We start from the raw sequence: 144,179 nt of genomic DNA on the forward strand, positions 1-144,179 counted from the left end.
ACCACTGTGGGTGTCAAGGGTGTGCTTAGGCTGAGCTAGCCCTGTGAGTCTTGAACAAAATTGGAGAAGCCAAACAGCATGTGTGGAAAGGTCAAGAGGAAGGCACAACCTATTAGGTCAGGCATGATAAACAGATATCACAACCAGCTGTACAAGTATGTATCTTCCCCAATCTATTTTTAAAATATTATAAAAATTTTGTTTAAATATCTTTTTTAAAAATTCAGTTTGGCTGAGAGGAAGAGAACAAAGAAGCTATCTTAATGAACAAGGAGAGAATAGGTAGAGTGCTGGAGAGAACTGTATGGAAAACAGAAGAAATGTGATTTCTGAGTGTTTTCTTAACTAGAATCACATATCTAAAAGAGATTAATGCTTCATAAATTCTCAAAAGTGCTTATCAAAACAAGAAGATATTTTAAGGCCCTCCTTCTGGAAAAACAAACAAACACAAAACTATTAAAACTGTGAGATAAGCCAGTAGACAGTAAAATACTCTGTTAATTTTGGAAGCCTACCATATGTCATCAAAACACAATGGAATCTGTTTTAATGGCTCTCTTAACATGCCCTGTGGTGTCTGAGTATTAGATGACATAATATTTTTCTGGTTTAATTGTGCATTTCCTTGCTTCCTTTGTTTTTTGTCTGTTAAAATAGAAATTTATATGCATCTAATGTTGATGCATATAACTATTAAAAAAACTAATAGTTAATAATGGAACAATTTAAAATGCTTGAAATATTTAAAAAATTCAAATCAAAGCATACATAAAATATTATAGGAACTTCTAAAAACAGTCTTCTGATTAATTATTTACCTTCCAAATAATGTTCAGAGAAAGAGGTTTCAAGGTGGTTATTTGTACCATGTACAATACATAATTATGAAAATGGATGTAAAAAATAGAGGTAACTAGCCCTGAAGAAATTACTTAAATTATGTGAAACAATAGTAAATGGTATTAAATTGTTATCTTATAAAACTGAGTACCATAAATGGTTGACGTACATTTATAATCTGACTACAATTACTTGTATTTACTATAAGTATTTTTCCTTGTATAAAATATCTAAATACCTGCACTATAATCATTTAAAATACATATATATGAAGTTAAAATGTTGTGTTTATGGAATCAAAATCTATTAAGAAAACATCTAGATGTTTGATTATATGTATTAGAAAAAATAAAACAAAAAAAAGATAAAATTGCTTAGTATACATTAAAGCAGTATTAATACTGATGCACTCAAGAATGTGGACAGAGTTCTTACTTGTAATGCTGTACAGGCAAATATTACCTTTTCTTTTCTCCACAGGTCCTCTTATTTCCACGTTGAACTTAAAAGGAACTTCTCCTTTTAAAGAATTTAAAGATAATAAAATATAATTAATATTCTAAGTAACAAAAAAATGCCACACAGATGAAACTTTTAGTTCTGGATCATACATTTCAAAGAAATTGAATATAATAAAATGACTTTAATGTTAAGACTGAGTCAAATGTGATCGTACTGCTTTGTGCTTCAGAAGGGCACTCACGTCTTGAAGAGATGAATGGTCATACGCAGGAACATGCATTATCATTGTCTGACTACAAAGAAATCTGGGTATTTGGCTCTGGCTGGATAGGTGCTTATGTTATTTGCTTCAATTCTACTATGACTTCATATAAACAGTACCTTAAGTGAAATGGTTTCCAGAACTTTTCTTTAAGGTCTTTCATAATACAGTAGACTCTTCTTGTGCTAGATATTTTCTTCAAAACTAAAAATCACAAAAGACTTGCAGTAACTTATATCCTATTTGTTCATTTACTCTGATTTAATATACTACATTATTAACTAATATTCTAATATTACATATAACAATACATACTACATATATTATTTCAAAAGTAAAAGTCTGTCTATCTATCTATCTATCTATCTATCTATCTATCTATCTATCTTGGTATCAGGTAAATCAATGTAAGATTACATTTATAATGTCTGTGACTGAATAGTGCCTCCAATTTAAGAACCAAGTTTAATTGGGATATTAGTGAGGGGAGCATATTCTTTTGAGCTTTTCAATTTTTGAAACTATGTACATGTATTATTGTTAAAAAAAAGAAAAAGAAAACATAGTAGTTGACGTTCTTTTAGGTTAGAATGGGGGCAATAACATGCTATTAGTTTTACCATAGGTAAAATGGCTAATTTTAAAAAGTATCTTGCAGAGTCAGAATTAAAATTTTATTCAATTCTTTCTCATTCCTTTTTTTCTGGTAATACTATCTGAATTTCAGTTACTATAGTGTGAATATGTCTTAAAAATAATTAAAGTAATAAAAATCATTCCTCTTATAAGGACAGTATGACATAGATGAGAGATCCTGAGGTCTTTAATGTATTGCAAAAACATGTATTATTTAAGAAAAAGAGCTATTATGTTGTATTAGGACAATGCATGTAGAGGCCAGTTTCACAGTGGTTATTTTATTTTATTTCTTTTATCCTCACCAGAGGACATTTTTCCATTTTTTGTTCAGACAGAGCGGGAGGGAGGGAGAGGAAGAGAGAGAGAGAGAAACATCAACGTGAAAGGGACACATCGAGTAGCTGCCACCCGCATGACCCAACCAGGGCCGGGGACAAACCGCAACCGAGGTACGTGCCCTTAGCGGGAACGCAACCTGGGTCTCTCTGGACCACAGGCCGACGTTCTAACCGTTCTAACCGCTGAGCCAAACTGGCCAGAGCTCACAGTGGGTATTTTAAGGGAATTGACGTTTCCCATATTGGAATATGTAGAAAACAGGTGCCTGGCTGCAGGGGAGTTTATTTATCCAGCTGACCTAATAAAACCACATATACACATGAATGTTTTATTCATAGGAAGAAACAGGACATGTATGTTATTGTTGATTTTTTTAAAAAAATACGTTTTTATTGATTTCAGAGGGGGGAGGGAGAGCAACATTGATATCTATCAGTTGCCTTCTGCATGCATTTCAACTGGGGATCGGACCCACAACCTGGGCATGAACCCTGAGCATGAATAAAACTGAACAATATTCAACCAACTGAGCCACACGGGCCAGGGCATTATTGTTGATTTTTAACTTAGGATAGTATAGGACAAAAGGTAAGATCTAATAATCTGGTGTTTCAGTGGAATTATGAAGGCAAAATAATATTAAATACTTGATTTTTGGGCAATAAATTGAGATTTGGAAACTGACATCTCATCAACTTTTGAATTGGCTACCATGCAACCTAAGTAATGGCAATCACATAATTCTTATTTAGTTATGTCTCCAAATTTTCTGGTGGTTTTTAATAACAATATTTTATTGACTTCACTAATGAGATGCCTTTGAAAGATAACTTTTCTTATCCTGCTAGAGAGCCTTGCTTACTTCCAAATGTTCAGCTGAGTATGTATCATAGCAATAGTTCATTTTTATTACTTACCATTTAGTCCTCACAAAAATCTTTATAATGTAGGCATTATTGTTATTTGTAATTTACTGATAATGAAACTGAGACTCAGTTAAGAAGTTAAGAAACTTGTCCAAGAACCTGTTCATAAATGTCAGAAGTGGGATTAATTTAAATCTGTCTGATTCTAAAACCTGAGCTCTTTCTACTATGCCATCATCAGTCTCCAGATCTCAAGTTTGCAACCAATTAGACAATATTTTGTTAAAAACACATATATTTGCTACAGATTAAACATCTCTAAATGCTTTGACAAATTGTCCTTAATTCACTGCATTAACTAATGGGCCACCTATTTCTTCTGAGTTTTGTTTCTGTACATTTAATAATGTACAGTTTTATTATCTATCATTCTTTTTATATTTTTATGGATTGTATCTAATCTGCACAGTGATGTTCCAAATCTTTAAAAGTAACTGACATAAAAAGTTGTTTCACATTTCCAGTTTCTTGCTGATTTACAAGGAAGTCATTGTCTTTACATTATCATAGAAAATCCTCAAGGTTATTCTTATACCTTTCTGTGTCAAAGAACTGAATGCCAGGGAATTTTTCTGTCTATAAGATACCACTCATTTAAAAAAAATTAAAATCTGAGTTTGTTTTCAGAAGAAAATGATCAGCACTGCAGTGAAAACTGCTTCTGATGAAAGAAGTAAATAAAGATAGTAAACCACCAACAAAGGGTTACAGCCATCATAATTGTCTCCATTTTACGTGTCCTGAGCATGTCCCCTTATAACTTATATTGCATTATTTTGTACTTGTCTGTTGCTTTGTCATTGTTGTACAGTTTAATGCATTCCTTTTTTGTCATCTCAACTACTTTATAATTTCACCATAACAGGATTCCCCACCTTCTAGTTTTTGGGGATTTTTTTTTTAGACATGATCCGGTGGAGGGCTCATATTATGAATAAATTGGCACTCAATAAATACCTAATGAAAAATACTGAAATAATCAATTCTGTGTGAAAGGAAGAATTCACACCATAAACTAAGAAATACGCCACATTTATTAAATACCTTTTCCTAATTCTAAAATCATCGTGTATGTTAAAATGTGTGCCTCCTCAAGAGCAAGCATCAAAGGATTAATTTCTCAACAAACTCAGTTTTTCATGGAAAAGTCATGAGGACAAAAAGTATTTATTACGTTTTATGCAGATGAAGGCTTAGGCCATGGGTGGTGAGTATCTCACCCATCTCAGTTGTACGTTTTTAAAAATAGAAGTGGAAGGAGCATAGAAACCTTCTTGTTTTGGCACAAGAGCATCACACTCTTCCTGAGAAACTGCTAGAGCTTTTGGTTTGTGGGCATGTTACTCGGGCTCCTAGTCCTTCATTCAGCAATCCAAGAACATTGGTTTTACTATGTAGTTTGTCTTTCTGTATTAGACTCATTTGGGATTATTTGCCAAGTGTTACAGACTCATATTATTTGGATCTAGACTATCTAGACTAAACCCTTTTCACGAGAGGAATCTAAGGCATAGAAGGAGTAAATGACTTGCCCAGAGCCTTTTTTTACTTAAATCTGATCCTTTCCCTTCTTGAGCCTGTTTTTGGGGTACAAAATAAACACCAGGTGCAGCTAGCAATAAAATTTACCTCTGAAGACCCCAGAAATAATGCATGAGTTCTATTGGCATGTTTGATTTATAAGTTAGACATAATTTTTTGTTTTGTTTTGGACAGTGGTTGAAGTAAGGTCTTTTGAAAAGGGCCCAGAATATTTCTGATTCTTATAGCTGCCCCCCTCCTACCCCATGAACATGCTTGCTAAATTTTCTGATGCTGGGACAGCAATTAGACCTATAAAAATGAAGTTCATTAATGAGAACTAATTGAAAATTAATTCACCACGACTCTAGGGAAGAGCTTGCATTTAAAATGTTGTGTTGTTAGTGAGCAAGTCTCTAATCATCAGAGCATGGCAAAATACTTCAAAATGACACATAGGTTAATGAGGTGGTAAAGCATCAGAAGAACAAAGTCTTGTAATATTAAAATAGCCACAGAGCTTAAAACAGCTTCCTTGTCTCTCCCTTCTGACTTCCCTGTCTGCCTCATTCCACCTTCTTGTTACATTGTCACTAGACAGAGAAGACACCTACCATGTTCTCTCTTCCCCCAACAACTCTTTCCTAGAGAAGAAATTCCACAATATTTTCCAAGTTTTGATTATTAAATATGAACTTGGCAAATGTCAATTTATCTACTCTTCCAAATCTTAAGAAATTCACTTTTTCATTATTTTTAATGTTTACCATGGAAATTTTCAAACATATGCAAAAGAGAGAATGCTATAATGAAATCCCCTCACCTGACTTCTACAGTTAACTAAATTTGAAAGAATGAATATTTAGACTTACAGTATATTTTTTCTCATAAAATAGATATTGTATCATAAAAGGCTTGCATTTTTTCTTTTACATCTAAAAAAATGTTAAAGGTATTGTATGTACAAGATGGAACTAAGAGGGATGGGACATTTATTCTTTTAAAATGCTACCTACATCTCTTCCGAGAAATCATCTAGGATCTGCTTGAATCATATTTACATGCAGATAGTTTCTAATTTTATGTTTATGTTTATGGAGTTTTCTTTTTCTCTGTTAGGTCTCAGCTGCCATTAACATTTCCCTGTGACTTTTGGTCACTCCAAGAGGGCTTGTTCTCCATTTTTATTCTGTTCTAAACACAATTCATAGTTAAGCTGGTATTTAAAATATAGGTAACCTGGTATGTTAATCTAATGAAGCACTTCTTTTTTTCTCTATAGTATTATTTCTGAAAATGAGAAATTAGGAAAGAATTTTGAAGATAAATTCTTCTTTTCCATTTGGTTATTACTAGAGTCAACTTATATTTCCTTTATCATCAATCCTTTTAGCAAATCTCATCTATCAACTTGTCCAAAATGTATTTTTCAAGTATTATAGTTTCAATGTCAATCCAAAGAAGAGAATAAATACATTCTCTCTATTATATCTTTTAGAAAGTTTCTAGAAAGCTATTCAAAACTATTGAACTATTCTGGAAATCTTTAGTGCATTCTTTCAAGGTATACCTTCACAGTAGAGCAAGGCCCTCTTGAAAGCCCTCTTTCTTCACATATTTCTGTGTATATATGAGTTTAATTCTCTACTTCTCACGAATCATTTCAGAACAATTCTGCTTTAGTATGTGCATTTTAAATTTTATTAAAAAATGTATTTTCTTCCCTACCACATTATTCTGATTTAGTCAATAAAATTGTTTAGGCAAGTATTGCTTTACTATGTTTTGAAATAAGAAAATTTAAAACAGAAAACCTGACAGAGTAAAAAGTTAAACGGCCTATGAAAACACCTAGCACTACCCCAGATGGAGTCAAAGACTGGTGTTGGGCTCTAACTGTGATTTTGTTTTTTATTTATTTAATTGCTAAGGAAAGTTCTTATGTAAGTCAATTTTTAAAAGATTTGATGTAATACTAGCCACGACTTTATTAGTACCAGAGTCAACTTCAAAGGAGAACTGGAGACAGATAATTCATGAGAAGACACATGAATTATCTTAATTTTAAATGTCTATTAAAATTATCTGATATGTTTGGTCAGATATTATCCTCCTTTGACTAAATTTCTTCTGCATTTACAGTTACTGATTTAAGGAATATTATGCATTTATTTTGGATTCATTCCTTGCCTTGCTTTGGGATGTGCAAGTGTACTATGCTTAGTAAGAAATACAACGTGATGAGTTAATAGGAATCAGGGAACAGAAAAGGAAATAGATTGTTTAACTGAAGAGCTCCATTATGAGAGAGGAATCCAAGACTGGATGCAAGAAGAACACATAAAGTTGTCTTCTCCTTCACAGAAATGCAAGCTTCAATACAGCATGTTTACCAAATGAAATTCACGTACATGGCATTTTTTGAATTTCTGCACGCCTCTTCCTTTTCTAAAAGTCATACTCACTTTCTGTGCATCACGTTCCTTGGCAGTTGTCAATGAGGGGAATTTTAAGACATGAGCAAAGTATTTGAATGACAGTATCAAAGAAAATATGTCTGTTTTCCTTTATTATTAACAACCAGTCAATTAAATTTCTCTAATTTTCCTTCGATAACTTACAATGGAACTTATAGTTGAGACTTGATCTTGTAAAAATTTTTTTAACTGTAAAAATCAACAACAACAACAACAACAACGAAAAAAGAATCCTTGGCTTAATTTGACTTTGAGCATTTCAAAGCTGGTATTTGCAAACTCAGAAAAAAGAGCTTTTCATTAATCCATGATTTTGGAAACAGTTACTCTAACCCACAACCACATACAAATACAAAAATCCTAATGGGACTATTTTCTTACTAAGCCTGTAACAGTTTACATTCACTTAATGGCCTGGGGTTATGAGCAAACTACTCAATTAGAGAATTTAGGCTGGTTGCCCACATATTTTAGAGCAAATTATCCCTTCACAAATGCAGAACCCCCTATATAAAACGCCTAACCAGTATTTCCTGTAAAAAAATACTATTCCCTAAATTCCCACCTTAAACCTACTAAGAATTTCTCTTTTTGCTAGGGCAAAGATTTTATGGAAATATTTGTTTTTATATCACATACCTTACTGTTGGTCTTCCTGTGGGCTTGTGTTTTGACCTTAAAGCAGCTAAGAAATTATAATCAAAACACTTCTAAATAAGATATTTCTTTTCTAAGTACTTTTGCTAAGTACTTAAGCTAAGAACCTTAAGTTGGAAGGAATAGAGTCCTGCCAATTCTTTGATAACAGATCTTCTGCTTGGGGGGTTAAATGAATTTCATGGTTATCCTTAACACTTACTATTTCTTCTTAGACCTCTTTCATTTAAAAGGGGGTCGGTGCTTCCAATCTATAAACACCCATTAAAAGTTCTCCACCCTTTTATACTTGGCTGCTGGTCTTAATTGTCTGCAGATGGGTGGATCACTGCGTTTTTATTTCAAAGGTAGAGATTTGCAAAATGTAAACGAGCCTATTAAAAGTTCTAAATCAAGACTCTCAACATCCATTAAAGGGATCCATGTGTAAATGGGCATAGAACTCAATCTGAAAGTGTCTTTTTGTAAAAAACGTTTTCACCTACATCTAAGTAAATTGTATATCACCTCTAATGTATTATACACAGTCACCACAAACAGTGCTTTGCTAGAGGGGTATTTAAAATTTTCATGCAAAACTTGGAACTAAAAAAAATTAGTGTTTGCAAAGCATTATATTTTTCTTTTATAATAGTTGATAGATAAAATATGCCCCGTAACTTATCTTACAGTATAAATTTCCGTAGGTTGACAGGGAAGGTAGGGGAGGGGAGTATCAGTGGGGGAAAAAAAAGAGAATCTGTAACAAAAATAAATAAGTTAATTAAAAAAATAAATTTCTGTAGGTTGAAAAGAAACAAAAGCATTTTTAAAACAACAAAATAAAAATCTAATACAATATAGACCAATCGTATTAACAAACATATTTTATTGCATTTAATATAAAATCTTAAAAAGTGACTATTTTTCAGTTCACCTACTAAATTATAATTTTCTATCCTGGCAAATTCTTTTTTAAAAAATGAACCTCAATTCACAGTATTGCTTGTGACTGAGACCTGAAACCCGAGCTAGTTGTTCTTGGCACTGTGGTGTTCTGGCTTATCTTGCCTAAGGGACTGACAGTTTATCTCAGATTCTACAGTTTCTTCCATCCTTCTTTCACTAGCATTTCCCCTTAGTCTTGCTTTTCATTAGCCCACCCTGATGGCTAACCACTTCTAATCCATAAATTAAACAGAAGGAAAACACAAAAGTGTGCTTCTTTTATCTCTGGAAATAAAATACATCACAAACTCAGTTTAGTTTGATTTCTCTGGGTGTAAAATAAAATATTTGAAGTACTACAAAATATTACTAGAATACCTGTGCTTAAAAACTATCCTTAGATATATTCACCTTGCAATGGAGGGTGCAATGGAGTTGTTTTGGACTATGTTATTCACTTTGGCTTTGAGCCTTGTAATCTGTACCCAGTAGTCAAATCAAGGTTTGAACATCTGACAACTACATTTCCGTCATCCTTTTTCTAAATGCAATGCACAATTTATTTAACTTTAGGGGAATAGTATTTTTCCTGAACTCCAGTTTCAATATACAGATTATAGTGACAGTATTTAAAAGATGGTCCTGTCTTTGAAATTGCATTTTATTTTTTCCTACATGACAAAAAGGGAAGCAAACATTGAGTATCTAAATAGAAACAAAAACAATTTAAGTTATTCTCCTTCAGCTTGCAAAAATACATTTACAAGCTCTCAACAAAATTTTGCTTTTAAAAGCCATTTTAATATTTGTTATCTTTTTCTGAGTAAAATAAGCTGATGCTTTTACATGTGGATCTTATTATGTGAAAAGCTGTCTAAGCCTGCTATTGAACATAATCATATGAATTACGAACTGTGACTTTATTTCTTTTATAATCTTTGTAGTTCTTGCCATTACTTTTACATGTCTATGTCTGGCATTATGTAGCTTTGAAACTATGCCAAAAATATTTATTGTCGTATATCTGGCATTCTCATACTACGTGGCTGAGTTTGGTTTCCAAGCTGGGCAAAACTTATTAGCAGATACAGTTCGTGGCATTTGTTTGAAAAAAAATCATATGTAATTTTATTACCCCCCTGAAATACAACCTTTTGCACTCTTTGAAACATGTATGAAGTAGAAATTCCAATGCTTGAGCTATCTCTTTTTTCAATTTTGAGTCATTCTTTAGTTATAATGAATATAAAATAGAATGAAATGATAATAACCAAAGAAAACAGAAAAGGAAAGAATAAATTTAACTGCAAACAGAAACATTTTGAAATATTCACATGGATGGTCTGTATAAAAATATTTCCCTAGTATGCAAATCCCAGGAAGCTGGAGCAGGGCCCCAGTGATACAGTGCAGTGCTATTCCTTTGTGGTTACATGAGTTAATAATAATGATAGAAAGCAAAACATGTATGAATAATTCTTTTATAAATCTCTGTTGCTTGACTAGTAAAATTCTTTAAAAAAGTGTTGTGAAGATATTCAGTTTCTGCACTTGTGTATTATGTTCAGGTATAGCAAAGCGATCCTCATGTATTTCATTCTCAACATATTTTTGTGTACATAGATAAACTATTAACATTATTTAAGATGTTTTTAAGGCATTATTAAAGTTAAATGATATTTTCTAGAAGAAGGTAAATCATGACTCATGAATATAAACTGAACACACATCAAATATTTTATTTAATGCATTAATTAATTAGGGAATTAGTAGAGTGTTATTATAAGCAAATCAAAAGAGAATCCAAAGAACCTCATACATACATGTAGACAATATGAAAAGCTAAAATACTTTTGCAAATAGATGCAAAACTGATCTATGCATAGAGCAGTGATTTTTAACCTTTTCCACCTCACGGCACACATAAACTAATTACTAAAATTCTGCAGCACACCAAAAAAATATTTTTGCCAATCTGACAAAAAATAGGCATGATTTTAATTCATTCACACTGGACGGCTATTTTTTGTGTTGGCTGTTGTCATTTAAAAATTTTACAATCTAGGGGAAAAGAGATCAGTGCTCCTGACAAATAGGTATTGCATGTTTTACAAATTCTTGTGGCACACTAGTGTGCCATGGCACACCAGTAGAAAATCACCGGCATCGAGTAATCATTGCATTCTACTAGATATAACTTATTTGTATTTTTATGAACAAGAATAATTTGTATTATTAATTTATTATAATTTAAGGATTAATAAATAATAATATTTGTATCATGTACTTTTTAGACAGTAAAGAGTCTATTATTTAAAATGTAATGTAAATTATTCTGTATTTATATATTCATTAATGTTTTTGGTCAATGAAGTACCTATATACAGTGTAAGGCACTGTATTTGATGCTGGAGATACAATGGTGATCAAAAATAGTCCTCATAGATTTACTGTTCAGTGTAGGAGACAGACATTAATCAAATAAGTACAAAAATAAATGTACAATTGTAACTGTGATCAGAGCCACAAAGGTCTCTGAGAAAAGTCTTCAGGATCTGAGAGGTAAAATTTAAAGAATGGTACTCTCAATGTAAGTTAATTTTACTTTAAGTAGCATCTGTATTTCCTGATGTTTGTATTTCTCAAAGGTGATACTTTAAATTAAACACCTAATTATTAAAAAATTCTATCTTTCTGAACCAATTATACAAAACCTAGTAATTCTGCAACACACAAATAAGTCTAATACTTACATTCTAAAAAATACTGCATGACATACACTTCTGTGTTAATTTATTAATTGGGATCACAGAGAAGAATTACAATTAGTAAAGTCAAAATTAAATCAGCTAATCTTTTGCCAAATGCTCCTTCTGGAATCCTCCCTCCCACTCTCCCACTCCATACTCTTCTCCTTCATAGTTCAGTGGCCAGTGCTCTTACGCAAAACTACATGCAACATATTTGGCCAACAGAAAGATGTAACTCTTCAATCCATGCCTGTGTTCTGAAATGCTCTAAGTCCCTGTTGGGTTACTCAGTGCTCAGTATCGCTGAGAACTTTTGTTGCCCATTCTCTTCATTCACTTAACTGGATTCTCGTTATCTTTTAAAATCTAATTAGATTACTTTTATGAAGCTTAATTTGATAAAATAGAATAAGATACAGATACATTCACTTTTGCAACAGGTTGTAAATATCTATATCACAAAAGCTAAATTTATATATATGAGTGTGACCCTAGCAAAATAATAAAAATATGCATTTTAGTTTTTTTCCCATAGTAGTGGTGATAGTTGTTAGCTAAGTCATTCATACCTGTCCAAAGGTATGAATGAGTATGATCTTATGTGTGAAGCCACTAAAAAATGGTCTAGCAATTTTAATCCTTTACCTTGTGTCTTAGATTAGGTTTCCTAGAAGCAGGCCATCAAATGAAGATTCATGTGCAAGTGATTTATAAGAAAACACTTCTGGAGAAAACCAGTAAGGGGATATGGAAAGTAGGACAGAAAAGAAAATACAGCCAAACAAGGATGAATCTCAGACCAACTCCTATAGAGGGTAGCTTCACCCTTTGCCTGCACGGGACTCTGGATTGTAAATTATGCCTCAGGATTGTCTTGAGAGGGTAAGAGAGTTAGCTGGCACTTTCCAGTGCTGGCAAACTGAGATCCATTGTCCCCAGAGCATTTTTTTGAAAAATAGCCCAGTGTTTGCTATTGAAAGTAGAAACACACAAAGAGATAAAAAGGGATCTGAGGATATTAGGGAAGAAACATTGATAGTGTTTGCAACATACTATTTGGTCCCCCCAAATCCATTCTCTTCTTCTTCCTGGGCACATGGTTAGACTATGACTGCAGCCTCACTTCCCAAGTGTAACTGTCTTCTCTTCAGTGGCACGGAGTGTAAGTGATGTGTGCCATTTCTGGGCCTAGGACAGCTCCATCTATACTGTCTCTTTCCTCCTTGCTGGCTGTAACTCAGGGTGAACCATTTATACTATAAAAGTAATGGCAATAATCTAAGATAGCATAATGAAACGTGATGGAAGGACTGGGGTTCCTGAATGACTTCAAGGAGCAGAACTTCACGATTCAGAGCAGTCACAGTGAACTGTTAGGTAAATAACAAACCTCTTCTTCAAACCACTGAAATATTGTTGCATCTTTAGCACAACAGTCTAGCCTTTTTCTAATTAATACAAGATGCCTTATTTTTATCATAACATTGGATTATACCATAAATCCATTTTTGTTTATTCCTGATTTCTACTAGAATATATTTTATATGAGAACAGGAGATTTGCCTACCTTTTTCTTGTTGGCACAAAATACCCAATGAGTACTTATTTAGTGAATAAATAAAAGTGTAATTACCTTGTCCTGTAACAATTAAAATAAAACACCCTACATTACAATGAAAGAACTTACAATAATACTATTAGGAGCAATATAGAACAAATGGAAAGAGTTTAATTTAAAGAAATACAAGTAATTAATGAGACAAAATATTGATACATTAAAAATGGACAGAAGATAAATGATATAACCTTGATAAGAAAAGAAAAAAAAAAAAGATTGAAGGGCACCTTGGTAACTGTCTTTGTGTCTTAGAAAGGTGATTATAAAGAGGTTTCTGATCAACTATTTTCCATGTCTGCAGAGAAAAAACTGGCAGGAACAAGCCTAAACTGACCTGACAGTAATAGTGATTAAATATTAGAAAAGGCTCCAGAGTAATATTGTAGAATCTCTATCCCTAGTGAATTTTAAGGACAAACCATCTGTCTTAGACATTTCAGGCAGAGCCTTGCAGGAAGGTGAGGTCTGGATTAAATGATTCCTTGAGCTGGCTCCTCTTCAATTTCAGGAGACTGTGCTACTTATACAGGGTAACAGGGAATCTGGCAGTGACACCTTTACTCTAGTGACCAGCCGAACTGATTAATTGACATCTCTAATCTGTAACTTGAGTTATTTCTCTGGGTGAGGCTGATGGTGTAGGGTGGGATGTAGAGATAGAAAGGATAATTTCTCAAATTACTGATATTAAGAAGTATATTTTGTACCTAGAACTCTAAGATACTAAGTTATTTCCATATGATCAATACAAACTAACTGGAAAAGTCTTGAGATTTTTGATACATTTCAAGTGCTAGGTTTTATTTAGTAAGATTTAACTTTCTATGATAATGATGGAAATATAATGATTTAATGTCAACAGTGAAATGACAGAACATATAGAAACATTACCTTTGATATTCATTTATGATATTTACTTAAATTGGTGTTGCAAATCTAGCAACGATGTAAAAATGCTATTTATGGATACAGCATTAAAATTTATACTATCTATTTTTCATTAATGGTTATGTAGAAGTCTCTAAAGACAAACTTTTACTATTTAGAAGTGAAATTTAGAAGAGAGGTTTTCTAAGTCTTAGAAGTTTGTTTCTTCATTACTAAATAATATCACAGCTATAGTTTTGAAGAAAACTATTTTTTTATTGGTGTACATATTTTGCATTTTGACATGGAATTGTGAAACACAGTTACAATGGAGGATTTATATATTGTGGAGATTTCTAACTTTACTAATAGATAATTTTAGTGAAACTTTCCATGTTTGTTACATGTCCAAAGATGAACTTTGGTAGAAAAACCCTGTTTTTATATTCTAAGATGTTGTAGTACTCTACCTGTCTGTCTATCTATCATCTATCTATCTATCTATCTATCTATCTATCTATCTATCTATCTATCTATCATCTATCTATCTATCTGCCTTAATGGCAAATGTTATAAAGTTACAATGCAGTAGGAGTTTTTTCTTTCATTGAGGGGAAATAATCTAGTCAAATTTAGAAGAAAAGTATTGACCACTCTTTATGCAATTAATCTTGAAAGCAAATGTTGCTCTTGAATACAGGAAGTATTGCTCGAGTTCCCCCATAATTTGAAAAACACAAAAGTATAGTGAGATATTATTTTTAAAAGCTTATTACATTGTCAAAAATACTTTTAAATCCAATTATACTCTGCGTTGTTCAGGATGAGAGAAGAGACACATTACTGGTGGAACTGTGATTAAGTACGGCCTCTGTAGAGGAAAATTTGGCAATATCTATTGAAATTACAGTTACATATATTCTTTAACCCAGCATTTCCACTTCTAGAAATTCTTTCTTATGGATATATATTGACACACAAAGAAATGGCACATGCACAAGGTTATAGATTGCTGTATTGTTTGTAATTGCAAAAGATCAGAAACAACCTGAGTGCTCATCAATAGAAGACTAGATGAAGTGCTACAGCCTTTCAAATGAATGTAATGCAGCCACGAACAAGACTGAGAGTTAATTCTTAAGATATATGCAGAATAACAACAACAAAAAGATCTATGTAGAACAGTGTATAGAATGAACTGCTTTTTGTGCAAAATAAAAATTAACAAAAATTTAAAGAGAGAGATAGATTTACATATTTACAAAATCTACCCAAGAACTGGTAACAGTGGTTACCTGTAGGCAGGGGAACTATGAGTCCTGAGGACAAGGTGGGAGAGAGATTTAATTTTCACTGTACGTCCTTTTGCAACTTTTGAATTTTGTATCATATGCATGTTATTACCCATTAAAAAAATAAACAAAACAAAGAAAGAAATATAAAGAATAGTAAAACAATTCACTTATTCTTAGTTTGAGGAATATTATATTATTATATTATTTACATTTAATATAAAATTATCTTCTATTTCAAAGTGTAGAATTAAGGCAATTCCAAAATTTTTAAGACTCTGTCACACTTTCTGAGTGGGTTATTAATATTTAAAATATGAATACACACCTCAAAGCTATTTAAAAATATCACCCTATGTAAAAATCACATTATCTTTCTTTTTTCCTCACCCTTAAAAGTATGAGGTCCTTGAAGTCAGGGACCCTGTACTCTTTCACCTAGAAGAATAGAATGGAAAAAAAGTACTTCTTTTAAACATTATTATTTTTAATTATAAAAGTAATGTCATACATATTTCAAATTTGGTAGTTTTGTCAAATTGACCTTAAACAAGTACCAGTGTATACTTCCACCAACAGTGTGTGAGACTACACATTATAGACCACATCTCAAGTAGAATATTTGAAGAGTGTTACTCTATTATCTCAGAGAAATAGTCATAAATATGTTTGACTAAATAATTTAGATGGAAAATAAAAACAAATTACTGATATATAGGTAGAGTTCCTGCAGGAAGCATAAGGGCTCTTAAGTACTCTGACATGAGCAATTTTGCAAAAGGTTGAGAGTGAAATTTAAATAGCGTCAGTACAGGAAAACATGGAGTAGGTCATTCTAGAGTAAATTTATCTTTAATAGAAATGATTAAAAGATTTCCAAAACAGCAAGCATGTTCAAATAGCACAAATACTGTTGCTAAGATAAAAGAAAGATCATTTACTCATATTCATCTATTGTGGAGGTATCGAAAGATGATATTTGTAAAAACAGCTGAATATAAAGAGAATAATTTAAATTTGCTATGAATAATTATGAGAGAAAAAATATTCAAAATTCTGTGATCAAGTTTTGATCACCAATACTGTGAGCCATATTAGAGTCTAAAGCAAAATAAAAAAAAATCAGTAATACTGATTCTGTCTTTATATATAAAATTTTGATATTTTGTTCATCATAGATTGTTAATAACATTTAATTCAAATACTCTTTATATTGATAATTGAGTTTTTTGACAACCCTTGCCTATATTTTAGACTTGAGGCAAATGCCTCACTCACTTCATCTTAGTGCTAGTTCTGTTGAAGGCCCAAATGATAAAATGTTAAAAGAGAAATAAATAAAGCCTCTCATAAGCACCATTTTCTCCATGTTCTTCCTAGGCTATGGAGAGATATTAAAATAAGAAAAAATAGAATTTATGAAATGCTAAATTAAAAAAAATTATTACAAGTCAGCAAGGTATATATATATATATTTTTTTCTTTTTTAATCCATAATTTATGGATGAAAAAAATGAGACTCAAAGAAGTTAGTAATTTGCTTGTGACACACAAACTGCGTGTGACCCAGCCAAGACTAAAAACTAGATTTGTCTTTTATTAAAGCCCCAATTCTTTCCAACACACTAGGTTCTTTTTCAGAGAATTACTGACATTTGACTCAAGCCCTGAAAGAAGAGTAGGGATTTCCAGGAGCAGAAAAAGGGATAAGACATTCCAGGCAGTGGCGGGAATTGTGGCTAAAGCCTGGAAGTCATGTCCGGAGTCAGATGTACCATGAAGCTAAGGAGGTCTACGTGTCACAAATCTTGGGAAGAAACTGTAACAAAGCTTCTTGACAGGAGCTCTAATGATGTGCTCACAGGATCATGTATTTTTGCAAAATTTGCCTGAGTAAGATATTTTCATTCCAATCAGAGAAGATTGCTATTTTTCCTTTTTGGCTTTGTCTCCATCACACTTCCCCTTATGCTAGGTGGCTTTGTAATTGCTCAGGCATTTTTAGGATCCAGCTTAGGGGCAGCTGATTTGGAGATAGGCTATTTTAGGTTTAGTGTGATATATTTACATGGTTTACAGCCACTCCTGTGGTGATTGTTAGCCCTCTCAGGGTAAGAATAACTTCTAGGCATATTCCAATTGCCCATTCTGCTGATTTGCTTGGCATGATGGTATAAAGGTGCAAGGCCAGAGACTATCACAAAACGAGTGGTACATGGGGTGTGGGAATAGTTTATTAGTGGAGCAGAAACAAGATTTGCAATGTATAGAGCTGGAAGCTAGTCTGTGGAAAATTCTTTCAATTCTCAGATGAATAAAGTTTAAGTGGAGGATTTTGTTCCCATTAACATCTAGTGAGATTAAAAGTTTTTCTTAGCAGGAATGTACTTGATAATGCAACATATGCAATTATATGTGACTCACATGTTTTTTTCTTTTTTGGTGAGAATTGTGCAAAATAGTTTATCAGAATTCATGTGTTTGTAGGGCATATACCTGTAGCAACAGTAAAACAATGTGCATCAGTTAGGCTAAGATACTTTATTTTTCTGTATCCAATTGTATTATAAAGTATCTTAGCCTAACCGATTCATCTTATCCTGACAAAGTCTGGTGGTTCTAGGGACTCCGCATGCAAAGTTGCCACTAACGCAGTAGAGACAAGTATTCCAGTGACAGAACTGCATATATTCATCAATAAATCAATGTATGCAATATGAGTAATTTGATTACACAGTTTTCCAGCTTATCACAATATAGCAGTAAAGTAAAAAATGCATTTGAATTGCTCCTTTGCATGTTTTAATTTCAGGATTAAAAAAAATCAGGTCTATTGATCACTCTAACATTCAAACATAGCGGGAAGAAAGTATCCCTTTGGAAGCCAAAAATGTAAACTGAAGATTCACAAAAGCTTCAAAAACTATCTTATTATATTAAAGTGTGCACTGAAAGTGCCAAAATCATGAAGAAAAAAAAGCATTCATGAGAGCCAAGCAAATATAGATGATTAAAATGACAACAAAAAAGATAAAGGCTATAAGAATCAGGACATTCCCAAAGAGGAAATGAAAAAGCAGAAGAAATAGAAAATAGGAAAGCAAAATACAATTTGTGTAGTCAACAAAGGTTAGCAGCAGCTTCATGTTGATGAGTTTATTGACTTTAAAAAGGGCTGCGGTGTTTCATTATGACCTTTTACAAAAAGTAATAATGTCATTTTTTAAAGATATTTTTTCTTCAAGCTTGTGATTTCAATATTTATGTAGAATCAACAGAATATGAAATAGACAAGAGAGATATTTCTCAAAAGAATTAAGAATATTTAAAATAGTCATACTCTCAGATTCTAGCTAGTTTATTCCAAGGCAAAAAAAAAAAAAGAAAAAAGGGGGGGTTCATAAATATTGTTTTGTTTGTAAATTATTTCCAAATGAGACAGACATTACTTATACTGGATAGTTTTTCAGACTTAATGAATGTATTGAAAAAGCTGTGATTATTCTATGAGCACAAGACAACTATCTTTTCTTAGATTACACATAAATAAAAAGACAGCTAAGAAAGAACATATATTAGTATTGCTATTTTTTTAAACATCCCATATTATTTGAAAGTGCTAAATAGAGTAGTTGAGGTTTTTGCATCTTTAAGAGAATCTTCAGAGGTCATGATGAAAATAATGACCATGGTTCTACAAACAAATTTAATGGGAATCCTATAAATAATTGTTGACTTTAACTCATTTGCGTGAAAATTTGGAAAAATACTCAAAGCGGATAAAAGTAACAGTTTATAAAGAATGAACAGAAATAACCAGGAAACACACATAACAAAAGGATAAATAAATAAATAAACCAGACACCAAATATTGCTTCATTATTGTAGATTCTACGCCGGATGTATCCAACACTGATTAGATGGCCATTATTGTGCTCTACTGCTGTGACTAAAAACTGTATAGTTTTAAACTTTTTCACCAACTGAAAATCAGCCTGTGGCTTTATTCAACAACGTGGAATAACTTTTGGACAATAGTAACTTGTGGTCGAACACATTCATGGAGTGTTGTCCAACAACATGGCTGCTATGAAAGGTGAGGAAAAGGGCTCCTAGCACTCTTTAAAGATATTAATAAGTGTGCAGGATGTACACCATGTGCAGCTCATTTCTTTAATCTGGTAAGAGAAAAAGCTGTCTCCACAGTTGTTAACCACGTTGGCATTTTACGACAGTTATTTTCCTTTCAGGTTCCTCTCATAAATGGAGTATTTTACATACACATATTAACTTGGATTAAAAAAAAGTCTAAGTGTAATATAATGCGTTGTCCATTATAAAGCTGTTCAAGTCTTGCAATATGGGTCAAGGACTCTAAAATATATTTTTATGAAGTCTAAAATACATTTTTCAAAGATTTTGAAGAAAAACGACAACACAAAAAAGCAAAAAGCTTATTCAAAGAGATGATAAAAGTCAAATACAATACTTTAACTGCAATTCAGAAAGACACTTTGAAACATTTCTATAAGATATTTAAGAAATTGCAATAACATTGTTTGAATTATGTGAAGGGAATAATCTTATGTCTTCTTTAAATCTATTTTTAAAGAACTGAGAAAAATCCAGATAAAAATTAATGGACTATGACACAAAAGTGAAAAAGATAAGCAATTAAATCAATAAAAAGTATTTTCACATCAAGAAGTATTTGTAACAAAAAAAATTTCAAATCATCACCAAAAGCAGGAATTCACTAGAAGGATACATTTCAAACAGAAGTAATGAAAAGGTCTTGGATTGTTCACTAATCCAATTAACAAGAGGAGGAAGTCATATAAACACATTGGAAAAGGATTCAAAGTACTTGGTTGACTTGACATAAAATGATTACTTTGAAAAAGTAATATGAAACTCATAATACGCCATTACAACAAGGACATCGCAGATGGGTAATAACTGTCATTAATTCAAAGAGCATTTCAGATTAATTATTACACAAGGAAATTTGAAAAGCCCTGACATCTAAGAGTACATATGTGGAAAAGACTAATAACCTGACAGTACTTTCCCCACATTTGACAACCATTCTAAAAATTTACATAATATGAATACAAAGCTGAAATATTGTCCTAAATTATAAATAATGCAAAATGTTTTAATCAACCAAGACTGAATTATCTTTCAATTCTTTATTTAAAAACATTACAAAATCATCATCATATGAAGAGGCAATTAAAAAATAAGCAGGTTGAATTTCTGATGTGGCCAAGCTGGAGTAAGCCCACTGAAGTCTATCTCTCTGTTAATTACAACTAAAAACTCTAGACAAAATACAAAAAGCAACTATCTGAGGACTTTGAAAAGTTAAGAAAAGCAAGCAGATGGGGGAAAAGAATCGAAACCTAGAAAGTTGTATGGGGGTGAGTTTCTTATCCCCCTTGGTCTTAAGCCAAGGGGATGAGCCCCTGGCAGAGCTGGGATATCCATGCCGAAGATGGCTAAAACTCAGAGAAATCCTACCTTTCTGTTCAAAAGGCTGAAAAGGGATACTGTGGGCCAGAGAGTATGGGGATAATGTTTTTTCTTTTGTACCTGCCTTTTTTCCTCTCACTTATGGCTTACAGAGGCATGGCCTATAGTAGAGAGTTGAAGCAGTGGGTTTCCTGACTTTCTGTTCAGAGGAGTTGAGAAAAGGGATCTGAGGGCCAGAGAAGACAGGAAGAATTTTTGTTGTTGTTTTCATTTAATCTTGCCTTCAATTTTATTTTAATTAACAAATGTATTCTAAATATTGATGCAATAATTTCTATTTTACACAATATTTTATATAATTATTCTTAATGTTTTTTCTCCTATTGGATATAAAAATAGATTTTTCACACTTTTAAAAAAACTGTCTGCCATATCAGGCATGCTTTTTATTTATTTATTTAATCAATTAATTAATTTTATTGTTGAAAGTATTATAGATGTTCCCATTTTTCCCCATCAACCCCCTTCCTTCCTGCTCCCACTCCCCCTCCTGCCTTCCTCAGCTTAGTGTCCATGTTGATTGGTCATGCATATATGCATATACGCTCTTTGGTTTACTCTTCTTTCCCCTCCCATCCCCATTTGTCTGAGGTTTGTCTGTCTGTTCCCTACTTCCATGATTCTAACTCTCTTTTGGTCAACAGCTGACTTTGTTCATTATGTTCCACAAATAAGTGAGATCATGTAGTACTTGTCTTTTTCTGACTGACTTATTTAGCTTAGCATAATACTTTTCAGGTCCCTCCACGTCATCTCAAAGGGTAAGAGATCTTGCTTTCTTACAGCTGCATAGTATTCCATTGTGTAAATGTACCACAGTTTTTTTTATCCACTCATCTACACATGGGTACTTGGGCTGTTTCCAGATTTTAGCTATTGTAAATAGCACTGCTGTGAACACAGGGGTGCATATATTTTTCCTGATTGGTGTTTCAGGCTTCTTAAGATATAGTCCAAGAAGTGGGATCACTGGGTCAAATGGCAGTTCCATTTTTAATTTTTTGAGGAAATACCATATTGTTTTCCATAGTGGCTGTACCCACCAGCAGTGTGCTCGAGTAGCCTTTTCTCCACATCCTCACCAGCATTTGTTGAGGATTTGTTGATGGCCACCATTATGGAAGGTGTGAGGTGATACCTCATAGTTGTTTTAATTTGCATCTCTCTGATGATTAGAGATGATGAGCATTTTTTCATATGTCTCCTGGCCATTTGTATGTCATGTTTGGAGAAGTGTCTGTTCAGGTTCTCTGCCCATTTTTAAATTTGATTGATTGTCTTCTTTTTGTTGAGTTGTATGAGTACTCTATATTTTTGGATGTTAACCCCTCAACTGATGTATCGTTGGCAAATATGTTCTCCCAGATAGTGGGTTCCCTTTTCATTTTGCTGCTGGTTTCTTTTATTTTTATTAATTAATTTTTGTTACAGATGTTTCTCCTTTTTCCCCCACTGATTCCCCCCTCCCCCTCACTCCCTGCCCTGTTCCCAGCTTTGTTGTCCATGTCCATTGTTCATGCATACATGCATATAAGTTCTGTGGTTTATCTCTCCCCCACCACCCCCTCCTCTTCTGGGGATTGTCAGTCTGTACCCCACTTCCACGTCTCTGAGACTACCCCATTCCTCAGACTGTTATGCTCATTATATTCCACAAATAAGTGAGATCATATGATACTTGTCTTTCTCTGGCTTGTTTCACTTAGGATAATACTTTCCAGGTCCCTCCATGTAGTTTCTTTCTTACAGCTGCATAGTACTCCATTGTGTACATGTACCACTGCTTTTTTATTCATTCATCTACTGATGGACACTTGGGCTGTTTTCAGATCTTAGTTATTATAAATAGTGCTGCTACATATATTCTTTCTGATTGGTGTTTCAGGCTTCTTAGGGTATATTCCTAGAAGTGGGATCACTGGGTCAAAGAAGTTCAATTTTTAATTTTTTGAGGTAATACCATATTGTTTTCCATAGTGGCTGCACCAGTCTGCATTCCCACCAGCAGTGTACTAGAGTCCCCTTTTCTCCACACCCTCGCCAACACTGGTTGTTTGATGATTTGTTGATGGTGGCCATTCTGACAAGTGTGAGGTTGTTTCAATTTGCATCTCTCTGATGCTTAGTGATGTTGAGCATTTCTTCATATGTCTCTTATGCTGCTGGTTTCTTTTGCCATGCAGAAAGTTTTTAAGTTTGATGTAGTCCCATTTATTAATTTTTTCCTTTGTTTCTCTTGCCCTAGGTGATGTATCAGTGAAAATTCCACTACATATGATGTCTAAGATTTTTCTGCCTTCATTTTCTTCTAAGATTTTTATGGTTACATGGATTACGTTTAAGACTTTTATCCATTTTGAGTTTATTTGTATATGGTGTAAGTTGGTGGTCTAGTTTCATTTTTTTATCATATAGCTGTCCAATTTTCCTAGCACCATTTGTTAAACAGACTGTCTTTTCTCCATTGTATGCTTTTGCCTACTTTATTGAATATTAATTGTGCATACTTTCTTGGGTCAATATCTGAGTTCTCTGTTTTTGTTTTTTTTCTTTTTTTTTATCCTTACCCGAGGACATTTTTTCATTTTTTGTTCAGATAGAGTGGGAGGGAGGGAGGGAGGGAGGGAACGAGAGAGAGAGAGAGAGAGAGACATCGACATGAAAGGGACACATCGAGTGGTTGCCGCCTGCATGACCCAACCAGGGCCGGGGACAAACTGCAACTGAGGTACGTGCCCTTAGCCGGAACTGAACCCAGGTCTCTCTGGACCACAGGCCAACGCTCTAACCATTGAGCAAAACTGGCCATGGCTCTTTTTCTTTTTTGAATCTTTCTTTTTTCCCCTCTCTGTCTTTCCCTATGAGTGGCCCCAATTGTAAGAACTGTGTATCAGCATGGATATCTAGGAATTTGAGAGGACTCCCATGGGCTGGAGAGTGTGAGAGAAATCCTGGAAGGGAGAGACTTGGAGAAGATGGTCCTCATATTCTGTGATAAGTCAGCATGCCAGCCTTACCACTAAGTCGCACATGTGTGATTGAGCTGTTTTACTCACATTTCTGACACCAAATATGTGGGCTTTTTTCACACACCAACCAATTTTCTAACTGTGGACATCAACTGGGTATTCTACAATTCAATTCAATTCTAACACTGGCTGTGAAGTTAGCATCAGACTCCACAGATTTAAGGGTTCAGTCTCACCAGACTGCCCTCACTTCAGATGCCAGTCACAAGTATTGACTTTTCAGGTTATTCACACTTCTGTCTGACTTAGCTACAAATCATGGGTTTCCACAACCTTCCTCCCTCAGGTGCAATAATTTGTTCCAACAGCTTACAGAACTAAGGAAAACAGTTTACTTACTATTTCTAAGTTTATTATAAAGGGTACAACTTAAGAACGGCCAAATGGGAGAGATGCATAGGTCAAGGGGGGAGAGAGGGAGAGAGAGAGAGAGAGAGAGAGAGAGAGCAAGCGCGCGCGCGCGCGCGCGCGAGCGCACGCACTCTACGCTCTTTCCAGGCCTACTAACTCCCCATTAACCTGGTGTGTTCTCCAAGCCACAAGTGCCCTGAACCCTGTAGTTTAGGGGTTTTTATGGAAGTTTAATTATGTAGGCATTATTAATTAAATCACTGGCCATTGGTAGCCACCCTCCCCTCTCCCCTTCCTGGAGGTTGGGGGATGGAGTGAAAGTTCTAAGTGTCCAAACAAGGTCTGGTCTTTCTAGTGACCAGCTCCTATCGTGAAACTATCTAGGAGCCTCTCAGGCAACAGTCATGTCTTAGCATGCCAAAGGAACGTTTCTATAGGAGTTTGCAAAGGTTTTAGGAGTCCTGTGCCAGGACCCAGGGACAAAGACCAAATATATATTTTTTATTTTACCACAGTGGGAGACACAAAGTTACATAGCCGAGTCTTTGAGACTGGAACTACAAATCTCAAAACTCAGACTAACTTTTAAATGGAACATGAGAAAAATATAAAATTTTTTGTATTAGCAAATTAATTAATCAATTAATAAAAACAACAACTCTGAATTAACATTGGGACCATCACCTATAGAAAGATAGATGCAATTTGTGTTTTGAGCCCAAATAGATTGATTGCATGCTACCTAGTTAGCTAAACTGTGAACTTTGAGGGTAAAGTTCTCCAGACTGCCAAAGTTTCTGACACAAATTGCAAATTCAGAGGGGTTCTCAAAACCACGTTCAGGTTTAATCATTCACTAGAAGGATGAACAGAATTCAGTGAAAGCTACTATACTTACAGTTTTGTATAAGATTTGAAAATTAATATCATTCATCATATCTACTTAGTAAAGAAGAAAAACCATGTGAACATTTCAACAGATGCAGAAGAGGCATTTGAAAATTTGTTTAAACAGATAATTCTCTGAGAATGACCTATTTGGGGAATAAAGAGAAGTTTGTATAGCTTCTGTGTCCACAAAGGTAGTGCCTGGAGATTGTTTAGGCCCTGAATACACTGCACAGGAAGTTGGTCTCTAACTTGTAGGAAAATATTGGGTCTGATTTCAGTACTGCTTTAGCATTGGGACTTTTCTAGAACATATGTATATATAAAGAAAAACGAATGCTTTTGAATATATCTTCTAAAGTGAAGTTCCTATTACACAACAGTTCAAAAATATCCTCAACCTTTTAAAGTTGTTCACAATTCAGCTGCACACAGATCTGTATGGAATTTTATTTATATATACATATGTTACGGATAGACTGAATGGCTTGAATAAGAGGTTTGGTTGAATGCCCACTGGGAAAAATAGATCTTAAGTTTTATAAGAAATGAGTTGTATAGTTAGGACTTCCAGTTGTTTAATTTGAGAGGTTTGTCAAGCAAATCAATTTTATACCTTCTTTCTCACATATTGGTTTGTATCTCACAGCACCAAGAATTTTCATCTACCTTTCTATTCCTCTGTATTCATTTCTTAGAACTTTGTCTTTCATTTCTCTCATCTCTTTTTCATTCTTTGAGCTTTCACAGTTGCCTTTTATCCAAATCCCTGGTATTTTCCAATTATTTATTTTTATAGGATATCTTTTTTAATATCGAGTCTTTCATTGGTGATCACTTTATAAATCACCATGATTTAATATTTTTCCTGTTAGCTATTGCCTACACATGTTTTACTAAGCTTCTCAGGGCAGAAAATTTGTCTTCCATATTTTATGCTTTGTAAAACATCACATACTCTTATGACTTCTATTAACAATAAATCTTAGTTAGACTTAGGTAAAGCTACATCTTTCTTATTTTATTTGTAAGCTGTACATGCATACAAGAGAAGATTCAAGTTTCACCAGCTACCTGTTGTGTGTACCATTACATTTTAGGTAGCATTAGAATGCCACCTTTTGGAATTATTGGGTACCAAGCCAAGTATTTATGTTAACCTGCTTAAATTATATATATTCCAAGAACAAGCAAAGTTGTTGTTTTTTCACTGTAAGAAAGAAATGTTCCTCTCTTTTTCAATAACTAGATTGAGTTCAGATGGATTTGTGTACATGTCAGAATATCTTATGTTCTAAATTTAAATCATGCCTTTCAGATACAAATGGTCTCTGGCATTATGCATTATTTATGACAATAGGAATCTTTAATATTAGACTTGATAAATGTCAATATCAAAATACATTGATATTTTTAATTATTTCACAGAAGTCTAGACTTAATTTCCTACTTTTTAAAAATTGGAACATGGCAACCAAATTTAGCATACATTTGCATCAGGAAAGTGTGATGGTTGAGTTTATACTGAAGTGACCAAGCAGAGGTTGAGGAGCCACACTACTCATTCTGTTGCACTCTGAGCTCTTGACTTTGGTGCTGTTCTTTCCGACTTATCCCTCTTCTCTCAAGTATCTCTATCTTGTCTACCCAAACCACCTTCAGGAAGTATCTGAGAGTAGTTTTAAGTGCCACCTCCCTTAAATAAATGTCCATTTTATTTAATCCTCATCTGAGGATATGTTTTTATTGATTTTTAGAGAGGGGGGAAACATTGATGTGAGAGAGAAACATCAATTGGTTGCCTCCCATATGTGCCCCAGTGGAGATGAACTCACAATCTAGGTATGTGCCCAGGCAGGGAATCAAACCTGCAACCTTTTGGTGTATGGGGCAAAACTTCAATCAACAAGCCACCCGGCCAGGGCAATATACAGTATGTGCATTTTTAGTCTGGATTCTAAAAGGTGAAACAATCATAGCCACAGGATTTGAGTAGAGCAAACTTTCTGGTGTCATTTTACTTAAAGACTTACCTGATGAGCCACCAAACATTTTTTTGCTTAATGAGAAAGGTGTGTATTAACTTTCTTTTCCTGCCATAACACACTAGCACAACTTTAGCATTGTAAAACAGCACTCATTTATTATCTCACAGTTCTGTGGATCAGAAATCCAGGCAACTGTGGCTCAGCTGGTTCTCTGTTATGGATTTCACAAGGCTGAAATCAAGGGATCAGCAGGCTATGTATCTATGAGAATCTGTTCCTAGCTTAATTTGGGCTGTTGACAGAATTCAGTTCCATACAGTTATATGACTGAGTTTTCCATTTCCTTGCTAGCTATCAGCCAGGAGGCATTCTCAGCTTCAAGAGCCTGCTTACATTCCTTGGCTTATGGTCCTTTCCTTTCATTTTCAAAGTCAGCTACAATGGGCCAAGTCTTCCTTATACTTTGAATGTCTCTGTGATCTCCTCTTCTGCTTCATTTCTCTTCAGCTTCCCTCTTCTGCCATATCTGACTCCAGCTACAGAATTTCTCTTTGCAAGGGACTCGAGTGGTTAGATTGGGCTCACCTAGATTATTTAAGATAATCTATAACTTTAATTATATCTATAACTGTCTTTCACAGTAGTACCTAGACCAGTGTTTTATTTACTAACTAGGGGATAGGAATCTTGGAGGAACATCTTTAGGATTCTGCTTACTATAAAGTATGAGACCTACATGATAAAAATAATACAATTTTTTGGCCCTGGCCGGTTTGGCTCAGTGGTTGGAGCATCAGCCTGCGGACCAGAGAGTCCTGGGTTTAGTTCCCACTGGGTCCTAGCAGCTAGGGACATGTACTTAAAAATAATAATAATAATAAAATAATAATACAATTTCTTGAAGAACATATGAGGATAAATGTAGAGGCATACCATATTACAGAAAGGGAAGGCTCATATAGAAGAATATTATTTACCCTGAAATTAATATACACAATTAAAGAAATACTAATGAAAATACAAAAATTTTTTTGGGGGGGAGAGTTCTTGACAATTTCATTTCAAAGACAAGAGGAATAAATGGGTAAAAATAATGACATTAGAGAGAAAAAAAGAAAGTATATTCTCCAACTAATTTTATGAGGCTAGCTAGTATAACTGATGCCAACCCAAAGACGGACATTACATGAAATAAAATTACAGGTCAATCTCATTCATGAGAGTTCCCCACCTTCCAGGTCTTAAAAATATCAGCATATTGAATCTAGCAACATATAAAACATAAAATAGACAAATGAAACAGCATAGCAAGATCAGAGACAAATCCACATATATACAACTACGTGATTTATTACCAAGATAGCACTGTACGGTAGAGGGGAGAGGACTACCTGTCAACAAATGGTGCTGGTTTAAATTTCCACATTGGATGGAGGTGGAGGGAGTGTGAGGACTACAGATGTCTCACTTTCTTCATACATAAAAAAGTTAATTTCAGGTCTTCTTAGAACTAAATTTGAAAAGCAAAACAACAAAATTTTAGAAGACAATATGCCCTCAGGGTAGGAAAAGATCTCTTAAATAGGATACAGACATCACTAATCATTAAAGAAAAGAGTGATAAATGTGACTCCATTAAACATTTCTTTTCATCAAAAGACACTGTTAAGAGAGTGAAAAGGCAAGCCACAGAGTGGGGAAAATATCTGTAGCACACTATATAATCAGTTACTACAAATAGATAAGAAAAAGACAAACAACTCAATATAAAAATGGCAAAACACCTGAACAATGAGTCAATGCACATATAAAAAGATTCTATTCTTCATTAATAATCAGAGAAATCCAAAATAGTTTCAGAATAAGTTGGCAGTATATATCCATTAGATAGACAAAAATTAAAATGTTGGATAATTCAAGTATTGGTGAGGATTTGGAGCAACAGGAACTTTTATATGTTAATGTTGGTTATATAAATTGGTACAATCATTCTGAATAATTCTTGCATGGTCTTGTAGAGATGAAAATAAACATGCCCTATGACCCAAGAATTTCATTCCAAGCTAAAAATTCTATAGAAATCTGTGTTTATGTGCTCCAGGACACACACACACAGACACACCAGCATTGTTTATAATAGCCCACAGCTTGATATAGTCTATTTATTTTTTTATTTTTTTATCCTCACCCGAGGACATTTTTCCATTTTTTGTTCAGATAGAGTGGGAGGGAGAGAGAGGAAGAGAGAGAGAAACATCGATGTGAAGGGACACATCGAGCGGCTGCCACCCACACAACCAACCAGGGCCGGGGACAAACTGCAACCGAGGTACGTGCCCTTAGCGGGAACCGAACCCGGGTCTCTCGGGACCGCAGGCCGACGCTCTAACCGCTGAGCCAAACCGGCCAGGGCAGCTTGATATAGTCTATATGTCCAACAGTAGTAGAGTAAATTATGGTGTATCTGTACAATATAGTAATCTAAGTAATGAAGATGAATAAACTACAGCCACATCCCATGGCTGAATCTTAAAGACATAACACTGATAAAAAAAATTTAAGGTGTAGCCCTGGCCGATTTGGCTCAGTGGTTAGAGCGTCGGCCTGCATACCAGAGACCTGGGTTCAGTTCCCGCTAAGGGCATGTACCTCGGTTGTGGTTTGTCCCCGGCCCTGGTTGGGTCGTGCGAGTGGCAACCACTCGATGTGTCCCTTTCACGTCGATGTTTTTTTCTCTCTCTCTGTCTGTCTGTCTGTCTTCCTCTCTCTCCCTCTCAATCTGAACAAAAAATAAAAAAAATGTCCTCAGGTGAGGATTAAAAAAAACAAGATGTGTAAAAAACTTACTCTATAATTCCATTTATGTAGAGTTCAAAAACAAGCATAAACCATATTGTTTAAAAATGATCAATTATGCAATAAAACTACAAAGAAAGTGAATAATTTGATAATCATGATAGTGGTTATCTCTGGGTACTTGGGGGTTATAAGGGAAGGGATACACTGGGGCCTTTTGGAGTATTGGTAATGTTCTACTTTTTGACCCAGTGGAGTTACCTGAGTGTTTAAGTTATAGTCTTTAAGTAGTACACTCCTGTTTTATGAATATTTGTGTGTTTGCTACATTTACAATCACAAAAAATAATTCTAATCTTTCCCCCCATTATTCCTGATTTGTTTTCAAATTAGAAACATCTATAGTGCCTCATAGAGACTTAGAGTTGTTATAGTAAGACACAAAGAGAACAAACAGTTCAGCCTTTAAAAACAAAAACACTCCCAAGCTAGGTTCTCAAGAATAAAAAAATTTAAAGAAAGCTTTGCTGAGAGTGAAACATAGCATCTGACATATTTCCCTCCCAGCCCAGGACAAATTAGCTAAAAAAATACTTTACTAGAAGGAGTATATATGGAGCATAACACTGAAGAAAATTGGGAGGCAAGAGAGAGAAGGATGAGGTATGATGGGAGTAGTGGAAAAACAGCATCAGAGTGGGTTGTGCGCCATTTCAGTGGACTGGAAAGGAGGCTTGGGCTAGAAACCAGGAAAGCTATTATCAGAGAAGCTTTTGAGGGCTGCATACTGCCTATATACACATTATCCAGCAAAGGACACCAGCTTTCCTCTGAACTTGCGGGTAGTGTGCCTATGACACCTCGGTCAAAGATGGAAGGTGAAGTCATGGACTGCCTGGTACTGTACAATCTTCTTCTCCCCACTCCTCCCATCCATTATACCCCTAGAAATTTTAGTCTGCAGTGCCTAAGAATCTATATTTTAGTAAGCATTATGAGTAACTCTCATGCAGGTGGTTTCTGGTACTAGAGTACCATGGCCCAGGGAAACTCCCATCAGCGGCACTTGTTAAAAGTCCGAATTTATGGGCCCCATACCAGACATGTAGAATCAGAATTTCCAAAGAAGGGGTCTGAGAACTTTTTTTAAAAACAAAGACCTCAGGTGATTCACAGGGAAGTCTGCCTCAGAGACTTCTATTTTTTATTTTCCGTTTTTCCACAATGTACTTGAAACATCTGTTTATAATTGCATTTTGAAAAAATAAGTACTGTGGAAAGGAACAAACTACAAACTGTAAAATATTTTTTTTCTCCAGTCCAGATTTCTCCTCAGTGCTGAAGATCCATAATCCGTTTACATGACATCTCTCCTTAGTCATAAAAACATCTTAAACTCAACATGTTCAAATTGAAATTACCACCTTCCCCCAAACCCAATTCTATTTTAGTGTCCCCACATCTCAGTGATAGCATTACTATCCATTCACTGTGCTTGACAGAAATCCTGTCATTTTTGACTCTTCCCTCTCCTTCAACCCCCATTCAGCCACACCAAATCTAAATCCATCACCAAGAACTAACATTTTACTTCCTAAAATGTTTAATTTTCCCCACTTGTCTTTGTCTCCTTGTTTCCACCCCAATCCACTTGAACCATTACCAACACTAATCACCACTATAAATCCTAATTGGTCCAATGCTGACCCTGTTCAGTCTCACACTGCAGCTAGAATGATCTTTTCAAAACACAGATCTGATCAGATCAAATCCCCTCCCCGCTTTGTTTTATTTAGAATTTTTTTTTATTTTAGAGAGAGAGGAAGGGAGAGGGAGAAAGATAGAAACATCAGCCATCTCTTGCATGCCCTCTACTGGGGATTGGGCCCACAACCTGGGCATGTGCCCTGACCAGGAATTAAATTGGTGACCTCTTGGTGCATGCATGGGTCAATGCTCAACCACTGAGCCACACCAGCCAGGCATGTTTTCAAGTTCTCAGTATGGCTAGTGAGGTCCTGCTTAGTCTGGTTTTGGTGCTTCACACTGTAGCACCCTCTCTCTGCAATCTATGCCCCAAACACAATGGCCTACTTTCAATTCATCAGGCTTGTAATATTCCTTCCTGACAAAACACCTTTACATAAGATGTTTTCTGTTTTCTTTTCTCTGTTCTTCAGCTTTTCATCCTTCAGATCTCCATTTCAGAGTGATTTCCTCAGAGGCCTTTCCTAAACTTTCTGACCAGATCAATGAATGACCCCACTGTAAGTCCTCATGGCACCTATCTCTTGCTACTTTCATTTATTTTTCTATGTGACTCACTTATTAGGCTTTTAGACTTCCTTTGGCTAGAGTAGTTTGTTTCCCTTATCTTTCCTGATGCTCTTATAATTTCACTTTCTGAGGATACATCCCAATTATAGGATTAGTAGGGAATAACTCTTTAATATTTGGACTCAGCAAAAGCACCAATTTCACTGGCTGTCTCACATTACTTCTGTCTTATCATTTTCCAATCTCTTGAACATTTGTCTCTATCACAGTACTCATCCACTCTATATTGTATTTTTTATTTTCTTAAAGTTTTCTCTTATTAGTGTCAGTTGCTTTAGGGCAGCTGTTTTATTTATCTCTGCATCCTCAGCACTTAACACGAGTTCTTATCCTCAATAAACACAGGGTAGCATCAACAATGTATACAAGGTGTCTAGATTCTATTACATTTTGAAAATGAAATATATTTTAATAAATACTGGCTTTATAATTACACTTTTTTGTACACATTTTTTTTTGGGTGACAACCTATATTTAGAAGGACCCCTGTGGCTTGCAGTCCAGCCATGTAGTGCATATGTTGATTTCTCAGCTTGTAATATCTTCCCTCACTATGCCTAACAAACTCTTACCACTTGATATAAAGGAGGCAGTGGGTACAGTGTTACCTTCAACAATATACATTATCCTTCTACTTTTCAGTTTCCTCATTTGAAAAATGATACTTAAAAGTTTGTTGGCAGGATTAAAAGAATTAATGATTCAGTACTTTTCTCCCTCCCCTTGCCAGGCCAAATCTCTGCTCTTCTAGAGCAATTATCTAGAGAATTTTGTTGCTGGATTTGGTTTTTGGAATCTCTCACATCCAGCTAGCTCTTCTGCCTCCCATTTCCTGTTTTGTTTCCCTTTTAAACAGACCTTGATGGCTCAATTAAAACTAAAGAACAAATCTTTAGCAAGTGGAAAACATTTCTTTCCTAGTCTTATAGGAAAAGAGATCTTCTGAAGGTGAGATGTAGTATTTGCATGACTGCACAGGCCTTAAAAAAAAAAAAAAGTTGAAATAGCAAAGGTTGAAAAAGAAAATGCTTAAATTCCTGTATCAAAATAGGTGAAATGTTTTCTTCTAGATTTGTAAAGTGCCTGACCCAGGGTACACAACAAGTAAACTTTAGTTCCCTTTCTTTCATTTTGTAACTAAAGACTCTAGCTGCTAGGACAAGCGACTTCACGGTGAATTATCTGGTAGCTTCCCGGATAAATTATTCTTACCATGTAGATACCACGTTCCGTTTCTTTTCTTACTTCGTTTGCATATTAAAACAATTACACTCTTTAAAAATCATAGAAACTTTTTTATTTTAGAATGTGTATGTAACAAATGGAAAAATCCCATGAAACTGCACACAGGGTTAAAAACATGTCACAGGGGTAACACTGGACAAAAGCTTTTGCTGACGTTTCTCGACCCTTCTCCACATTACCTTTGTGGTTCAAGTATCTTGTTATTCAGGATTGTCATTCCCAGTGGACCAGGGAATTTAATACTCTTTGGGCAATGTTTTAAATCGGAGGCAAATGCAGGGTAGGTGGTTTATTTGTGGGCCCACGTATCAGGACGTTGGAAGTGAGTGTTTCTGAGGTAGGGGCTTTAGGAAAGAAAACTCGGCTGATGTTGCTATGCACAGTTTGAAATCAACCTCCTTTGGCATTTGAAGCTTACCACACACAGGTGATCAAATGACTCTCTTTGAGTGTTGAGGGCCTCAAGCACTCCTGGAGGCTAGGCTGAATTTTCTCCGCTGGCTTCTTTGGGAACCGGTCTCTTCTGTGAGCGCAGAAATAACGTGCTCTGCTGCCCGCTGGTGACAGCCGATGGGGGGGGGGGGGGGCTCCCCAGGGAGGATTACCTTGCATACGCACCCACCTCCACCTTCAACTCCACTTCTCTCGAGGTGGTCTAGGGCCAATTTCGGGAATTTTCTTTCTCCCATGAGATCTGCGGAACAGGTTTTAAAAGAAAAGGAGGAGGCAGAGGAAGAATGAACTATTAATAAGAGTCAAAATAAATAGCATCACACCTCCAAGAAGCGACGATGAGCCCCGGGTCTGGCCGTGAAGTCACAGGGGCAAGCGTCCTCGGGCCAACCGCTCGGCTCGCCCACCCCAACTGCCCGCTCGGTCACAGTCACGTGACGGAGCGGCGCGCGCGGGCCGCGGCGTCGATTGGCCGGCGGCGGGAGCGCGGGGTTTGATGGGAAGGAGCTGGCAGGCCGGTCTCTCTGTCAGTGGCGGCTGCTGCTTGCTCCGGAGGGAGGCTGCGCGGTGGCTCCCGAAGCTGGCAGAGGTGGACGTCGGCACCGGGCTTTGCCCGCTTCTTGAAGGTAGAGCGTTTAAAATGAGGGCAGTTGGAAGGGGTCTGCTGGGGGAAGGCGCGCTGAGCTTTTTCCTGGGAAATACGCTCCCGGTTCTCCCGCTCGCCTCTCCCAGCAGCCCCCGCCCCTTGCCGGGTGGCCTAAGAGATCTGCGGTGGCGCCTGGTCAGACTCACTGCCTGCTGCGCGCTGACCGGGTCTCGCCGCCCGGTCCCTTTGATTTCCCTGTACAATGGGAAGGAAGGCTCTGGAGCGCGGGGGACCCCTGGCTTCCCCCCAAGGGGAGGTGGTTCCCAGCCCTGTCCCCGGCGGGGTGGTGTGGTGTGGTGGTGGTGGTGGTGGTGACTGGGGTGAGCTGAGCATCGGCTCTTTGGCCCACCTACGTGGAGGCGAAGGGTCAGAAGATCCTACGCCACGCCACGGTTTTCATGTTCTGCCCAGGGTTTTCTGAGTTGTGCGGAGGCGCCGCGAGTTGGAAAGATCGGGAGGGACCGAAAACTGTCAGTGTCATGCGGCTCGGCCCAGGCGTGTGGGCGTGGATTGTGTACAATTTAGAGAAGCCCGTGTACGATTATTGTCCTTCTGTGAAGGATGGTGGGCGGTGGAGGGGAGGGCAGGGTTGCCTAGATGTCGTCATAAGCATGGCAGGAGAAGAGCAAATCTAAACCGTATCAATAGTTTTAATTCTTTAATATTGTGTATAGGGATGGAGAGAGAATTGGGATTAGGGAACTCCATTTTGCTGATAGTTTCCTCACAATACCAAGTAAAACCTGTGACTCACTGAGTTTTCCATGTTCAGCTTTTCCTAGTTGGCTTCTGGTTTGTGGAGCCTGGTACAACTGTTTTCTCCTTTCTCTGTGACCTGGGTGTCACCATTGACAAAACTGATCCTCTTCTACAGAGGTTTGTGTGGATGTGAGTAGGCTTGGTTTCAGGCATATGTTCATACTGGCAGGGAATGCTAATCTGTTGTCCTCAGCTGTCCCCATAGTTCCATTTTAGGAGGACCAAGTGATTTTGAATACATTTTAAAAAACATGAGTAATGCATTTAAAATTAGAATGTTAAGTTTCTCTGTCATCTACTGAGATCAGCCCAGTGCTGTTAATAAACTTATATAGTGTTTATATATTGTTATATGAAAAACAATATAAGAAAAAGAAGTTATTGCCTATCATAACTTCATACAGAAATTTTTCTATCAAATAATCATTTTTGGTAGAATTTAGTTCAGCATGAACTTTGACTTACCATGAAGACCAGAACTTAATCATCATATAGTAAAAGTGCTTTTGGAGGTGTACTTCATTTCATTAATTTTATTTTTTAAGCAATAAATGTGGCAGTTTGGGATATTTCAGAAGTACCTTTTCAATTATGATACTTGAAAGTTAGAGTTTTATAACAAGTCACTTTTAATTTTAAATTGAATAGTACAATGTGTTGCAGAGGTACTGCTGATGGTGATCGAACACTTTCTAGTTAAGTTTTAAACTTAATAAACATAAAACTAAACTTCCTTTGCTGTTAAAGGCCTACATGTTATTTTAATGAAAGAGTCTGCAGAGTATTTTGCTTTATTTTTTATATTAGAGAGAATGAGAGCAATACAATTTCAGTTAAAATACAAACTGCAATTTTATTTTTCAATTTTAAAATTATGAAACAGGTTATTTCTTTATAGGAAGTTAGAAAGAAATGTGTTCCATATTAGAAGTATTGTCTGTACTACATATGTTTTCTGGTAATAGTAATAACAATGGCTACAATTTATTATGCACTTAAAATTTGTTGGACACTGTGCCAAATGGTATATAATTTCATTTAATTCATACAATAATTCTGTGAAGTACAGATATTTTGAGGTTTTACAAATGCAGAAACTGAGGCTTAGAGAGTTTAATTTATCCAAGATCACATAGCTAGTATGTGGTTGAGTTATATTTTGAACCTAGTCCTTTCCTTTTCTACTCCATTATTTTAATATGACTTGAAATGAGCTGAAAATCTAAAAATAACATGTTCTAAGATTTTAAATTCTGACATCCAAACCTGAGTGTGAGTTGCAGTTAATAGAAAAATCATCCAAATAAAATTGGGGCATTATTACTCATTGAAAATATGTTAGATACACCTAGCTGTTAAGGTCATGTCAGGTCCCATTATGATATCAGAGTGGAAAGAGACTGTCTGTACATGTTCATGAAAGAGTTCTTGGGGATAAGCCACTTGAGATTGAGCCATCTGTCCACTCAAGGGCAAGCACATTGATTTATGCTTCAGAAAGAAATGCTAGTTATTGGGTTCCAATGTAATTTCCATGTGTTGCAAAGAAGAAGAGGTGGGCTAGAACACATCAGTGATCACAGCAGTTAAAACAACAATTTGTATTGAGAAATTAATTCAGGCCAGGCACTGTTGTAAATAGTTTAGGATACATTATGTCATTTAAACCTTTCAACATTCAAGAGGGTACTTAACTATCCCTCCTTTAAGTAACTGAGAGGGTAAATAACTTATTTGCCCAAGGTTTCATGTAAGTAGTGGGCCACAGGAATTGGAGTTAAGATGTTTGAGTGTCAAAGAGGGAAAAAGTGTTTGAAAATAGAAGAGGTATGAAATTAAAGTTATAGAAAAATAGTTGATTTAATTTTGTTATACTTTTATATCTTTTGAAAGGAACTAAAATTACATGTGCATTATAGTAAATCAGCTTCTTCAACAGATACCAGAATCTGATAGGAAAATTGCTGGAACAATGAGGGTTGATGGGTTCTTTGATAATGCCTTAAAGCATGTATATGGCATTTAATGACTGTTACCCTAATGTTGTTTTAGAGGACAAATTGAAAAGCACTATCCTCTGCTTCAGCGATCTTGAAGGCTAAGTCGTTTGTTTCATTAACACCAAAACAATTCTCCAAGCAAATAATTGATGTAAAAGTCATTATTAATTGCAATTTTATGCATATACTTCATATTACACTTATTTTAAAGTGATATACAATAAACAAGTAAAGGAAGTGCTTATAGAATTCTAGTGTCAGTTCTGCCCCTAGTTGGAGTTGCATGATTTTGGCAAATCATTTAGCTTCTCTTCCATGCAGATTTATGCATTCAAATTTAATCAAATGAAAGAATTGGGCTACATGATATACTGTACCAGCACTGTCTCTTGTGTTTATAACTCACTTTCCACTTCAGTATCTCTATTTACCAGCTATTTGAGAATGTCAGAGGTGCTTTCATATATTTTATATATAAGCATTTCAATCTAATATATAAAACAGACTTTATTTCTGATTTTGTGTTATTGGGAATAACTGGTTGCTTTTAAAAATCAAAATTAAAATGCTTTGTCTGGCTCTACTACTTAATATCTTTGCAGTCTTAACAAATTACTTCACTTCCTTAGCCTCAGGTTCCTCATTTATAAAATAGAGCAATAGTAGTATCTAAATGATAAAATTCATGTAGTAAAGCATTTGTTTTAGGGCCTGCTAGAGGGTAAGTTCTTACCAAGTGTTTAACTGATAATTATCATTGTTGTTATTACTTTCAAATATTAAAAATCCTAATTTGTGATTACAAATTTAACTTGGAGGCAGTGTAAGTCTATTATAATCCAAAATATGTAGGTCAGTTGTGTACAAACCTAGACACCATACATTCGTTTCAAAATAGTGAGATGATGTATACTTTGAAAATACCAAGTTAAAGTGGTTCATCTGAATCTCCCCTCCCCAGTTACCTTTCTTGGTTCTTATTTTGAGCATCTTAAAAAGGTTTTAAGATCTATTTAATGTCTTAACTTAGAAATTTATACTTTCATTCATTGAAGTTCCTGGATTTCCTATAACTGCATTTTAGAAATTTGAATACAAGTATTGAAAGATTAATAATATTTAGACTGCAATTTAAATATGGCTTATAACATTCATTATATCTATAAACGTCAAAATATTTTGGGACAGATTATAATTATTTCTGTTGGTAAAACTTACTTTGTAAGTGAAAGTATTTTATAATTAGGCTCTTTGGTACTTCTCTAACCAAAAAAAGTCCAAGACAGGTATGGCTTAATGCTAATGCTAACCTATATAGTGTTGCAGAGAGTACTTACTTGGTACAGGCATTATTATTATTATTATTATTATTATTTTTATCCTCACCCGAGGACATTTTTCCATTTTTTGTTCAGGTAGAGTGGGAGGGAGAGAGAGGGAGAGTGAGAGAGAGAGAAACATCTACGTGAAAGGGACACATTGAGTGGCTGCCACCCGCACGACCCAACCAGGGCCGGGGACAAACTGCAACCGAGGTATGTGCCCTTAGCGGGAACCGAACCCAGATCTCTCTGGACTGCAGGCTGATGCTCTAACCACTGAGCAAAACTGGTCAGGCATTATTTTTTAAAATTACATTTATGGTTTTAAAAAATGTAAGAATCATGGCCTAATTTTTTTTTTATGGAAATGAAGTAGTTTTATATATTGGCAGTATGTAACTATAACCTGGTAAAAAGATATAAGTTTGAAAGTATACTTTCATTTGTTCAGCTTGAAAGAATAAAAATTTATATAATTATTGACTGGTAAGTTGATTTAAGATATAATATTGTTGATACATTTTAAAACATATGGTCATATTATAACACATTTCAGAGTCATAGAAAATCAACTAAACGAAGGGGATGTACAGAAAGCTGATATGAAGGTCAACTAACTTGAGGGGGACTTAGACATAGTTTCAGAAAGATATGTTTATTTGGATGTTGAACAGCAGTGAACAGACCAGAAGTCTGAAGATAGAGTGACTTTTGGCCATGTTTCTTCTGAGCTATTGGACAAATCACTAAACTTTTTCTACTTAATTTTCTTATCTGTAAAATGGTAATAATGAAGGCTATCTTGGAAAAGTGGTAGTATTAACTGTAATTTACAGTGAAGAAAATTAAGGCTCAGAAACATTAAGTGATTTGCTCAAGAACAGGTAGCCTTGAAACCCTTATTTCTTATTCAAAATCCATTTGGTTTTTAAAAAATTTTTATTTGTAAGGTGATATTATTCTAAACATTGTAAAATAAGAGACAGCTGAATGATAGAAAAACTGTGTTTAATCATACAGAATGAAAATAATATAGTGAAATTTTTCTTACAACAACACAGGGGACCTACTTTTAAGAACAGAAAATTGCAAAGTGGTATGAATATATACTTCTAAAATGCTTTGCCATTAAAAAGCCTTTCCAGCTTTATCTTCACTTTTAAATATGTCTTGGCTTGGAAGAAAGGATTTTTTGAAAGACGGACTCTATCCCAAGACTGTTTAAATTAAAATTTCACATAAGTGGAGTCCAAAAATTAATCTTCTATAGTATTGTTAAGCAGTATTACAACATCTAAATTTTATAGTGGGTAGGCTGTGTATTGTAACTTAAATTTTTAAAATACTTGCTTTATTTCTAGCTGTGAATTTCTTTGGACAATTGATGATATTTATCGTTGTGCCCAGTTTCTACAAATAAAAGATGGGTGGATTACTTGCTCGATGGAGGGTAAGTTACTTTTCTTTACAGCCAGTTTTTATCTAATATGAAAGTATCACATAAAGCTATTTGTGAAAATCTCCTTTGTGATGTAGACTTGAGTAGTAGTTTGATATTATTCCAGTCTCAAATTTGTTTTCTTCTCTTATAAATTAGTTTTCTATTTGGACTTTAATGGTTCTACTTGCTATGTAGGTGTCTAATGTCTCTGTTTAACAGAATTATTTCACTCTGACTTATGAATTGTTGTTTATATCTCTATGTATTCATGTACAGTTATCTTTTCTTGTTTTCCTCTCATAGTACCTAAGTTTCAATCTTATTTGAAAGATAGTTGAAATGACTATTTTATATTTATTTTTGTTGAAAGTAATGGTTAGCACTCTGGACTCTGAAATTACTATTTTATACAATATTTATTTTTTTAAATGTGTTTTTACTGATTTTTTGACAGAGAGGAAGGGAGAAGGAGAGAGAGATAGAAACATTCATTGGCTGCCTTTTGCATGCCCCGTACTGGGGATCAAGCCCAAAACCTGGGTATGTGCCCTGACTACAAATTGAACCTGCGAACTCTTACTGCATGGGACTTCGATCAACCAACTGAGCCACACTGGCTGGGCAATACTTACGTTTTTACATACTATATCTTTTTGCTTAAAACTTGTCACAAATACTTATTTAAGTCACACTAAATAAACTTTTAGGAAATGTAGGTTAAACAGAATTAAGAATTCTGTCTGATTTTATCAGTTAAGCCTTCAGAGGAAGTAGTTCAACTTAAGGCTAGAAAATATAGAATACATTGATAAATGCTTTTCTCTAATGTAAGAGGAGATAATGTAGATTAGGACAAATTGTTGGCTTATTTTTGGACTCCTTTTAACCGTAATAGTGGAGTCTAGCAATACTTGGTACACAATTTAGTTTTGAACTATTGCTGCAACTGCTCTGTTTTGGATTGGCATTATATTGACCCTTGCCCCCCCTTTAAAAACCTTTTTACAGTTCTGCCTGAAGATCAAATCTATCTGTTCTTCCTTTGTCTTTCTTGTTAGGTTAGAACATATGAAATTGCCAATTTTCAACAGCTTTGACTTACATAAATAGCAATTTCATATGGTTCAACCTAATGTTAACAACTCTTGTGGGAACTACAATGGGTTGATATTCATTACCCACTTAGATTATTGAGTATATAATTGGTAAACACTTTCTCAAGTGGTGTGTGAGTCATTTTGGCTGGTTTTTATTCTAGGTGGTATTAAAAACACCTTTAACAAATAAGCTCTGCTATAATGAAGTATTCTTAGATGCCCTTTTAAAATCTGATCTTCAGAAAAGTACGTTAGGAATTCAGAATGAAGGTAGACTATTGATTTTTATTTGTTTGTTTTTGTTTTTTAATCCTCACCCAAACACTTTTCCATTGATTTTCAGATAGAGTGGGAAGGAGGGAGACAGAGAAGAGGAGGAGAGTGAGAGAAACATTGGTGTGAGAGAGACACTGATGGGTTGCCTCCCACACGACCCCAATCAGGGCTGGGGATCAAACTGCAACCAAGGTACATCCCCTTGACCAGAATCAAACCTGTGACCCTTTGGTCCTTGGGCTGATGCTCTAACCGCTGAGCCAAACCGACCAGGGCTAGACTGTTGATTTTGACCTCCAGAGTCCTAACTGAACTTTTAGTAATAGCAAATCAGACCAATTTTAGTCTTGAATTTTTAATATATGAGGTTTTTGGAATAATAATACCTTAGAAAACTTTTCTTGGAGGAAAATTTGTTTCTCTTGATAAAAGTATGTTCTGTTGGGATTAAGAATGGTAAAAAGTGAGGTATCAGTTAAAGTACTTCTAAGACTAGAAAGAAGTTAAATAGGAAAATGCTTACTTAGTCTTATATAGTCCTGTTTATAATTATAATTTTTATTTAAATCTAAATCTTATTTATAAATAAACAGGAATGCATATTGATTGACAGCATTTGAAAAATTTTGGATTAAAGTGTTCTTTTATGGATATATAAAATGAGGCATTTATAAATTTGCAGTAACAAGTTTTAATGCTGTCTCTTATTTCTACTTCTATAACAGACAAAACCTTCAACTGTAGAAGTTCTGGAAAATATAGATAAAGTAAGTTCTTTGCCTCTGGGGTGTTTTAATCCATTTTAGGTGTTACATAAATATTATTTTAGTATATATTATTGTGGAGACTAGATCTGGTATGGGAATTTAGAGATGATAGAGAGTAAGCATGAGAACTTTAATGTTATATGATCTTTAAAAAACTCCAAAGTCTCTCACTGACTTAAGACTGTGTCAAGTAATAGAGCCTATTCTAATGAAATTAGATGTACAGCATTATGTAAATAGATGTTATAGATAGGATAAAGTAGATTATAAGAGTCTGTAACAATTTTTATTAGTCTGCAAATTTCACAGCTTTTTATGCTTTCTATGATTATTAAAAATGGCTATTCCTTGGGAATACTGAGAGTGATGAATAGATCGAAAGAATATAGTATAGATCACTGTTTCAATATTTATTAGTTCTTTTTATAGCTAGATATTTTATAGCTCTTATACAGGAGAATTATTACTTGTTTGATTTAACAGATACCATTTATTGATGTTAATTTCATACTTATGATCTTTGCTGCTTTAATAGGTTAAAAATAGTATTTTAACATTGCATTTAGAAAAGTGATTTGTCAGAATAGGCATTTAAAATTTTTTTTCTTTAATTTTAGTTTTTCATATTATGTTCTGTTTTAAAATATTAAAAAGTATTTCATTGAAATTTGAGTTCTTTCTATATACTCTATCATGTGAAAAATGTTTGTTAACATTTATGTCTTTATCAAATTTGAGATTTAATAATATAACATAATTTTCTCCTAACAGGAAATTCAAGCATTGGAAGAATTTAGGGAAAAAAATCAGAGACTACAAAAATTATGGGTTGGAAGATTAATTCTTTACTCCTCAATTCTTTATCTATTTACATGTTTAATTGTATATTTGTGGTATCTTCCCGATGAATTTACAGCAAGACTTACTATGACACTCCCATTTTTTACTTTTCCATTGATGTAAGTAAAATGTTCTTTTTGTTGACCTTTTCTGTTTTTGACCAGATAGTTTTAATATATTTAGTTTTCTTCTATTAGAAAAAAACAATGTCTGATTGGATAGATTTGCTTTTGTTTTTACAGTTTGAAAAATATTTCTTTAAAAAGTAGAATGATATTTTAGGTCTTTATTTTATTTTTAATTAATTAATTAATTAATTTACAGATGTTTCTCCTTTTTCCCCCATTGACACCCTCTTCTCCCTCCCTCTCCGCCCTGTCCCCAGCTTTGTTGTCCATGTCCATTGGTTATGCATACATGCATATAAGTTTTGTAGGTCTTTATTTATAATCCAGTATACCTGAGGAATATGACCCAGTAACATTAGTAATAATGGCTCTATATTGCAATCTTTTGTGATTCTCTAGTGCAGGTCAAGTTCCCCAGGTGTATTAGGCATGGAGAAGCCACTTCAGACTGTGGGTAGTGGCAAGTGAAGGAGGGTTTGTAAAACAAAGACAACTGCCCCAGTGATTCTGAGTATAATCAACTCATCCTACCTGTTTTCCTCTTTTTAGTCACTGCTATAAAGCAATTGGTCCTTATGACAGAAATATTTTATAATATAGTACATTACAGAGGTGTGTTGTGATTGAGAATTTTGAGAGACAATTGAATAAAAAATTTGTCCATTCAATCAAACCTTTGGGTACCAGTTGCATAGACATTGGATTATAATGGTGTATGATACACAAAAATACAAAATTTCTGAGTGTAGATCTTAGACAGCATACATTAAAGTAAGTATTAAGTATGATGACTATTATGCAAGAGAAGTACCAAATGCTACGGGAACATTTAGCAGGGAACCTCACACAATCTGGGGTGGAGCTGGGGGTCAGGGAAGGGTCTTTGTATTCATTTTCTATTGCTGCCACAAATTTAGTGGCTTAAAGCAACACCCATTTATTGTATTAACAGTTGTGAAGGTCAGAACAGGTGGCTTGACTGATTACCTGTGTAGGGTTTTACAGGTCCAAATCAAGGTTATCAGTTGATCTGGAATCTTATCTGGCATCTCTGGGGGGGAGAATCTTTTTACAGATTCATCAGGTTATCGGTCAACTTCTGCTGCATCTCTCTGACTCCCTATTCTGCCCTGGGGCCTAGAAAGCTCAGCTTTTAAGAGTTTAACAGATTATATTAGATGTACCAGGATAATCTCTCTATTTTAAAATCAACTGAGTAATACTTAATTATATCTGCAAAATTTCTTCACAGCAGTACCTAGACTACTATTTGATTGTATAACCAGAGGATGAAAATCGTGGGGAAGGAGAGGAATCTCTTTGTTATTCTGCCTACTATAGGCTCCCTGAGGAAGTGAGGCTTGCATTTGAGACCCAAAGGATGAGTACAGTAAACCCTTGATTTTGAGGATCTTGATTTAATGGACTTCGGATTTAATGGACAAAATTTCCAGTCCGTATGTCATATGTAAAAATAAACATCCTGTTAATTTTAAAATGCTTTTAACCAAGATTTTCTTACAATTAAATTAACAGGTTATTTTTTGTTATTTATTCACTATTATTTTTAACAAATTTTAGCGAATGGGCCATATGTTGGAAAAAACACTGTTGTCATTACACATTCAGAAAACCTATTTTATTATACAATAGACTTTTGACAGACACCCCCCATACCCCGAATTAGTTTGTTATATCAACGTTTTACTGTATATGTATCAAGGGTGGTGTGACGTGGTGGATAGTGTTTCAGGCAGAAGGAACAACATATTTGAAAGCCCAGAGGGAGGATAGAGCATGGCAGGTTTATAGAAATGAAAGAAGGCCAAAGACTGGATTATAGAGAAAAGTCTAGATAGTTAGGCAAGGGGTATTTCTGGGCCTTTTAATTCATGATAAGGATTTTAGGCTTTAAGAGTAGTGGAAAGCCATTGCAGATTTTAAAAGACGACTATGACATGGTCATATTGTTATTGTAAAAATACCACTGAGGCTGTGGTATGGAAAATAAATTAGAGGGGAATAAGAATGGATCTAGAGCAACAAGTTAGAAAGTTACTATAGTTGTGTGGGGAAGAAATGATTGAAGGTGATTTGCACTTGAGTGCTGGTAGCAGGAAAGAGAAACACAATGGGTAGATTGAAAAGATTTAAGAGGTAGAATTGAGGTAATATGGAGAGGCTTAGTTGGATGTGGGGTGAAGGGGAAGAATTGCATCAAGGATAAACTTCAAATTAATGGCTTGGGAAATTTGGTTGATAGTAGTGCCATCTAAATAGGGAACAACCTCAAGAGGAACAGGTTCGGTGACCCACTGAGACTAAAATATCTGTGTTCTATTCAGATAGAGCTGCCAAGTGGGATGGTTAAGTATGAGTATGAAGATAAGGTGAAAATTTAAAAAGGAGATATAAATTTAGGATTTGGCAGACTATAAAGGTTAAAGGCATCAACTATTCATTCAGTAAATATTGGGCACTTGCAATATGTTAGATACTGGGCTAGACCTTGGTGATTGAGAAAGTAGTGACAAGATTTGTGTGCTCATGGAGCTTACATTCTATTGTAGTTGGACAGACAAAAAAAATGAAGAGAAACAAACATGGGTAATTTAGAAAGAGATAAGTGCAGTGAAGAAAATAAACAGGGTGACATGAGAAAGAGGAATAAGCTACTTTTGGTTGATCTTGGAAGGTCTCTTTTGAGGAGGTGGTGTTTGAGTTGAGAACTAAAGTATGAGAAAGAACCAGCATGGAATGAGTTGGAATTTATGGAATATTATTTACAGACACAGTATATAATAGCTCATATATCCATAGAGAGATGTAGGAAAGGATTATCCTCTAATTATTAGTGGTAATTCTCTCTAGGTGGTGGAAAGTCGCATTTTTCCATATGCTTTTGGTATTGTTTGAACTTTCGACATCAGAGTGTTCTTTAAGTTCTAAACACAAAGCCAAAATTCAAGAGTTGAGAGATCTTCTCAAGAAGAGGAAACAAAAAATGCAAAGTCTGTAAAGTAGGAGAGAGCATGACTTATTTGAGGGTCAAAAAGTTAGGTGTATCTGGAATTTGTAATGTAGAGGAAGAGTGATATGAAGCAAGCAAGTTTGTGGAATCAGATAGGATCTAGATCATGGGGAATCATGGAGAGAAGTTTGAATTTTATTTTCAGTGAAATGGGAAGCTTATACAGGTTTTAGTGGAAGAACAGCATGAGATTTAAGTTGAGGATCATATGTGCTGCCTTGTAGAGATTGAAAGGAAGGCAATAGTAGAAATTGGGAGGAGGCTGTTATAGAAGTAATCTAAAGGTGGACAATGGATTGGATTGCCCAGTGAGAGTGAAGATGAGTAGATGAGTTGTAAATGTTTTGGAAGTAAAACTGAGACAATTTGTTGGGAGAAAATAAGAGGTAAGGGAAAAGGAGGAGTCAAGGTGATACGTTTTTTGGTTTGACATGGGGTGGGATAGGACCCTTTTTTTCGGGACTACTATAATAAAATTTTTTGTTTCTCTATTTCTTTAGTCTTTAATGCAGAGCATATTTTCAAATTTGAACTCCTGGAACTCATAAAATTTTAAATTTGTATGTAGATAAAAGAGCCAGAAATTGAGTGCATACATATTACAAAATAAATGTCTCTTCCCATTTTATTTTCCTTTTCTTTTGAAATCTTTTGGAATGCATATTTTAGGTATAGTAGCAGATTTTATAATGCTGAGCTTCTTACTCTTGTTTCCCTTGTATTTTTCATAAAAAGAGGGGAGAAAAGAAATTTAGAAAGGGAATTAGCATTACTACGCTAATTTTAATGGCAACCCACAAATTGTGATCTACTGGATCAGCTATTATGATTCAGAGACTTTTTTTTTTTTTGCAAATAGATCATATACTAATTGTTTTTAAAAGTAGAGAAACTTCAATTCTTTAAAAATGTTTGTTTTTCTTCAGTTTGATCTTTCTACTATTTTGAGTATTTTTATGCTTATGGTTGTCCTCTGATTGTTCTGCATCACCTGCATTTAGCATTTCTTGGCTGGTTAAGCTTCAGAGCCATTTCTCACTTTGTCTGATTCACACCTGTGACCTGGTTTTCAACTGCTGCAGCTTCTGTTTCATTGAGCTTTTCACTCTTGGAAACATAGACCAGTTACCCAACAAAGAATAGAATTGTCCTTCTGATTGATGACAAGCAAGAAAGCATGAAATAAAATACAACGTGAAAGTAGATGTTGTGGTCAATAGAAGGAAGACTTACCAAGGGACAGTTTTCTTTTGTGTGTAATGTGAATATTGCCCAAGCTTATCCCTGGACTTTTTTCCTTTGGAAATAAAAGTTTTGAGGTCTGGACCAGGGTTTACTTAAAGAAATGGAGGCAGAAGGAGCAATAAAATATATTGCTTTACTCATCACTGTCCACATTGATTACAAAGCTTAAAAATCTACCCAATAACTGCAAAATGTGACTGCTGTTTCTACAGTGAAAGTTTTCCAAATGCTTACTGGACAGAGGTCATGGATTCAGGGCTAAGCATATGTTGCATAATCGTAACTAAGTTATCTTTCATGGTAGATTATCAACACATTACATAAGATGCTTTGCAATTTTATTATACCTTATGTTCAGGATGTAATATGGAGGAACTTGTGATTTCAACCTATTGTTTTTCTGCCTTTCATATTAATAATATATATGTCTCTGATCTTTTCAACTCTTATTGAAATTGAAATTATATAAATGCTGAACTCATTTCATAGGGGTCATTAAGGCTATGCTTAGTGAGGGAAGATATGGGTTACAGTTAAATTTTTGTATTTCTGCATTATACTGGCAGATATGCATTATCTTGAGAGTTGGTTCATTTTCTAAGAGGGAACAGGCATTGAGCTTTGTCTCTACCTTAACTGACTCTATTAAGTAATCTTACAGACTTTTACTCCTGGATATTGTATTCTTACAGATTATAACTTTCTAGAAGTTTCATTCATTGTAAGATACTTTCAGAGATCAATTAGCATAAAGTGTTGACCTTACTAGAGGATTGTTTTTCCTTTGTGTATGTGTGTGTGTGTTTTCACCTTTTTGCCTCTTAAATGGTGTTATAGGGAGACATTTTAAGCAAAAGAACTGAGGAAGGTAGTCCTGTCCCTGTTTCTTATGTTTTCTTGTTTTTCTACTACAGCAATTTTCAACCTTTTTCATCTCATGGCACACATAAACTAAGTACTAAAATTCTGTGGCACACAAAGAAATAAATCTTTTGCTGATTTGACAAAAAAGAAAAAAAGCTTTAATTTTGATTCATTCACACCTGATAGCTATTGTTTTGTTGGCTGTTGTGATTTTTTATTTGATAATCTAAGGGAAGAGAGGTCAGTGGCCCTGACTCAATAGGTATTGCATATTTTAAAAACTCTTACACCATTCTAGTGTGTAGTGGCACACTCATTGAAAATCACTGTTCTACTAAATTGAAAGCCATTTGAGGATAGGGCTTGATCCTGTATAATTTTTATGACTCCTTCACACTCCTCCTCCCAAGTAGCTGATAACGGATATTTTCTCAGTCCAGCCAGAAGATTGACAAACATAATTTGTAGCCTTTTATGATGATAAGAACAGATACTTTGCTTGATCTTAGCCAAAAGGCTGAGAAGTGATAATTTGTAGCCTTTTGAAGAAAGTTAAACATTTGTTTCATGGCACTCTAATAAGAATACAAAGTATCTTTGACCAACTATAGTTGACTCTTAAAGAGAAGGTATCTGTGAACATTTCCTGAAATTTACTCAAGGAGAATACAGTTGACCCTTGAATCACATGGGGGTTAGGGGAAAAAACCTCCCATCCCTCTTGCACAGTCATAATTCCATATATGGCTTTTGACCCTCCAAAGTCTTTACTACTAATAGCCTACTACTGCCCAGAACCCTTAACAATAACATAAATCGTTGACAAATACACATCGTGTGTGTTATATGTATTATATACTGTATTCTTAAAATAAAGGGATCTAGAAAAAAGAAAATCTTACTAAGAAAATCATAAGGAATAAAAAATACATTTATTAAAAAAAAAATCCACATTATTAGTGGGCCCACCCAGGTCAAACTTATGGTGTCAGGGGTCAATTGCATTTACTTGGTAGGTAAGAAAATACTTTTGCAAGCATTTCTTTTGCAGTATTGATAAATAGATATTCACTTGATAGAGTATTGTACTTAAATAATTATGTCCTGAGACATAATTAAGAGACACATTCTATTCTTGGATGAGAAGACTTAATATTGCAATGAGATCGGTTCTCCCTAAATTAATCTAAAATTGTGTGATCAGAATAAAAATACCAACAATACTTTAGAAATCTTGGCACAGTTTTATAATTTTTATGGGAAAGTAAGCACATAAGAATAGTCTTGGAAATTCTAAAAAAGGAGAAGAATGAAAAACAGGTATGCCAAGCATCGAATGCGTTATAAAACTTTATTAATTAAAAGTTTGGAATAATGTATAAATAGAGGACAGACCAAAGAAAAAGACACAAAATCCAGAAATAAATTCCCAAAGTAATTTTTATGTATGATTTTTATGTATGATAGAGATGGCATTTCAGATCATTGGGGGGAAATGGTGTTGAGTTATACTGAAAAATAAATAGATATAAATAAAATGTAAAGCTTGATTCCTGCCTTATTCCTTATACCAAAATAAATAACTTGTTTTTGTGTTTTTTGTTTGTTTGTTTTTTGTTTTTGTCTGAATGTGAAGGTTATTTTTGCTAAAAAATAAACAGACAAAATAGTCAACATAGTTATAAATATTGAGACCTATATATCTTCTCATTTTTAGTTTTATATAGTATTTAAATCTTACCTAAAACATTTCAATAAATTGGATAGAGCTCGTGTGGTTGTTGGAAAGACAGCACTTAAGTGTGGCAGAAAGAATGAATGATTTCTCTTTAAGCTCTGCCTTCTCTGTGCATCCTTGGAACCAAACTGAGGAGATTCTGCCTGTAACACGTGTATCTTCTTTTCATTGAGATAAACAACAGTTTTAGGCTTTACACTTTGAGATTTTTATCTTGCTACCTCTTTGTGAGATAAGCAGTGTTTCTCTGCTGCCACTCATTTGAGTTCCTACATGATCTCCATTTCTTTTGAGAGCCCTTCCACATATTTTGAGGGTTGGCTTTTAGCTATATCTTATTTTTACCAGAAAAGGAATTTGTATTTTTGCTTTTGTTCTCATTGTTGTTTGGATTATTTCTAGAATAGGAGAGGGAATGTTGATTATGTCACTATTCTCAAAGTAGGAGTCAGTAATGGTATCTTTAACATCTTCACAAAATATGTTGCCACATTTTCATAAATTATATTTAATTATTTGGAGAGGAAAACCTTTGTTCGGATAACTAAAACATAGATTCCTGAAGTACTTTAATTCTTTTTCTAAATTTTATTTTTTTAAATGCCAGCGAATTTCATTTAATTTAGCCTTAAAGAATAATTTCTATGTTCTACATTTTCCAGTCTTGAAACTTGACACATGGAAATTTGATAGCTCATTTTCTCCTGCAGTAGTTCTGATAAAAACCAAAAGGAGAATTTATGGATAAGTTTATTTACGTGGGACTAATGGGTTTATTTTCAAGTAAGGGAGAGTCTATTTCAATACTTGTTTTTACACTGTGAAAATTACATATATTTATTTTTAAAAATATGTTTTTTATTGATTTTAGGGAGAGGGAGAAGGAGAGAAGAGAAACATCAATGTGAAAGCGAAACATCCATCGATTGCCTCCTGTGTGCAACTGGACCTGGGGATCGTCCCACAACCTGGGCATGTGCCCTAACCTGGAATGGAACTTGCAACTTTGCAGTGCTTGGGATGATCCTCAACCAACTGAGCCACACCAGCCAGGGCGAAAATTACATATGTTTTTTTAAAAAAGTATCTACTCATTTAAGAAAATTTACTGATTTCCTGCAGAATTTCAGTCATTATCTCTGCAGTTTTTTCTCTTGTGTTCTCTGTTTTCTTTCCCTGTACTTCTTTTCCTTAATCATCTCTCTTGGTTTGCCACAGTGTTTAAGTGGAGAAATATTATGGGACTTTTCTATTGTTGTAGGATCCTTGAGGGTTCTGAACATTATTTTTATCCACTTCTCTCATCTTCCTTTCCTTGATAAGGATAATGTACAGGGTTGTTATTTTAGGGCTTAGGTAGTTGTTCAAGTACCATGTGGAAATCTGGTACTGGTTATTTGGTGTTTTTAGATCATAAAAATAAATTATAACAATGTAAAAAGCATGTATTAGTTCTTTATTGCTGTATAACAAATTGACCCAGAATTTAGTAGCTTAAACCAACAAATGTTTATCTCTCTCAGTTCTTGAGGGACAGGAATGTGGGAGCAGCTTAGTTGGGTGGTTCTGGCTCAGGGTCTTTTATTCATATACAGGATATATAAATTTTATCTTAGCTGTTGGCTGGGGCTGTCATCATCTCAAGGCTTACCTAAGGCTGGAGAATTTATCTTTAAGCTCATACATGTAGTTGTTGGCAGGCCCTAGCTCCTCACTGGCCATTTGCCAGAGACCTCTGTTCCTGCCTCATGGGCATTTCTGTAGAGTTCCCTGAATGTCCTCATGTCATAGCAGCTGGCTTTTCTCAGAATGAGTAATCCAAGAGAGAGAAAGATAGTGAGTGGAAGAGGCCCAAGATGCACGCTGTAGACTTTTATAACCTGCTTTTGATATGACATACTATTCCTCCTGCTATATGCTATTGGTCACACAGATCAACACTGGTGAGAGCGGACTAAACATGTGAATACCAGGAGATAGGGTGCACTTGTGACTACCTTGCAAGCTGACTCCCAAGAATAGCAATGGTATTTTAGAGTAATGAACTAAGTTTCATACTTATCTAAATTTATATTCAGATACAATGTAGTTCTTTTATAAAATTATAAATAATGTTTGTATACTTCTTCTGCTATGTTTTATGGAAAAAGGTATTTTGCTATATTTGCATCAAATTTAAAAGATGACTAAGTTTGTGATTTGGATCATCCTTTGATTTTCTTTAAAATTTTTTAAATATCATTTACTGGCTTACTAATGCAAGGTTTAAACAAGTATCCTCATAAAAATCTTTGGAAGGAAATGTTTAGCTAAATTTACTTATTAATGTTTATTTGAAGATAAGATCCCCCCTACCCCCCATAACTTACTTTACTAGTAGACAAGATCCCTCCGATGTTAAGTAATAGGAAAGGAGTAGCAACTTACATTTGTGTAATGCTCTGGATTTTTATTTTTTTATTTTTAATCCTCACCCGAGGAAATTTTTCCATTTTTTGTTCAGATAGAGTAGGGAGGGAGAGAGAGAGAGAGAGAAACATCAACGTGAAAGGGACACATCGAGTGGTTGCCACCTGCACGACTCAACCAGGGCCAGGGACAAACGGCAACCGAGGTAAATGCCTTAGCGGGAACCGAACCCTGGTCTCTCTAGACTGTAGGCCGATGCTCTATCACTGAGCCAAACCAGCCAGGGCAATGCTCTGGATTTTTATACATGTTTTTCCCTTAATGCATGGGAATGCATTTTTGGAGTGGATGCTTACTTAGTAAGAAGGGATTCTAATATTTGTTCCTAATTTTATATGGAGTTCATAGATTCCTTTGAGAGTGACAGAAGCAGTGGTCTCTCCATAGAAATGCATTTATGTACACAAAGGCAGTTTTGCAATTCAGAAGATCCATGAATTTTAGGTTGAGAACTCCTGTGAAAGCACAGGTAGTCTTCTGATTATCTCTGACAGAAAGGAGTACCTTTTGCCCAACTGGTGTGGTTCAGTGGTTGAGCGTCGACCCATGTACCAAGAGGTTGTTGGTTCGATTCCCGGTCAGGCCACATGCCCAGGTTGTGGGCCCAATCCCCAATGAGGGGCAGCAGGAGGTGGCCAATCGATGTTCTCTATCATCAATGTTTCTATCTCTCCCTTTCTCTTTCTGTCAAATCAATAAAGAAAAAACAAAAAACGTGAGTACCCTTTGAATTTCGACATATAAAAGGAAACAATGGACCTAATTGGAATGTGTATTTGTTTTCATTTTATACGGCTTCTAATTTACTTATTCTAATGATGGTTTTTGTTTCTGAATTTTACCTTTTCTGTAGCATCTGGAGCATAAGAACAGTGCTTATTTTCTTCTTTTCCAAGAGAACAGAAAGAAATAGTAAGTTTAATTTCTAAATTTATATAAATGGATTAGAAAACTCATAGTGCATTGGTTTGTAATTTATTGGTAGGTTATGAAATAGTATATTGAAATGACAACCTAGTAAATATTGAAGAGTTGTTTACTGTGAAGCATAAGAAAGGTTATGAATGATCAAGATGGTTCTATTTTTCATTTGTGTTATTTCTGTCTTGTTCATTTAGAAATTTTATTTACACAAAACAAAGTAGTTCATTACTTTAACCGAAGAGAAAATATATTTTTTAAATTAATCTTTATAGGAAACGTATGCTATTATGGAGTGAAATATGGTTGAACATTTTTTTATTTATTTTATTAATTGCACCGTTGTCTTTAACCTCATAGCCCCTAGGCTTTTGTTTTATTGAAATACATAAATTATGATAAAATAGTCTATTTGTTTTGTATGTGTACAGATTTTAAGGATTTTCAGGTCTTAAAACTATGAACTATAATTAACCAAAGATATGCAGATTTAATTTTAAATAAAAATTATATGACTTACTGTTCTTTTTTTGTTTTAACTTTTCTTTATAGAAAATTTTAAATATATACTCAAGTAGAGTGAATGATATGATGAACCCTTATATACCCATCATACTCCCTAAACAATCTTCAACTCACAGTCAATCTTGTTTCATTTTTTACTGCTACCTACTCATCTACCTTCTGTATTATTATTCTGACATATATCCTGAATATATCTATCCATAACTGACTTTAAAAATTAACACATACATTATAACAGCTAAAAAAGAATTTTAAAAAATCCTGAGGTTAACGTAGGTTAATAACATTATTAAGTTTCAGGTGTACAACATAATTTTTTTCCTATTTAATTAATTAATTTATTTTTGTTTGAGATGTTTCTCCTTTTCCCCCCACTGATTCCCCCCTCCTCCTCCCTCCCTGCCCTGTCCCCAGCTTTGTTGTCCATGTCCATTGTTCATGTATACATGTATATAAGTTCTGTGGTTTATCGCCCCCATCCCCTCTTCTGGGGATTGTCAGTCTGTACCCCACTTCCACGTCTCTGGGACTATCTCATTCCTCAGACTGCTATGTTCATTATATTCCACAAATAAATGAGATCATGTGATATTTGTCTTTCTCTGCTTGACTTGTTTTGCTTAGGATAATACTCTCCAGGTCCCTCCATGTAGTCTCAAAGGATAAGAGATCTTTCTTTCTTAGAGCTGCATAGTACTCCATTGTGTATATGTACCACAGCTTTTTTATCCATTCGTCTATTGATGGACATTTGGGCTGTTTCCAGATCTTAGCTATTGTAAATAGTGCTGCTGTGAACATGGGGGTACATATATTCTTTCTGATTGGTGTTTCAGGCTTCTTAGGGTATATTCCTAGAAGTGGGATCACTGGGTGAAATGGAAGTTCAATTTTTAATTTTTTGAGGTAACACTATAGTGTTTTCCATAGTGGCTGCACCAGTCTGCATTCCCATCAGCACATTCCCTTTTCTCCACACCCTCACCAACACTTGTGGTTTGATGATTTGTTGATGGCGGCCATTCTGACTGGTGTGAGGTGATAGCTCATTGTTGTTTTAATTTGCATCTCTGATGATTAGTGATGTTGAGCATTTCTTCATATGTCTCTTAGCCATTTGTATGTCCTGTTTGGAGAGGTGTCTATTGAGTTCCTCTGCCCATTTTTTAATTGGGTTCTTTGTCTTCCTTTTGTTGAGTTGTATGAGCACTCTATATATATTGGAAATTAACCCCTTATCTGATTTGTCATTGGCAGCTATGCTCTCCCATACAGTGGGTTGCTTTTCTATTTTGATGATTGTATCTTTTGCTGTGCAGAAGCTTTTAAGTTTGATGTAGTCCCATGTGTTCATTTTCTTCTTTGTTTCTGTTGCCTTGGGTGATGTATCAGTGAAAATTCTGCTGTGTATGATGTCTGACATTTTGTTGCCTACAGTTTCTTCTAGGATTTTTATGGACTCATGAGTCACATACATTTAAGTCTTTTATCCATTTTGAGTTTACTCTTGTGTATGGTGTAAGTTGATGGTCTAGTTTCATTTTTTTGCATGTAGCTGTCTAATTTTCCCAACACTATTTATTAAAGAGGCTGTCTTTATTCCACTGTATGCTCTTGCCTCCTTTGTCAAATATTAATTGAACATAATGCCTTGGGTCCATTTCTGGGTTCTCTGTTCTGTTCCACTGGTCTATCTGCCTGTTCTTGTGTCAGTACCAGGCTGTTTTGATTATAGTGGCTTTGTAGTATAACCTGAAATGTGGCAGTGTCATCCCCCCTAAACTGTTCTTCTTTTTCAAGTTTGCTGTGGCTATTCGAGGTCTTTTTTGTTTCCATATGAACTTTTGAAGTATTTGTTCTAGTTCTATGAAGTATGTTGTCGGTATTTTCATGGGGATTGCATTGAATCTATAGATTGCTTTGGGTAATATGGACATTTTAATGATGTTAATTCTTCCAATTTATGAACAAGGTATGTTCTTCCACAGTTTTATATCTTCCTCTATTTTTTTTTTCAATGACCTGTAGTTTTCTGCAAATAGGTCCATATTTCTTTGGTTAGGTTTATTCCTAAGTATCTTAATTTTTTTGCTGCAATGGTAAATGGGATTGTTTTCTTAGTTTCTCTTTCTGTGAGTTCATCATTGGTGTACAAGAATGCCATCGATTTCTTGACGTTAATTTTGTATCATGCTACTTTGCCAAATTCATTTATTAAGTCTAGTAGATTTCTGATGGAGTCTTTAGGGTTTTCTATGTATACTATTATGTCATCTGCAAATAATGACAGTTTCACTTCCTCCTTTCCAATTTGGATCCCTTTTATTTTTTCCTCCTCTCTGATTGCTGTGGCTAACACTTCCAGTACTATGTTAAATAACAGTAGTGAAAGTGAACATCCCTGTCTTGTTCCTGATCTTAAGGAAATGCTTTTAGTTTTTACCCATTGAGTATGATGTTGGCTATAGGTCTTTCCTATATGGCCTTTATTATGTCAAGATACGATCCCTCTATTCCCACATTGCTGAGCATTTTTATCAGAAATGGATGCTGGATTTTGTCAAAGGCTTTTTCAGCATCTATTGATATGATCATGTGGTTTTTATTCATCATTTTGTTTATGTAGTGTATCACATTTATTGATTTGCGAATATTGTACCAGCCTTGCATCCCTGGGATGAATCCCACTTGGTCATTTGAATAATTTTTTTAATATATTGCTGGATTCAATTTGGTAGTATTTTGTTCAGGATTTTGGCATCTATGTTCATCAGGTATATTGGCCTGTAGTTTTCTTTCTTTGTAATGTCTTTTTCTGGTTTTGGAATTAGAATTATGTTGGCCTCATAAAATGAGTTTGGAAGTGTTCCTTCTTCTTGAATTTTTTGAAATAGTTTAAGGAGAATGGGTGTTAGTTCTTTTTTGAATATTCGGTAAAACTCCCCCGTGAAGCCATCCAGGTCTGGGCTTTTGTTTGCTGGGAGAGTCTTTATTACCTCTTCAATTTCTTCTGTTGTTATTGGTCTATTCAAGTTTTCTATCTCTTCCCAGTCCAGTTTTGGGAGACTGTGTGTTTCTAGAAATTTGTTCATTACGCTTAGATTTTCGAATGTGTTGCCATATAATTGTTAATAGCTGTTAACGATCTTTTGTATTTCTGTGGTGTCAGTTGTTTCTTCTCTTCTTTCATTTCTGATTTTGCGTATTTGGGTTCTTTCTCTTTGTTCCTTGGTGAGTCTAGCTAAAGGTCCATCCATCTTGTTAATCTTTTCGAAAAACCAGCTCTTTGTTTCATTGCTCCTTTGAATTGTTTGTTTGGACTCTATGTCATTTATTTCTGCTCTGATCTTTACTATTTCCTTCCTTCTACTTTTTGTTTGCTTTCCAGTTCTTTAAGTTGTGAGGTTAGATAGTCTATTAGAGATTTTTCTTGTTTCTTGAGGTAGACCTATAGTGCTATGAACTTCCCTCTCAGAACTGCTTTTGCTGCATCCCATAAATTTTGTGTTGTTGTGTGTTCATTTTCATTGGTTTCCAGGAAGTTTTTAATTTCTTCCTTGATCTCCTCGGTAACCCATTTGTTGTTTAATAACATGCTATTTAGCCTCCATGTGTTCAAATGTCTTTGTATGTTCTTGTTGCAATTGATTTCTAGTTTCATGCCATTGTGATCTGAGAAGATGCTTGATATGATTTCAATCTTTTTGAACTTGTAGAGACTTAGTTTGTGCCCTAACATGTGGTCTATTTTTGAGAATGTCCCATGTGCACTTGAGAAGAATGTGAATTCTGTAGTTTTGGGGTGTAATTCTCTGTAGATATCGATTAAATCCATTTGGTCTAGTGCTTCATTTAGAGTCTCTGTTTCCTTGCTGATTTTTTTTGTCTAGAGGATCTATCCAGTGATGTCAGTGGGGTGTTGAAGTCCCCTGCTATGATTGTATTGCTATCAGTTTCTCCTTTGAAGTCCTCCAGAAGATTTTTAATATATTTTGGTGCTCCTGTGTTGGGTGCATATATGTTTATCAAGGTTATATCTTCCTGTTGGATAGATCCTTTCAGTATTCTGAAGTGGCCTTCTTTGTCTCTAGTTATGGCCTTCATTTTGAAATCTGTTTTATCAGATATGAATATTGCTACTTCAGCTTTTTTTCCCTTTCTGTTTGCTTGGAAGACTTTTTTCCATCCCTTCACTTTCAACCTATCTGAGTCTTTTGTTGTGAGGTGGGTCTCTTATAAACTATATATATGTATATGAGTCATGCTTTCTTATCCAATCAGCTACCCTGTGTCTTTTTATCGGAGCTTTCAGTCCATTTACATTTAAGGTGATTATTGATATGTACTTATTTATTGCCATTTTTGTTTAGTGTGGTTCTATTTTTTTTTCTGTTTCTCCTGCTAATTATAGCAGTCCTTTTAACATTTCTTGCAATGCTGGTTTGGTGCTAATGTATTCCTTTAGCCTTTTTTTGTCTGGGAAGCTCTTTATTTGACCTTCTATTTTGAATGATAGCCTTGCTGGATAGAGTACTCTTGGATTCAGATCCTTGTTTTTCATGACCTTGATTACCTCATGCCATTCCCTTCTGGTCTGTAGTGTTTCTGTTGAGAAGTCAGTTGAGAGCCTTATGGGGGTTCCTTTGTAGGTAACCTGTTGCTTATCTCTTGCTGCTTTTAGGATTCTCTCTTTGTCTTTAATTTTTGGCATTTTGATTACTGTGTGTCTTGGTGTGGGCCTGTTTGGATTCTTCTTACTTGGGGCTCTCGGTGCTTCTTGAACTTGAATGCCTTCTTCCTTCACCAAATTAGGGAAGTTTTCTGTCACTATTTCTTCAAATATATTCTCTAACCCTTGCTCATTTTCTCTTCTTCGGGGACTCCTATGATGGCGAATATTATTATGTTTCCAGTTGCCTCACAGTTTGCTTAAGCTGTCTTCCTGTATTTTTTCATTGTTTTTTCCTTTTGGTTTTCTGATTGGTTTATTTTTTCCTACCCTGTCTTGTAATTTACTGGTCCGGTCCTTCGCTTCCTCTACTCTGCTGTTTAGACCTTCCAACGTGTTCTTTATTTCTGATATGTCATTCTTTATTTCTTCCTGGTTGTTTTTAATTTCCAACTAGTTGATTTTCAACATTTCTATGTCTTTACTCATGGTGTTGATGTCCTTACACGTGCTGTTGGGCTTCCTCAAGATCATGGCTCTGAATTCTAGTTCTGTTAACTTGCTTAAGTGCACCTCATTTATCTCATCTTCAGTAGAGGTCTCTTGTTCTTTCATTTGGCTTTTGTTTCTGTGTTTCACCATTTTGGCTGTCACAGTGGGCTTTGGAGCCTGCCAGATTTTCCCTGTTGGTGTTGGTGTTCTGCTTTTTGTGGCTCCCTCACCTGGGTTTGGATGAGCCAGGGAGGACCCATGTTAAACACCTCTGTCAAGTCTTACTTTGCTGGTTAGAGTTGCTAGCCCAGGAATCTTACAGTTATTCTCTAGCTTTTTGCCTGGAGGCTATCATTAGTGGTTACTTTAAGAGCATTGGCATTTTAGTTGAGTGAAAAACTCCCTCAGGTGTTCAGCATAAAGGGATTTCCCCAGGGTGGGGCAGATGCTGGTTGTTAATAGGCCTCAATTTGCATTTTAATGGCCACTGGGTGGGGTTGAATCTCTGAGGGTGCGGGTGCTGTCTCTCCCCAGAGCCCTGGGAAGGAGTAAGATGACCACCATCCTGGGTGGCCGCAACTCAGCAAAAGCTCTGAGCGCCCTCCAAATCCTGAGTGTCCCCACACAGTTCCAGTCCAGTCCACCATCCCTGTGTCGGAGGCCAAGGTGAGTGGCTGTGGCTGTTTTAGACTTTGTCCCGGCTCTGAGCTGTGGAGTCACTTGGGGGTTTAACCCGAGGGCGCTGCTCACAGCTAAGGCTGCTGCTGTCTGTGGGCTCCAAGCCCCTCTTGCGCCTCTAGAAGCCTTCCAGGATCGATTGGTGTCCCTGGTTATATGGTCCTCCAAGCTGCTTTTCTGTTGCTCTTTCCTGATGATTTGTCTTTATTTTTGTTGTAATTCCGGTTTGGTCCTAGGAGATGGTCTGTGTAGCTTCCATTCACTCCGCCGCCATTTTGAAATCTCTCAGAACATTATAATTTGACATCTGTATACACTATAGTGTGCTCACTACCAATAATCTAGTTTTCATCTATCACCATATATTTTATTCTCTCCTACCCCCTTTCTGGAAGTCACTAATTTATTGTCTGTATCTATGAGTTTTTGTTTGTTCATTTATTCTTTAAAAAGAATTCTTAATATCATAAAATATTAAATATAAAAGTATTAAATTTCCAGTTATCTCATAAATATCATTTGCTTTAAAAATATTTTGTTTGTTTGACTCAGGATCCAAATAAGGGCCATACAAATATATGACTTTTAAACTGCTATACTTGCTCATGATTTGAACCCAGTTGAGGTTCTGTGGTCTAGCCCAGTGATCATGCAGACTTTTGATTCCTTTGCCCTTTCCCAGTCTAGTTGTCTGGCAAAATCATACCCTGTTTAAATATAATTATATGCTTAATCAGTGACTGGCACAACCCTCTCCTGGTTAAAAAACATTTATATGCTTGCCCTGGCCGGTTTGGTTCAGTGGTTAGAGTGTCGGCCCGCGGATCAGAGAGACCCGGGTTTGGTTCCCGCTAAGGACATGTACCTCGGTTGCAGTTTGCCCCTGGCCCTGGTTGGGGTTGTGTGGGTGGCAGCCAGTTGATGTGTCTCTCTCAGACACATCGATGTTTCTCTCTTCTTCCCGCTCTGAAGATAAATGCAAAAATGTCTTCGGGTGAGGATAAAAAAAAAATCAAAAAACAAAAAAAATTTATATGCTTAATCTATGCCAGCATCTGAAAAGCTAAATTTGTTAGAGGAAAATCATATAACATGTTGACCAGGCTTATTTTAAAATATGTATGATTGCAAAAACCAAATGTACGCTCAACATTGTTACACAGTTCTATTTTATGGTTCCCTAGTGAATTCACTTTTTTCCTCACAGCACTGCTTGAGATTGTATTTCTCCTCAAATTACTAATATCTACCTCCCTACCAAAACCCTAAAACCAAGCCAAAATAAAACCAACCAATTTAACAAAGTAACCAACTAAATAAAAATTCGAAATTTATAAACAAAACCCCACAGAAATCTACCTGGCCATTCTTACCTGATAGTCTCACTTTGTGGAGAAAATAGATGTAAATAGATGGGAGCTACCTTGGCCACCAAATATATTCAAGTTATCTCCATCTGTTACTCAGTATGTTGTCATCCTTTGTGGCATTCTGGAAGAATGACTTTGATCCTATCTATAGCTAAGCCCTCCAGTTGTGCCCCGGATTCTAGATACTCTGGCCATCTCAAGAACTTTTCTCTTGTAGTTATCTCTTCCTGGAATTATCCTCTCTTTTGCATCATCTATTTCTATTGGATTGTTCCTATTGGCATATAATCCTGCCTCAATACAATCATCCAGGGGGGAAAACCTATCCTGACTCCATATTTCCTTTAGTCTAACATGCATTTCTTTCTCCCCTTCAAAGTCCTATCATCTTTACCTCCAAAATTATCTTGAGTCTTATCACTTCTAACTTTTACTACTATTACAGTTAGAATACAGGCCATCATCATTTCTTGCTTGTAGTACTACAGTGGCTTTATAACAAGGCCGGTTTTTTTTTAATCCTCATTTGAAGATATGTTTTTAAATTGATTTTAGAGAGAGAGGAAGGGAGAGAGAGAAAAGCATTGATGTGAAAGAGAAACATCGATTGATTGCCTCCCACATGCACCCCGACTGGGGATTGAACTCACAACCTAGGTATGTGCTCTGAGAATCAAACCTGCAGTCTTTTGGTGTATGAGACAACACTCTAACCAACTGAGCCACCCAGTCAGGGCTATATAACCAGTCTATTTTTTTTTGTTGTTAATGCTTACCCTAGGATATTTTTTTCCATTGATTTTTAGAGAGAATGGAATGGGTGGAGGAGAGAGAGAGAGAGAGAGAGAGAGACAACAACTGGTGTCCCCCCACCCCTCCCTACCCTTGCATGTACTCTGCCCTGGGCTGGGGATGGAACCAGCAACTCAGGTAGGTGCCCTTGACCAGTAATCGAATCCGAGACCCTTCAGTGGGTGGGCCGATGCTCCAACGCTGAGTCACACTGGCCAGGGCACCAGTCTGTTTTTAAGGTATAAATCAGATCTTATGTCTCTTATACTTAAAATTTCTAATGGCTTCTTATGGCAACCAGAGTAAAATCTAAATTCTTACCTCAACTCTCTGGCTTATGCCATTTCCCTATCTCCTTCTACTCTCCTTTTTTCACTTCCCTCCAGCCATCCTGGCAATCTTTTTGTCCTACAAATAAGTTTAAAATCTCTGAATCTCAGTTTCCTAATTTATAAAATGGAAACAAATATTTGTTTTGGCAGGACTATTGCCAAGTATTGAGCAAAACTACATGTAAAAACATATAAACAAACACCTGCTAAGTGTTATATACATGTGGTCTGATGGTACTAATTTTTATTTTTCAATCCTTATTCTTTTAAAAATTTTCTTGCCTTAGTTAATGGGTTAGGACCCAGTATAATATTGAAGTGGGCATAGCAGTATCCTTGTGTAGTTCCTGATTAAGCATTAATTTTTAATATTTTACTTTCTAAAAATCAGATTAAGGAAATTAAGTTTATGGTATTGTTTCCAGTGATATTTAGGAATATAATAACTTCTGGGAGATAGTAAGAAGTTTAAAACAAATGTGCTCTCTGACCTCATGGAACTAACAAATAGTGAGAAATATAAGAAACCTTATTTTAAAATGAGTCCTTGGAAACACTTTTCAAAGGAAATCAAATGTGTGAATTTAAAAAAAAATTAAATATATTTTTATTTCACCGAATGTTGAGTTTGCTATATATGTTTTTCTTCCCCTCTCATTCTAATGTATAAGTATTTTTAACTTACAAATAGGTACATCAGGTCATGATTATTTTATAAAAGGATTTTTGCTTTAAAATTTTATTTTAGGGATCCTTTCATTTAAAAAATTTTATTCATTTGAATAGGTATGGCATGTGCATTTAAAATAGATTTTTAAGAGATCGTCTTGTAGTCTTACACATTTTTTTTTTTTTTTTTACTATAAAGTCAGGTACCATATATATTTTTAAGCCTGAAAGCTATTTGTCATGTTCTTGCTTTTTTCTTTCTTTATTAGTTTTATTTCCTTTGTTTTACAAGTTGGACCTAGTATAGATTGAATTAAGGGTTGGCAAACACAGTCTCTGAGCCAAATCATTGTGTAGCTCATAATCTAGGAATGGTTTTAACAGTTTAAATCATTGAAAAAAATTCAAAAGAATAATATTTTGTAGCACGTTGAATTTGTAAGAAATTCAAATTTCTGTTTTTATTGGAACATAGCCATGCCCATTCATTTGTCTTGTGTATAGCTGCTTTCATTCTATAATGGCAGAATTGAGTAGTTGTGACAGACTGTATGTGGTGCTCTCTATACTGCAGACTGTTGCAGCATGTATGACAAATCATAGTGACATAGTTATAACTTGCTAGCATTTCAAGTGCCACCTGTATTTCTGTATTGTGACAATTTTATTTTTTATTACCAGTGCATACTCATCATGTAAAAGCAAGAAAAGAAAATTGGACTTTGAATGTTGCACTCTTAGGGCACGATGGAGTGTAGATTTTATTATCAAAACACAAAGCCTTGTGTTATTATGCAATGACATTATAGCTATACTAAAAGAATACAAATATACAGTGACATAACTATACTAAGCACTCATCATGATATTCTCAACTCACAGACAAGCAGTGATCAGAAAATTAGAACATTTAAAATGGAATATCTCATTGTAGCAAAATTTCTTCATAAAAATAAAAAGTAAAAATGGGACTTCAACCAAAGTAAATTTTTGAGTGGCTTATTTGTGAAGCAAAGAAAGCCACTTACCAATGGCGAATTAATTAAATTATGTTTGATTGCTGCAGCTGAAGAAACATGTTCTTAGAAAATATATTTGGCTAGTAAACTTTGGCAAGAGCAATGCTTGAAGAATTGAGAACTTTGGAAGCAACATAGTCAATTTAAAAACAAGACAAATTATTTCAAGTGATCTTTCTTGGCTCTTGATGAGTTGACAGATGTTACAGATACTACTCAATTGTAGTTTTTTTGAAGAGTCAATACTGTGCTTAAGGTGACTAAAGAATTAGTCTTTATGAAAAGTCTGTAGAACAACTGGAGAGAATATTTTTGAAGTTGAAAAAACAAACACTTTCAATACAACCTGAAGTGGAATCTGCTAAGATGTAACTATTGGTAGTAAAAATATTTGTGAAGCAGGAAAAGGCTTAGCTGGATTCATTTACAAAGCTTGTGAAACTATAAAGTGTTTGAATGATGTGGTTATTCACTGTGTTATTCAAGTTTTTATTATGATATTTTGTGCTCAGAGCCCAGATTGAAATTTTTCTGAGAAGAACCACCTTCAAGCACTGTCTGTTATTGAACACTGGCTTTGGAAGTTAGCTTTTGCTGCAGACTTGATAATGGTTCTTAATGAATTTAACCTAAGATTGCAAGACAAAACAATCCTGTCTGTGAAACCTATGATACCATAAAGCATTTAGAAAACAAATAACATTGTAATGACAAAAAGTAAGTTTTTAAAAAGTGCTATGAAAACTTAAAACAATGAGCAAGATCTTCATTCCACACAAATTTGTTACAGATACATTATTTGAGCTCAAACTACAGTTTCAGCCGTTTTTTTCCAGAGGTTACACAAGTATAAAGGAAATTTCTATATTTCATAATCTATTTAACTGTACAGTTGAGGGGCTTCCACTAATCTTCAATCAGAAGTGATTAATTTATCATGTAATTACATGATAAAAGGCAAATATCAAGAGAAAAACCTGAAGTATTCTATAAATGCCTTCCAAACAATAAATATGCTCAATTAAAATCTCTTGCTTGTAGATTGATTTCAGTATTTAGAAGTACCTATCTTTATGGAAAAACATTTTCAAAAACGAAAATATGTAAAATCTCATTAAAAACATCATTAACAGATTAAAATTGACAATCAGTATGATGATAGGGAACACTAACTTTGAACCTCAGCTAAGTGAAATATTATTCCACCACCCAAAAAGAAAATGATTCCATTCTTTTCATTGGTAAACCCATGTTACAAAAAATTTAGCTCAATTATTATATTTGAATTTTGTCAATAAAAGTTTTGTAGAAATTTCTATTTTGCTTTAAAAATACATACTTGATTTTGCCTTTTGGTTCATACAGGCTAAATTATTTGCTGTCTGGCCCTTTGCAGAAAAAACTTGTTGACCTCTGGATTAAAGGATAGATATTTGGCTTTGTCTTATCTAACTATTCTCTTTAAAAATGAAAATAACAATGTCAGATTTTTCCACCCTTTAGTAATAAGTCTGCTAGCTTATTAAAGACTACTTAATATATTTTGAAAAAATATTTTTATATTAAAGTTATCTTTTCTATAAGTTTGTAGTTCTTTGGATTTTTATGTAAATAATATACTTTGAATTGGATATTCAGATGTTTGCTACCCCAGAACTTCAATGAAGAGATAATTTTATTTATAAATTCAATTAAACATTAAGAACAATTTAAGTTCTCTTTGATAATATGTTTAAATCAAGGTATGACTCTTCTTTCCAGCTGGAATAGTATTCTTATTTCTACTAGTTATATATTTTTAGCTAAAAACTAGAGACGTTAAATAAATTTGTAAAGTATTTGACAGTATTTCTAGAGAAAAACTAGAAACCCAAAATACATTTGTAAAACAGACATTGACATTCATAAGTTAAATTTTTTATTGATTCTTTACCATGCCAACCTAAATAAGCAGGCAAATCTTGGAAATGTTTAATTTTTTTCTTCCAATTTTATTTATTTTTGTTACAGATGTTTCTTATTTTTGCCCCCTAAACCCCCTCCATCTCTCCCTCCCAAAAAAGTTTAATTTTGAAAAGCAATTAGTATTCCTTTTCAAGTTCCTCCTCAGGTATAATACTACAGATTTTCAAAAGATTTTTTTTATTAGTGCTCATTATCTTGAAGGTTGAATAACTTAATAAAATATTTTATACACTTATTTTCTTATAAACAAAGAGAACATTTTTATTACCAATGTATAAAAAGATTTGGTATTAATTTTAGAAGTTTGGATGGGATGTTGAAAGGAAGGAAAAATAATAGTAATGTTTCTAAAAACATTAGAAAATATATATATATTAAATATGTTCTTATTTATTTTTTTAGAGAGAGAGGAAAAGAGAGAAAGAGAGATAGAAACATTGATGTGAGAGAGAAACATCGATTAACTGCCTCCTTTATGCCCCTTGCCAGGGATTGAGCCCTGAACCTGGGCATATACCCTGACCTCGAATTGTACTGGGACTTCTCAGTCCGTGGGATGATGCTTAATCCACTGAGACATACCAGCTGGGCAATAGATATATTTTTAAATTTGGAAAGTTGTTGTAGTCTATGTTAAGGCAATTTTTTCTCTGCTTAGCTTATAACATATAATATAGGCAAAAATATGAAATATATATGAATAAAGATTGAGATCATTCTTATCTGTGCACATCAGTGAGAAGTACTAAATGAGAAAGTTTTCTAACAGTTGCTTAATATGTATCATTTGGGATGATTTATTCTTAAATCTAGGTATCTTAATATCTGATTTAGCTTTGATTTAAATCTTCTTTTCTAGATGAAGCATTGGATGATTTAAAATCCCAGAAGAAAAAAATAGTAAGTTAACTTTTATTTAAATTTAATTTATGTAAAATTAATAAATTAAGAACTAGATAATTAATGTTTATATGTTATAAGTAATGACTCTCAGAAAAACAAATATCCTTTTAGATAGTATTATAATGATGAAGCTGAATTATGAATATTTTTGCTAGTTAATAATGATTGACAGGAAAAAGTAGTTAAATGGACTTTGGAGATCCTGGAAGCTGAGAAGTAAGTAAATGAATCATATTGGAGGACTAAATAAGGCAGAGGGATAAAAAGGTGGGTGTCCGGATTGATTATTTATTAGGGCCATAAAAGGACCAAACATTTACATGTCAGTTCTTAGGTTTTCTTAATACGATAAGGCTAGGAGAGATCAAGAAGATTGGTTGTAAAAGACAAATTTAATGTGAAAAGACTGAAGAAAAGGGGAGAGAGAGATACTTTTTCTCTTTGATTTCTTTCATTTTCTATCTGCTACTCTGATTACTTGGGAAACTATTGTGGGGCAAGTTAAATGCATCCTTTGGATATCTTAGAAGAGGAGGGCCAAGGGTAAGAGAAAGGGCCCTAGATAGATAGTTAGAGGTTGATATATAATAGTCTCTAATAAATGAATTCAACTTGGCTTTGGCTTGAATTTACATGTACTTTATTCGTGTAATTATATATGAAGTATGAAAATGATAGTTGATAGCCCTATCGTATTATATGAAAACTGATTTAATAAAATTTAATTAGATGCAAATGATAAATATATTTTACTCTATGTAACAATTATGTACTATGTAACAATTATGTATGAAACTAATAAAAATTATTATGGTTAAGTTTAATGTTAAAAATTGTTCTCTGAATTGGCAATAAAAGACATTGATCTTAAGGGTTTCAAGTACCAGAAAAATAAAGAAACATAAATTTTGAAAGGCTTTCTTATCTGTTTTGTTTAATATTTCTTCATTGTTATATGAGGAATTTATCAAAATTGCACTTAAATTTTGGTAGTCCTAAACTGAAACATAGAAATATTTCCTTTTTTTTTTTTTTTAATCCTCACCCGAGGACATTTTTTTCTATTTTCTGTTCAGATAGAGTGGGAGGGAGAGAGGAAGAGAGAGAGAGAGAAACATCGATGTGAAAGGGACACATCGAGTGGCTGCCACCCCCATGACCTAACCAGGGCCGGGGACAAACTGCAACCAAGGTACGTGCCTTAGTGGGAACCGAACCCAGATCTCTCTGGACCGCAGGGAGACGCTCTAACCGCTGAGCCAAACCGGCCAGGGTCCATTGTTTTAATTTGCATTTCTTTGATGATTCATGACAATGAGCATTTGTTCATATGTCTCTTGGTCATTTGTATGTCCTCTTTAGAGAAGTGTCTATTCATAAACTCTGCCATTTTTTAATTGGATTGTTTGTCATCCTTCTGTTGAATTGTATGAGTACTTTATATATTTTGAAAATTAACCCCCTGTTCTATGTATCATTGGCAAATATGTTCTCCCATACAGTGAATTCCCTTTTCATTTTGATGCTGGTTTCTCTTGCTGTGCAGAAACTTTTTAGTTTGATTTAGTCCATTTATTAATTTTTTCCTTTGTTTATCATGCACTTGGTGATGTATTGGTGAAAACTCTGCTATGTATGATGCCTGAGATTTTGCTGCCTACATTTTCTTCTAGGACTTGGATGTACTCATGAGTTACAGTTAGTTATTTTATCCATTTTGAATTTATCTTTGTGTATGTGTAAGTGGTGGTCTAGTTTAATTGTTTTGCATATACCTGTCCCAGTTGTCCCAACACCATTTATTGAAGACACTGTCTTTACTCTATTGTATGTTCTTATTTCCTTGGTCGAATATTAATTGAGCATGATGTCTTGGGTCGATTTCTGGGTTCTGGGTTCCATTCCGTTGATCTGTATACCTATTTTTGTGCCAGTACCAGGCTGTTTTGATTATGATGGCTTTGTGTATAACCTGATATCCAGTGTTGTGATCCCTCCAACTTTGTTCTTCTTTTTCAACATTGCTGTGGCTGTTTGGGCTCTTTTTTCATTTCATATAAACTTTTGGAGTATTTGTTCTAGATCTGTGAAATATGCCATTGGTATTTTAATAGGGTTTACATTGAATCTATAGATTGTTTTGGGTTGTGTGGACATTTTAATGATGTTGATTCTTTCAATCCATGAACAGGGTATGTTTCCACTTTTCTACGTTTTCCTTTTTTTCTTTTTTCAATGTCTTGTACTTTTATGAGTATAGATCTTTTATCTCCTTGGTTAAGTTTATTCCTAGGTATCTTAATTTTTTGTTGCAATGGAAAATGGGATTTTTTTAAGTTTCTTTTTCTGAGTGAGGTATTACTTCACACCTTCCAGAATGGCTGCATCAACAAATCATCAAACAGCAAGGGCTGGAGAGGAGGTAGGGTACTCTAGTGCACTGCTGGTGGGAATGCAGACTGGTACAGTCACTATGGAAAACAATGTGGCATTTCCTCAAAAAATTAAAGATGGAACTGCCATTTGACCCAGTGATCCCATTCCTAGGTATATATCCTAAGAAGCCTGAAACACCAATCAGAAAAAATATATGCATCCCTGTGTTCATATTTACAATAGCTAAGATCTGGAAGCAGCCCAAGTGTCCATCAGTGGATGAGTGGATAAAAAAGCTGTGGTACATTTACACAATGGAATACTGTACAGCTGTAAGAAAGAAAGATCTCTTGCCCTTTGAGACAATATGGAGGGACCTGGAGAGTATTATGCTAAGTGAAATAAGCCAGTCAGAGAACAGGAAGTATCACATGATGTCACTTATTTGTGGAGTATAATGAATAAAATAAACTGAGACATGGAAGTAGGGAACAGACTGACAAACCTCAAAGGGAAGGGCATTCAGGGGTGGGAAGAGAGAAACCAGAGAACTTACATGCATTTATGCATAACCAATGGACACAGACAACAGTGTGGTGAAGACAGAGGGGGCAAGAGTGGGGATGAAAGTGTTATGGGGGGGGGGGGGAATGAGGGACATCTGTAAGACTTTTAACAATAAAGATAAAAAACAAAAACAAAAAAACGGTGACCTAGAAATCAAAGGAAATGGGGGGTGGGGGGTGGTGGGAGATGACTAAACCGTAACAGAGATCTCAGCAAAGATGAACAAAAAGAAGAGTTGTCTGCCTGGCCGGGCTCATTGGTTGAGCATTGACCCATGTACCAAGAGGTCACTGGTTTGATTTCCCATCAGAGCACATGCCCACGTTGTTTGTGGGCCTGATCCCTAGTGTGGGGCATGTGGGAGGCGGCTGGTCAATGTTCTCTCTCATTGATGTTTCTGTTTCTCTCTCCCTCTCCCTTCTTTCTCTAAAATCAATAAAGAAAAAAATATTAAAAAAAAAAAAAAGTTGTCACCCTGGCCGGTTTGGCTCAGCAGTTAGAATGTTGGCCTTCAAATCAAAAAGTTGAGGGTTTGATTCCAGTCAGGGGCACATACCTCAGTTGCAGTTCCATCCCTGGCCCTGGTTGGGATCATGTGGGAGGCAGCCAATCAATGTGTCTCTCTCACATTGATCTCTCTCTCTCTCTTTCTCTCTCTCTCCCTCCCTCCCTCCCACTTCATCTGAAAATCAATGGAAAAATATCCTTGGGTGAGGATTAAAAAAAAAAGTACAGTTTTCAGGAAAAGAAAATATATTTTCGTTGTATTATGTTTCTGACATTTTGTGCATTATGGAGCAGCCAGAATTCAAAGTGAGGAAATGATTCACTGATATGTGGAATCTAAAGAACCATATAAAGGAATAAATAAAACAGAAACAGACTCATAGATAAGGAGAACAGATTGATATTGCCAGAGGGGAGGAGGGCCGGGTAAAGGGATTAAGACATACAGATTAGCAGTTATATGAGGATGAAGAGTGAAGCATAGGAAATATAGTCAGTATTGTAACAACTATTTACATATGAAACCAGGTTGGTACTGGAAATATCAGGGGTGGCACTTTGTAAAGTATATGATTGTCTAACGGTTCTCAATCTTCCTAATGCTGTGACCCTTTAATATAGTTCCTCATATTGTGGTGACCCCCAACCATAAAATTATTTTTGTTGCTACTTCATAACTGTAATTTTGCTACTGTTATGAATTGCCATCGGAAATGTGTTTTCCGATGGTCTTAGGCGACCCCTGTGAAAGCGTTGTTCAACCCCCAAAGGGGTTGCGACCCACAGGTTGAGAACCACTGGCACTCTAACCACTATGCTGTACACCTGAAACTAATACAAAATAATATTAAATGTAAACTTTAATTGAGAAAAAATAACAAAGTGAGGAGAAACTGGTGGTTCTTAGCAGTATAGATGTTGTGATATGATTAGTTTGGTTTTTTGTTATGATAAAAAAAAAAGCTGGTAGTAGTAGTCAGAGCCAAGCCCTACATGTACTGAAATAGAGAAATATTGATTAAAGTAGAAAAGACAAGGAGGGAGACAAAAGAAAAAAGAAGAAAATAAAAAATTCCAAGTGATGAGAAACCATCCTCATGTTAGTGGCATCCCATCACCAGAAAACAGAATCTTGGAGAACACACGATTGGGGAAAAAACTCAATAGGGTAAAGAGTAGACTTGAAAAATTCTGCAAAAGGGCAAGGCAAGCTATTTGCTACTTCTTTAATAGCTCTTGAAGGACTCACAACATAAAAGATGCTTCATCTAGGCCCGACAGTTGGGAAATTCAGTTCAGGGTTCAATAGTTGTGAATATCAAAATGGTTCACGAAGAATCAGCATCACAGAATAGTTCAGCATGACATTTTTCTTGCAGTACGATTAAAGGAAAGTAAGTTGGCTGTTCTAACTCACTTTATTAATTAGGGAACACAATTTTCATGACTTGACTATTGCTGGTTATAACACTGTTGCTACTGGGACTAGTCCCTGGCCTTTATTGCCCAAGCCCTTAACAAAGCTGCTTTGTGAGTAGCTTTACACTTTGTTTAGAACAGTAGGTGTTAAGGGTGAATTAGTAAGTAGCGCAGGGCTAGCTAATGATTATACTGGTAATGAGAGGAAAAAGAAGGGACGTTAATTTGAGCAAAAGCTAAATGTAATCAAAACTGATCTTGTTCATTGATGTATAAGTTTATACTCTACATTTATAGCTTTAAAAATACTTTTATTGTTGAAATGCCTGTAGGAAAAACGACTATCAGTCTAAAACCATCCAACTCCTATACCTTCTATTTTATTAACACAATATAAGTTATATTTACTACTTGATATTTTAGTAAAAGTGGTTTTCTTAGGGATGCATCTTTTTAATATGAATAGACTTGTAACGTAATTTGTAATTTGTAAAAGTGTAATTTGTAACAGTGAACATGAATTATCAATTTATTAGAAAGTTAAATTACTTAGAAAGGAAAATTAGTGACAACAGTGTTTTAAATCTAGGAACTTAATATAAGATAAGCATTTGCTTATTAAAATAAAGGGAATGAATCTTTAGTTATCTAAAAAAACTTCCAAGTCTGGATGTACTGTGTATTTTGCCACTCACATATTTTTTGGTCTTTTAAAAAAACACTTGTTTTTAAAAAATCATTGTTCAATACATAATCCCTCTGCATCCATGAGCATCTTATCAAAACAATTCAAAATCAAGATCTAAAACACATGAGTCAAAATGACCTCTTTAAGTGGCTGCATGAAAATGCCATGCTTTTTCCAAAAATAGTATTTTTTAAAATTTTTTATCCTCACCCAAGGACATTTTTGCATTTATCTTCAGATAGAGCAGGAGGGAGAAAGGGAGGAAGAGAGAGAAAGAAACATCAACGTGAGAGAGACACGTCGAGTGGCTGCCACCCACACGACCCCAACTGGGGCCGGGGACAAACTGCAACCAAGGTATGTGCCCTTAGTAGGAATCAAACCCGGGACTCTCTGGTTCGCGGGCCGACACTCTAACCGCTGAGCCAAACTGGCTAGGGCCAAAAATAGTATTTCTGTGTGATATTTCTTTCTGGCATTTCTCAGGAAATTTACCAAGTCCTGAGAAAAATTAGTTAAGAAATTGGGAACATGGGAAGAAGTGTTATAGTTCTCTGAGAATTTAAGCTTAACAGTCAACTACAAATATCACTGGTTCAAAGGAACCCACTAATGTCACTTGAAAGCAAAAGCAAGAAATGTTGACATGCTGAGCTGTATGTTAATGTGGACATTTCTAGGAACAGTACAGGACCATGCACAGGAGAAGTGGAACAATCTAGTTAATCAGTCAGTCTTGTTTTTGTGACCATGTTATAAGTATGTTTTATGGGTCTGTCTGTTATTAATGGAGAGTTGTTCTCACAAATAAATAATAAGTTAATACATATAGTATACTTTATACAAAATCCTGCAAATGATATTCCATGAAATAAATTTGGAAGCAAAGGATGTCCTTAAATTGGCAGTTTCACAATTTGATTCTCTGTAGAGCTGTTAAGTTTCAAATGTTACATTTTTATATTATCCATTAATGTTTGCTGGCATTTTCCAGTGTTTTGAATATTTACCATAGGCTACAGATCTTTGTAAATACTTTAGCAGAGAAAGGCAGAGAGAGAAAAGATGTAAATATTATTGTGAAATACTCCTATATGAAATCATAAAATGATATAATATCTGAATTAGTAAAAACAATATTGATTTCAACAGCAAATCCCAAATCAAAGTAAACAGGCAATATTTTCATTGTTGTAAAAAGATGAGTTTCAGTGCTGCAACATATAGCTTAATGCTCTGAATTGAAGATGCCTTTGAGTACACTCAGTAATTTGACCAAAGTCAATGCAGAATGAAAGAAATATTTCTACATTTAGAATATCTGTCATGAAATAAAAATCAAGAATATTGGATAGGGCAATTAATAATTTAAGTATTTTAAAATTTTATTTCAAGAATAATAATTTAAATATTAAATGTGTATAGAATTATCTTTCAAAATCAAAGTTTTTGACACTTATTTTGTGGTAGTATTCCTTAAGTGTTTTTTATGATGAAATGTCTATACCAGGTAGAAATAATTGTTACATGCTATTAAAATATATAATCTTGTCAAAATAATGTTGATTTATAATAAATAACCATGCATTCATTATTTTCTTAAATATAAAACTCTGTAACTTTCAATATAATCATATCATAGAAAAACAATTCTCTGCTTGTTATGTCATTCATTATTACTTAAAATATATTAAATATTGTGAAAAATACAGAGTAACTTATAATCTAGGGAATTCTGAGATTCCAGTTTCTTACTCTTCAATCCTGGGATTAATATGTTGGGTTTTTTTGGAAGCACTGCTTGTTTCAGACCCATTCTGAATAATTGAGGTATCATTGAAGATTATTATGTATTGTTGTATTAGGGACTATTGTAGACTTTTTCTCCTACATTATTATATTTAAGTTGCACAATAGTGCTATGAAGAAAATCTTTATCTGTTTTAGAAAAGGAGAAACTGAGGCTAATAGACTTGCTTAAAGTCTTTCTAGTTGATTAAGAATAGAGATATGCTTTGAACCCAGATCTTTTCTGACTTCAAAATTTCAAGTTATGTTGTTTCCACTGATCAGAATGTCTATTTAAAATAAGTTAATTCACTTACAATGTTGTATAGATAAATGTGTTAATTAAGCTATATGTTAAAATTTTTGGCTAGAAAAGTAGAATGGATTTATATATTTTAGTTCCTTTTAAAAATTATTTAAGATACTTTACATGTACATGGACTTAACACAAATATTTGTTGAATGATGTACCAGGAATTAAAATCATTTGGTGAATTGACATTTTGGTTTTGAGTTTTGTGTGTTGTTTTAAAGATCACAGTAGTATCTCATCTTTTTAAACCTAGCAGTAATCTTAGCTTAGAACTGTGCTGTCCAAATCAATAGCCACTAGCTCCATGTAACTTTATAAAAAATATTTTTAAAATTGATTTTTAGAGAGAGAGGAAGGGAGGGGGGAGACAGAGAGAAACACTGATGTGAGAACATAACATTGATCTGCTGCCTCCTCCCCACCCCATCCCGGGAAATTGAGTCTGAAACCCTGGCTTGTGCCCTGACTGGGAATCAAACCAGGAACCCTTTGGTGCATGGGAGGACTCCCAGCCAACTGAACCACACAGGCCAGGGCTCCAAGTAGCTTTTTATTGACTGACTGATTGATTTTTTTAGATTGAGAGGAAGGGAGAATGGGAGAGAGATAGAAACATTAATGAGAGAAACATCAATTGGCTGCCTCCTGCACGCTCCATACTGGGGATCAAACTGGTGACCTCTTGGTGCATGGGATGATAACTCATTCCACTGAGCCACACCAGCCGGCTTCAAGTAGCTTTTAAAATTTACGTTATTTAAAATGGAATAATATTACAGTTCAGTTTTTTAGTTGCACAGACATTTAAAAAAATTTTTTTTCCTTTATTGATTTTAGAGAGAGAGGAAGTGAGAGGAAGAGAGAAAAACATTGATGAGAATATCGATTGGCTGCCTCCTGCGTACCCCCTACTGGGGATCCGGCCCACAACCTGGAAAGTGTGCTGACTGGGAATTGACCCACCGGTCAATAAGTGACCTCTTGGTTCATGAGTTGACGCTCAACCACTGAGCCACACCGGCTGGACTGCACAAACATTTTAAATGCCCATTTATCACATATGGCTTAGTAGCTACTGTATCATGCAGATATAAAACATTTATATCACTACATAAAGTTCTATTACTGTAACACTGGTCTAAAACATCAAAATTAATTTGTAGAAATCAGGGATTCAGTTCTTTGATATTCCATATAGATTATGTTGATTTGGGGATATATTCTACCGTATACCCTTTCTCTAACCTCATTTCCAGTTTTTCCTCAACTCTAAAGTGATATTACAAACATTTCCTTTACATCAGAAAATGAAATATCTTTGCTTTGAGAATTTATTATAATTTTGAAATAATTAAGAAAATGTTTTAGTTTTGCCAAACCAAGGTTAATTAATCATTTTCTAAGTACTTAGCTTCTTAAATGTTAGATTGAGTTTTTAATGAGGAATCTATTAATTACTATTGTGGCAACATATTTTTAACTTGGTACATGTGTTCTGTGTTGCATTTTAAAGTAAATGTCCTTTGGAATATGACATTTAGTGAATCCAAGTGGCTATCAGTGGTCACTGAGAAGGAAAATGTACCATTCCAATTTTTGCAAAAGCATTTTATTCCACACATTAGCTATTTGTCATAACTATGAATGTCTTGTACTAAAGTTATAAACTTTTTCTGATATTGGGCCATAACTGCTAAAATGATGCTTTAGTAGTGATTACTTTTAAAATTAAACCCATGTATTAAGCCATAAAGTGACTTGAGTGCATTGTAAATAAAATGCTATAATAATGAAGTATTTTAATTACAGTCCCTAGTGTGAGCATAGAACTCAGTAAAAATTTTACTTTAATTCTTACTATGTTCATGTTTTTTTCCCTTTAAAGTTGTTTGAATCTAAGTTAAAAAAGGGGGGGGGGGGGCTTTAGGTTTTAAAATCATTTGAGCAAATGCCATGGCTGTTCTCCCAGTTACTGAGTGTTTGCTGCATTTGCAGCAAGCTAATTGCTTCTGCTAATAAATAATCTAAAATCGATGCTGACAGCAGTTAATTGGCACAGAGATTTTATTTTGAAAAGCTCTTGGCTAACGACCTTCTTTAAATTAATAGCATTAAGTGCTATGAGGAAATAAATCTGAGGAATTGCCTGTCATTTGCTTGTCATGTCTAATAACTTCCAATAATGATGGCTGATAGATTTTTGCACATTCCATTATTGAAGTTGGTGCATGTAATTATTCTCCTCATTATATGTAAACAATTAGCAATATTTGGTATTTCCTTGCAGTAAAGCTGTTAAATACAACTAACATTGTAGAGGTTAAAAGTCATTTTAAAATCTAGATTTTAATTATTTGACTGTAGGAAGTCTTTCATGCTATCTGGATATATTATGTGCTGTTTATTTTAAGCCTTATACTTGAACACTTTTTGAATAGGACTTATAAAATAAGTAGTGTGTGTTCTAAAATGTGGCAATTTATGGAAATTTTTGTTCGCAGCTTGAAGAAGTCATGGAAAAAGAAACTTATAAAACGGCTAAATTAATTCTTGAAAGGTTTGATCCAGACTCAAAGAAAGCAAAGGTAAGGCTCTGATATCACTACTATTTTATTATAAATTGCACATTGTAATAGGTCACTGTAATAACATTATTGTAATTGACAGGAGTTTGAGCCGCCATCTGCTGGAGCAGCTGTAACTGCAAGGCCTGGACAAGGTAAATAACTTTGTAGAAACTGCTGCTGCTGTTGGAAAGATCCATATTTACCCAAGTGAGTTCAAAAGTGTGACAGAGGTGTGTAAAAACTTACATTTAATGAATTTATATTAATTTTTATTTGGTAATTTGGGATATGACTTGGAGTGATAAGGCAATAAGTTTATCTCATTTTGATTTTATAGGATTATGTTGATAAATAAAGATGGTATCTATTGAGACTAAATATATAATTGGTTTAATCTTTTGAAATCTAATTTCACCAGTATTTTGTAAGGTTTTGTCTCTTCCTTTAAGTAAGGATTTCTTAGAATATCTGTTTTTAAGAAAATTTTTACATTTTTATTATTTATTTTTGAGGTACATTTAATGAAGATTTTTGTTAAATTTGAAGTTTCTTCTAAAATGACACTCTTATTTAGGAAGAGAATAAAATAATTTAAAAATTAGAAAAAAATTGAATTACTGCTATATAATAACATTAACTCTTTCTTTTGGAGGGTATAGTACCAGATTACTAATGAAATCATCACTATTATATCATTAATTACTATGTAAAATTTAAAAGGTCATTATTTTAAGTGGTTACATAAAGTTTTCCCAAGACTGGGATATTTTTGGGCTTGCATTGGCTTCACTCTGTTCTCTTGTCTAGAATATAGTAATATAGTTTGCAAGGCTTTTGTTGCAATATAGAATATACTATTTTAACAAATTCAACATTTATTCTTATAAATTATCAGAATTGTAGCTGGTTCATAAAGTTAGGATGACTTTTAGAACTTTGAGAAGTCAATTATTTTATAAATGTCCACAAAGGCTATGGATACTAAATAAGCCATAATAGTTTTAGGTTTTCTAATGGGCAAAGCTATGTGGGAAGGATCCCACTCTCTCCCATAATTCCATAAGTAGGATTTTGGTTTTTAAAAACATTAGCCTGCTCTTTTGATACATGTAAAAGTTTATATATGATTTAAAAATATTGGGCATAGGTACTTGCAATGAAACTCCTACTTTCATAATCAGTTTAAATTTTCTACAATTTACACTTCTTTCTAGCAATTATAAAAACATTTTTGGCCTATGGGCTAGGTTTCTATAATTTTTACAGTATTTTTTATAACTGGGAATAACTTTTCAAAAGCCCTTTTAAAATAATCTTAGTTAATATATTTTTAAAATGCAGAAAGCTGTTGCTAGCAGTTACTTTTTAAAAAAAGTCTGTCCTTTTCACTCTTATTAATAAAGTTTAGATGCCATTTACTGACATTCTTAAATGTTTATTAATATTTAGGCAACATAAGTTTCATTTTTTTTTTTACCTGGTAGATATTTTTTATTTTATTTTATTTATTTATTTTTAAATTTTTTATTAATTTGTTTTTGTTACAGATGTTTCTCATTTTTCCCCCATTGACACCCACCTCCCCTTCCCTCCCACCTTGTCCCCATCTTTGTTGTCTATGTTCATTGGTCATGCATATATGCATATAAGTTCTATTGTTTATCTCTTCCCCCACAAACCTCCCCCCCCTCCTCTGAGGCTTGTCAGTCTGTACCCCATCTTCATAACTCTGGGTTAATTTTGTTCAGCAGTTTGCTTAGTTCATTATATTCCACATATAAGTGAGATCATGTGATATTTGTCTTTCTCTCTTGGCTTGTTTCGCTTAGCATAATACTCTCCAGGTCCTTCTATGACATCTCAAAGGATAAGAGTTCTTTCTTTCTTTCTTTTTTTTTTTCCTTCAAATCTTTATTTTTGGATGTAAAATGTATTACAGATGTTCCACATTTTTCCCCCATTGACCCCCTCCTCCCCACTCCCGCCCCCCTCCCACCTTTTCCCACACTATTGTCTGTGTCCATTGGTTATGCATATAAGTTCTTTGGTTTATTTCTTCCCACCCCCCAACCCCTTTCCCTTTGAGGTTTGTCAGTCTAGCAATGAATTTGTGCTTCTTAATCCCTTCACCCTTTTCACCCATTCCCCCAACCCCCTTCCCAACTGGCAACCAACAAAATGTTCTCTGTATCTATGAGAATGTTTCTGTTCTTCCTGTTCATTTTGTTTGTAGATTCCATTGTTGATAGATATGTATTCATTGCCATTTTGTTTGTTCATACATTTTATCTTTTTCTTCAAAAAGACCCTTCATCATTTCATATAATAACGGTTTGGTAGTGATGAACTCCTTTAACTTTTTCTTGTCTGGGAAAGTTTTTATATGTCCATCGATTCTAAATGACAGCTTTGCAGGATAGAGTAATTTTGGTTGTAGGTTCTTGCTTTTCATCACTCTGAATATTTCTTGCCACTCCCTTCTGGCCTGCAAAGTTTCTTTTGAGAAATCAGCTGACAGCCTAATGGGTACTCCCTTGTAGGTAACTAGCTGCCTTTCTCTTGCTGCTTTTAATATTCTCTCTTTGTCTTGAACCTTTTGCATTTTGATGATGATGTGTGTTGGTGTGGGCCTCTTGGGGTTCATCTTATTTGGGACTCTCTGTGCTTCCTGGACTTGTAAGTCTGTTTCCTTCACCAAGTTAGGAAAGTTTTCTGCCATTATTGTTTCCAACAGGTTTTCGATTTCTTGTTCTCGCTCTTCTCCTTCGGGCACCCCCAAGATGCGAATGTTGGCATGCTTGAAGTTGTCCCAGAGGCTCCTTACACTATCCTCATTTTTTTGGATTCTTTTTGCTGTTCTGATTGGGGATTTTTTGCTTCCTTATATTCCAAGTCGATGGTTTGCTCCTTGGATTTACCTACTCTGTTATTGAAGCTGTGTAAATTATTCTTTATTTCAGTTAATGCCTCCTTTAATTCTAACTGTGTATCCATGATTTCTAACTGGTCCTTTTTTATGCTCTTGAGGCCCTCCCTAAGTTCACTGAGGTTCTCACTAAGTTCATTGAGCATCCTTATAAGCAGTATTTTGAACTCAGTATCTGTTAGGTTGCTTATCTCCATTTCGCTTAGTTCTTTTCTTGGGGTTTTGTTCTGTTCTTTCATTTGGGACCTGTTTCTTTGTCTCCTCATTTTGGCTGCCTCCCTGTGTTTGTTTCTGTGTATTACTTAATGAGAGGTATGGGGCTCGCTGAGACCCGGTGCTGCTCGTTTGAAAGAATTTAGGAAAAACCTGAAGCAGGATCCAAGACAGGCCAATCCTATGGTTAAGCAAGTGGCAACAGCTTGGGTGTGCTTGAAAGTTGTGTGGAGTGGGGCGGGGCCTTAGGGAGTCAGCAGGGCGGGGCTACCAGTGTGAGCCAGGTTGCTGGAGTCCCAGATATGGCTTCTGTCTGCCGCCCACGGGAAGGGCTCACCAAAGGAACAAAGGCCTCTGACAGCACGTTTGTCCCCGAGGAAGCCCCCTCTCCAGCGCTCGCTCCAGTGCCAAACAGCTCAGATCTTCCCTGTGTGTCTCTGGCACCCCTCGAGCTGCCTCCCCTCCGAGCTTAGAGGGAGAGAGTCCGATAAGTCCGTGCGCCGGCCCTTTAGGGAGCTGCCTGGGGCTCCAGCCAGGTCAGCTTCCCGGAGCCTCAGTTTCCGCTGGTTTTTCCAGCCAGAAGTTATGGGGACTTCTCTTCCTGGCACTGGAACCCTGAACGGGGCACCTGGTGTGGGACGGGGACCCCTCAGTCCTCAGGAAGGACCTTCCCAGCCGTGGGAGCCTCCTGATTTTTATCCACCACGCTTGGGTGTGGGACCAGCCCATCTCGCCGCAGCGCGCCGCCTGTCCTACCGGTCTGGATGTAGCTGCTTTTTTTTTTTTCTTAGTTCCATAGTTGTACGACTTCCATTCAGCTTGATTTCAGGCGGTTTTGAATGATGGTTGTTCTGTAGTTTAGTTGTAACTTTGATGTGGTTGTGGGAGGATGCGATACCGTGTTTACCTGCGCCGCCATCTTGACCGGAAGTCCAGAGTTCTTTCTTTCTTATCCTTCTATAACATCTCATAGGATAAGAGATCTTTCTTTCTTAGAGCTGCATAGTATTCCATTGTGTACATGTACCACAGCTTTTTATCCACTCATCTACTGATGGGCACTTGGGTTGTGTCCAGATCTTAGCTATTGTAAATAGTGCTGCTATGAACACAGGGGTACATATATTCTCTTTGAATGGTGTTTTCAGGCTTCTTAGGGTATATTCCTAGTAGTGGGATCACTTGGTCAAATGGAAGTTCAATTTTTAACTTTTTGAGGTAACACCATATTGTTTTCCACAGTGGCTGCACCAGTCTGCATTCCCACCAGCAGTGTACTAGAGTCCCCTTTTCTCCACACCCTCATCAACATTTGTTGTTTGATGATTTGTTGATGGCGGCCATTCTGACAGGTGTGAGGTGATAGCTCATTGTTGTTTTAATTTGCATCTCTGATGATTAGTGATGTTGAGCATTTCTTCATATGTCTCTTGGCCATTTGTATGTCCTTTTTGGAGAGGTGTCTATTTAGGTCCTCTGCCCATTTTTTAATTGGGTTCTTTGTCTTCCTTTTGTTGAGTTGTATGAATACTCTATATATTTTGGAAATTAACCCCTTATCTGATGCATCATTGGCGATTATGGTCTCCCATATAGTGGGACCCTTTTCCATTTTGATAGTTGTTTCTTTTGCTGTGCAGAAGCTTTTGAGTTTGATGTAGTCCCATGTGTTCATTTTTTCCTTTGTTTCTGTTGTCTTAGGTGTTGTATCAGTGAAAATTCTGCTGCGTATAATGTCTGACATTTTTTTATCCTCACCTTAGGACATTTTTCCATATTTTGTTCAGATAGAGTGGGAGGGAGGGAGAGAGAGAGAGAAAGAAACATTGACGTGAAAGGGACACATTGAGTGGTTGCCATCCACATGACCGAACCAGGGCTGGGGACAAGCTGCAACCGAGGTACGTGCCCTTAGCGGGAACTGAACCCGGGTCTCTCCAGACCACAGGCCAACGCTCTAACTGCTGAGCCAAACAGGCTAGGGCTGATGTCTGAGATTTAGTTGCCTACATTTTCTTCTGGAAGTTTTATAGATTCACAAGTTACATTTAAATCTTTTATCCATTTGAGTTTATTTTCATGTATGGTGTAAGTTTGTGTTCCAGCTTCATTTTTTTGCAGGTAGCTTTTTTTTTTTTTTTTTTTGGTACTTGCCCCTAACCGGAACTGAACCCGGGACTCTGGTCTGCAGGCCAACGCTCCAACCGCTGAGCCAAACCAGCCAGGGCAACATAAGTTTCTTGAAGAAGCTAAATTCATCTCTCCTTAGAAGCTGTGATATTCAAATACTTTTTTTTCCTTCTGATGTCATGTCATAATTATAGAAAACCATTGCTTAAAAACACACACAAACATTGTTGGTGGTCTCTTTGGTTTAGATTCCTGTGGCACTGTTTTTAAATATTCTTTTCTGGAGAATTAACATTTAGTTATATATAAATGAATTGTTCATTTAAAAGAATTTATTAAATAACTCATGTGCAGGCACCATGGAGAATAAACAGATGATTATAATATGGTTTTTGATCTTAAGAAGCTGATAACCTTTAAAAAAGTTTTGTTTTGGAGTGTATTGTTCCAATATTCTGGGTTATTTTAGGTCTGTTGTAATTAACTGCTATTTGGAGGTTAGGTGGTGAAGAACAGGGTTAATTTTGGACATGTCTGTTTGAGATGCCTATTAGACATCCAAGTTGAGGAAGCAATTGAGTATGAGTCTGGCAAACAAGAATTATCTGGGCTGGAGATATAAATTTGGGTGTCATTAGTTTATGGATGGTATTAAACCATGAGACTGGATGAGATTGCCAAGGATGTAAATGTGGAAAAGAAAATGACCAAGGCCACCCTAGGGCACTCTAACATTAAGTTGTTGGAAATAATGAAGAGGAACCAGAAAAGAAACTGGAAAGAAGTGATCAGTGAGATAGGAAACCCAGGAGAGTGTGAAGTCCTAGATGCTAATTTAAAGGAGTATTTCAACGTAGTGATCATCTGTGACAAAAACTGCTGCCAAGTGAGTTGAGTGTCAAGAATTGACCATTGATTTTTAGCAATGTTGAGCTCCTTGGTGACCTTGAAAAGAACAGTTTTTGGTGGAAGAATGGAGGCAAAAGCCTGGTTAGGGTGAGTTTAAGAAAGTATGGGGGTAGAGAAGTTGGAGACAATTTGAAGATACAATTCTTTTGAGTAAAGTAGTGGAAAAATGGGTAGCTGGAGGCAGAGGCATTTGTGTGTATGGGTGAACATGCTATAGAAAGAAATGATAGCATGTTTGTATGCTACTGGGAATGGCCTAGAAGACACAAAATAATTGATGATGAAGGAGAGAGTGGGGACAATTGTTGGAGAACTGTCCTTGAGGAGGCAAGAAGAGATTGGATTTAGGATACAAGTGGAGGAGTTGGCTTTCAGTAGGAGTGCACAGTTCCTCTATAGTGAGGAGGGAAGACAGAGTACTTGGATAGATATTGGTAGGTGGTGGAAATTTCTTCTGGTTTTATCTATTTTCTTAATCAGGATGAGGAAGATGTTGGAGTTTTGCAGAGAAGGTAAAAAATAATTTCCTAGGAGAGTATGAGAGTAAATAGATTAGAAAAATGTAGGAATGCTTGAGGACACTAGCATCCACTTGAAGTCAACAGTCATGAATTTAAAGCATAGTTGTGTGTTTTTCAGTTGTGTTTAGCTCCAGGTATGGAGTAGGCAGAAAGCTGGCTTTAACCAGGAATGGGATTATGCCTAATCATGGATTGGATAAAATGATAAAGGGGCAGGGAAGTGAAGTTGTATACAAAGGAGTTATTATAACACTGTATTATTAAGTCTTAAGATGATCATGAGGGAAATAAGGACATGAGAGTGAAATGATGGATAGTCAGAGGTGCTGGTAGTGTTAATAGAAGAGTTTGCAAATTACAGCCTGCAAATATAGGCCAAAATCTCTTACATGGCTCTTGAGTTTAGAATTGGTTTTCCTTTTTTAAAATGTTCTAAAAACTAACAAAGAAGAATAAATATGCAACAGAAACCATATACAGTTGACAAAATGTAAAATATTTACTGTCTGACTCTTTACCAAAAAAGCTGAAAAGTTAAGTGTGGTGGGTTGAGAGTAGGATGATTGAACTTGAGAGGAGTGCAGTTATCCTTAATGGCAAGGATATAGGACTAGATGATGATCATAAAAGGGAGTGAAGGACTGAAGTAGAGAGGTTGAAAAGATTATTGGAGGATGCCATCCGATAACTAAAATAAATTCTTAACAGACCCTTATATATTTGTTTTAAAAGGAAGCCGCCTAGACATTCTCTCTACCTTTGTATGTAACAATAACATTATGTCTCTACTAATGAAATTAACAAAAGGAAAGTCAGTTGTATCCTGCCACAGCTAAATTTGAAATCAATAAGTATTGCAGAAAAATTTAATGGCTCTGGCAAATAGATTACAACTTCTTATGTAAGTGGGTTTTTAGAGTTAACTCACTTGTGTTCCATGGCATATATGGAAGATTAAAATAGAAGTCATTAATCTTTTTTGATCTTGAGAGCAAAAGGCATGGTACTTCATATTTTGCTGGGTTTTTTGGGGGGTGGGGTGTACATTTGATTAAGAAAATCTGGAAAACACCTTATAAAATAGTAAATTCTCTTTTTTTAGGTGTTCTTTACTTAAGTCATATCTGTACTCTTACAGTTACCTATTGTGTAACAAACCATCTCAAAACTTAGTGGCTTAAATAAGCATTTATTTGTTTTGCCCATAAATTTGTAATTTGGGCAAGGTTTGGTAGAATCAGCTCATCTTTGCCTCACATCAGTTGGAGCTACCTGATTGGAGCTGGAGGATCTATTACCAAGACAGCTTACCCACAAGGCTGACAAATTGGTACTGACTGTTGGATTGTTTCCACGTGGGCCTCTCTAATGGGATCACTTTGGCTTGCTCCTATCATGGTGGCTGGGTCTAAGAGTAAGCAGCTCAAGAGAGAGAAAGTAGCCCTAAAAACTGACACACCTATATTTTTGTGGTCAAACAGTAACAGCATAGATTCAAGGGAGGGGACATTTATATCCTCCTTCCTCCATTTGGTGGGAGGCAAAGAATTTCGGACTCTTATTTTAAAACTGCCACATGTATCTTTTTTTTTTTTTCATTTGAATAACGTTTATTTTATTTATTTATTTATTTATTTTTTTTTAAATCTTTATTGTTGAATGTAGAATGTATTACAGATGTTCCTCATTTTTCCCCCATTGACCCCCTCCTCCCCACTCCCGCCGCCCCTCCTGCCTTTTCCCACACTATTGTCTGTGTCCATTGGTTATGCATATAAGTTCTTTGGTTTATTTCTTCCCACCCCCCCAACCCCTTTCCCTTTGAGGTTCATCAGTCTAGCAACCAACTTGTACTTCTTAATCCCTTCACCTTTTTCACCCATTCCCCCAACCCCCCTCCCATCTGGCAACAAACAAAATGTTCTCTGTATCTATGAGAATGTTTCTGTTCTACCTGTTCATTTTGTTTGTAGATTCCATTGTTGATAGATATGTATTCATTGCCATTTTGTTTGTTCATATATTTTATCTTTCTCTTCAAAAAGACCATCATTTTATATAATAATGGTTTGGTGGTGATGAACTCCTTTAACTTTTCCTTGTCTGGGAAAGTCTTTATATGGACATCGATTCTAAATGACAGCTTTGCAGGATAGAGTAATCTTGGTTGTAGGTTCTTGCTTTTCATTACTCTGAATATCTCTTGACACTCCTTTCTGGCCTGCAAAGTTTCTTTTGAGAAATCAGCTGACAGCCTTATGGGAACTCCCTTATAGGTAACTAGCTGCCTTTCTCTTGCTGCTTTTAATATTCTCTCTTTGTCTTGAACCTTTTGCATTTTGATGATGATGTATCTTGGTGTGGGCCTCTTGGGGTTCATCTTGTTTGGGACTCTCTGTGCTTCCTGGACTTGTATGTCTGTTTCCTTCACCAAGTTAGGAAAGTTTTTTGCCATTATTGTTTCAAACAGGTTCGATTTCTTGTTCTCTCTCTTCTCCTTCTGGCACCCCCAAGATGCGAATGTTGGCACGCTTGAAGTTGTCCTAGAGGCTCCTTACACTATCCTCATTTTTTTGGATTCATTTTTCTTTTTGCTGTTCTGATTGGGTGTTTTTTGCTTCCTTATATTCCAAATCGATGGTTTGCTTCTTGGCTTTACGTACTCTACTATTGAAGCTGTGTAAATTATTCTTTATTTCAGTTAATGCCTCCTTCAATTCTGGCCCTTTTTTATGCTCTTGAGGCCCTCACTAAGTTCACTGAGGTTCTCACTGAGTTCATTGAGCATCCTTATAAGCAGTATTTTGAACTCAGCATCTGTTAGGTTGCTTATCTCCATTTTGCTTAGTTCTTTTCTTGGGGTTTTGTTCTGTTCTTTCATTTGGGACCTGTTTCTTTGTTTCCTCATTTTGGCTGCCTCCCTGTGTTTGTTTCTGTGTATTACTTAACAAGCGGTATGGGGCTAGCTGAGACCAGATGCTGCTCGTTTGAAAGAATTTAGGAAAAACCTGAGGCAGGATCCAAGACAGGCCAATCCTATGGTTAAGCAAGTGGCAAAAGCTTGGGTGGACCTGAAAGTTGGGTGGGGCGGGGCCTCAGGGAATAACCAGGGCGGAGTTACCAGTGTGAGCCAGGTTGCTGGAGTCCCAGATATGGCGGCTGTCTGCCTCCCCAGGGAAGGGCTCACCAAAGGAACAAAGGCCTCTGATAACACGTTTGTCCTGGAGAAATCCCCCTCTCCAGCCCTCAGTGCCAAACAGCTCAGTGCTTCCCTGTATGTCTCTGGTGCCCCTGGAGCTGCCTTCCCTCCAAGCTTAGAGGGAGAGAGTCAGATAAGTCCGTGCGCGGGCCCTTTAAGGAGCTGCCTGGGGCTCCAGCCAGGTCAGCTTCCCTGAGCCTCAGTTCCTGCTGGTTTTTCCAGCCAGAAGTTATGGGGACTTCTCTTCCTGGTACTGGAACCCTGAGCGGGGCACCTGGTGTGGGACGGGGACCCCTCAGTCCTCGGGAAAGACCTTCCCAGCCGAGGTGTCCTCCTGATTTTTATCCGCCACACGTGGGTGTGGGACTAGCCCGTCTTGCTGCTGCCCCTCGCGCCTCCGCCCCTCCTACCAGTCTGGATGTGGCTGCTGCTTTAATTCCATAGGTGTAGGACTTCCATCAGCTTGATTTCAGGCGGTTTTGAATGATGGTTGTTCTGTAGTTAGTTGTAACTTTGATGTGGTTGTGGGAGGACGCGATACCACGTTTACCTATGCCGCCATCTTGACCGGAAGTCCTCTCCACATGTATCTTAATACAGTTAACAAAGGAATTTCTATCCGCATTTATTTTCAGTGTTCATCTTAAATGCCACTATTATCATGAATCCTTTCTTCATCCCATTGCTGAGTTTAATCTTCCCTTTCTTGAACTCTCCATGATACTTCAGTGATTCTTTTTTTATGGCACTTACCTTGCATGTGTGTATTTTGTAGTTTTGTATTATCTTTGCTTGGGACCTCTATTTGCAACTCTGAATCCCATTCAGATCAAGTTTGCATTTTAGAAAAACACTTAAAAATTTTTATATAACATGGAGAATGGATTAGAGAGGGCAAGGCTGAAGATTGGATATCATCTAACATAGGTAAGAGATAAAGGCCCACACTAGATAAAGTTGTGGCAAAAGAGCTGAAAAAAGAGATTTGAGAGAATTCAGATTTAAGAGTAGATTGACAGGACTAGATGTCAATCAGATTTGGAAAGTAGGGAGTGGGAGGAGGAGTCAAAATACTGCCTAGGTTTTTGGCTGGTTAACTGGTTAGATGTTAGTGTTTTAAGCAAGACAAGGTATATAAGAATTGAAGTAGAAGGTTTGTATAGAAGATAATGAATTTGCTTTTGGATCTGTTGAGTGTGAATTACATTCAAGTGGTGCAGTTTATAGGAAGTTGATATTATTTCATATGGAGCTCAGGAAATTGGTTGAGGTTGTAGATACACATTAGGCATCATTGGGAAGTATAGGACCCATGGGATTGAGTGAAATTGCCCAGGGAGAGAATTAGCGGAACCCCAGGAAACATTAATATGTAAGGATAGATGGAGAAAGAGGAGCCCAGGAAAAGGACAGCAGAAATGAGCAGAGTTAAAAGCAGAACTCAACTGGCACCTAAAAAGTTGAAGTGTAGTAGAGATGGCATCCACTGTCATAGTCTGCATAGAATCAAGTAAGTAGAAGACAAATGAGACCATTGCATCTGACAGGTTATATAACAGAGTGAGAGCATCGTTGTCATAAAAACTGGGATTTGAATCTTTACTCCAGCTCTTCTTTTACTGTGAGACTTGTGGCAAGTTACTTAGTTTCTGAGCTTTGGTTTCTTTTGAAAACTAAGGATAGAAGTTATCTAACTATCCTAGGGTTAACTATTACATAATATTACATAAATATTACATAAATTAGTAAACTCACACAAAACACCTGGTATAGTTCCTAGAAGATAATAGAGATTTGATAAAGAGCAGCTATACTAATAATAATGGTGATGTAACCAAAACAATGGTACTTTCAGTGGTGAGTGATACAATAGTAGCTACAAGGGAGCTCAAAAACCAGATTGTGTTGTGTTGAGAAGTGAAATGTTGGGGAAGTTTTTCTCTTTTGTATTTTTTTCAAAAAGCTTTGCCTCTATGGGAAGGAAGGTGTGATGGAGTCATTTCTGTTAATAAAAAGCCATCAATCAACCTATTGAGACTATTGAGAAAATAATTTCAGTAGAGAAGTAGGGCAGACACTGTACTTAAAGGAGCTTTGTATGAGTAAGATTTGAAGAAGATGATATAGTGAATGTAGCCTTTAGAAAATTTTGAAAACAAAAGGAAGAGAAGGTGGATGCACGTCTTTATTATTTTGGTTATTTAAAGGAATATAAGTTTAAACATTGAAACCTGAATCCATATAAATTGAAAAATAGAAACTCTCTTATTATTTTGGTTATTTAAAGGAATATAATTTAAACATTGAAACCTGAATCCATATAAATTGAAAAATAGAAACTCTCCCGAGGATATATCCTTGTACCTCACTTAACTACATCTCAATTATACTTATAAAGAGCCAAATTAACCCTAAATTTAAGTTTCCACATATGCATATGTGAGTCATTCACAGGCTTAAAGATTTTTTTCTTATTACTAAAATTTATGAAAATTTTTTATGAGGCTTAGAACTGGACACAATAGTTCATAAAGCCTTTGACCAATACTGAGGAAAATATGAAGATAGTGTTTGTATTTCTGCCAATGCTCTTTAAAGAAATTTGAAACCCAGAGTGGTTAAAAGACTTTTTAGTTCACAGATGATATCCTCTAGGATGAAAATTTGTGCCTCCTAAATGTTGTATGATGTTCTTTCTACTATATCTTAAACACAAAACAAACACAAAACTTTTTATCAGTATGTAAAGAAGTAGTATTTAAAAATCTGATAAAAGGTAATTATTTGTATTATAGCACATTCATCTCAAGAATTATTTAATTGCAAGCTAGGGTTATAGATTTAAGTTTTTATATAAATTGTGAATTTACACTTTAAGTTCACAAATAACTTTAGGAAAATATTTAATTTGTAAATTAATATCTGTATTATATTTTAATAATTGATTTAGAAATGCTAGATTGCTTAGCTATTGACTTACTGTAATCTCTGGAACCTTTAGATGTATACTACTTATACTAGTTATTGCTTATTAAGTAATTTTTCTGTGCTCTGGCTAAGCTCTTTGTGTTGATGATCTTTACAGAAATTGTATGAGGTAAGTATTCTCATTTGCTGAAGCTGAACTGAGAGATGTTATCAACTTGGAAGGCTGCATGCACTTGTAATAAATGTGGTGGAGCTAAAATTTAACTCAAAACAGTTTGCTCTCGTTGTCTGTGCTTTAGCAAATATCTTGTTTATTATTATTTTAAACTTTTCTTCTTTTTGTTTATCATAATATAGTTTTTAATCTTATTTTGATTTTATTTGTTTTATTTTTTATTTAAATATATAGGCATATCCTCATATTCAATGAGTGTGATTTTTATCGAATCATTGATTGATTGGTCATTGATAAGGATGTTAAAATGTCCTCCAGTCAAGAATTGACCTTATGGAATACTCCTTATGATTCTATACCAGGTTGATGTGGAATGCTTGGTAAATTTGGGGGGCGGATGCTATTTTATATTTAAATTCAGAAAATGTTGAATATAACCAATATGACTACTTTGTTAGGTACTAGAAACTTTTTGGAGTAGTGATAATACAAGGCATTTGTGAGTGGCAAGTGGCTAAAAATTGAGAAATCTTAGATATTTTATTTTATTTTACTTTTTAAGAATTGATTTTAGAGAAAGGAAAGGAGAGAGAAACATTAATGTGAGAGAGAAGCATTGCTTGGCTGCCTCCTGCACACGCCCCAACCAGGGATTGAACTAGCAGCCTCGGTATGTGCCCTGACTGGTGTATGGGACAACACTCAACCCAACTGAGCCACACCGGCCACGGAAAATATTAGATATTTTAAATTGAGATTACTAGAATATTCCATAACACTTTACCAAGAATAGATTTAGATTGTATTGCTAGCTATTTTTAATGATTGATTTGTAACTCTTATTGGGGTGACATTGGTTAATAAAATTATAGCAGTTTCAAGTGTACAGTTCTATAACATGTCATCTATATATTGTATTGTATGTTCACCACCCAAAGTCAAGTCTCCTTCCCTCACCATTTATCCTATACCCTTTTCTACCTCCCCCTCTTCCCTTTTCCTACTGTAATCACCATACTGTCTTTGTTACCTGCTTTTCCTTTGAAAGGGATAAAACTGTTTTCTCCCCTCCCTGGCTCTTCTATATAATTTCCCCCCACCTTGTCTACCTAAATTTAAATTTAGAAACTATTATGCCAAGTCTCTTTTATGGAATGCTAGACAGGGTGTTCTTTGCTTACTAGTTAGTTATAGACCTCACCTTTCAGAGTACATGAGTGATGTTAAAAATGTGCTTTGGTTGGTTTTCACAGGGTAAATGCACATTCAGAGGAAGCAGTTTCAAGCCTTTGTTCAAGAAGTGAAAAGATAGTAGTTACTTTTAATACAATCTAATGCATGTTAAACTTTGGAAGAAAATGTCATTTTTTTTTAAGTTGTGGTTTTATTTGAAAATCAGCTAAAAATGATTTATAGTATTTGATATCTTGTTTTTAAAAATTAATTTAAATGACCAAATCTTAATATGATTTTATTGATCTTAGTACCTTTGTAGCATTTAATGGGTTTCCTAATGTGCAACTACCTTTTAAGGTGTTCCCTGGTGATTATTAAGTGACCAGCTAATTTGTAGGAGATGTTAGGATACAATTAGTCCAGGTAAAATCTGAAAATTTCTATGTAAATTGCATGGAAAATAGCCAAATATAAAGACAGTTCCATTTATATAATGATGACATGCTTGTAATTTATTATTGCCGTGGCTAGGTTAGAGACTACATTAAGAATCAGTGAAGCCCTGGCCGGTTTGGCTCAGCGGTTAGAGCGTCCGCCTGCGGTCCGGAGAGACCCGGGTTCGGTTCCCGCTAAGGGCATGTACCTTGGTTGCAGTTTGTCCCCGGCCCTGGTTGGTTGTGCGGGTGGCAGCCACTCGATGTGTCCCTTTCACATCGATGTTTCTCTCTCTCTCTCTTCCTCTCTCTCCCTCCCACTCTGTCTATACAAAAAAAAAAAAAAAATGGAAAAATGTCCTCGGGTGAGGATAAAAAAACAAACAAACAAAAAAAAAGAATCAGTGAAAAACTAGTTGGTCCCAGTAATTACAGCTCATTGGTCATTTGAAAATACTTAATTGCATGAAAACACTGTCATCTGAAATAATATGTATTCAATAAATATGAGCTATCAATTTACAGATATTATCTTATTTAACCTTCATAACAATTCTGAGTTAAGAATAGACTTAGTGAAGTTAACCCATCTGAGGTAATGTAGCAACAGCCAGGATTCTAACCAAACCTTTCTGACCACAGGGCCCAGATTACTAACTAGTAGGTTAGTAATGGTACCTAATAGTAAAGAATATTTTTTTCAGCATTTCTATGACTACTTTAATTACTTCATAAATTATTTGATAAGTCCAGAAGATACTTACTCACTCATTTCTTTGAGTTAACATTGTTTTTATCTTCACTAATTCTGGTAAACATCCTTTCTTTTTCATAAGTTAAGCAGGATTACTATAAAAGACAACACAACACATCTGATGTCACAACGCATCTGAAATCTGATGCAAAGCTGTACTTTTGATTGCAGTGAACTTTTCATGAAAAATCTTTAACTGTCAATTAAAGTCCAAATCTAAAGTATTTTGCTTGTGGAAGTGTGCATTTTTACCAATCATGTCAATTAAAATTTAACTTCTTGAGTTTCAGCCTACTATTTCAAGATTTGCAATAATTTAATGTGATATGTAGAATTAAAAAGCTTAAAGTGCTTCTTTACCTGAGATGTTACCATCAACATTCAAGTAAGGTATTGGTGGGAATGGGGAATGATAGAACTGAATTTATGTTATCGAGTTAGGGGATCATAAAACCTTCTGTAAAGGGCCAGATAGTAAATATAGTGAATGGCTTTGAGAGCCATATGGTCTCTGTTACAACTACTCAACTCTTAAAGCAGCCACAGACAATATGTAAACAAAAGAGCATTATTGTGTTTCAATAAAACTACGAAAAGAGGCAGCAGCCTGGATGTGGCACATTTACCAACTCGTTACAGAAGATCTTGTAATTTCTGCAACTAAATATAAGATTTATTTATGGTAATACATTATTTATGCTGCATGGGAATTTTCCTTTATTGAATGTATTGGGGGGAAAAAAACTTACTAAGAAGATAGCAGTAGTATAAAGGAGAATGGGCATGGTACCTAATAGTAAAGAATATTTTTTTCAGCATTTCTGTGACTACTTTAATTACTTCATAAATTATTTGATAAATCCAGAAGATACTTACTCACTCATTTCTTTGAGTTAACATTGTTTTTATCTTCACTAATTCTGGTAAACATCCTTTCTTTTTCATAAGTTAAGAAGGATTACTATAAAAGACAACACAACACATAATTGGGTGACGATTTTATTTTATTTGAATTTATTTTGAAAAAATGATATCAGTAGATAGACTGAGATCAGGCTTGTGTAAATATATGCAGTTGACTTGTAGGTTCAGAAATGGAGTACTCTGTTATAGTCAGTTTTCAATGTTAAATTTTATAGATTTCTTTTTACAAACATTTTTGGCCCTACAGATGCCTTTTGGTGGCACAAAACTAAATTAAATGTTGAGTAATACTTGCAGTATTGGCTAATGTGGTATATTGGATATTAAATGTAATATATACTTTTTATTCTTATTCTCAGAGATTCGTCAGCGAACGGCAGCTCAAAGAAACCTTTCTCCAACACCAGCAAGGTCTAGCCAAGGCCCTACTCCACAAGTTCCAGTATCTCCTGGACCAGGAAAGGACACTTCAGCCCCTGGTGGACCCCCGGAAAAAAATGTTACTGCAGTTCTATCATCAAATGTATTACCAAGACGTCTTGGATCCCCTGCTACTTCAGTGCCTGGAATGGGTAAACAGAGCACTTAATGTTATTTACAGTTTATATTGTTTTCTCTGGTTACCAATAAAACGGGCCATTTTCAGACAGTATGGAAATGGCATTTCATTTGGAAATAGCAGAGCAGTTATCTGATTAAGCAGGAGTTCCATATTCAATTAGCCATAACTCTTTACAGCTGGCACCTTGTGATACTGAAACCTATTTCTTGAGCTCATTTAACTGTTATGGCTTCTTTGTTTAAATGGCAATAAAACTTTGTAGTATTCTGTAGTCAACAGTATAGCATATCTTTTTATATTCAGCTTTAGAATGACTCCAGATTTATTTAAAATGGGGATAGAAGAGAACACTTGGAATATGCTTTTTGCTACACCCTTCACATACATTTTAAAACATGACAATTAACATATTTCAAGGAGAATATTTTTTTATCGTGGTATATAATACTACTATTGTTAATATGGACTGGTATTAATGTTTTCTTTTTTTAAGCCAAAAGAACCTTAGTATTTTCTGACAGATACTTTAGCATAAAGTCCTATTAAATTAACATATTTTCTTTATTACTATTTCATTCCTTTGGATTCTCCTTTTTTTAGTGTGGCATATCACTAGGTGAAGATCTTACTTTCAGAGCCTAATAGATTATATTACCCTGCAGTTTTCATTTGGGGTGTGATTGGGATTTGGCAGTACACTGCTTTAGCAGATCACATTATTTTATGTAGATTTCCATGTAAGTCTTGAATATGATTGTAAATTATCTTATTTTAGGATATTTAATTCTAATTTAAATTATTTTGGTATTTTTATGACTAATTACTATCGTAATTTATAATTTTAAGGCTAGACAGTAGTTAATATCAGGTATTCAGGACACTTATGTAATAAAATCAATAAGCAATCTAAATGTTAATATTACAGTAGATTGTTTTTCCTGCTATTCCTTCAAAAAAGCAGCATAAGATTTTAGAAAACTATTAATTTATAAACATTAAGAAATCTGGCTGAAAATTAAATGTATGCAAATCATATTTTTAAAAACAGTTATTAAATTTTTTTTTGTTTATCCTCACTTGAGGATATTTTTTTTCTCACTGATTTTGAGAAAGTAGAAGGGAGAGAAGGAGGGGGAGAGAGGAAGAATGAGAGCAAGAGTGAGAGAGCGAGAGAGTGAGAAACATTGATGTGTTGCCTCCCTTACATACCCCGACCACGGAGGCCCAGGGATTGAACCTGCAACCCAGGTGTGTACCTTTCTGGGTACTGAACCTGAGATCCTACCATGCAAGGGCTGATGCTCAGACACTGAGTACACCAGCCAGGGCTAAAACAGTTATTGAAAAAATACTGTTAGACTTGACATAAAATTATGTTTCTTAAGGTAGACATATATTTTGTGAAATTGAGAAAAATTAAATTGATTGAAAATTATTCATATTTCAATTGTTATCTGACTGATTTGAGATACCCATGATTCGTAAAGTTCTGTTTAATGAAATAACTTTTTGTGAGAATGTATTATATACAGTTGTGTATCGAACTAGTTTTAAAGAAATAAAAGTTTAGCAACTTACATAAAGTAATAAAAATTGTGTTTGCACATGTAAGAATAGAGTTTGAAGGAGTAATGACTTAAATTTTGTGATCATGTCAATATAACATATTTTACTAAAGTTTTTAATTAGTTTCTGTGTAAATGACTGTATTTAGGTTGTACATTGCCAAAAATATGAATGAGTTAAGTGATTTCTTACAGAGAAGATTAATAATTCATTTTTTCATTATGCCATATTTGTGGAAGAGAATCAATTTAATGTGTATTACCACAGGGCTTCCATATGTTTGAAAATTAATAACCAGCAGGTAGTTGATAATTTGCCAAGCTATATAAAAATGACCACTATTCCTACAATGATTGTGCTTGATGTTTGTATTAATTACTGTTGTCCTTACCAGTATGAATATGAAGATATGTTATTTTTCAAGTTACTAAGTATGTAAGGGTTTTAAGATATTTTTATCAAATCTGTTGTTTTATTTATTCAGATTCCCTTAGTGGGAACTGAACCCGAGATTCTCTGGTCTGCAGGCCGGCACTCTAACTGCTGAGCCAAACTGGCCAGCACTTGTTAAAAATATTTACATCAATTTTCCTTGTGGATATAGGTCAATAGTGTTTTTTTCTTCCTTGTAATTTTTTTTGTATCAATGTAATGCTGGCCTTTATGAAAAGTATTCCCTTGTCTTCAGATTTATGGACAAGTTTGTATAGAATTGGTATCATATTTTTCTTAAATGTTTGTTAGAATTTACAGGTTGAAACATCTTGGCCTAGTGTTTATTTGTAGAAGAGTTGTTTTTGAATTAAAATTTTAATTTTTTAAAAAGAAAATGACAGACGAATATCCCTTATGAACATAGATGCAAAAATTCTTAGCAAAGTTTTAGCAAATTGAATAGTTATCTATATCTTCTTGCATGAGCTGTGGTAATTTTGTAATCTTTCAAGGAATCTGTGTCATCTAACATAAAATTATTTGGCATAAACTTACTCATAATATACCCTTATTATCTTTTTAATATCTTTACAATTTAGATTTATGCCATTTCTCTCATTCTTTATATAAGTATTTTGTTTCTTCCCTCTTTCTTTTTCTGATTACCAATTTTATTGATCTTCTCAAATAACCAGCTTTTTCCATTATTCTTGTGTTTTTTAATTTATTTGTTTTCTCTCTGATCTTTGTTTCTTTTATTCTGTTTACATTAGGTTTTATTTGCTGTTCACTTTTAGTTTCTTAAGTGGAAGCGGAATTCATGGATTTTAGACCTGTCTTTTGTAGGTGTTTAGTGTTATAGGTATTTAGTGTTACAAAGATTTCTGCTTAGCTGCATATTATAATTTGATGTTTTTGTTTTTTTTTATCCTCACCCAAGGACATTTTTCCATTTTTTGTACAGATAGAGTGGGAGGGAGAGAGAGGAAGGGAGAGAGAGAGAGAAACATCGATATGAAGGGACACATCGAGTGGCTGCCACCCGCACGACCAACCAGGGCCGGGGACAAACTGCAACCGAAGTACGTGCCCTTAGCGGGAACCGAACCCAGGTCTCTGCGGACCGCAGGCCGACGCTCTAACCGCTGAGCCAAACTGGCCAGGGCTAATTTGATGTTTTTAAATATTTTATTTATTTAAAAATACTTTGTAATTTCCCTTTGTACTCTGGATTATTTAGATGTATATTATTTCATCTCCTAATATTTGAAGATTTTTCTGATGTCTTTCTGTTGCTGATTTTTAATTTAATTCTATTATGGCCAAAAATATATTTTGTATTACTTGAATCTTCTTAAATGTATTGAGATTTGTCATCTGTCTTAGAATATCTATCATCTGTTTGGGTAAATGTTTTATTTTCACTTGAAAAGAATATATAGTCATGTGCCACATAATAATGTTTTGGTCAACGATGGACCACATATGCGATGGTGGTCCTATAAGATTATAATGGAGATGAATTTCCTGTAAGAAATGGGAGGATATTTGGTTCAGGAGAAAATTGTTTTCTTCGATGGGAACAATATCTGTTGGTCTTGGCAATAGATGCCCTCTCACTCTGAGAACCTCAGTTTTGAGTGTACAGATTATATTTCAGTCAGCCACTGACCTGTTTCAGCACAGAGTAGCTGTTTTCCCTAGCACTGTGTATTCAAAGGGTACCACAGCTCTCCCAGATCTACCTGATGGTGTTCAGAATACATTGCTATAAATTCTTTGTTGAAGAACTAAGATCCTGTACAAAGACACAGGTCCACAGGAGCTACCTTAAAAAGTATGAAGTGCTGCTGCCACTTGAGTAAAAGCTTTCTGTGATAGTGTGGAGCCAATCTGTTCCTGAACTTTGGAAATATCTTCAGGTCGTAATGGTGTAAAGCACAGATAAGTTTTATTTCTTCCATCAGTTCAATGCCACATAGGGTCAATGGAACCAAAAACAAATTTCCAAAGTAAAATTACTTCCTCAATTCTACACTCTCTCCATGTTTAACATTCTATTTTTTAAGTGAATACCACAAAGTTCCTTAATTTGACCACTGCTCTAACATGCAGTAGCCAAAACATTGTTATGACAATCCTTTAAATTCCTTTATTTCTTCATCTGATTTCTTATTTTTACTGATACTCAGGCCACCTTTCACTCCCTCCAAACAGTCACTATTATGCTGATCTCCTCGATATTTCCAATCAGTCAAGCCTATATCCCTGTTCATGGAGAAGCATTGACCTCTTCAGTGGTCTATTTCTGACCCTATTTGAAGGAAGCAGGGGGAGGGCTTGAGGAACAGTGTTTATAAAGTCTACATTTGTATACAGTAATATTCTAAGCCTTCACATCCACTCACCACTCACTCACTGACTCACCCAGTTCAATTTCCAGTTCTGCAAGCTCCATTCATGGTAAGTGCCCTATACAGGTGTGCCATTTCTTATGTTTTATACCATATTTCTCCTTTAGTTTTTCTATATTTAGTTACACAAATACCATTGTGTTATACTTGCCTATGGTATTCAGTACAGCAATGTGCTGTGCATGTTTGTAGCCTAGGAACAATAGGCCATATTATACCATATAGCTTAAGTTAGTAGGCTATATACTGTCTAGGTTTGTATAAGTGTATTCAATGATATTTGCACAATGATGAAATCGCCTGATGATGTAGTTTTCAGAACATATTCCTGTCATTAAGCAATGCATAACTATATGCTGTTTCTGTTGGGTAGAGTGGCTATACATGTCAATTAGGTCAAGTTGGTAGTAGATAGTGTTATTCTATATGATCACTATATTACTGATTTGCTGTCTGTTTATTCTGTCAATTATTGAGATAAGGCTGTTGAAATCTCCAACTATAATTGTTTATTTGTTTATTTTTGTAATTCTATTTATAGTTATTGCTTTATGTGTTTTAAAGCTCTGTTATGATGCACATATATATTTAGGATTGCTATGCCCTGTTGGTGAATTGACTCCTTTGTCATTATGAAATTACTCTTTTCATCCATGAAAATATTCTTTGCTCTAAAATTTACTCTGCTTGATATTAATACAGCTACTACAGATTTCTTTTAATTAGTGTTAGCATATTTATATATGTTTTTCTGTCATTTACTTTTAACTTATTTAGTCTTTATATTTAATTTTTTTTGCCTCATAATGAGACTATTCAGGCCACATTCATTTAATGTAATAATTGATATGTATAGGTTTGAGTTTAAATGTTCCGTTGTGCTATTTTTTTTCTATTTGTCCTATCTATTCTGTTATCTTTCTCCTCATGTTCTGCCTTCTATTGAATTGAGTATTTTTTTTATGATTTCATCCTATATTTTGTGTTGCATTATTAACCTTGGGATTTACAGTATATATCTTTGATTTATCACAATTTATCTGCAAGTGATAGGGTACCAAATCACATATAGTTGAAGAATCTAACAACAGTATACTTACATTTTTTTCCCTTCCTGGCCTTTGTGCTATGTCATACATTTAGCTTCTACATATGTTATAAGCCCCACAACAATTTATTATTTTCCTTTTAATCATCAATTATATTTTCAAGATTTAAAAAATAAAAGTTTTTCATATTTACCCACATGGTAAACCATTTCTGGTACTCCTCTTTTCTTTGTGTAGATCCACCTTTTTATCTGGTGTCATTTTCCTTCTGTTGAAGGACTTTCTTTAACATTTCTTGTAGTGGAATTCTTCTAGTGATAAACGATTTTAGTTTGTATGTCTGAAAAAGTCTTCATCTTTGCTTTCATTTTTTAAGACTTTTTTCACTAATATGGAATTCTAATTTGATAGTTTTCCCTTAGAACTTCAAACATATTGTTTCATTGTCTTCTGGCTTGCTTATATTTCTGATGAGAAATGTGCTGTCATTTCTACCTCTGTTTCTCTGTACATAATGTATGTTTTTCTGATTGCTTTTAAGATTTTCTGTTTATCACTAGTTGTAAGCAATTTGAATATGCCGTGTCTTATTGTAAAATTATGTTTCTTGTGCTTAAGTTTTGTTAATATTTTTGGATCTATGAGTTTATAGTTTTCATCAAATTTAGAAAATTTTTGTACATTATTTTTTTAAATATTATTTTCTTTTTCTTCTCCTCTTCTGGACTCCAATTATATTAGTGTAGACTGCTTGAGGTTCTACAGCTCACTGATGATTTTTTTTATTTAAAAATATTTTTAGTTTTTGTGTTTTATTTATATAGTTTCAATTGCTATATCTTTACATTTACTAATTTTTTCCCTGTGTAATGTACAAACTGATGTTCATCCAACCTGTGGATTTTTCATTCGAGACATTTTAGTTTTCATTTGTGGAAGTTTAGTTTGGGTCTTTTAAATTTTTTCCATTTCTCTACTTAACATTGAATCTTTCTTCTAGATTCTCAAGCATATGAAATATAATCAAAAGTGTTTTAACATATTTGTCTACCAATTCTTTTATCTCTGTCATTTCTGGGTCATTTTTTATTAATTTTTCTCATTATGTGTTCTATTTTTCTGCTTATTTGGATGTTTAATAATTTTTGATCTAATGCCCGACATGAGTTTTACCTCATGTTGGGTATTTTTATATCCCATACAAAACTCCTCTTGATACTTAACCAGTGGCCTGTGAATTATGAAGTTTTCCACTCTGATTGGAGGAAATAGGCAACATGTTTGGCCCTATGTGAGCTACTGTTGTTACCTTTAATATTTGGGGGCAGTTTTCTCTGTCCTCAGGTAGTTTCCTCATGTGCATGTGTCAGTCAGTACTCTGTTGAATAGTCTGAAGATCTTTGGTGTTCTTGCTCTGTGCATTCTTTTCTACTCTTTCCTGTGAACTCAAGCTGCTGTGGCTTCCCCAGAGTTTCAGTTTATCTCATCTCAGGGAGACTGATTCACTTCACTTGGGTTTACTCTCTGAGCTGTTTCCTGGAAATTCTAGGCAACAAGCTGGGGCAGTTGTAGGGCTCATCTTACTTGCTTTTTGTCTCTCAGAGATCTTTATCCCACATTGCCTGATATCCAGTGTCTGTAAAACTGTTGCATCGTATTTTTTGCACAGTATTTTAGTTGTTTTAGGTGGGAAGGTAAATATGACCCCTGTGACTCTAGTATGGTCCAAAGTAGAATTCCTTGATTTATTATTACATACACTTTGAAGACACTAGGCATTTTGAAAATTAGTTTGTCTAGAACCTCTAACATTGTTTCATGTCTTTGTAGATTATGTTAATGGTTCTGATATAGCACATATTTCAACATACTTTTTTTATAGTGCAATCTTTTTTTTTTAATCCTTATCTGAGAATATTTTCCCATTGATTTTTTTAGATAGAGTGGGAGGGAGGGAGAGAGAAATAGTGATGTGAGAGTGACACATTGACCTGCACAACCCTGACTGGGGCCAGGGATCAAACCCATGACTCTTCGGTCCTCGGGCCTATGCTCCAACCTCTGAGCCAAATCAGCCAGGGCCAGTGTAATCTTTTCAATGAAAATTTGAATGCTCTACAGAGATATACAAGAATCAATGTTATTTTTGTTTTGTTAAAATCTTTGAAGTTCTAACAAGCATAGGTAGTTCTTGGTAAACTGAATTAAAATTTATATGTATTTTATCCTAGGTCTTCATCCTCCAGGTCCACCTTTAGCAAGACCCATTCTCCCCCGAGAACGAGGTGCTTTGGATAGAATTGTTGAATATTTAGTTGGTGATGGTCCACAAAACAGGTAATGTTTACTTGCGTGCTAAACAAATAAAAATGAAAAAACAGTTTATTGATCATGGTGTATATGTTGTGTGTGCACGCACTAGATTTCTATAGTTTTGTGACTCCTGTTTCCTTATTTTAAAACACGAGAGAGTATTTTAAGCCCCGCAAAAGAGTACATATTCAATTGTTTTTTTTTTCAGCAGGAGTTTGAATAAAATATATATATATATGAAAGTATATATATTTTTCTATATTTTATCTAAATATTTGATACACACCATCCACATATCACAGAAAAAATATTACAGCTCTACTATATTATAATCCTACTCTAAGGTTATTTTTAGAGAAATTGATTCATTTCAATAAAACTTTTAAACTTGAAGAGCATACAGATAATGAAAACTTGGTAGGTTGTAAGAAATGGATTTTTATAGATGTCATTACTGGACTTGGTGATGATGATAATTTTAATAACAATGAGGACAATTCACATGTATTGACACTTAATTTTCAAAATGTTCTTTCAATTATTATCTTATTTGATTCTTACAATAATCCTAGGAAGATAGGTATTTTGTGAATGAAACTATTGTCATAGTATAGACAACATATTTTTTTAGGATAGTAGAGTAGATTTTGACAAGGCTATTGGTTAATATTATAAATTTAATAAAGGGACTAGAATTTAAAGTTTGTATAATAAATTGTATGTTATTCAAAACAGAATGTCATTTAATAGGGCCAAATATTTTGTTAAGAACACACACATAGAATAGAATGAGTCTATAAATAGAAAGTGAGGAAGATGTTTAAGTGTAACTGGGATAAATATAGGAATTATAATGGACAGAAATTAACCTTTGGACTGAACTAAACAAAATTAATTTATTTACTATAAGACTTCTCATTGTGAATCTCTAAGAGGTTCCATCTTTTCCAGTCTTATCTGACCACACACTTGGGGTCTATCATCCCCAGTAATATATTTTAGGAAATACTTAAGTGTTCTATTACCAAATGTTCCTGCTAACTTAATAAAGATATGTTCATTTGAATGTTGCTTAGTTTTTTAAAAATGTGCTGGATATATTATATTTTAAAAAGGTTGAAATTTTGGCTGTGTTTAAAGAGTGTTATTTATTGTTTATTAAGAACATCTAATCTGCTATGACATATTTAGCTATGTTAAAATATAAATTAGCCCTGATAGCTAAAGTAGCCTCTCCCATGGGCTTTGTAGGCATTTGTAACTAGTCTTGTTTATTTTTCCTTTTGGTATAGGTATGCCCTTATATGTCAGCAGTGTTTTTCCCATAATGGCATGGCGTTGAAAGAAGAATTTGAATACATTGGTAAGAAGTATTAGGCAGTTAGATGTAAATATTTTACTCTCAAATATTTCATTCTATGCCAGTTCCCATGTAATGCCATTTTATTTTTGCTACTGTTTCTGTGTATATCGTCAGGCATAATATCCTTATTTTAGAATACAGAACAAAGCAGGAAAGACAACTTAGATTTTTCTCATAACAATGTACAATCTCTAGGCCAGCCGTTCTCAAACTTCACTGTGCATCAGAATAACCTGAATAGCTTTTAAAAATTGTGATACCCAGGGCCCACCTACAAAAAGTCTGCTTTAATTGATCTGGGGTGGGGTTCTAGGCATCAGCATGGTTTTAAAGCTCCTCAGATGATTCTCATGGTGTTATCGATGAAAGTAGGGTATCCCTTTCCCCACTGAGTGATAGGGATGGATCCTTATGATAACTCAAGAAAAAGAATTTTCTGAGTCTTACACAGGAGGATGAGTGATTTTTATTTGCATGGAATTACATCTTTGCGTTTCTTAAGTCCTATTTCCTTCAATCCGGTCCTGGAAGAGGTGCAGCTGGGGATTCAGTAGAGCTAAAATTCAGTGGAGTAGTGCCCAGAGTTTCTATTCCATGTTAGAATTGGGTCCGGTTTAGCATCAGGTTTGTTGCAGTCCATTAGTCCATTTTGTATGGGGGCTGGTTGGCTGTGAGCGATGTGGACGAATGCAGGAGCATGAGAGCCCTGCAAGCCAGGAGTCAATCAAGAGGGAGTCAGGAGCCAAGAGAGCGAACTTCTCTGTTTAGGGTATTAAATATCTTAAATCTTCCCACACTTGCAGTAGCCACACCTTCTCTAGCCAATGATCTGTTCCTAGGTGTGACTGAAAGTAAGTACCTTCCCTATTTTACCCAGACTTTATAGGGAATGTGTCTATTCTCCACCCTGTTCACTCCCTTCCCCCAGCTATCTGTGGGGCATAGTCCTGGTGAGTGTTACACTGCAGCTTCCTGGCAAAGCTGCACAAAGGACATGCCTATAATATTTGGGCTTCCCTTTACCTCTTTCCTGTTATTAATAACTAGGTTTATTACAATGGTATCATTGGTAGCCACTATTTAAAACTATTGTGTTAAATTAATTATGTTTCTCAAGTATGACATACTATATTTTCTTGGGCAAATGAGTGAGGTTCTGCGTTTAAAAATACCTAATGGTTTTGGTGACTAGAAATGTAATTTCTATAATACATTTAGGTCACTATTAATATTGTTTTGTTATTAATAACTGCTTTAAAATTAGCATTCATTAGAACACTTGCAATAATATTACTAAAACCATATGTAATTTCATAAGGGATATATAGCTTTTGAAGGGTTGACTATTACAAAAGTAATCTTGAGAGTTATTTGATTAGTCCTTGAGTTTTCTTTGTTTTATGGTTTTGTTTATTTATTTATTTTTAATTCTCTGCAGCTTTTCGATGTGCCTACTGTTTTTTCTTGAACCCTGCAAGAAAAACCAGACCTCAGGCTCCAAGACTTCCAGAATTTAGTTTTGAGAAGAGACAGGCTGTGGAAGGCTCAAGTTCAGTTGGTCCCTTGCCTTCAGGAAGTATGATTTCATCCGAGAACCAGATAAGTGAAGGTATGAATATGTTAATTAAAAAGTTTTGTCTCTAAATAATGTTTGTTATTTAATAATAACAGCATAATGCTTTTATTTTTTGTTTTTATTTATTTTTTGTTAATCCTTACCTGAGGATATTTTTTCATTAATTTCTGGAAAGTGGAAAGGAGGGAGAGGGAGAGAGAGAGAGAGAAACATTGATGTGAGAGAAACACATTGATTGGTTGCCTCCCACACGACCTCAATCAAGTATGGGATCAAACCTGTAACCCAGGCACGCGCCATGGATCAAGAATCAAACCTGCAACCCTTCAGTCTGAGGGCCAGCACTCTAATTGCTGAGCCACCCAGCCAGGGCCAGCATAATGCTTTTAAGTAAGAAAGGATTTATCAGATTTTACAGCATTCATAGATCACCTATTGCTCTGATACAGTAGCCTCCTGTGTCATTGGTAATGATGTATTTTAGTTTTAAAATACAGGTTATATCTTATTAAGCAACATCCAGCAGTAGCTAGGTAAACATTGTTTATGAAGTAACCTCTTCTAATAACCATTGAAAGGTTTGATTAGTAATATTTTTATAGAATAATTTTTTAAATTTATTTAAGTGAAGCAGATTATGAGAATTATGAAACAACTATAAGGGTAAAATTCTTACAAAATTTGTAATTAAACATTGATAAAATAGGTTTGTACTTGCAACTTAAATTACTAGAAGTTACCAGAAAGCAGAAAACTTTGGAATTGGAAAGTCATCCTTGCATCCTTTAGATGACTATGTTGATAGGATTGGTGTTCCTTTGAAACAAACAATTTATCTTGGGCCATGAGACTGACATGGCTGGCACATACCTTATTTTAGAGAAATAAAATTTATCAGAATTCATTGGGTTTTAGACCTTACTTTGCAGTTCTATTTTAGGAATTCTTGAGGAAGTTTTATGAAAAAATAGAAAAAATGAGTTGGAAGTTCTGACTATTAAATGCCAACTATTTCTTGCTGTTAATATGAAGTGAGGAGCTGTTTGTTAAGAAGCTCTGAATTATGAAGATTGCTAAAATTATGACACAGGCCATGATATTTTGGTGCTATGCCTGATATAGAAAAAAAAAATCCATATTGGAATTTTAGTTCACATAGTTTATTTAGCAATCAATAGTCATCCTTTTAATTTCTAGTAATTATCATTTACATGTATTTGATTTCTTCTTTATAAAAGCATTTAGTAGGGGAAAATTGCTGTAACTGAGAACGAGTCAGTGAATTTTCAGATATCAGAAGTATTTTATGAAAATTTGTGTGTCTTTTATTTTAACTTGGAAGAATAAAATAACCTGTGTTGACTGGGGCTTGGCTTTGGCTTAATAACAAATACCAAAATGAATTGGAATACAGATAGCCATGACAAGAGGCTTGTATACTTCCAAAAATGAGTCGGTGCATTCGTCTTCTCCAAGTCTGCAACATCAACTTCAGACACAATATCAGATCTTTTCTTTTGCTTAAGTTGTGCTCAGAGCTGCATGCTGTCACACGCAAATCATCTACCTTGCCATCGCGGCGTCTTGGAACTGAAAAATGAAAGAATTTCTTACTGAAGATGCCTAGAGGAAAAAGTGAAGTCCTTTCCATGAGTAACCTTGCTTAGGAAAACTAAAGTGAATATTTGAAAGCCAATAGTTGGGACAAAAAGAAAAAGAAAAATCAGCCTACAAAATAAAAACCTTGATAATGAATCTAGTGCTTTATATCTTCTGCTAAGGTCAACATGGATAGTTAGCAAACAACACCCAGCTATACCTTTCCTTCTCATCTAATCTAGGAGGAGCAGTACCCCAGATGTCTCATGTTCTGTCAGAAATCTCCGGAATGAAGTCTAACTGGCTCATATTCAACCCTGATAAGGTAATATTAATAGGTGAAGACAAAATTTGAGGCAGGGTCTGATAACTTCGTAGTGCTAGAAACTGAAGCAACACTTGCACTTCATTAAGATAATCTTTAGGGTATAACTTTTTCATACTTCTCTTTGGATTCAGTAAAATGGCTATGAGCACCTTTTACTTCTTTGGCTTTCCAGAAGACTGAACTTTTCTCCAAGACTCCTGTCTCAACACTGTGATGCACAGTTATCAGTTCTAAGCTGGATTCCTTTAATAAACTACTGAAAGTATTTCTGATGAACAGAAAAACTGCATTTGTTTTGAACATCGGAGGCATATCTTTATAATTAAGTTGAACTATTAATCATCTACTTACTCTCTGTGCTGACAGCCAATTGACGGCTTAGATTCTGATTTCTACATTCTTGATGTAAGAAACTTAGGATCTGAAAAAAAAAAGTTCCTGCTATAATTTTTATATTTTTAAGTATTGAAATAACTCCTTGATAGCAGTAAAAGCTGTAGGAATTAGGTTATTGAATTTACAGATGGAATGAAAAGGTAACTTTCTTCCATCTGAATTTTTCTTTCAATAAATATTTAAAACCATTTATCTGAATAAATTTTTAACAAGACACCTTTTAAAAAATCTATGATGTGAGACTTTGAAATTAAGTTTTTTTCTTGATTCTGCTACCAGAAGATTCTGTATTTAGGATGACGCACAAGGCTTTTGAAATTCTTGGACCACTCTTTATAACAACATATGAAACCTTGGAAAGTTTTCATCAAAGATGGAGACCTAGAAGAAATTTCTCCCATTAATAGCTCATTTGAATTCCTAGGTTTTTTTTTTCTAGAATTGTGTATAGAAAATGCTTTGGGCCCTGTCCGGTTTTGCTCAATGTTTAGAGCGTCGGCCTGCGGTCCAGAGAGACCCGGGTTCAGTTACCGCTAAGGGCACATTCCTCGGTTGCAGTTTGTCCCCGGCCCTGGTTGGTTGTGCAGGAGACAGCCACTTGATGTGTCCCTTGCACGTCGATGTTTCTCTTTCTCTCTCTCTTCCTCTCCCTCCTTCCCACTCTATCTGAACAAGAAATGGAAAAATGTCCTCGGATGAGGATAAAAAAAAAAAGAAAATGCTTTGGTAATAGAGTGTTAGAGAAAAACAAAAAATAAGGACAATGGGTTGTTTTTGTGTCTAAGAACATACTAGATGTGGTATGCCAAAGTAATGAACTGCTTTTGGTTCCTCGGTTTCTTTTATGGTTAAATGAATAGTACAGTAATATTTGATCTGCTAAGCCACAAAGTAGTTTGTCATTTTGCCTTAAAAAAAAAATGCATTCCAAAATACCTGATATATAGATTTTTTTTTTTAAAGATATGGTAAGAGAGTATGAGGTTTCTACATTGTTAGTATACTAGTCCAGTGATTTTAATCTAGTATGTTTGAAAAACATTAACATTATTGTTTTATTGCTCAGTTGTATTTGTCTAGATTTTATATAATTATTTTAGGAGAAAATAGCTTTTATTAAACTGGAAATAAGTTGCTAATAATGAAACTCATGACGTCTAATCAATACTATCAAAAATAACAAGTAAAATTTATATAAAGTGAAATTTATCTTGGTAATTATATTTTTGCTCTTTCCTTCCTTTTTTTTTAATCCTCACCAGAGGACATTTTTCCATTTTTTTTGTTGTTCAGGTAGAGTGGGAGGGAGAGAGAGGAACAGAGAGAGAGAGAGAGAAACATCGATGTGAAAGGAACACATCGAGTGGCTGCCACCCGCACAACCGACCAGGGCCGGGGACAAACTGCAACCAAGGTACGCGCCCTTAGCGGGAACCGAACCCGGGTCTCTCAGGACCGCAGGCCGACGCTCTAACCACTGAGCCAAACCGGCCAGGGCCCCTTCCTTTCTTTTAAGCAGTATACTTGTTACTATTAGATTATATTGAACTACGGAAAATTCTACTTGTAGTATTGTTTGTTATGATGCCCATAAATTTTGTTGAATTCTGTATATTTACTAGATCTGAAATGCATACACCTTTATATATATTTAATTATGTACAGATTACTCAAGAGGTAAACTAAACTGTAGTCTGTTTTTGCATACTTATTTTAGACATAGAGATCTTTTGACCTTCAGAAATACCTTCACCAAATAGTTTTTATATCATTGCTTAATAATGACATTCTTACTCATCTAATGGATTTGTTCACCAATGGTAAATAAACAGTATTCTGTGTAGTGAATGTGAGCTATTTTCTCCTCCATGGTTATTATTTAATATAAATTTATTCATTGAGCCACTGGGTTGAGTTTGAGGTAAAATTCATGTCTTTGTACCTTAAAATAAATTGACTGTTTTTCTAAGACAGAAAAATTTTGTAAAAACTTTTTTGTTTAAAACCTGTAAGTTCAAAGACAAATTGTCTATTTTAATTTAACAGATTTCCTTTGGGAAAGTTTTATAGTCTAAGTGAGTACTGATGTGTTTTCAAGGCAGATTTTTGTTGTTGTTATAAAAAGGAATAAAATGTAAAGAATCTAAATGAATTTACTAAAATAGAAGGGGTTTTTAAAGGCATAATCTAAATACAATGCATTTTTCTGTGAAAATTATATATTTTCTTCAGAATTATATAACATTGTTTTACTAGACTATTCTTTAATTCTCTTTGAAAATTATTATCTCTAAAATACTAGAGTAAAAATCTAAAGGTAAGTTGATGTTCTTATAAGTTTTTGCATGTATGTGGTTTATTGGTGAGGCAGTGGTATTAGTTTTACACTGTTTTATGATTTTGAGTTGTCCAGTTGAGGCTTTTCCCAGACAACTGTAAGTCAATTTTTACAATTTGGTAGAAAAAATTTCTTTCTTAAGATTATTGGGGTGGGAGAAGGGAGGTGGTAGGAGTGGGAAAGAAACAAATTTTATGGGTCATTTTTATATTATCACATTGCAATATATTGTTTTCATGCCAAAGTTGATTTTTTCTTTTTTTAAATTCTCACTCGAGGACATGCTTAGAGAGAGGAAGGGGGGGAGAGAAAGAAATATCCATGAGTTAGTTGCCTTCCGTATGTTCCCTGATGGGATCACACCAGCAACCCAGATATATAGGAATTGAATCGGCAACCTTTTGGTGCCAGGGGCGACATGACGCTCAGCCAACTGAGCCACTGCAGCTGGGCAAAAGTTGATTTTTAAAATGTTCTTAAAGATGGAATTAGATCATTCAGGAATTTTGTTTCATTTTTAGTCTAAACAGGTGTGACCCTGAAGGCTGGTTTCTCTTTTAGTATTTTATGTCCAAATATTGACATCTTCTCATTAAATTACAACTTCACAGAAAAAATTTATTAGAGTAGGCAAATGATACTATCTCATAGACATAAAGTAAGTACCTTTAGAATACACTTAGTATTATAAAGCTCTATGGTTTAGTTATTAAACTGGTATTTGTTCTTGCACACCTAGTTCACTTAAATTTTGTTTGGATGACTTCTCACAAAATAACATTGGCATCCAAGCATTGAATATTTATGTCATTTAGACTAGCCGATACCTGTATTATTGGCATCATGGCACATGCCAGTTTTTTTGTAGTATTATTGCTATTAAAATCACTTTTCTGCAAATTAACCTGAGAGAAGAAAAGTAGTCATTAATAGGCTTTTTGATTATTTTTAAGTATTACCTATCATTTTACCAGTTTTTATTCTTCCATATAGTCTCTGAAATACAACACAGTATTGATGATCAAGCTTTGTATATGGTGTCGTTTTCTAATTATAAGAGCACATCCACCTTTATAGACATTTAACTTTTTAAGTATGGTAATTCTGCTCTTTGTATTAACTGCTCTTTTAAAATCTAAGAATTTAAAATTAAATGAATTTGAGTAGCGATGTGTTGCTGAAAATAGTTCTGTCACAGAGCTTTAATATGATAAACCATTAACTTGGATACCTCTCCTGTTCAGTACAGAGGTAGTGTGTCTGACAGAATATGACAAACTCTGTGTGCCTGTATTCACTCAAACACATTTACTGGCGAGTTAAGTCATGAATTCTGAGCTTTTTATTTATTTACTTTTTTCATTTTGTTTGGCTTTATTGGTTTGTTTCAGAAGGCTTACTAAAGTATAACAAATTGTAAAGTTTTTGGCAAGTAAATTGCTCAATGGCCAGAGAGTTATGGAAAATCACGACTTAAAATTCTATCCTGGATAAATTTTATGAGGGTAGAGTCACAAACGCTTGGTGACTCCTGAAGCTTTCTACTGAAGAACTTACTTGCCAGTGTAGCAGAAATAATCTGTACATGTTCATAGAATTTCATTGGCACTTTCTGCTTTTCCTTTGTGCACTGAACATTCATTCAAATAACAAACTCAAATGATCTATGGCTTTTTACCTTGGATTTTTGTAAGATTTGAAGTGATATAGAAATGCCATTTTAAGTTCCTTTTGAGATAAAAATAGCATTTTTGTGACATTTGACACAATGTGATTCGAGAACCATTCCTTACTACTTTTTGTGATTATGTGAAATTTTTATACAGTAAAACAAACCTCATTAATTCTGATGTTCCTAACTGTATAATTATGGCTCTTCATCCCATATATAAAAATTGGAAAAAGTTTGCAATTAATTCTGTAAACTAGAGTCTAAAATATCTGTTTATAGAAATAATTCTTTTAAAATATTATTAGTTTTGGCATAGAGTGTATGAGATATAATTTGTATTATTAAAACTGATATGGTAAACCTACAAATTTATAAAACTTCCATGTTAATGTGTGTGTGTATATATAGCATATAATTTATTTGTAAAACAGTTACATTTATTTAGCACAACATACATGTGCACACACATTCACACATACTTTATAAGGAACGAAACTAGAACTTTGTACTAATGTAGATTGGCCTTTCCTGCAGAAATTTTGACTCAATAATGTTTATAATATATCATAAGGGATCTTCTGTGAGGGTAGGAAAATCTGCTTATTTGTTTAGATGATGTGGTTTAACCATATTTTCCTAGCAAGAATATTAGTTGCTGTTTATTATAAAAATAAGACTGCTCCTGTCATTCCCTCCTCCATCCCATTCTTTAAATGTTAAAGAATTATAGGGACTTTATCAAATAAAATTGTTATTATTATTAAATTATTAAGAGGTTTGAATTTAATAAAAATAAAAAGAGAATTTAAAGGGAACACATTTTCAAGTAGGAAACAAGACCTTTAATTAGTTTCTGTTATAGAGGCAGGGACAAAAGACCCTTCCCTTTCTCTCCTTACCATTCTAGGTATGTAGAGTATTCTGATCCAGAGTTTTAAATCCTGAGGATTTGTCTTGCACAGAGGGATGAGGGGAGACTTGTCATGTCTTTGGAAAAGGTAGATCCTGACCTTATGTCCTTGGATAATAGAGATGAAAATCAGTGTGGGAAATAGCACCACCTAAATACATGCACAGGTACATATTTACACATTGCTCACAGGGTTGCCTAGGCAGAAGGGAGACAGTTTCTTCAGGAAACATAATCTGAGAGTTAATACATTTGCTTTGTTTGTCGGACTGTTGTCTTATAGCACATAATTCTATTGGGGCTTGGTTTGATCATTCAACTTTCAAATGCATCGTTAGGAAAATTCCTAAATATTATGAAAGTTTCTAAATTTTATGAAAATATGGGGCTTTAGATACAAGGATGTTTATGGATTTGTTTCCCACAAATTGGTTTTTTTCTTCTTTCATACTAATTTATATACCTTATTTAGCAATTTTAACATTTGGATATTCCTGAAGTCTTGACTTTTTTGTCTTTTCAGAATCTTTAGAAGAAAAAGATGCTTCTGATAACACTACAGAGCAGACAGAGGACAAAATAACAGATACAGAGCAGACAAACGAAGTGATTGAAAAAGCATCTGACACAGAGGAACTAGAGGAGAAGCAAGAAGAGACTGAGAAGGAGGAAACCTCAATGAATGAAGCCAAATTAACAGTTCCCGGAGCTGATTGTATTACTGATTCTGTTCCGAATCCTGAACTAAGTGGAGAATCTTTGATGACAATGTAGTAAATGCTTCCACGTGCCTTCAACTGGATATATGTAGTTTTGTTGATGTCAGTTATTGCTTTTTATTTGGTGCTTTTTTTTTTTTTCCTCTCTAAAAACATGGCTTGTTATCATTTAAAGTCAGATTGCCTAGCTATTTCAATATGTCAAACTAGGCATTGTATCTACTAGGCATTAAAACTAAAAGCAAGTGATATCAGTAAAGTAAGATCCTTTTGAATGTACAAAGACCCACACAGTTTAGACAGCTTTTAGAATTTCTTTCTGTTCTAAAAGTAAACAAACACGAGAGCATTCTCGTTTTCTATTTGTGTGATCTGTAAATAATATCCATTTTGACATAGGAAGAACTTGGGTTAGGAATAAATTCTAATGGTGTTTGTTTTAAGAAATGAAACTTAATTAAGATTTTTACTACTTCATCATTAAAAACGGATAGAATTTTTACTCTCAAGATATTTGCCAGGGGGAAATGTCTATTTAAGCATTTACATTAAGCAGTATGAAAGTTTTAACTGTAACTATACAGGTACTGGTAGAAGGTCTCAGTAAGAATGCAGTTGAACAGTCAAGTGCAGTGTTTCTTTTTGGTGTCTCTTATTTTGCAGCTCGGCCAAAGGCACATAATGTATATAATTAGTTTATGTTTACATAATAACATATAGGAAATATTTCTGCACTTGACTGTAACTTGAATTCTGAGCATTATTTATACTTGTAAAGTAATGATATTTTAAGTGAATTTTGTGCTGTGTGTATTTTGTTAAGGAAAATAAAGATGATCTGGCAGTAGTTTCTTTTTGTTAAATATCTAGACTTCCTCAGACAGAATCTTGGTGGATGACTTAGCTACCGGAAAAAAATCTTAGTAGGAAGAGTTCACAATACAGTAAAGGTATAGATACTACTGAGGGCATATTATGATGCTTTTATTGGGACTTGTTACCTTTTGAATTCAGAGAAACAGTGACATTTAGAAGTTCTAATCAGAGATTAGGTTTTTATGATTCAGGAAAGCCATATATGCCATTCGTAATTTAAAATTTTGAGAGATGTATAAATTTTGGTTGAGTAGGCAACCAAACATTGATAATTCATTGGATTTAATATGTATATTAAAGATTAACTGGGAAAAAATTTTGACCCAGGATAGTAATTCTTGAACCTTAAATACAGTGTGGTTATCTTTTCTATCTTTTACATCTCTTCTCCATTATTAAAAAATTGAAATCAAGTTATTATGACAAAAGGAAGAATATATAGGAATGGTGTTATATGGCAAATATTTCTAAGTCACAGACAGTTTATTAAAAATTTAATAATATTTGTTACTTAAAATTCATCTTTATGATTTAATATCTAATATCTGATAGGTATTTTTAAAGAACTAAATCTGTTAATAGTCTGAAGTATCATGGTATAGTGACCAGAGTTTTTGAGGTTACAGAACTGGGCTTAAATTCTGGCTCAGCAGTCTTGGACAAGTCACCTGATCTCTCTGAGACTTTTTTTTTTTTTTTTAATTTGTAAAATGGGAAGAGTAATACCTACTTTTTGGGGTATGGGGTTGATTTAAAATAATTTATGTAATGTGCCTACCTCACTGCCTGATAATTAATAGTTATTAAGTAAATAGCTTTTTATATTATTGATATCCTTGTGAAATATGAAAGGGCCATAAATTCTTCCTCTTGAATATAAGGAAATGAAAAAATAATATGAACACATAATTTAGCTGCTCAGAATCAAGCCATTGTCTTCTGCATCAACTTCTATCTATGATGTATATGTATATAAATATATAGATTAAGGAAATAGGAACCTAAGATCATGGAATATAAGCTCTATGGAATATTTTTTTAATGGATTTCATAAGGTTTTAGTAATACCTTGCTGATTCTTTTTGTTATAAAATATTCAAATTCTGATGTTTGTTGCTTGGAAATACCCCAGAGAAATACAATTTAGTGATAGAATCAAGCAAATATTATGAGAAATATCTTTGAAAGAAATATAGAAAGGTAAAAGGGGATCAGTAAAATTAATGTAACAGGTAACATGCTGTAATCATAGTGCCCTTTAAAATAGAAAAGTTTATTCTGATGTTGTAATAAACTGTTAATGGTTGAAAGAGTGGTGAAATGTCCTATTTCTGATTATTAAGGCTATAGTATAAATGAGGAAAAGCAAACAACTAAGTGCTATTAGTTAGAGTGACCTTAACTTCCCTGTTTACATGTTTAACAGGTCATCACCTAAACTTTTCTCACTGTGCCCTGTGTCATCTACAAACATGGTCTGGCTTCTCTCTTTCTATCTCTCCAGTGTTATGAGGCTTTTTCAATGATCTGACCATGCTAACCTCTTTCCTGATTCAGGTCTCAGTTTGAATCCTCCCTCCTCAGAGAGATGCCCTCCCAAACTCACTATCTAAAGTGACCTCTGCTTTTTACTCTATTATGTCCCTTTATCTCTATTATTTCAAATAAAATAAGTATTTTGTTTACTAGTTTACTGTCTATCTTCACAACATAAAGTCTGTGTGTGCAAGGCTCTTACTGATTTACTTCTGTATCTCCAGGGCCTAGCACAGTGCTTGACACATATTTATTATGTGAATGAATAATCTGTTGCTAGATGCAGTGAAAATGCTCAGTCCTTATTTCATTGCTTTGCAGTATTGACATTGCTGAGCACTCCCTTCTGTTTGAAACACTTTTTTTCTTTTGGATTGAGTTCTCACACTATTCTCTTATTTCTCAGGCTCTCCTTTCTCAGTGTCTTCTGCAGGCTTCTTTTCCCCTGCCCATCCTTTAAATGTTACTGTTCTATAGCTTCTTCCTAATGTTGGCATTTCTTCATTCTATGTATCCTTTGGCAGTTCTCATCAGCCTCTGTGGGTTTAATTACCATCTGTTGCTCTGATGCTCAGACCTCCAGCCTTGACCTGTTTCCTTCACATCAGAGTACTGTATTCACCTGCCCACTGGAATGTTTCTCACAATCAATATATTAAAAAATAAACACTAATTTCTCCTACAAACTTTCAAACCACCTGTGTTTCTCATCTCATTGAATGAAGCCATTATTCAAGCTGGAAACTGGAGTGTCTAATTCCTTTCCCCTTTGGCTTGTATTTCTGTCTCCTGTTTTCTAGTTAATATTCTCATTTCTCTGTCCCACTAATGATACATTAATAATAAACATTTGTATTCTTACTCTGTGCCAGGCAACATACTGTTTATGTGTATTATTTTATTCCTTAACAACAACCCTGTGAAGATTTTTATCTCTATAGAAGAGAAAACTGAGGTGTAGAAAGAGTAAGCAACTTGGTAAGAGGAAAGTCTGGGATTTGAATGCAGGCAAATGACTTAAGAAGTCTTGCTGTTAATTACTGTTGTACTGCCTTCTAATTCAGGCCTTCATCTTGAAACTGTCTCTCAACTGGTTTTTCTGTCTCTATTCTTGGCCCTTGTTATATTTTGTGCACTGTGAATGAGTTTTCAAAATGAGAAATCGAATCATACCACCACACACCATTGCTTAAAGCCTTTAATGATTCCTCTTTGGTCTTGGGAAGAGGTCTAACTTTACTGATATGGCCTAAAAAGCCTGTGTAATTTTGCTGCTTATTACCCCAGGCATTTCTTACCACACCTACTGCCACTGCCGCTGTCACTGTCCCCTCCCCCACATGCACTTATTTTTTAAAATATATGTTTATTGATTTTAGAAAGAGAGGAAAAGAGAGGGAGAGATAGAAACATCGATGAGAGAGAACATCGATTGGCCACCTCCTGCATGCCTCTATACTTATTTTTTAGACTCGACAATATTACAATCCCCCACCTCCCTGTGCTCTTCCTCTGCCTGCAGTAGTCTTACACTCATAGACACAGGCACGCTCAGTAAATAGTCGGTAACTTGAACTAGTTCCAGTTAGAACCCACGTTTGGAAACTTTGCTAGTTGTTAAGTTATGCCTTTTATGATTAAAATTGAACTTTTTCATTTTATACATTAGATAAAATCACTATTGGTATGGAGAATATAACTGAATCTGAGCACTATAGCTGAGAGAGAGAGAGAGACAGAGGTGAAATTTTTATTATCTAATTATATTCATTAAATACTGTAAGCTAAGTGTCAGAAAACTAAATGCCTTTTGGTCATAGGAATAACTAGCATGTCAGTGAAGCCAGAACTCAGATCTCAACTCTCAATGCAGGACGCTTTCTTTATGATGAAACACCAATTTTATGCTGCTAATCAATATTGGTGTTAGAGTTTAAGATTACTTTAAAAATGTAACATGTTTACTTCTATTTCCAGCTGAGGAAACTACTTAACTCTCTCTTAAAACTCTTTTCTTAATTTTTTTAATAATATTACTTTACAATATCACTCTCCAATATTACCTGCTGGATTGTGTGCAAATCAGTTAAAGGGTCATAGAATGGCGATAACATATGGAATTATGGGTAGATTTGGAAACAATGGAGAACATAGCTGCCTTAGAAAATTGGAAGAAAATGTACTGTTATTATCTAGGATAACAAATTCATTGTAAAAATTATATGAGATTTAGATATAATTGATGAGCTTTTAAAAATAATTCAAGTACTTATGTAAAGATGAAGCAAGACAGAGATGGTTGTGAATCGATGGTTTGCTGAATCTTAAAGTTTGTAATTTGACTTTTTTCAAAATTATTAGATCTAAATATGTTAACTCTGCCCGGTTAATAAGTGAATATATTCAGGCTCTGAATTTAGGTAGATAAATATAGAAAATTACTTTTATAAGACTATAAACATAAAAGTAAAATTTAAACGAGTACAGAATTAAAACCTTATTAAATTGCATCAGCCTTTAAACTATTGTCTCAGTCTATTTTCTTTCCTTCTCAGAAATTAATCTACATTTTTTACTTTAATACTATTTTAAAATGCCATTTTAGAAAGTGGTACATTTACTGGATAATAGGTGTCCCCCTCAATTAATTGCCCTTTATGAGTTTGCCTTGGTGTGAAACTTAGATGTCATTTAATTTCCGTTCTTTCCCCTCCAGAGGTTCTGTTGTGTGGTTTCATTTATGCTACTCATGGGCTTTAGGAGAAGAAAACATTATCCACCTATATAGTTCTATATCATTTGATGTTTTTTAAAACCTAGATTTTCTGCTTTATGTATTTTTCTCTAGGTTTTAAAAAATATTTATACCTTCCTTTTTTCTTTGGCAGCAAACTTGATAAAAGTTGGAAGCACTCTGAGAAGATTAAAAAGTGTTCTCAAAACCTCCCTCATAAATTAGTTTTTTAAGTTCTTATTCCAGGATCATATGAGAATAGGCCAAATTTTCAGCTGCCAAAGACTTTTACCAGATTCCTGGAACTTGATTTAGGAAAACAGGGAAAAATAATTTACTTTTGTGAAAATAAATATTTCTATCTTAGTCTGATTTTGAAGGGTGAAGAAAGTGGGGAATTAAGTGAACATTTTTGGAATACCTTCTCTTGGTCAGGCACTGTGTTCTAGGTACTTTTACATACATCCTCTTCCAGTTCTCATGACCGTGTGTGGAGATAAAATCCTATCAAGCAGGTGTTACATTAATTCCCCAAGACATCTTAATTTATGGATGTTGGAAATGGAATTGGAACCTAGGATCTTTAAGTCCTTGTCTTTTTCGCTTCTTATGGAGCTGTCTCCTTTGGTAGCTGAAAGAAATGCACTACTGCTCTTTCTGGTTTCTCATATTTTTGTGATAACTCAAGTGTTACTTCATCAGGGCAGTCTTCTCTTAGCCTAACACTTGTCAGACTCTCCACTGGTACACCCTCCCCTTGGAATTCTTTCATAATATGAAGGCAGAGCCATATCTGTTTTTGTTCATCATTACATTCCTAGTGTCTGGCATATAGAAGACACAATAAATTATTTGTTGAATAGGTAGTATGCACATACACACACACACACACACACACACACAGAATGGGGAGTATTGCTGTAGTCTGTGCAGATTTTATAGTTTGGGGAATTTTGCTAATCTCAAATGGGTAGAATTATTCAGTAGGGAAAGGGCAGATAACTTTTCCCTCATAATTTAAGCAAATGCCAATGGACTGTCTTTTTAAAAATATGGACCCATCATCCACACTGTTATTGAAGCTTTCTAAAACACAAATTTAAAAAAAAATTCTAACGTTCATTTGTGGGTGGCCAACTCCTTAGGTGGTTTGTAAGGAGGTCCTTCAGAATTTCAGTTACTTTTCCAGACTTCTCTCCCACTACTGTCTCATGCTCTGATCCCAGGTGAGTATTTCATACTTCTGAGAGGCGCTCAGCATTGGTCTTATATGATGCTATATTCTTGTTAAACTCTCATTTCTTGAAGACCTAGCTTTATCTGTAAGCTTCTGAGTGGCATCTTTCCCAGCTTTCCGAAGCAGTGACTTCCTTTTTGCCCCCCTTGCCCTTTCTGTTCTGTATGTAATTGCTAGTGTCCTGACCTCGTGTTATTGTCAGCCTCCCTCATTTGACTGTAAACACTGAAGCTAGGCCATGTTGCTCAATTTGCATTTTTTCTTGCTCTCCTCAAACAAAACAACACAAGTGAAAATGAAACTAAAACCTGGCATGGTGTCTGCTACATGTATGTTTAGAGAGCGGATTCATATAAATACATGTTAGACCTTACTTGGTCAGCACTAACTAGTGGTTGGTGTGCTACTTCTGTCTGAAATGCCTACACATAAAGTAATTGGGGCTAGAAAGGGACGACTAGCTCAAGATACGAGAATATGGAAACAGCACATTGAGGGTGGGGAAGAGTCTTTTGGTTTTGTATTCTTAGTGCCTGACATACATGCTCAATAACTATGAATAAACTGAACTGGAGATGACCTAAGAGCTTACAGTGTAGGGACTCTTTCCTAATTCACGTGAATCCATCATTTGGGTAAGGTTTCTAAATTGTATATAAAATAATTTGAGTTTGTTTAACAAACTTACATTCTTGAAGATTTCTACATCCTGACTCCCCCCACCAATCCCCTGATCCCATGTTTTACTTTACCTTTGGAATAAAGTATTTAAAAACATTTTAATTTTTACTTTTATTATCTTACTTCTGACCCATTTAATGTTATAACTGGTGTTAAGTTAGGACTTTTCTGGTTAAAGCTGCTGCTTTTTTATTATCCTCACCCGAGGACATTTTTTCTATTTTTTGTTCAGATACAGTGGGAGGGAGAGAGAGAGAGAGAGAGAGAGAGAAACATCGACGTGAAAGGGACACATCGAGTGGCTGCCACCCGCACGACCAACCAGGGCCGGGGACAAACTGCAACCAAGGTACGTGCCCTTAGCGGGAACCGAACCCGGGTCTCTCAGGACCGCAGGCCGATGCTCTAACCGCTGAGCCAAACCGGCCAGGACAAAGCTGCTGCTTTTTTGACACTACCTGGTGGAGCCTTGATACACAACACACATGCACACACACACACACACACACACACGATATAATTTAAGAATATTTTCGCTTTCAGTATATAGACCATAGGAATTCAGACCTTAAAGTTGAATACTTGCCTTAAAAAAAACTTTAAAAAGCAATGTATATGGTACATGCAAGTATAATTAAAACTTGCACAAGTGTAATTCATAAAACTTTTATGAATTACAGTTGCCCAGGTTATTCCTTTATTCTCCCCTAAAAATGAAACAAGCAACTTGTGCCATACTGTGTATAGCAAGAATTCTAAAGGCTTTGCCTACCTGCCAAGGGTTGACACACTTTATGAAATTACAGTGGTTTGCTTTTTAAAAAGTTTTTTTCTAGGAACAAAAAGGAATCAAATTTTGGAATGAACTTATATTTTCAATTATGAGTGTTCACACAGCCAAAGAATACATGCATTTTCGGAATAGGATGCTGTGAATTTTATAAAACAATCTAAACTGACTGCAGTCTGAAATAAAATTGATATGCTTGAAACATATGTTTTGGGTGGATGTTGTGGATTTTCTTCCCATTTTGTTTCCCCTTTTGGTTTTTGAAGCCCTGGATTCTTTTTGCATGTTTGTATGATATTTCGTCTTTCCAATAAGACAGTCTTCTATAGCTGGGCTTAATAAAATCAAGTGATATTTTATTTAAGGACAACCACCACCATTACTGAAGGGGATTTTCTCTTTCCTGCTGTCCTCTCCTTCTCCCCCCTGCGACCCCCCCCTTAACTCTCTCAAGCTGCAGCTGTTCAGGTTTTAGTAGATTCAGAGAAGACCAATTTATCCACCCAGCAAACAATTGTAAGCAATAGTTTGAAGCAAGTCTGAATGTCCAGCACTCCTTTTAGGTCAGGATGGCACAAGACTACTAAATTGGGTGTCAGGACAGGAGTGAGGTGTTCTGGGAGCTGGAAGAGGAGAGGTGGAAGGCAGATGAGTTGCCTTCTAATAAAGCAGCTGAATTTGAGGCTGCCGTGTTCCAGATGACTAGCAAGAAGGCTGTTGGCCGACACTTCTGGTTTTAGCAGTGCCTCCAATAGACATGTAAACAATTCAATCTGTGCATTATAGGTTTTATTGTCTCTAAAGAGTGATTTATGTCCTTATTTCTGCATTATTGTCCACAAGGCACTGCCCTCTGTCAGAGGGCCAGTGCTATCTAATTTTTTAGATCTTTGTCTTCATTAGTACAGCAATTTTAGCTTGTGATCATTGTACTAGACCTCATTGATAAGCTACGACAGTAAGAGATTCATAGTGCTGACATCTAACCTTGCCACTGGCTTCCTGACCCTTCCGCTTCCGAAACATGGGTTCATTTTTTTTTTTTTTAACCCAAGGTAGAACTCCATCTATTTTTCACAAACATTGTGGGCAGTTTAAAGGTTGGTCAGAATCAAATATTGTGCTTTCAAATTTGATAATGTATGAGTACAGAAGGATGACCTTTGATACATAGTCATACATCAACATGACATGAGCAGTAAATGCAGCAATTACCTTTACTCCACTGAAATGGTGCTTTAGGTTTCTTGTCCAGAGCAATTACTGCGAACACAAAAAAACGCATTTAAGTTCTCATTGTGGAATTTTAAAAAATTAAATATCTTTAGAAATAGCCCTAATTTATGCATGTATTTTCAACATGAGTTTGGTTTTCATAAGAAGTAGTAGTAGTTCGCTACCAAGAGCTGCTCATAGCTGATCTGAGAGTATTAGGCAGACTGTTGTAAAGCTACTTTATGTTTTAGGAATAGGTTATTTTTCAAAAGGATTAAATGCTGTTTTGGCATAGAAACATTTTACCATGTGTGCTTTAAAATATATTGAAATCTGTGCCCAGTGGTCATGTAAAGGAACATTTAGTGATGACAAGGAGGACCTTTGTGTTGTGGCGACACACAGCTGCATGTAACTCCTGCTGCTGTCTGTGGGATCGCTGCAGCAGTGTTTTAATTTATACGTTCCTTTCGCCTTTAATGAGGACCTTCTACGTATCAGGCGCGAGAGCTATAAAGTGGCATTTGGACTCTGCCACTTTCCAGCAGTATGACCTTGTGGGAAACTTACACAACCTCTCTGAACCTTAATGTTCTGAATATATGTAATGTACATGAATTTGTAGTGCACAGAGCTGCTGTGAACAGTAAAGAATAGGGAAAGCTTAGGCCAAGTCTAGCCCCCAAAAGAGAACTTCCTTTTCTGCTTTTCATCCTTTATCTCCCTCTTCATCTCTTTTAGCCAGTTTACTATTTCTTCATAAATTCTCCTTTTTCTGGTATAGAGGTTATTAATAGGGAGTCCAAGCGCCTTTGGAAAATCTCCGTGGAATTTTTTGTATGTGCCTGCACATTTTTCCAGGAAGAAAATAGCTCTCTGATTTTCAGAGAGGACCACGAGTCAGGAGAGCAGGAATGCTGTAGCTCTGTTCTAGGAGAATAGCTAACTGTCAAAGAGATTACTTAGCATTACTGTAATATTTGGATTAATGATGTAAAAAAATCAATTGAATCTCAAATACCTTTTCTTTGAGCATTAAAGAATTCTTCAAATTATCCCCATGGCTGGAAACTATATGCCCAATACAAAGGAGCAATGTCATGCTAGTGGCAAAATTAGTATAAAAATTAAACTACGCCCTGGCCGGTTTGGCTCAGCAGTTAGAGCTTTGGCCTGTTGACTAAAGAGTCGTAGGTTTGATTCCGGCCAAGGGCATGTACCTCGGTTGCGGTTCGTCCCCAGCCCTGGTTGAGGTTGTGTGGGTGGCACCAGTTGATGTGTCACTCTCACACTGATGTCTCTATCTCTCTTCCTCCCACTCTGTCTGAAGTAAATGTAAAAATATCTTCAGGTGAGAATTAAAAAATAAAAAAATAAATAATGAAACTATTGCTCAGTATCTGGGTCTTGCGTGGTGTGTTTTTATAATGTACTAATTTTTAAAGCTTTTTTAAATCCTCACCTGAGGAGATTATATATATATATATATATATATATATATATATATATATATATAGTTAATTTTAGAGAAAGAGGAAGAGAGAGGGGAGAGAGAGAAACATGAGTAAGTTGCCTCCCACTGGGGATCAAACCTAAACCTAGGTATGTGCCTTGACCTGGAATCAAACCCACAACTCTTCAACTCGAGACCCTGTGGTGCACAGGACTACACTCCAACCCACTGAACCACACCAGCCATGACAAGTCTTGCATGTTTTTCGACTACTGATAGCTTTAACAATGATCTCTTTTAGACATGAGAATTGCTTAAAACTTGTCAGGTTAGTGACGTTGAATTTTAAAAATAAAATGGTAGTATTGTAAGGAATCATAAGGTATGTTACTGAATTTTGATATTATAAATATTATAGTTCCTCCATCATCCTCAATTAACCTCCTGCTCATGCAATGATGTTATAAAATTAGTTTGTTTTACCAACACCTGCCTATTTTTCTCTCTTGGTTTTTAATATAAGAAATCGAAAGCACAATGTTAAGAGAAAAATGTGAAAAGCTGTTTCACTGTATTCTATCATTATAATGCATTAACTGTTTTCTCTTAGATTTTCTTCTAGTTTTTATTTCTTTTAGTTTATGTGCTTTATAAATGGATAGGACACAGTTGTATCCTTAAACCAAACTGAAAGAAGTACTCTGTGTGGGGTCCTACTTGCGGCTTGTAGTTTCTCTCACCTGAACTGTGGTCAGACTCCTGAGTCAATTACTAACTACTCTGTAGCACCTGAAGCCATGAACATCTGGTCACTGGAAGAGGTCTGAACCCTTAACTGTTTACAGACCACGAAGCAGCTGTCAAGTGGTAATGAGTTTTCCCCTCATACTCAGGCAGACGCACGCTTGGATCCTGCCTCACTCTTTCCTGCAAATCTCCTCTTCCATTTTTCCTTCAAAATTGATCTTTTTTTTTTTTTTATCCTCACCTGCGGACACGTTTGCATTTATCCTCAGACAGAGTGGGAGGGAGAGAGGGGGAAGAGAGAGGGAAACATCGATGTGAGAGATACACATTGAGTGGCTGCCACCCACACGACCCCAACCAGGGCCGGGGACAAACTGCAACCGAGGTATGTGCCCTTAGCGGGAACCAAACCTGGGTCTCTCTGGACCGCAGGCTGACGCTCTAACCGCTGAGCCAAACCGGCCAGGGCCAGAATCGATCTTGAGGGTGAGATTGCACAATTTGCTTTTTAGATGTAAACCTGTTGCATTTTAAAATGCGATTCAGTCTGGCCTATGTGGTTTAGTGGTTGAGCGTCAACCCATGTACCAAGAGGTTGCTGGTTCGATTCCCAGTCAGGGCACATGCCCAGGTCGTGGGCCCGATCCCCAGTGGGGGTCATGCAGGAGATGGCCAGTTGATGTTTCTGTCTCTCCTTCTCACTTTCTCTCTAGAAATCAATAAAGGTAAAAAAAAAAAAAATTTTTTTAAATGCGATTCATCACAGTTATTTATGATAGTGAAAAAAATAGATAACCAAAATGTTCAGAAAAGGGAGAGTGTTTAAATAACGCATTTAAGTATTTCAAAGTATTTTTAATAATGTGAGAAAATGCTCATGATTTAATGTTAAGAAAAACGTGGATATATGCTTACACAGTATATGTGGGTCTGGTCTCATATGCATGGATACACACGTGTGCATATGTGTCTGTCTATATATAAAGAGACTGGAAAGAAATACACAAAATTTACCCTCCATCTCCCCTGCTCCTGGGGCCACGGAACCCTGCCCTAGAGTGGTCGCTTCTTCTTCCTCGGTGCCAACCCAGCTGCCCGCCAGAAGTGCAGGCACCTCCCAGGTAACTCGCACGTTCACCCCACAGATGACTCAGACGCCTGCCCTTTGGCGGAGAGATGGGCGAGGCGCAGCCCTTGTCCGCACGGAGGGCTGTAAACCCTGTGCCTCCCAGGAGCTGCAGGTGTGGCCGCACACGTAGGCACTCAGGGTTTTTGTTTGTTGTTGTTGTTCTCTGATTTTTTGTTTTATTATTATTGATTTATTATTATTTTTTTTTTAGCTACAGTTAACATTCAATATTAAGGTGTACAGCATAGTGGTTACATATTTATATAACTTACTAAGAGATCCCGCTATAAATCTAGTACTCACCTGACATCAGACAGTTATTACAATATTATGGACTGTATTCCCTAAGCTGTACTTTACATCTCCGTGACTATTTTGTGACTACCAATTTGTGCTTCTTAATCTCTTTACCTTTTTTCATCAGGTGTCTGGTGGATGGAGAGCATTTGTGTGGAAGAAAGGCAATAGTCATGAAAAGGTCCCTGCGTGCAGGGCATGTGGGCGCCTGGAGATGAAGCTGGAGAGGCAAGCAGGGTATCCTGAAAGACTTCCTGTGCATAATAAGAAATGTAAACGTCCTGAATAGCATAGATGGTATTTTAATAGGGACACATGAGCTCTGATTTACACCTTAAAATACAACTGTCAGCCACCTGATTGGAGGAGCGAAAAAGGAAAGAGGTCTGAACCCTTAACTGTTTACAGACCACGAAACAGGGAAAAATCCACTGTCACAGTGTGGCGACAGAACGGAGGGGGCTCGCCTCCATCACGTATTTGTTTATTCATTAGCAGTCTTCTGCTAACATGTGACTTTCATGAGAGAAGAACTATGTCTCTTTAGTTCATTTCTCTTACCCAATACTCAGAAGAGTACTGGGCACACAGTAGGCCCTGAACAAATGTTTGTTGGATGGATGAATCAATTTGCCATTGATAGGACTTCCTAATTGATTGGAGAGTAGATGAAAGTGGGAAGAACTGGAAGAACAGAATCACTGAAGATTGGAAGAACGTAAGTAGTGACATCCTGTTCAGTGGGTATTTGCTGAGCACTTCTGGGCTGGCCACAGACATCATGCTGTTGGGCAGAAGTCCTGAAAGGCTCCAACCTCTGCTGTAGTCAAGGGAGGGCCCAGGTCCAGAATCTGCTAACAAGCACCAGTTCTAGGGTTTAGTCCCATCAACAAAAAAATGTCAGTTTTCTTTGTGCCCACTCACACGACTGAACTTAAGAACGTGCTCTTTGTTTTGTTCTGAATATTGTCATCCACATTCGTAGAATATGTGACTAGTTGTTTGTTTATCTTCACAACTAAGGCAGAAATGAGTATCTTCATGCTTTCCTTTTTCTTTTGTTGAATATTTTCCCATGGGAGATTACTAGTCAAATAATATTACATCTTATAGGTCTTCTTGTATATTGCTCCATTGCTTTCCAAAAAGTTAATCATGACAACAGCAACATCCATGTATGCAACAGTTACAAACTGAGTATCTGCTGGTGCTGGGTACTGAGCTGGACAAGCAAAAGAAACACAGACCCTGCCCTCATGTAGCTTCCAGTCTAGTACAAGAAGGTGGCATTAATTAGATAACCACATGAATGTATAATTACAAACTGTCAACTTGTGTGAATTACAAACACAGCCAGCTGCTTATAAAGAGGCAGAAACTAGTTTTCCAACAATTTCAGCAGCACTGGTGGTGGTTTTGTTTTTTATTTTACTACTGTATTAGCTAAAAAATGGTTTTTCAGGATTGCCTTACCTGTTCTGGTTTAGAAATAACCTGATTTGTGCCTTATTTTCCTGCTGCTTAAGGGAAGTCTTTCATTGTAAAACAACAAAAAATTTTACAAATTTATACCTAAATTTTTGAATGAATAGTGTACTTAGGAACTTGTCCTATCTCCTCCTATTTATCCTTTAACTGATTCCTCCTCTACTCTGAGCACACAGCTCTGTCTCTTAGCTGCAGCAGGACCCGGGTTTGATTCCCAGCTCCTCTTCTAGCTCCGTGACCTTGGACAAATAACTTAAAATTGTTTGTACCTCAGTTTCCTCACAAACCAAATGGAACTAATAATAGCGCCTTCCTGGTGTGATTTTTGGCCACATATTGGTGTGAGCATTCCTTTATGTGTAAAAAAAAATAGACAAGAGCAGAATAGAGGCTCTGGATGCTGGCAGATTTTATTAGCATACCCAAACCAATATTTGTGTAGCTCAAAAAAAAAAAAAAAAAAAACAGTGCTAACAAAGACAGGAATGTGTAGGCCACAGTTTTATATTCTGAAAATGTAGGGCCGGTAATGTGCCCTACTCTACAGGACACCCGACCTAGTCTGGGTGCCAGAGAAGGCCTTCCCTAAGGAAGAATCTCAGAGCTGAAAACTCAGGTCAGTCAGGGCAGAACCTGTCATCTGCTCTCACACATTCCGTCCTTCGGAAAATCCTGCCAACTGTACCTCTGACCACCTATCCTAAAGCCTTTCACCTCCACTACCACTGCTGTAGACCGGGCCACCACCGTCTCTTGCCTGGGCCACCACAGCAGCCTCCTAACCAGCCTCCCAATTTCGTTCTCACTCCTAAGCTCTCTTCTCCAACAGCAAGAGGGATTCTTTCACAATGGATCGTTTCACTCCATGCTCAAAACCCTCCCAGGCTTCCCTATCATACTAACTTAAATCCAGATTCCTCTCCCTTGTCTGCAAGGCTGGGCGTGGTCTGCCCCTGGCTATCTCGCTGCCCTTGTTTCCGGTCACTCCTTCCTTTGCCCACCCCACTCCTGTCACATTGGCTTCCTGGCGAGGCCGCAAACAGCCCTTGAACGTTCCCCTCAACATGTTTGCGCTGCCTGTTTTGTGTGCCCGGGATGTTCTCCGTTTACCTGCGTGGCTCATTCACTCCCTTCGGTGCCGCGCCAGGTGTCACCTCTCCAGAGCAAGCTTCATTGGCACTCCTCCAAAAGTGTCTTCTTCTCTCACAAGTTCTTGAACCTGCTTTATTCATTTTCATAGAAATTTCAACTGCTGACATTGTCTTTTCAGTTATTCATTCACTCAATTATTATTATTTTTGGTTTTCCCCACTAAAAGGCAAGCTCCACAAGGATAGGAATTTAACTTTGCTTAGTGCTGCCCCTAGCACTTAAATAGTACCTGGCACATAGTAGGCACTCCATAAGAGTTTGTTACATCATGAATGAATGAATGAGCCAAAAAAGCAAAGGGGGAGGGGCTAGATGTTCCAAACAAGGGGGGCTGCCTGTGCAAAGGGCCTGTGGCCACTGAAAAAAGGCCTGTGGGGCTGGGGTACAGACAAGGAGTGTTAGTGTTAAAGAGGAAACCGCAGGCCTGCAATGGTGTCACTTGTGCTAACGTCCGATCCTAAACCTGTATTTCATAACCTGACCTGATTGTTGTTTCAACCTTTCCCAGAAGTGTAATGAACTAGTCTGGAATTTTCTGGTCAAGCACTGGTAAGGTAATCTGTCATGTGGATCCTCTCCATACCTTCCCCGCCTCCCCCCCCCCCCCCCCCAATATGCATGATAATATTTATTGCCATTCCCTTCCCCTCAAAGTAGATGTCCTGGTCTAAAAATAATCTTTTCTTTTGTATGTAATAGCTCCCTTGCTCTACCCTTCTTCCTATGTAAACCTTCCACTTTGTGTAATCCCTCAGAGGCTTTGTTGTTGCTATATGGGATGCTACCTGATTCATGAATTACTTAATAAAACCAATTAGATCTTTAAAAAAGAAAAAAGAAATACAACAAATTTTAACTAATTATATTTGGGTTGTAGAATATGGGTTACTTTTATCTTTACCCCTTTTCCTATATTTTCCAATTGAATATCAATAATTTATATTACTTTTAGCAATGTTACTTTTTAAAGAAAAAAATTAAAACTCTAGAATAGTGACCTACAACAAATTACTATGTTAAATATTTCAAAATTCAAGTTAATAGTTCAATATTCTCAAATTCAGAACAATTTTATATGTACAAAGTCTTGGGAAAGAGTTAACTTATGTTCAAATTTAAGAAAAAAGAAGTGAGTATCTGAACAGTAAAAATATGGAGACATTTATTACATTGGAATAAAAAAGAAAAATAAATGGTTTATGAATGATATGAACTTAAAAATTAGGAAGGGATCTGAGAAGGTTAATTTTTTTTTTTTTTTTTTGCAGTTTAAATAACATGCTCTCAGCTTGTGGAGTGGTATGAAAGCCCCCCACATTGATATATTTTTCTCTGCCTCCCTTTATAAGCACATATATGGGCCATACAGCTCATTGAGTCCTTTAATTAAAAAGAACGAATCAAAGGTTTTATCTTATAATAAGTAGTTGCTTTGTTATACACAGTATCTCACCATAATCTTTGATCTTCTCTTAATATATTTCTTTGGAAATCTTAAAACTAAGTTCATATTGAGACTACTTCTTATGGATGCTCAAATAAATCTGGGTTCTCATAAACATTTAGAAATAATCACAGTGCAGTATGTGGCAATGTATTTTAATGCAGTTTGGTTCACAATTGTCTTGTGGTTACAAGTATAGCAAACAGATTCAAGCTTCCCAAACTGATAATTTGTGATAGAGATAAAAATGAATTTCATGATTTAGAAGATTAGATAGGTAAATTTATAGTTTATGTATTTTATAGAAATATTTACTTTATGGGTAGTTATTTTAAATGTCTAATTATGTATAGCAGTATCTGGGGCTACTCTGATATACTAGTATCCTACTGGAGAAATTATAATCGACAGAATACATACCGAAAGTGTTGTAAGACATCTTATATACACAGTATCATTTGATCCTTAGAAGGATTTTTTGAAATAGGTAATTTTCATCTCCATCCTATAGATAAGGAATCTGAAGTTCATATAAATTCATTAACTCATCTAAGGTCACACAGCCAGTAAGTGGGAAAGGAAGGATTTGAACCTAGGTTGATCCATAAATGTTTCACTGTATCATACCACCTCCAGTCTTACTCATTTGTTAAAGTTGTTTCCTTGCTAGCAACATTGTCTTTACCTTGTATACTTTAAATGATTAAAACATCCTGTAAAAATGTTCAAACCCCAGAGGAGAGGGGCAGGAGGGAGGGATGAGATAAACCAAAGAACTTCTGTGCATGTATGTGTAACCAATGGACATAGACAACAATGCTTGGTGAAGGGTGGGATAGGGAGGAGCGTGTCTGCGGAGGGGGGGGGTGGGGGGAGAAGGAGAAACATTTTTAACAACAACAACAAAAGATTTAAAAAAATGTTCCATAAAAATATTTTTTTCTGTATTGATTTTTAGAGAGAGAGAAAGGGAGAAAGAGAGAGATAGAAACATCTATGAGAGAGAACATCAACTGGCCGCCTCCTGCATGCCCCTCACTGGGAATTTGGCCCACAACCTGAGTAAGTGCCCTGACTGGGAATCGAACCAGTGACCTCTTGGTGCATGGGTCGATGCTCAACCATTTAGCCACACTGGCTGGCCATAATAATATTTTTGTTTAATATTCTGAAGAATCCCTTTAGTAAAATGACCACTCCTTAGGTTGCCCTAATTTTTCAAAACGCTATTGGAGATATTAACTATTATTTTAGGAGCTGAAAAAGAATATTGTACTGCTTGCTGGCTTCTCCTCCCCTTGGTAAGGATGCAGTGTGCATTCTTTCCATTTTCACTATTGGCTCTCTCTTCTGGAATAACATGCAGAGTTGAGTTGATTTTTGACAACAGCAGAAAAGATGATTATAAGTTGCTCTGTACATAAATTATACTTATTCTGTTCTTGATGCTAAGTAAATTTCTAAAACCAGCATCTACATTCTTTGATTCTGTGCCATATAAAAACTGGTTTTTCCTGTGAGATTTTCAGTGAAAGCACTAAAAAATAACTATTTTTTTTTGTGTCTATTAAAATGTTTTTCTGAGCACATATTAAATGCTGGTTTGGTTTATACAAAGCAAGTAGACTTCTTCCTGCACTGTACATTCACTGAGGGACGATTGTGACGGGTGCTGTCAACTGTCCACTCAGGGCAGTGCTGGGCAAATAGGATGTTCTCCGTGCATGTTCGTTGAATTGAATTGTTTCTTAGCAGGGCACTGTGCCCTTGATGTGGATGCTCATCTTCTCTGAGATGTGAGGTTCTTGACTAGAATGAAGAAATCTCTATTTTGGTTTTCCTTGTGCCTCTAGGTCCTCCAGTGAAGCCAGGAAGGGAAGGGTATGGATTGCCGCTCCCATCTCCTTGGGCCTTACCCAGATGCTCGGGCACGGATGAGCAGCTGCCTTTCTCCACGTAACCTTTGGTCAGAGGCACTGGCTCCACAGAGGATCCCATCCTAGTCAGCTCCCTCATCGGGCCGTCTCTCCCTCCTTCCTCTCACCTCTGTCCTCGGCGATCATCCTGTGCCCACTCGGCACTGGCACAGCGGCACTTCGCATGCCTTCCTGTGGAGGTTGGGGTGGGTGTCCACCTTTCCCTTAGTCCTTATGGCTTTTCCAGGTAGTTTCCATGACTCTTGTTGATTGTATGTAATTCATGCGTCGGGATGGTTCTATTCACAAAGAGTATGCTTTCCACATAAACTTCTACTAACACATTTTTCTGTCAGACATTATTGCCAGATGTTGGGTAAGGCAGGTAAGGAAGTAGTTTGGGGCTGTGAGACCAGGCGCTCCCCAGAGAGTGATGAGGAAGTGGGCTAGCCTGTTGCTTCCAGTCACTTCAACAGGTCTTTACTCAAATATCACCTGCTTTTCCTGACCTAACAACAACCTCCTTAAAATATCCCTACACTTCCCTTTCCTGCATTTTTGCTCCATTAAAATGGTCTAAAATTTCTCTATTATCACTAGCATTCAATAGCGGTGTATTACCATCTAACACACTGTGCATTTTGCATCTTTGTTTATTGCACCCTTTCTCCCAGGAGAAAGTAATCTGTGTTACCAGGAATTTCTGAATGTTTTGCTTCTTGCTTTATTTCCTTTACCTAGCAGTTGGCAGGGTACCAATAAATATTTGAATTCTCTAGAAATAATCCATGAACCCCAGAACATTAGTAAATAGGTTACATTTTCCTGGGACTTTTGCAAGAGAGATGGACAAGATGGTTGATGTCCAAGAGGAGATTCTCCGTTCAGTTACTGCTTTCCTGAGAATAGAGTCCAACTTCTTTTGACCTAAAGAGCTGCTCTCCAGTGCCTTGAATACCACTTATCAACAGCACAACATTTTAGGTCAGCACAACATTTAATCAAGCAGATGAGGTGATAATGTAATGAGGATCAGAGTGAGATGTGCTCTTAATGCAAAAATCAACGGAATTTGGAGGAAAACTATTTATGAAAACTCTTTTTCATATTACTTTCAAATGCAGTATAAGCATTTGACCTGTACAACCTAAATAAGTAACTGAAAAAGAATGTCCTATTTTTCCTAACCACCAAACATCTTCCCCCCTCACCTCTACCACCACCCCATTGTTGAAGTAAAGCCAAATTTATTGTCCAAATGGTGAATTATCCAAGCCACTTGCTTTTTCCTCACCCATTTTCTGTTTCTAGACTTTGGGCCATTTCTCTGTTACTGTTTCCCACCCGGGATGACAGTATAAGAAGGTGCAATTAAGGTGGTCAGTGTTATCACTTATAGTAAAAGTTGTGTGAGGAGAAAAGACCAATTATTGGCTAAAAGGAAACTTGAAGGGTCTGTATGGATTGTACCTCCATGTGTTTTATTAGCACACATAACTGATAGTAATACTTGTGCATTAAAAATTATATTCTTTACTTCCCAGTTTGCATTATTACCACACCTGTATTTTATTAGCACACATAAGCAAGGCACATGCAGTAACAAATGAGATTTCTTTACTAGACATTTTGCATTTAGTAAGTAGCTCTTTTTAAGGCTGATCTACTAGTATATGTAAATGTAAACACCTCTGTATGCTATGGTGACATCTTTAAGTAATTGAAAGCTCAGCATGAAAATTGTGTCCAGGCTTAAGACCACTCTCAGTTGAAAGGTTAATCCTTTTAACAGTTGAATAGGCTGCCCTCTCAGACATGTCTCAGAGAAGAGAATTTATTATATAAAGTAGAGTCTCATTGGGTATGCAAGGTAAATAACCTCATTAAGAACGGAATGTGAAGGAGATACAGTACTATTCAAATAGGGCAGGAGGGGGCCAATCAGGTAAAACAAAAGGCAGTTATGGAAGTCAACTACTGACTTTACTTTGTGTTTCATATTTTGTGCTGAATAAAGCAGATTAAAAGAGTGAGCTGCTTAGCATCAAGAAGGGCCTAAAAGAAAGAGGTCTGGATGAATTCTTTTGGTGAAAAGCAAGAAAATACAACAGTTTGTTGGCCATTCATTGATTGAACAATCCCAAAGGGCGAAAAGCATCGATACCGTGAACATGTCTTCAAAGGGCTGTAAATGAAGAGATTCTTCCTGGATCTAAAAACCCTGATGTACCTTGGCCACTTGTTTCCCAAAGGCATAGATATCTCCTAATGGGTGACTTGATTAGCTGTCCTCTTGTTTTACTGAGCTCCCTTGTTATGTGGGAATTTCAAAATCATATGAAAACTTCCTCTTTTATTTGAGGTACGGGCAATGGTCTATCACCTGTTAGTACCTACATTAATTGTCATCTATATCTAGATCATCCATAGGTATTGTCATTTAGCTATCCTTAAAAAATTAAATTGCTGTGGACCCTCCAGAATTGATTATTCCTAAAATGGAAGAGCTAGATAGGTTTTGGAGGTTATTTGGTTTAGGTTTGCCTCTAGATTGTTGAAGGAGTAATGCCTATAGGACACATAAATGTCTTTTTTTTTTTTTTTTTTTTAATACTACGTCACCATTTGAGCAGTAGCTTTTCCAGTGGAGTCTGTAGTACGTTTCTATAACATAAATTAGCTCTCCTACAACTGGTAAATAGGAGAATGAGGCCAATATGACTCAGAAGTCATGTTGGTCAGACATGATTTTTCTCAGATCATTAATGCTCACCACTGCCAAACAGCAACAGCTGGATGCAGCAAGCCATAGAAGAACATCGAATACAGAGCAGACATGCAAACCAATTCAAGGCAAAGACCATCTGTGGACAGTTTGACGTGTTTTGTCTTATTGTGTGGTTCTCTCTGATCTTTGGGTATTTTGCTTTTGTCACCAAAAATCAGCAGTCTCGATCCTTCTTTTTATTTCTTCCATCGATGTCTCTTCTATCTCTCACTCTGTCTTTTTATTTTGGCAAAATATACATCTTTTCAAGGTTAAAATTTCTCTGTTTAGAGTAGTCTTTTTATAATCAGGACATTAACTTGACTTTTGTTTAAACTGAGAAAATATTTTTATTAGGTTTATTATTCTTTTTGTTGGTCTCTTTGTTACAAAGTTGCTTAAATTTTGACTGGTCTGCTGTGAATATTATTTTGCCTATAGGTCCTATGATTTTGCAGAATGCAAATATTTTTTGAAACACATATATTGCTTATAGCATAAGAGGCTATTTTTTTCATTTTTTAAAAAAATGTGTATTATGTGGTTGTTATAACTGATCATCTTCAGGGCTTGTCCTGGGAAGCTAAACTAAGATTGGAGTAAGATTATCTATAAAGAGCAAAACACTAAGAGGTTCTAAGAGCAGCCAGGAGACTTGCTGAAATGTTTGTAGGTTTATCAGCGTCAAAGTTCAGAAGTCTCACAACCTATCAGTCTTAGTGTAATGTTCTTACTTCTCAGGCCTCTCCTAGTTCCTGTGAATGAGAATATAAAATGCTGCCTAAGTTTATAATGTGACTTCTCTGAACCTTCTTGCAACCACTAGAAATAATTTTTAGTGTCAAGAATACAGTTTGCTCAGCATACAACGAAGCCTCTTTCTAAACCTTTTTCAGTTAACATGAGAAATATGAATTTTCAGGTGGGATATTAACTTTCTGCTCTCTCCTCTGCCCCACCCCCAAAACCCCTTAGCACCCAGGACTCTTGTTCTGTCCTGCGATATTTCTGCTCATTACTAATTGGGCAAATCACATGGGTGATCTCATGGGTGCGATTTCAATTCAATAAGCATATATTGAACACCTACTACATGTAAGGAACTCTGCTAATGAGTTCCTGTTAACTCTCCCAGGTCAGAAATTGGTATCTTACCAGAGACCTTATAGAGGCAATGCCCTAACCCAAGACAGCAACCAGAATGAAATAGGGACTGAATTATTCTTTAAGTGTCTCTCAAATCTCTTAAGGGACCAACTCTGATATTTTGCTGGATGACCTATTCACTATGGTGTCTGCAAACAGGCTGGAAGCTAAGAGCAGAAAGGTGGGAGGCTGATGGGTATCCATACCTAAAAAGCTACCTTATTTTGTATCTGGTTTAATCCATGACATTAATTTAATGACGTGTGCGTGGTGGATGTATACGTGTGTATATGTTCCATTACTCCACAAAAGACAATGAAACCTTGTGTCTCAACACCTGAATATCTTTATGTCAGAAAGCCACAAAGCTGGTCTGGAATAGTGAAATTCCCATGAAATTGAATTGATCCTCAAATTATTGCTTAAATGATAGGACAGTAGAAACTTAAGAGCATATTAATGCTAATGGGAATTGCTCCGCTGATGCTGTGCAAGGCCAGTCAGGAAGTGCACCAGGCATGCTGCAGAAAAGCCATTATGCTCATCTTTTCATAGATGCATGATTTGTTTTATTTTTAAAACATTTGAGGTTTAAAGTTTTTATACCATGCTTTATGAATAGATGTGTAATGAGGTTGAAAACCAAAATAGTGCTCACCACTGTGCAGAGAAATAGAAAAAAGAAGCTTTAGCTGAATGCTGTCCATTTGAATCCTGTTTTCTAAAAATCCAATTTAATTTTTTATTACTTGTCTCATTAACCCCAAGATTTAGAAAATTGAATGCTACCTGAGTAAAATAAGAATGGCAATGCAAACTATTTTTAAAGGACTTCATTTTTATATTTATCTTTTTGTAAGCATTTAAAAATTAAAATGTGCTTACATTATAAAACCATTTTGCAATATATATGTGATTTAATCCTAAGTTTGCATCTACCTGTCTTAAATGCATACTGAGCTTTTATTTATGCTTTGAAAATATAGTAGATAAAAAGCATAAGTGTTTCTGATGTTATGTTTTGTCATCTTCAGCTAAGAAGATTGAAATCTTGAGAAACAATTTTCTGAAGAAATGAAATTGTATGCCCTCCTGAACCCTTGGGGGAAAATAGCCTCTCTGTTTGCTCAGAATATGAAACAGTGAAAGAGTACCAGTAAGAGACAGCCATGCCACGCATGTCACACTTCCATTTGTATTGCTTGAAATGATGTTTTAAAAATATTTTCTGGGATTTTATTTATTTATTTAAGAAATAACTGCTACAGATAATATTTGCACAATCTCACTGATGTGAGAGTTTCCAAATCAGATGTATTTATTTTCTGTGAAATATGAGAGATTGTTTTGCAACCCTTGTGTTCTGTAATGTGACAGAAAATATGTAAAAATGAGGATTTTGGAAGTGTTCCATAGTGGTAATATTTCTGAAAAAGTGAAGAGACCCTCCAGCGGCCTTGTCTCTGGACCTTCTGAGAGTCCCTAGTAGACTCACTGGCCCGGTGGGAGGGGGGCAAAAAAATACCTTAGAGAAGGAAAAAACTTTCTAAAAGGTAAAAACATGAAAAAAACATTGATTATATTTTAACTGCTATGTTTTTCAAAGAGAAAATGATCACATTTAAAGTAAAAAAATGTCTGGATATTGTCACTTTTCATCCCTCAATGTAGTAAATAAATGTCTCCCTTGGGCTAGATGATAGTCCAGGTAATTCAGTATTATTGAAGTTGGAATGGAAGATTTTACAAAGTCCAAATTAATTTTTTTAAGTTGACATAATATATTCAAATAGTTTTTGTGGTACCTCTTACTTTGATTCTAAGATCTTGTACTTAGGGAGAAGAGGTTTCCCTTCTCCTCACTTATTAATCTGATTAGATAAATCATAGAAATCAGATTTAAACATTTTGCTTTACTGGTAAACTATTATAAAATAATAATAACACATCACCTGTCAGAGGAAGTTTGTACATAATGAAAGAAAAACCTATCTCCATGTGTATATGTGAATGTTAATTTCTGACACCAAGTGGTTTTCTAAGCTTGATTACTCAGTTTAATCAACAACCTTGGCTTTAAATATTTTGGCTCATTTTAAAAGTCCAGTCTGGTCTCTAACGACAAAGGTCAGTACCGGTAAGAGTGTTCAGAGGCGGTGGTCAGCTGTGAAGGCCATCCCCAAATAGAGTCTACTGCTCTCTGAGAAACAGCAGCCTCAGAGATAAGTGCACAGTCCTAGGTCAATGGCTTTGAAGGAAAAAGCACACATTTTGACTTTAGACTCTGGAATATTACTTGCAAATTACTTGCTTTACTGTGGAGTCATATCTTGTGTACCATTTTAACTTAGAAACACATCTCTTCCATATTCTTTAAAATCTCACGAAACCACTGGGAGCTGCCATGGTTTAAAGCACGTAGGATCACCCAGCCCTAAAACTTCTGGAACTAGAGAAGAGGGGTGGTCTCAAGAATGGTAGATGAAACTGAGCTACTTGGCAACATTACCTGAGTTGTTGGTTGCTGATCACTACATTTAGGAAAGGGTTCCCTGATCAAACTCTCTGTTAAGTATATTTATGTGCTACTTTAAATTATGGTATTAATTTCAGCTCTTGCTTGCAAGTTGTTTTATAAAAATTTTGAGTATTTTTATGTGCATTCTTTTTTTTTTTAATCTTTATTGTTGAATGCAAAATATATTACAGATATTCCACATTTTTCCCCCATTGATCCTCTCCTCCCCCTCTTGCCCCCCTCCCGCCTTTTCCCACACTATTGTCTGTGTCCATTGGTTATGCATATACGTTCTTTGGTTTATTTCTTCCCACCCCCCCACCCCCAACCCCTTTCCCTTTGAGGTTCGTCAATCTAGCAATGGATTTGTACTTCTTAATCCCTTCACATTTTCACCCATTCCCTCAACCCCCCTCCCATCTGGCAACCAACAAAATGTTCTCTGTATCTATGAGAATGTTTCTGTTCTACCTGTTCATTTTGTTTGTAGATTCCATTGTTGATAGCTATGTATTCATTACCATTTTGTTTGTTCATATATTTTATATTTTTCTTCAAAAAGACCCTTCATCATTTCATATAATAATGGTTTGGTGGTGATGAACTCCTTTAACTTTTCCTTGTCTGGGAAAGTCTTTATATGTCCATCGATTCTAAATGACAGCTTTGCAGGATAGAGTAATCTTGGTTGTAGGTTCTTGTTTTCATCACTCTGAATATTTCTTGCCACTCCTTTCTGCCCTGCAAAGTTTCTTTTGAGAAATCAGCTGACAGCCTTATGGGAACTCCCTTGTAGGTAACTTGCTGCTTTTAAGATTCTCTCTTTGTCTTGAACCTTTTGCATTTTGATGATGATGTGTGTTGGTGTGGGCCTCTTGGGGTTCATCTTGTGCTTCCTGGACTTGTATGTCTGTTTCCTTCACCAAGTTAGGAAAGTTTTCTGCCAATATTGTTTCAAACAGGTTTTTGATTTCTTGTTCTCTCTCTTCTCCTTCTGGAACCCCCAAGATGTGAATGTTGGCATGCTTGAAGTTGTCCTAGAGGCTCCTTACACTATCCTCATTTTTTTGGATTCATTTTTCTTTTTGCTATTCTGATTGGGCGTTTATTGCTTCCTTATATTCCAAATCGATGGTTTGCTTCTTGGCTTTACGTATGTACTCTACTATTGAAGCTGTGTAAATTGTTTTTTATTTCAGTTAATGCCTCCTTCAATTCTAACTGTGTATCCATGATTTCTCACTTTTTTTATGCTCTTGAGGCCCTCCCTAAGTTCACTGAGGTTCTCACTAAGTTCATTGAGCATCCTTATAAGCAGTATTTTGAACTCAGCATCTGTTAGGTTGCTTATCTCCATTTCGCTTAGTTCTTTTCTTGGGGTTTGTTCTGTTCTTTCATTTGGGACCTGTTTCTTTGTCTCCTCATTTTGGCTGCCTCCCTGTGTTTGTTTCAGTGTATTACTTAACGAGAGGTATGGGGCTCACTGAGACCATATTCTGCTTGTTTGAAAGAATTTAGGAAAAACCTGAGGCAGGATCCAAGACAGGCCAATCCTATGGTTAAGCAAGTGGCAACGGCTTGGGTGGGCCTGAAAGTTGGGTGGGGCGGGGCCTCAGGGAGTCAGCAGGGCGGGGCTACCAGTGTGAGCCAGGTTGTTGGAGTCCCAGATATGGCGACTGTCTGCCGCCCCCGGGAAGGGCTCACCAAAGGAATAAAGGCCTCTGACGGCAAGTTTGTCCCCGAGAAAGCCCCCTCTCCAGCCCTCGCTCCAGTGCCAAACAGCTCAGTTCTTCCCTGTATGTCTCTGGTGCCCCTCGAGCTGCCTCCCCTCCAGGCTTAGAGGGAGAGAGTCCGATAAGTCCGTGCGCGGGCCCTTTAAGGAGCTGCCTGGGTCTCCAGCCACGTCAGCCTCCCTGAGCCTCAGTTCCTGCTGGTTTTTCCAGCCAGAAGTTATGGGGATTCTCTTCCTGGCACAGGAACCCTGAGCGGGGCACCTGGTGTGGGACGGGGACCCCTCAGTCCTCAGGAAGGACCTTCCCAGCCGAGGGAGCCTCCTGATTTTTATCCACCACACTTGGGTGGGGGACCAGCCCGTTGCGCCTCTGCCCCTCCTACCAGTCTGGATGTGGCTGCTGCTTTTATTCCGTAGTCGTAGGACTTCCATTCAGCTTGATTTCAGGCAGTTTTGAATGATGGTTGTTCTGTAGTTTAGTTGTAACTTTGATGCAGTTGTGGGAGGACGCGATACCGCGGTTACCTATGCGCCATCTTGACCGGAAGCCCTGTGCATTAATTCTTTATTCTTGTGTTATTCAGGACCTTTTTTACTGTAATTAGTAGGATTCCAGCTAGCTTTGGAAGGCTATAGGTTTATTGCAAGTGACCTAAATTCAGGCAGGGAAGTTATGTGGCTAGACCTTAGGGACAACAGGATCTAGACATTCAAATCTCCTGCTCTCTCAGTTGTTTCTTTCTGCCTATTGGCTTCACCCTCAACCACTGTAGAGCAATGTCCTGTACATGGTGGGGGACACATGGCCTTGCATCTCACAGCTCCTGTCATCAGATTCACCAGTTGTCATTTCCCAGTTCTAGTTCAAACAAGCCCAGACAAGCAGACCTCTAGATCCATCAGCTGTGACTGGAGGTCATATAAGAACATGATAGTCCTCACTGGGATCCTATGGTTGAAGAGAAAGGAGCTGGGGAGAGAAGTTCTCAAGAGAATGGAGGTTTGGGCTGAAAACATGCTAGCAGTCCACCACAATTTCCAACCAGATAGATAAGTGCCCCAAGAGGTGGTAGTGTCTTACATAGAATGTTTTGAATGCTTAACGCGAGTCTGAGACTGATTGCCTTCCAGATAACTTTTAGGACTTGAAAAATATAACTGTTCTCATTATACCAGCCTAATGTATTTTTTAAAAATTTTTATTGATTTAGTAGAGAGAGAGAGGAAGGAAGAGACAGAGAGAGAAGCATTGATGTGAGGGAGAAACATTGATTGGCCGCCTCCTGCACTACCCCTGCTGGGGATGGAGCCCACAACCTGGGCATGTACCCTGACCAAGAATCGAACCGGGACCTCTCAGTCCGTGGAACAATGCTAAATCCACTGAGCCACATGGGCCAGGCCAGACTAATGTATTTTTAAACATAGTTATGTATCTTATAGCCAGCAAAAGGCTCTTTTATTTCCTGAATTCTTAAACTTAATTTTAAAACTTGTAATTATATTCTTGGTAAAAAGATTGAGCCTATTAAAGGATTTGTTTTATTATAAAATAATTTGGGAATTCTGATTCCTGTCTCTATTAGCTTTTAAATGAATTCAAATAAGCAGAGAGAAGCCAAATAATCCTAAGCCAAAAGAAAATTTACAAAAAGGAAGAAGAAATAAGATTCATGCTATTTTCTAGTAGGTATTAGGGATCAGATTAAAAAGCAGTATGCAGTCGATGGACAAAGCCCAGCTGCAAATTTTAGAAATGTGATTGTGCCTGCAATCATGAATAATTATGGCCAGTATTCTGCACCTCAAGTTGTATAAAAGTTCTTATGGTTCAGGTGGCCACTATTTTTCCCAACAGGAGGCACCATACTAGATAGAGATGGGAACAACTTGGAATTGGTTCTCATATCAGCTCAAGTCCCTTGCCCGTGAAGACAGAGGACATCATACCTATATTGGTAAGGATCCCAAGGCAGGAGACCTGGGAATGCATGTCTGGGAGCCACAGTGTCTTTCTGTTTCATTGTTGGAAAGCCTTTATTTTCCCATTCCACAATAGCAAGTATTCATTCATGGGAGAATACTTTATCTAAATATTCATCAGTATTAAAAAAACAAAACAAAACAATGTGCTTTTAATGCTTCACTGGTTACATCAAAACCGTTAACATTTTTTAAAAGGGTGTGTGTGTACAGAGTTTTTCTAAGCACAGCTGAAATTTTCCAGGCTGATTTACTTAAAAAAACAAAATATTTTAAACTACTCTTTCAATTGGCTGGCTTCTAAATAGGTCACCATGGCTCTGCCTTCAAAAGCCCGACAGAACAGGCTGAAGCATTTAAAAAATGCAGGCATGCTGTGTCAAATAACTTGGTCTATTGGTGTTGTTTTTCCCCCCAGTGACCTGATGAATTTCCGGAGCTGATCTTTTCATCAGATTATGTCTTCTACTTCCATCTCAAGACCTTCTATCATCTGGGTTTCTCTTCCCAGTTTCCTCTCCACTCTCTCTTCCCCTCCACCATCTCTTCTTCTCTGGTACTTTCCTATCAACCCAGAGACTCAAGCTTTTCATGGCCCAAAAGAATCTTTTCTGCATCCTGCCTCTCTTACACTTACCTTGTTTCCTCCTTTTCCCAGGCAAGTTATATGAAAAAGAAAGTTGATTCCTGCTTCCTCCACTTTAACTAACTCCAGATATTGGCTTCTGCCTCCAGTGTTTACTGCAACTACCCTTGCTAAGGTCGTCCATGCCCAGCTAATGCCCAGCTCAATAGCCTTTGTCTACTGCCTTTCCCCAGTAGACACTGTTGACAACTCCCCTCCACGTAGTCCAACTTTGCTGGTTCCAGGTCATTGCTAGTTCTGGCCTCCTTTCTCAGTCTCTTCCAGGGGCTCTCCGTCCTCTCCCCACCTCACCATTAGTGGATGCCATTGTTTTGGGTCCTCTCTTGCCTCTTTATACTTTTTAATTGGTGAGCTCCCTCATTCCCATGGTTTTAACTATAGAGCATGTTCACATGCTGATGCAACTAGAAATTTGGTATTTCCAGAACTGAGATGGTCATAAATGACATCTGATCCCACAACTCTGTACTTCCAACTAGCCATTTCTGTATCACTATCAGTTATCTTAAAAAAAAAGAATCTATATCTATATTTGTATCTACATCTACATCTACATCTACATCTACATCTACATCTATATCTATATAATTCTAACTATGTCACTTCCCTGATTAAAATTTTCTGCTCCTCACCATGTATAAGATAAACGCCAAACTCCTAAATATGGTGCGGGCATCTAAATTGCTTCTGACCCCTATCTAAGTTCTGTGTCAAATGCCAGACTGTCCTTGAACTTGCTACGTCTTGCATGCCTCTAGGCCTCTGCTCTAGCTGTTCCCTCTCCCTGATCTTCTCTTTGGTGTGATGCTTGAGGACTCTTTATTTATTTATTTATTTAAAAAAAATTTTTTTCTTTATTTATTTTAATAGTTTGAGAATAGTCCTTTTTTTTTTTTTGGTACATGCCCTAGGCGGGAACTGAACCCGGGACTCTCTGGTCCGCAGGCTGATGCTCCAACTGCTGAGCCAAACTGGCCAGGGTGAGTCTTTTTTTTTATTAATTTATTTTTGTTACAGATGTTTCTCCTTTTTTCCCCCTTCCTCTCCATTCCCCCCACCCTGTCCTCAGCTTTGTTGTCCATCATCCTTTATTGATTTTAGAGAGAGAGGAAGGGGGGGGGGAGAGAGAGAGAGAGAGAGAGAGAGAGAGAGAGAGAGAAAAACATCGATGAGAGAGAACATTGATTGGCCGCCTCCTGCATGACCCCCAACTGGGGATCGGGCCCACAACCTGGGCATGTGTCCTGACTGGGAAGCGAACCAGCAACCTGTTGGTGCATGGGTCGATGCTCAACCACTGAGCCACACTAGCCGAACAAGAAGAACTCTATTTTTAAGGTCCAATTTAAATTTCAACTCCTCTGTGAAATTTTCTCTAATTCGTCCTTCCCCTAAGCCTAGGGTAGAACCGATCCACTACTGTATTATGCTTTTGTCTTACTTGGTTCATCCTGTTAGAGACACTATAATTATTAATGTGTCTGACTCCTGCTGAAATGTAGGGGCCCTGAGAGGCGGGATCATATTTCATTTATCTATTCATCTCATATCCTTGGTTCCTAATGCAGTCTGGCACTTGTAAATGCTCAATAAATGTGTATTGAGTGATGGGTGAGTAAATTGACTAAACCAATTGATGGTTTTGATGAAATATAGCTCGGCCTATAATTAAATTATATTACATATCAGGAACCCAAATAAGATAACTTCCCAAAAAATTATAATCACCCTGGTATTTTCTCAGTATATAATCTCAGTGTTCTTGGGGTTGTTATCAG

The 144,179-nt window shown here is 35.7% G+C and overlaps 1 protein-coding gene, 1 long non-coding RNA gene and 1 pseudogene across 6 annotated transcripts; 1 reads left to right on the forward strand and 2 right to left on the reverse strand.

Annotated features, from left to right (window-relative positions):
- Positions 1-28,773: 28,773 nt before the first annotated feature.
- On the reverse strand, positions 28,774-34,445 carry LOC118625822. Its single transcript, XR_004958728.1, has 3 exons — positions 34,372-34,445; positions 34,168-34,272; positions 28,774-28,881 (listed from the first exon to the last, which is right to left on the reverse strand). It is a non-coding gene; the product is annotated as an uncharacterized LOC118625822 (long non-coding RNA).
- A 270-nt stretch (positions 34,446-34,715) lies between these two features.
- LNPK (lunapark, ER junction formation factor) lies at positions 34,716-113,055 on the forward strand. 5 transcript variants are annotated; one of them, XM_036254526.1, is made up of 14 exons: positions 34,746-34,828; positions 40,291-40,379; positions 42,469-42,510; positions 43,282-43,469; positions 53,679-53,737; positions 67,117-67,157; positions 77,320-77,403; positions 77,486-77,537; positions 94,034-94,246; positions 101,932-102,037; positions 103,306-103,376; positions 104,815-104,985; positions 106,794-106,876; positions 112,719-112,816. In XM_036254526.1, the coding sequence occupies exons 2-14, from the start codon at positions 40,353-40,355 to the stop codon at positions 112,725-112,727; spliced, it is 1,146 nt and encodes a 381-aa protein (XP_036110419.1). In that variant the 5' UTR covers positions 34,746-34,828; positions 40,291-40,352; the 3' UTR covers positions 112,728-112,816. The 5 variants fall into 5 exon arrangements, with proteins under 5 accessions (XP_036110417.1, XP_036110419.1, XP_036110418.1 ...); XM_036254525.1 differs by lacking the exon at positions 112,719-112,816 and adding an exon at positions 112,193-112,225; XM_036254524.1 differs by lacking the exon at positions 106,794-106,876 and having other exon boundaries at positions 34,716-34,828; positions 112,719-113,055.
- LOC118625961 lies at positions 49,037-49,147 on the reverse strand (annotated as a pseudogene).
- Positions 113,056-144,179: the final 31,124 nt, after the last annotated feature.

Source organism: Molossus molossus, unplaced genomic scaffold, assembly GCF_014108415.1.
Source record: "Molossus molossus isolate mMolMol1 unplaced genomic scaffold, mMolMol1.p scaffold_m16_p_11, whole genome shotgun sequence".
Taxonomy (NCBI): domain Eukaryota; kingdom Metazoa; phylum Chordata; class Mammalia; order Chiroptera; family Molossidae; genus Molossus; species Molossus molossus.

What these genes read in the sequence shown, in the direction of transcription:
- LNPK (XM_036254524.1), top strand. Translation starts at nt 40,353, where the DNA reads ATGGGTGGATTACTTGCTCGATGGAGG. An exon ending in TTCTGGAAAATATAGATAAA is followed by an intron (nt 42,511 to 43,281) that starts GTAAGTTCTTTG and finishes TTCTCCTAACAG; the next exon opens with GAAATTCAAGCATTGGAAGA. An exon ending in CAAGAGAACAGAAAGAAATA is followed by an intron (nt 53,738 to 67,116) that starts GTAAGTTTAATT and finishes CTTCTTTTCTAG; the next exon opens with ATGAAGCATTGGATGATTTA.